Source organism: Acipenser ruthenus, chromosome 7, assembly GCF_902713425.1.
Source record: "Acipenser ruthenus chromosome 7, fAciRut3.2 maternal haplotype, whole genome shotgun sequence".
In the NCBI taxonomy this organism is placed as follows: Eukaryota; Metazoa; Chordata; class Actinopteri; order Acipenseriformes; family Acipenseridae; genus Acipenser; species Acipenser ruthenus.
In genome coordinates, this window is record NC_081195.1 from 68,135,559 (window position 1) to 68,279,737 (window position 144,179).

At 42.0% G+C, this 144,179-nt stretch overlaps 7 protein-coding genes across 22 annotated transcripts in view; 2 read left to right on the forward strand and 5 right to left on the reverse strand.

Moving 5' to 3' along the window:
• Positions 1-919: 919 nt before the first annotated feature.
• Positions 920-35,740, reverse strand: LOC117414893 (ATP-dependent DNA helicase Q1-like). Of its 3 annotated transcripts, none has more exons than XM_059027727.1 (16): positions 35,556-35,740; positions 32,718-32,754; positions 32,307-32,492; positions 31,956-32,132; positions 31,409-31,515; positions 31,115-31,313; positions 30,629-30,795; positions 28,662-28,743; positions 28,313-28,461; positions 27,907-28,024; positions 26,962-27,100; positions 24,067-24,158; positions 22,859-23,078; positions 10,176-10,302; positions 6,297-6,471; positions 920-6,031 (listed from the first exon to the last, which is right to left on the reverse strand). In XM_059027727.1, the coding sequence occupies exons 2-16, from the start codon at positions 32,731-32,733 to the stop codon at positions 6,006-6,008; spliced, it is 1,980 nt and encodes a 659-aa protein (XP_058883710.1). In that variant the 5' UTR covers positions 32,734-32,754; positions 35,556-35,740; the 3' UTR covers positions 920-6,005. The 3 variants fall into 3 exon arrangements, with proteins under 3 accessions (XP_058883710.1, XP_033880626.3, XP_058883709.1); XM_034024735.3 differs by having other exon boundaries at positions 920-6,034; XM_059027726.1 differs by lacking the exon at positions 35,556-35,740 and adding an exon at positions 32,849-32,954 and having other exon boundaries at positions 920-6,034.
• An 86-nt stretch (positions 35,741-35,826) lies between these two features.
• Positions 35,827-41,832, forward strand: LOC117415174 (vesicle transport protein GOT1B). Of its 2 annotated transcripts, XM_034025182.2 has the most exons (6): positions 35,827-36,042; positions 37,632-37,723; positions 38,943-39,121; positions 39,740-39,821; positions 40,054-40,088; positions 40,938-41,832. In XM_034025182.2, the coding sequence occupies exons 1-5, from the start codon at positions 36,018-36,020 to the stop codon at positions 40,060-40,062; spliced, it is 387 nt and encodes a 128-aa protein (XP_033881073.1). In that variant the 5' UTR covers positions 35,827-36,017; the 3' UTR covers positions 40,063-40,088; positions 40,938-41,832. The 2 variants fall into 2 exon arrangements, with proteins under 2 accessions (XP_033881073.1, XP_033881071.1); XM_034025180.2 differs by lacking the exon at positions 40,054-40,088 and having other exon boundaries at positions 35,870-36,042.
• A 1,592-nt stretch (positions 41,833-43,424) lies between these two features.
• On the forward strand, positions 43,425-47,307 carry LOC117414901 (spexin prohormone 1-like). Its single transcript, XM_034024750.2, has 6 exons — positions 43,425-44,108; positions 44,582-44,662; positions 44,766-44,823; positions 45,448-45,510; positions 45,929-46,015; positions 46,795-47,307. Exons 1-6 carry the CDS (start codon positions 44,103-44,105, stop codon positions 46,857-46,859), a joined length of 360 nt encoding a protein of 119 aa, XP_033880641.1. The 5' UTR covers positions 43,425-44,102; the 3' UTR covers positions 46,860-47,307.
• Positions 47,308-48,181: 874 nt separating this feature from the next.
• Positions 48,182-83,530, reverse strand: gys2 (glycogen synthase 2). 2 transcript variants are annotated; one of them, XM_034027381.3, is made up of 16 exons: positions 83,110-83,529; positions 76,773-76,954; positions 72,678-72,869; positions 71,688-71,873; positions 69,076-69,220; positions 66,468-66,585; positions 65,212-65,332; positions 63,602-63,708; positions 62,433-62,492; positions 61,587-61,665; positions 57,856-57,969; positions 57,192-57,318; positions 55,902-55,997; positions 55,087-55,250; positions 51,985-52,065; positions 48,182-49,613 (listed from the first exon to the last, which is right to left on the reverse strand). In XM_034027381.3, the coding sequence occupies exons 1-16, from the start codon at positions 83,228-83,230 to the stop codon at positions 49,395-49,397; spliced, it is 2,112 nt and encodes a 703-aa protein (XP_033883272.1). In that variant the 5' UTR covers positions 83,231-83,529; the 3' UTR covers positions 48,182-49,394. The 2 variants fall into 2 exon arrangements, with proteins under 2 accessions (XP_033883272.1, XP_033883273.1); XM_034027382.3 differs by lacking the exon at positions 72,678-72,869 and having other exon boundaries at positions 83,110-83,530.
• Positions 83,531-90,745: 7,215 nt separating this feature from the next.
• On the reverse strand, positions 90,746-102,567 carry LOC117414523 (L-lactate dehydrogenase B-A chain). 3 transcript variants are annotated; one of them, XM_059027733.1, is made up of 8 exons: positions 102,429-102,567; positions 96,170-96,302; positions 95,761-95,878; positions 94,991-95,164; positions 94,111-94,284; positions 92,766-92,883; positions 92,360-92,483; positions 90,746-91,114 (listed from the first exon to the last, which is right to left on the reverse strand). In XM_059027733.1, exons 1-8 carry the CDS (start codon positions 102,443-102,445, stop codon positions 90,947-90,949), a joined length of 1,026 nt encoding a protein of 341 aa, XP_058883716.1. In that variant the 5' UTR covers positions 102,446-102,567; the 3' UTR covers positions 90,746-90,946. The 3 variants fall into 3 exon arrangements, with proteins under 3 accessions (XP_058883716.1, XP_058883717.1, XP_033880191.1); XM_059027734.1 differs by having other exon boundaries at positions 102,416-102,479; XM_034024300.3 differs by lacking the exon at positions 102,429-102,567 and adding an exon at positions 98,967-99,188.
• Positions 102,568-122,091: 19,524 nt separating this feature from the next.
• On the reverse strand, positions 122,092-127,318 carry LOC117414860 (ATP-sensitive inward rectifier potassium channel 8-like). The gene is made up of 2 exons (XM_034024687.3): positions 126,396-127,318; positions 122,092-124,801 (listed from the first exon to the last, which is right to left on the reverse strand). Exons 1-2 carry the CDS (start codon positions 126,740-126,742, stop codon positions 123,898-123,900), a joined length of 1,251 nt encoding a protein of 416 aa, XP_033880578.1. The 5' UTR covers positions 126,743-127,318; the 3' UTR covers positions 122,092-123,897.
• Positions 127,319-137,097: 9,779 nt separating this feature from the next.
• The window catches only part of LOC117415585 (ATP-binding cassette sub-family C member 9), a 76,331-nt gene continuing 69,249 nt past the window's right edge, over positions 137,098-144,179 (reverse strand). For 7 of the 10 annotated variants that reach the window (XM_059027741.1, XM_059027740.1, XM_059027739.1 and 4 more), the window contains 6 exons: positions 143,196-143,304; positions 141,753-141,856; positions 141,326-141,459; positions 140,885-140,947; positions 138,629-138,805; positions 137,654-137,791 (listed from right to left, as the gene is read on the reverse strand). In XM_059027741.1, the coding sequence (XP_058883724.1) occupies positions 138,668-138,805; positions 140,885-140,947; positions 141,326-141,459; positions 141,753-141,856; positions 143,196-143,304 (548 nt within the window). In that variant the 3' untranslated portion in view covers positions 137,654-137,791; positions 138,629-138,667. Of the gene's footprint in view, positions 137,792-138,628; positions 138,806-140,884; positions 140,948-141,325; positions 141,460-141,752; positions 141,857-143,195; positions 143,305-144,179 lie in introns of all 10 variants that reach the window. The other 3 variants (XM_059027744.1, XM_059027742.1, XM_059027735.1) reach the window with 1 other exon arrangement.

Below are 144,179 nucleotides of genomic sequence, written 5' to 3' on the forward strand. Positions count from 1 at the left end.
TAATTATTTTTGTCAAACCAACCTTTTTTATGACTAGAATTTTATGACTAGAATTTGTTTTTGTTTTTTAAGATAAATTGGTAATATGTGCCAACAAAACCTTTGCATGACTCAAATGTGTTTGTTTTTTAAATAAAATGGTTAAAATCCCATTTTATTGGTCAATTCTCCTTTCAAACTTGTCTTGACAACTTAAGTGTATTTTGGTGGCCTTTTCACTTGCGCAAAATGTTGTTTTGACATGGGTACAAAAACCTTGCATTGGCATACCTTGCTACCACTTTACAACACATCCACCCTAGAAAAGCACCTAAGGGATACGTCTATCAAAATAACATCGCTGTTGGTTTCTGTATGTCATGAAAAGTACCTGTCCTGGGCCCCCAGACTATGAGCACTGTTTCCCAGTTTGTATTGCCCTTTGTGTCCCAGATGACTCATTTTATTGTAATAACGTCTAGTATTGTTTTCCAGTTGGCATGAATACATACCCTCCCTATCTCATGTCATTTTGTTTCTTAACAAGAGTCCATCGTTAAATGACCATTTGATCTTATTATGCATCATGCAAGCAGCCAGTCAGGGCCGCGACAGGTACAGTATCGTGATACATTTCATACTGTGACATTAGAGTATCATTACACCCCTAGTGGGACCTCCAGAATTCCCAAACTAGTCCCAGTGCACTGTATAAAGGGCTTTGTGTAAGAGCCATCTCCATTCACTGAGCTGACACCATAATAATGTGTGATGACTGAAGTGTATGTAAGGGAAATGTAAAACATAAAAAAGCCAAGGACTACATGGTTATTATATATTTTTTTAATTTCAAAATGTATTGCAGTGTACAATTTGTTTAATAAAAGCCTACAATCTTTATAGGTTCAACAGTGATTGCAGAACTCATTAAAAAAAAATCTTTTTAAAAGCATGTGAATTATACAAAATAAAAGTTGCTTACAGCACCACACTTCTGCATAAATCAGTTGTCGTCACCCAGCAAAATGTGTTGGGCTTTGCCCCCGCGCCCCGCCCCCCCAAAAGTAAACACATTTCACTTCAGGTGAATAACTACCGTGGAGTATGCTCTGAAAATAAAATAATGCCCACGTTACAAAATACATTGGCTAAAAGCAATGGACACACTTTGTGTCATCATACTAAAACATGTTTTACTGTCTTAATATTACCATACATTCATTATGACGTGGCTAGTGCAGTTGATTATACATTTTAACAAAAGCCAAGGCAAATCAAAACCTTGTTACTAAAAAACAGAAAGTGAAAATATTACAACTGGATACCTGAGGCAGAAAACGTTAGGTTACTTACCATAACCCTGGTTCCCTGAAAGAGAAGATGACCACCAACATTATGTATGAGCTATTACTGCCCTTGAGGGTAGGTATTGCTGAGCTCTCTATACCAGAATGACACTCAGTCCCACCCACCGAGGGGATAAAACCGTCACTCACAGGAAGATCTCCCTCTTTTTCCATCGAATCCGTGACGGCGACTGAAGCGACCTCATGGTTGGTGGTTGTCTTCTCTTTCAGGGAACCAGGGTTACGGTAAGCAACCTAACGTTCCCTTTCAATTCGAAGACGACCACCAACATTATGTATGAGATAATGTATACCAGAGCCGTCGCAAGGGAGAAGGAACGGCAGCATATGAGAGAAGCACAAGCACTGCCTAACCCAGAGGTTAGCGGTGTGAACTTACACCCTCAAGGACCCTTATGCCTACAGAAGGCAAGGCAGGATCTACCACATTAATACGGTAGAACCTGGAGAAAGTATGCGGCGTAGCCCAGCTAGCTGCAGTACAAATGTCAGACATCGAGGCATCTTTTAAAAGGGCCCAAGATGTAGCCAACCCTCTAGTTGAATGTGCAGCTACCCAACCAGGCACCAGCACCATTATACGCAGTCGACACTGTGTCCACAATCCAGTGTGACAAACGCTGCTTAGAGAGGAGCTGGTCAGATTGACGCAAAACTCTTGTCCAAAGTACGTAACATTTAAATGCCCGCACCTGGCAGAGGAAATTCAATCTCTCATCCTCCGTTGAAACAAATGGAGGTGGATGAAAAGACTCCAGTTCCACAGATTGGCTAACGTGGAAAGCTGTAATCACCTTGGGGAGGAAAGCGGGGTTGGTGCGCAGCAACACCCTGCTTCCATCTTCCCACACGCGCATGCAGGAGCTGTGCACAGACAGCGCCTGCAGATTGCTAAGAGGATGGCTGTCTTCATAGACAGGTACTTCAGCTCTATGGAGTTCAAGGGCTCAAACGGGGCCTTTGTAAGAGCCTCTAGTACAATATTAAAGCTCCATGCGGGGAGAACAGTCCTCCTAGGACGGCGTAATCGGCATGCGCCTTTGAGGAAACGCATAGCCAAAAAATGCGCACCCGGAGACATAGAATCTACGAGGGCATGGCAAGCAGAGATAGACGCTAAATACACCTTCAAGGTGGAAGGTGATCTTCCAGCATCAAGTAGTTCCTGCAGGAACTGCACTATGACTGGCATAAGGCAAGTGATGGGGTCATGGCTTCTACCCAGATACCAAGCTTGAAAATACTTCTACTTACAGGTATACAAAGACCTAGTGGAGTCCGCCCTCGCGCTCTGCATCGTACTCACAACCGTGTCCGATAGCCCTAGGGCTAGCCAGCGGTCCCTTTCAGGGGCCAGAATCTCGCAGGGCTGGCCGTGCAACAGCTGGCACAGGGTTGAAAACCATACTCTCCTGGGCCACCTGGGGTCCACTATCGTCAAGATAGTTTAATACTCTGATCCCCTGCAGCCGCAGGGGTGCCAGGATAGCGTCCAGAATGTCCCTCGCCTGCTTCGAACGTTTCACCTGTTTCGCTTGCAGAGACGGGGAGCGGCTGCGGGCGGCCTGCGCATTAGGAATGTCAGGCAGAGTCCTGGGACAGGACGTCTGGGGCACCTAGGGCTGCTGACGGTCCCACCGCGGAGGACGCGGAGCTCTCTCTCCTGGCTCTCCAGACAAGCCTCTTTCAGCCTAGGCTGAAGGGCGTCGCAGATGCTACATGCCACGTCCCTCTCGAGGGCCATGGTGGCATGTGGGATGCCCAAGCACCGCACACAGAGGGTATGTTTACCCTCATGTGGGATGATGGCGTTACAGGCCGTACAGAGGTGGGACCCCGACATGGGCCTGGTTTTGTGCATTAGCACTAAGTACTGCTTTTCACTGTGTTTAACACTCAAGTGCTAACGTAGTGTAAATATTCACTAGTGCTACAGCCGAGGTATTAACACCGCGTACCTTGCGTCAGGTACCGTGGATACAAAGTGCACCGTGTACTACGCAGCGTATGGGCACTAGTGTACAACCAGACTGCATATGCACTGTGTACTATGTACAACAAGTGCAACGCGTGTGCTGAGCTATCCTATTCAACTAGGTACTGTGCAGCACCATGAGCGCTAGTAGAGCAGTACTTACGCAACGAGCGCAACGTGCACTGCTTGCCCTGTGCGTTCCAAGCTCCATGCGCAGTGGGTACCGTACACTACGTGAACTGCGTACCTTGCGCACCGTGCATAACTGCACTACAGCGGTAGAGGTACTAACACTTGCGCACCACGTGCACTGTGCACTGGGATACTACATTCACAACGTACTGTGCGACGCTATTGTGCACTACCGCTGAGGTGCTGGACTATACGTCGCCTGCGTTGAGCACTTGTGCACCGAGATAAATTATCATGGGCTATGCGTGTGCCGCGGTACCGCAGCACCGGGGAGGCTGCTACGCAAAGTGCGTACCCTGACCGCGTGGTCAACACACGCACCTGGTCAGCGCAAAGCATGTACCAGGGATGGACACAGGGCCGAAGCTGTGGTGGGTGAGTTTATGCAGACAATAAAATACTTTATATATCTATAGAAAGACAGAGAAAGAGAGAGTACACCATTAGATTATACGACCCAAGGCTCCACGACAGCAGGGAAACGGCAAGGCCTAGCCCCAAGGAGGACACGTGTACTCTCAAGAAGAAAAGACAACCATTCGTGGATGACTGCACAGACAGTCGCTCACAAACGACAGACAGAGCGGCCTACCATGCAAGCGGGGAGGCCACTGAAAGACAGGTAAAAGGACTCTGTCTTTTTCAAAGTCGTTGATTATTATTATTATTATTTATTTCTTAGCAGACGCCCTTATCCAGGGCGACTTACAATTGTTACAAGATATCACATTATTTTTTTACATACAATTACCCATTTATACAGTTGGGTTTTTACTGGAGCAATCTAGGTAAAGTACCTTGCCCAAGGGTACAACAGCAGGGTCCCCGACCGGGGATTGAACCCACGACCCTCTGGTCAAGAGTCCAGAGCCCTAACCACTACTCCACACTGCTGCCCCAGGAAAGCGGCAAGCAAGCTTTCAGCACAAATGCCAGGGAAATACAACTGACCCGAATCGACGAGGGGCTCTTTTCTATCAACACAATCATCTCAACACAGAGGTCTTACCGTACCGTCTTGAGAGGGAAAAAGAGGAAGATCTTCCTGTGAGTGACGGTTTTATACCCTCAGTGGGCGGGACCGAGTGTGTCATCCCAGGAAGGGGCCTTCGGCAGCTCTGATAGAGAGCTCAACAATACCTACCTCAAGGGCAGGAATATCCCATACATAATGTTGGTGTTCGTCTTTGAATTGAAAGGGAACAGCGAATGCATTCCTAATTACAGTACACATTCAACTCTGGATGGCTAATTCAATGCAAAGTATTTTTTTAAATCGCATCATGTTAAACAAGTAAGTATAAAGTTTTGTTTGAAAGCCGGTAGGTGGACTCTGGGCTAAGCTTTTAATATTGGCCTAATTAGGACACACCACATACTGTACCTCCTGTACAGGTAATTTATAATTAAGACTCACGGGACAATCTGGAATGATACAAACTGCTTTGCAATGGGAATCTTAAAATTAGCCTGTGCCAAGTGCCAATCAACAGGGTACTCATAAGGAATACAAGTATACTTTACAGACTACAGTAAGTGCCAATTAACAGAGTATACTGCAATAGAGATACATTTTTTTATTACAAACAATGTGTAAAAGTGATTTCAGTGAAATAAGAAGTTCTTAGCTAGAGGGCTCAGGAATGATTTTGGAGAGCTTAATAATAATAATAATAATAATAATAATAATAATAATAATAATAATAATAATAATAATATAATTGTTTTTTGAATTGCTAAAATGAAACCCTGAAGAGCAAAAACACACAGAGGGATCCAGGCCTGAAAATGTTGACTAATCTATTTGGTAACCTTTCTGTCACTTCCTAATGAAGCATTTCCTCTGCATACTGACCCGTCTCCACAGACTCCTAACAGTCCTGATTAACGAAGGCCCACAGTTGAGTCTCACATTTCTGAGGGGGCCTTTATCCCCGTAATCAGAGTCTCGCAGGTTTTCCCTGGAAATACAATTGATCCTTTGCAGCTGTTTGGAGTAATAGCTGCGCAGGTGACTCAGTTCTTCAACCGCAGCTGCAGAAATAATTGACATTTCAGATGGAGCACTCGCCAGATTTGCTTTGTGTTGGCACTTGTGTTCCCCTGTAGGAGCTTGAGCGGTGTCCTGCCTGTTCTTTCTCTTCTTCTCTTTGGGTGTGTCTGCCTTCCGCTTCGCTCTAACTGGTGAAGCTCCAGCTGGGCATGCTGAGGGACTGTCCACGTGGCTTTCCTTCTCTCTGTTATCTATTTGCACGTCAACCTCTATGGCAGCATGTCCCTGTATCAACTTTCCCTCTGCATTAACACGTCGATCAGCGAGTTCCGTTTCGTCATCACTGATTTGCGGTGCCTCTTCTGAAGCCCGGGTTTCTAAGGGGCTTGGGTTACATTGTCCAGCTTGGTCACGCTGCAGGTTTCTTGTTTTCTTCGTTGATTTTCTCTTTTGTACAGAGGGGTTGGCCCTAATAGCTAATGTAGGAGAGCTCTCAGCCTCAGATATCGGTGGCAATACATCCTCCTGCTGGAAGAATCAGAAACAGAATTAATACTTTAAAAAGAAGCAGAACAAAAATCATGCATCGTCATGCGTAACCCACCATGCGCTCTCTAGCGAACACGTTAGTACCCATGTTACAGATTACCTGCCGTTAGTATGACACAGCATGAATCGTAACATGCACTGGAAACATGCTCCATTTTATTTATTTTTATATTGAGGCTTCACTTAAGGTGACGAAAGGAAAGGGTTTGGTATAAATTGGAAATTATGTAATTGACTGTACTTTTCTTGTTCTCCTGGTCAATCACTTTCTTGATTTTCTTGGATTCCCAGCCGTCGGCAGGAAGAGATCTTTTCCGCTGCCCCCCATCCTTCTTTATTCCTGCACTATTTATACCTCCTCCTCCTTGTGTGCTTGTATGGGCAGACTGTGTCTTGGAATCCATAGAGGACTTTACCTGTGGATTATCAATGCAATCCAGGACCATGAGACCGTATATAAAAACTGAGAAACAGGGATTAAAGCTTATAGTTATATCCAGTGGTAATGCCAGCACTGACAAAGCGGTATGCTTAGAATAAAAAAAAAAAAGCTTGGAATAACAATAAGCTTGCCTATTCCTGGTCTTGTTACTGTAACAGGAGGGCTAAAAGCCTGGGTCGGGGTTAAATTATTATTATTATTTTTTTTTTTATTAAACAAAAACAGATTTGATCTTAATATTATGCACAAAGCGTGAAGACTGTAGCTAAGCTTGGATTTGTTAGCGAAACATCCGAGACTCAAATCACAAGTGCACATATATTACCTTCTGCAACACAGCGTGAATACTTACCATTCCTTTACATGGGAGGCACTATTATTGATTATTGTTATTTGCAATCTTTAGATGGATTAGTATTTATATATATATATATATATATATATATATATATATATATATATATATATATATATATATATATATATATATAAAATAGACACACACACCTCATATTTGTTAGATTTGAAATAAATTACATGTTACCAAATATAGGGTGGTTGAAAAGTTACCATGAGCAGGTCATTTTTGAACAGCTCTGTACATTAAATTGGCATTCCACTAGAGCAGTGGTTTTCAAACTGCGGTACACGAGAAAAACCCTGTAATGGCGGACAACGCTTTTTTTTTTTTACCACGTTGTAGTACTTTATGACTTAGCAATCAAATTAAGAAATTTGAATCTCCTTTCAAATCAAAGCACAGCCGTACTGGTGTAACTTTCCTTTCTGTTGGGCGAGGTTAACTGAATACAACTGGCTGCTGACAGCGAGTGAGCGTTGAGCGCACACATGGCTAACTTACATATTTAAAATAGCAGAGCGGGATTGTCATTGTATGATGTTGCTTCTTTTAAAAATGTGTAGTATTGACTAGGTAAGTTTACTGTCTAGAGTTTAAATGTTCAGTGTTAGTAGTTTAATCAGTTCAGTGTTTTATCTACCTTTACGTTTTTAAATAACTGTATTATTGAGTTGAGCAGGCAGCCGGGCCGCCCTACTCAGACAGTGAAATCACGCACTCGTTCTGCGCTGGAGCTGGACCGACACGACGGTTATCTTTACTTGCAATGCTTGTGTGTGTGTTTTCATTATTTCATTTGTTGAAGAGCTCCTTTGTCGCATGAGTGCATTACCCTATGCCTTGAAATGCATGACTTTTGTTGACAATTGATTTTTGATTTGGTTTGGAACCTTAGTGTTGTTTTTCAGAAGCATAACCTGTTTTTGGACATATTTCGGCATACTTACTGGAATAATTTTACACAGCATTTTTAGTTGGTGCATTTGCGCTGTTTTTAACCAATACAATTGTATTTCGTTAGTTTTTAACATTTACAGCACTTAATCTAGAAATTATTTTTTTTCCTGTTTTCATAGGTATATTATGACTACGGGTCTACTTATATAGCTGAGTGAATATACATATTTTCCCCAGGTAGGTTATGGAATAAAATTAGGACTTTGTGGACCTGTTTAAACATTAAATAAACCTACGTAGATAATATTTCACAGCACTATAAAAGCCTAAAAATAGCAGTACTTGCTTCCTGACTAAAACGGAGCGTTGTCAATTGTAAAAGACAAGCATGCAACACCCCCTAGCTTTTGCTGCCGACATTCTCTGTGGTGTGAAGACTTGCCCATGCATTGTACCGAGTCAAAAGAAAGAAAACGTGCCTATTCGTGTCTAAAATTCTAACTGCGTTAAAAAAGTAAGCAGTAGGCTGTTTGAAGCGAGGTGGCTGTGCTGGATCGTATCTGCAGTACTAATTTAACTTGGCTACAACCAAGCCAGGTCAGACGGGGGCTCCCGAGTGGCGCATCCAGGTCGGCCAGGGTGTCCTCGGCTCACCGCGCACCAGTGACCTCTGTGGACTGGCCGGGCGGTTGCGGGCCTGCCTGTAAGTTGCCCAGAGCTGCGTGGTCCTCTGACACTGTAGCTCTGAGGTGGCTGCATGGCAGGCCAGCAGAGTGAAACGCAGCTGATGGCTGACGGCGCACGTTTTGGAGGACGCGTGTGTCCGTCTTAGTCTCTCCCGAGTCAGCGCGGGGGTGGCAGCGGTGGGCCGAATTGAGGCAAAAATAATTGTGCATTTCAAATTGGGGAGAAAAATCAGAAAAATAATTGGTGATTCCAAATTTAAAAAAATAAATAAATAAATAATAATAATAATAATAATAATCAGATGGGGGTAAGCGGTAGTCTAGATTATTTGGAAGGGCGTACAGGGCCTAAAAAGTTTGAAAACCACTGCACTAGAAGACAGAGGAAGACCCTATGTATTCCGTCATTAAATCGGGAAGCAGTTACAGTGCAACATAAGCCTGATAATATCTTGCTAGCAATAATTCCTGGCAAGTTTGGGACTGAGTGATGTCCAAGGTATAAGAAAAAACAAGAATGAAATTACATGACTCTTAACAAATACAATTTTAAATACAAGTAAGACCAAAATTTGTCATTTTTCAGCGTTAGTAAAGAAGTACATAAATAAACCACTCTCATCTGGCTGTAAAAATAAAATAAAAAAGACCATATTTTACAAGACTGCTGGTATAAAACCACTGTTGAATGTAAATCCACCCACCACCAGTTGGTGACCAGGATCGTAAGCAGTCTCAATCTCATAAGAGATACAGAAGACACAAATAGACCTACAAGGAGTCCCTGAGTAGCTCTCCTGGTAAAAGCACGGCCGCATGGTGTCCAGGGCGAGTCATACAGTCAGGGGAGCGCAGGTTCGCATCCTGGCTGTGCGGAGCCGGCGGACTTCGCTGGGGATTCCAAAAGGAGCGTGGCATTGGCTCCGGCGCTCCTGCAGGTTAGGGAGGTAAAACCGCCAGGGACTGTTTCTCCTCATCGTGCTACAGCGGACCCTACTGGCCAGGCACCCGGTGAGCTCAGGTCGTAGGACCGGAGGTCGCCACGGAACCTTCAGGTCCCTGTGCTATGTTGGGAATTGCTACATTGACGGGGAAAAAAGAACTGGACAATCCAAATGGGATTTCCTTTGATAAAAATCGGGGGTCAAATAATCGGGCACGCTAAATTAAAAACACAATAAACCTGCTCACATCCTCGCAACGGTTCCATTTAAGGTAGCAGAGTCATCAAGTAAATATAAGAGAGGGAGAAAGAGAAAAGAAATTGAGTATAGAATAAAAAAAACATCAAACTAATAAACAGTTTTACAAGGAAAAAAATACATACTACAGTTTAAGATCACATCTAACTGTAAATAAAATACAGTACTGTAAAGTGTTAGGCAAACACAAGGGTAAGATATATGGCCTCAGCTACTTATTAAAAACAGACTTAAATAAGCAAAAGCACTAGGGACAATTTATCCTCACTGCAGCTACAAAACAGAAGATAACAAATGACTTTTTAGCAGAATGTGTTTGGTTTTTCTTAACACAGCGATGGTAATACATATTGGGAAAGATTTACTGGAATTATTGAGTTAGCTCTGTCTGTCTTTTTTTTGTTGTTTTTTTGGTGACAATGTGATGTGACCGAAACATGAATAACTACTGAAGTTCTAACAGGACAGGTACAGCATAGCAGCTTTAGAGAGTGACGAGAGTTCAGTCTGGAGCGGGATCACAAAGACTTACTGGATCAACGCTTGTGAACTTCTTCATTTGCATCATGATCTTGTGCTTCTCGTTCTTCAGCAGACCAGCCTTTGGGCCCAATTTGATGTAGGAAATTGTAGCATATGGAGTAAAGCTAAAATCCTCTCTGGAAAAGTTGGAAGAAAAAAAAAAGGTATTTTTTATATTATATATATAGACACACACACACACACATTTTCTTTTTTGAGGCCGAAGCGAAAATCCATAATTTATACAAAACTTTGGAGCAATGTTCTGTCTAAAGTTTTAGAAAAAGTAAGAAATTTCTTGCAGTTGAGAAATTTCACTCTGGGTTTCGTCCTTATCATAGCACCAAGACAGAACTTATTAGAGAGGTTAATGATGTGCTGTTATCCTCTGACACGGGCACACCTTCGGTTCTTATTAGAGTGGTTAATGATGTGATGTCATCCTCTGACACGGGCACACCTTCGGTTCTTATTAGAGTGGTTAATGATGTGATGTCATCCTCTGACATGGGCACACCTTCGGTTCTTATTAGAGTGGTTAATGATGTGATGTCATCCTCTGACACGGGCACACCTTCGGTTCTTATTAGAGTGGATAATGATGTGCTGTTCTCCGCTGACACGGGCACACCTTCGGTTCTTATTAGAGTGGATAATGATGTGCTGTTATCCTCTGACACGGGCACACCTTCGGTTCTTATTAGAGTGGTTAATGATGTGCTGTTATCCTCTGACACGGGCACACCTTCGGTTCTTATTAGAGTGGTTAATGATGTGTTGTTATCCGCTGACACGGGCACACCTTCGGTTCTTATTAGAGTGGTTAATGATGTGATGTCATCCTCTGACACGGGCACACCTTCGGTTCTTATTAGAGTGGTTAATGATGTGCTGTTCTGACACGGGCACACCTTCGGTTCTTATTAGAGTGGTTAATGATGTGCTGTTATCCTCTGACACGGGCACACCTTCGGTTCTTATTAGAGTGGTTAATGATGTGTTGTTCTCCTCTGACACGGGCACACCTTCGGTTCTTATTAGAGTGGATAATGATGTGCTGTTCTGACACGGGCACACCTTCGGTTCTTATTAGAGTGGTTAATGATGTGCTGTTCTGACACGGGCACACCTTCGGCTCTTATTAGAGTGGTTAATGATGTGATGTCATCCTCTGACACGGGCACACCTTCGGTTCTTATTAGAGTGGTTAATGATGTGTTGTTATCCGCTGACACGGGCACACCTTCGGTTCTTATTAGAGTGGTTAATGATGTGTTGTTATCCGCTGACACGGGCACACCTTCGGTTCTTATTAGAGTGGTTAATGATGTGATGTCATCCTCTGACATGGGCACACCTTCGGTTCTTATTAGAGTGGTTAATGATGTGATGTCATCCTCTGACACGGGCACACCTTCGGTTCTTATTAGAGTGGTTAATGATGTGTTGTTCTCCTCTGACACGGGCACACCTTCGGTTCTTATTAGAGTGGTTAATGATGTGCTGTTATCCTCTGACACGGGCACACCTTCGGTTCTTATTAGAGTGGATAATGATGTGCTGTTATCCTCTGACACGGGCACACCTTCGGTTCTTATTAGAGTGGTTAATGATGTGCTGTTCTGACACGGGCACACCTTCGGTTCTTATTAGAGTGGTTAATGATGTGATGTCATCCTCTGACATGGGCACACCTTCGGTTCTTATTAGAGTGGTTAATGATGTGATGTCATCCTCTGACACGGGCACACCTTCGGTTCTTATTAGAGTGGTTAATGATGTGTTGTTCTCCTCTGACACGGGCACACCTTCGGTTCTTATTAGAGTGGTTAATGATGTGCTGTTCTGACACGGGCACACCTTCGGTTCTTATTAGAGTGGTTAATGATGTGCTGTTATCCTCTGACACGGGCACACCTTCGGTTCTTATTAGAGTGGTTAATGATGTGCTGTTCTGACACGGGCACACCTTCGGTTCTTATTAGAGTGGATAATGATGTGCTGTTCTGACACGGGCACACCTTCGGTTCTTATTAGAGTGGTTAATGATGTGATGTCATCCTCTGACACGGGCACACCTTCGGTTCTTATTAGAGTGGTTAATGATGTGCTGTTCTGACACGGGCACACCTTCGGTTCTTATTAGAGTGGATAATGATGTGCTGTTCTGACACGGGCACACCTTCGGTTCTTATTAGAGTGGTTAATGATGTGTTATCCTCTGACACGGGCACACCTTCGGTTCTTATTAGAGTGGATAATGATGTGCTGTTATCCTCTGACACGGGCACACCTTCGGTTCTTATTAGAGTGGTTAATGATGTGCTGTTATCCTCCGACACGGGCACACCTTCGGTTCTTATTAGAGTGGTTAATGATGTGTTGTTCTGACACAGGCACACCTTCGGTTCTTATTAGAGTGGATAATGATGTGCTGTTCTGACACGGGCACACCTTCGGTTCTTATTAGAGTGGTTAATGATGTGATGTCATCCTCTGACACAGGCACACCTTCGGTTCTTATTAGAGTGGTTAATGATGTGTTGTTCTCCTCTGACACGGGCACACCTTCGGTTCTTATTAGAGTGGTTAATGATGTGCTGTTATCCGCCGACACGGGCACACCTTCGGTTCTTATTAGAGTGGTTAATGATGTGTTATCCTCTGACACGGGCACACCTTCGGTTCTTATTAGAGTGGATAATGATGTGCTGTTATCCTCTGACACGGGCACACCTTCGGTTCTTATTAGAGTGGTTAATGATGTGCTGTTATCCTCCGACACGGGCACACCTTCGGTTCTTATTAGAGTGGTTAATGATGTGTTGTTCTGACACAGGCACACCTTCGGTTCTTATTAGAGTGGATAATGATGTGCTGTTCTGACACGGGCACACCTTCGGTTCTTATTAGAGTGGTTAATGATGTGATGTCATCCTCTGACACAGGCACACCTTCGGTTCTTATTAGAGTGGTTAATGATGTGCTGTTCTGACACGGGCACACCTTCGGCTCTTATTAGAGTGGTTAATGATGTGATGTCATCCTCTGACACGGGCACACCTTCGGTTCTTATTAGAGTGGTTAATGATGTGCTGTTATCCTCTGACACGGGCACACCTTCGGTTCTTATTAGAGTGGTTAATGATGTGCTGTTATCCGCTGACGCGGGCACACCTTCGGTTCTTATTAGAGTGGTTAATGGTGTGTTGTTATCCTCTGACGCGGGCACACCTTCGGTTCTTATTAGAGTGGTTAATGATGTGTTGTTCTCCTCTGACACGGGCACACCTTCGGTTCTTATTAGAGTGGATAATGATGTGCTGTTCTGACACGGGCACACCTTCGGTTCTTATTAGAGTGGATAATGATGTGCTGTTATCCTCTGACACGGGCACACCTTCGGTTCTTATTAGAGTGGTTAATGATGTGCTGTTCTGACACGGGCACACCTTCGGTTCTTATTAGAGTGGTTAATGATGTGATGTCATCCTCTGACACGGGCACACCTTCGGTTCTTATTAGAGTGGTTAATGATGTGTTGTTATCCGCTGACACGGGCACACCTTCGGTTCTTATTAGAGTGGTTAATGATGTGTTATCCTCTGACACGGGCACACCTTCGGTTCTTATTAGAGTGGATAATGATGTGCTGTTATCCTCTGACACGGGCACACCTTCGGTTCTTATTAGAGTGGTTAATGATGTGCTGTTATCCTCCGACACGGGCACACCTTCGGTTCTTATTAGAGTGGTTAATGATGTGTTGTTCTGACACAGGCACACCTTCGGTTCTTATTAGAGTGGATAATGATGTGCTGTTCTGACACGGGCACACCTTCGGTTCTTATTAGAGTGGTTAATGATGTGCTGTTATCCTCTGACACGGGCACACCTTCGGTTCTTATTAGAGTGGTTAATGATGTGTTGTTCTGACACAGGCACACCTTCGGTTCTTATTAGAGTGGATAATGATGTGCTGTTCTGACACGGGCACACCTTCGGTTCTTATTAGAGTGGTTAATGATGTGATGTCATCCTCTGACACGGGCACACCTTCGGTTCTTATTAGAGTGGTTAATGATGTGTTGTTATCCTCTGACACGGGCACACCTTCGGTTCTTATTAGAGTGGTTAATGATGTGTTGTTCTGACACGGGCACACCTTCGGTTCTTATTAGAGTGGTTAATGATGTGCTGTTATCCTCTGACACGGGCACACCTTCGGCTCTTATTAGAGTGGTTAATGATGTGTTATCCTCTGACACGGGCACACCTTCGGTTCTTATTAGAGTGGATAATGATGTGCTGTTATCCTCTGACACGGGCACACCTTCGGTTCTTATTAGAGTGGTTAATGATGTGTTATCCTCTGACACGGGCACACCTTCGGTTCTTATTAGAGTGGATAATGATGTGCTGTTATCCTCTGACACGGGCACACCTTCGGCTCTTATTAGAGTGGTTAATGATGTGTTATCCTCTGACACGGGCACACCTTCGGTTCTTATTAGAGTGGTTAATGATGTGCTGTTATCCTCTGACACGGGCACACCTTCGGTTCTTATTAGAGTGGTTAATGATGTGCTGTTATCCTCTGACACGGGCACACCTTCGGTTCTTATTAGAGTGGTTAATGATGTGCTGTTATCCTCTGACACGGGCACACCTTCGGTTCTTATTAGAGTGGTTAATGATGTGCTGTTCTGACACGGGCACACCTTCGGTTCTTATTAGAGTGGTTAATGATGTGCTGTTATCCTCCGACACGGGCACACCTTCGGTTCTTATTAGAGTGGTTAATGATGTGTTGTTCTGACACAGGCACACCTTCGGTTCTTATTAGAGTGGATAATGATGTGCTGTTATCCTCTGACACGGGCACACCTTCGGTTCTTATTAGAGTGGTTAATGATGTGTTGTTCTCCTCTGACACGGGCACACCTTCGGTTCTTATTAGAGTGGATAATGATGTGTTGTTATCCTCTGACACGGGCACACCTTCGGTTCTTATTAGAGTGGTTAATGATGTGCTGTTATCCTCTGACACGGGCACACCTTCGGTTCTTATTAGAGTGGTTAATGATGTGCTGTTCTGACACGGGCACACCTTCGGTTCTTATTAGAGTGGATAATGATGTGCTGTTCTCCGCTGACACGGGCACACCTTCGGTTCTTATTAGAGTGGATAATGATGTGCTGTTATCCTCTGACACGGGCACACCTTCGGTTCTTATTAGAGTGGATAATGATGTGCTGTTATCCTCTGACACGGGCACACCTTCGGTTCTTATTAGAGTGGTTAATGATGTGATGTCATCCTCTGACACGGGCACACCTTCGGTTCTTATTAGAGTGGTTAATGATGTGTTGTTCTCCTCTGACACGGGCACACCTTCGGTTCTTATTAGAGTGGTTAATGATGTGTTGTTCTCCTCTGACACGGGCACACCTTTGGTTCTTATTAGAGTGGTTAATGATGTGATGTCATCCTCTGACACGGGCACACCTTCGGTTCTTATTAGAGTGGTTAATGATGTGATGTCATCCTCTGACACGGGCACACCTTCGGTTCTTATTAGAGTGGATAATGATGTGTTGTTCCGACACGGGCACACCTTCGGTTCTTATTAGAGTGGTTAATGATGTGCTGTTCTGACACGGGCACACCTTCGGTTCTTATTAGAGTGGATAATGATGTGCTGTTCTGACACGGGCACACCTTCGGTTCTTATTAGAGTGGTTAATGATGTGATGTCATCCTCTGACACGGGCACACCTTCGGTTCTTATTAGAGTGGTTAATGATGTGTTGTTATCCGCTGACACGGGCACACCTTCGGTTCTTATTAGAGTGGTTAATGATGTGTTATCCTCTGACACGGGCACACCTTCGGTTCTTATTAGAGTGGTTAATGATGTGCTGTTATCCTCTGACACGGGCACACCTTCGGTTCTTATTAGAGTGGATAATGATGTGCTGTTATCCTCTGACACGGGCACACCTTCGGTTCTTATTAGAGTGGTTAATGATGTGCTGTTATCCTCTGACACGGGCACACCTTCGGTTCTTATTAGAGTGGTTAATGATGTGCTGTTCTGACACGGGCACACCTTCGGTTCTTATTAGAGTGGTTAATGATGTGCTGTTATCCTCCGACACGGGCACACCTTCGGTTCTTATTAGAGTGGTTAATGATGTGTTGTTCTGACACAGGCACACCTTCGGTTCTTATTAGAGTGGATAATGATGTGCTGTTATCCTCTGACACGGGCACACCTTCGGTTCTTATTAGAGTGGTTAATGATGTGTTGTTCTCCTCTGACACGGGCACACCTTCGGTTCTTATTAGAGTGGATAATGATGTGTTGTTATCCTCTGACACGGGCACACCTTCGGTTCTTATTAGAGTGGTTAATGATGTGCTGTTATCCTCTGACACGGGCACACCTTCGGTTCTTATTAGAGTGGTTAATGATGTGCTGTTCTGACACGGGCACACCTTCGGTTCTTATTAGAGTGGATAATGATGTGCTGTTCTCCGCTGACACGGGCACACCTTCGGTTCTTATTAGAGTGGATAATGATGTGCTGTTATCCTCTGACACGGGCACACCTTCGGTTCTTATTAGAGTGGATAATGATGTGCTGTTATCCTCTGACACGGGCACACCTTCGGTTCTTATTAGAGTGGTTAATGATGTGATGTCATCCTCTGACACGGGCACACCTTCGGTTCTTATTAGAGTGGTTAATGATGTGTTGTTCTCCTCTGACACGGGCACACCTTCGGTTCTTATTAGAGTGGTTAATGATGTGTTGTTCTCCTCTGACACGGGCACACCTTCGGTTCTTATTAGAGTGGTTAATGATGTGATGTCATCCTCTGACACGGGCACACCTTCGGTTCTTATTAGAGTGGATAATGATGTGTTGTTATCCTCTGACACGGGCACACCTTCGGTTCTTATTAGAGTGGTTAATGATGTGCTGTTATCCTCTGACACGGGCACACCTTCGGTTCTTATTAGAGTGGTTAATGATGTGCTGTTCTGACACGGGCACACCTTCGGTTCTTATTAGAGTGGATAATGATGTGCTGTTCTCCGCTGACACGGGCACACCTTCGGTTCTTATTAGAGTGGATAATGATGTGCTGTTATCCTCTGACACGGGCACACCTTCGGTTCTTATTAGAGTGGATAATGATGTGCTGTTATCCTCTGACACGGGCACACCTTCGGTTCTTATTAGAGTGGTTAATGATGTGATGTCATCCTCTGACACGGGCACACCTTCGGTTCTTATTAGAGTGGTTAATGATGTGTTGTTCTCCTCTGACACGGGCACACCTTCGGTTCTTATTAGAGTGGTTAATGATGTGTTGTTCTCCTCTGACACGGGCACACCTTCGGTTCTTATTAGAGTGGTTAATGATGTGATGTCATCCTCTGACACGGGCACACCTTCGGTTCTTATTAGAGTGGTTAATGATGTGATGTCATCCTCTGACACGGGCACACCTTCGGTTCTTATTAGAGTGGATAATGATGTGTTGTTCCGACACGGGCACACCTTCGGTTCTTATTAGAGTGGTTAATGATGTGCTGTTCTGACACGGGCACACCTTCGGTTCTTATTAGAGTGGATAATGATGTGCTGTTCTGACACGGGCACACCTTCGGTTCTTATTAGAGTGGTTAATGATGTGATGTCATCCTCTGACACGGGCACACCTTCGGTTCTTATTAGAGTGGTTAATGATGTGTTGTTATCCGCTGACACGGGCACACCTTCGGTTCTTATTAGAGTGGTTAATGATGTGTTATCCTCTGACACGGGCACACCTTCGGTTCTTATTAGAGTGGATAATGATGTGCTGTTATCCTCTGACACGGGCACACCTTCGGTTCTTATTAGAGTGGTTAATGATGTGCTGTTATCCTCCGACACGGGCACACCTTCGGTTCTTATTAGAGTGGTTAATGATGTGTTGTTCTGACACAGGCACACCTTCGGTTCTTATTAGAGTGGATAATGATGTGCTGTTCTGACACGGGCACACCTTCGGTTCTTATTAGAGTGGTTAATGATGTGATGTCATCCTCTGACACAGGCACACCTTCGGTTCTTATTAGAGTGGATAATGATGTGCTGTTATCCTCTGACACGGGCACACCTTCGGTTCTTATTAGAGTGGTTAATGATGTGATGTTATCCTCCGACACGGGCACACCTTCGGTTCTTATTAGAGTGGTTAATGATGTGTTGTTCTGACACAGGCACACCTTCGGTTCTTATTAGAGTGGATAATGATGTGCTGTTCTGACACGGGCACACCTTCGGTTCTTATTAGAGTGGTTAATGATGTGCTGTTATCCTCTGACACGGGCACACCTTCGGTTCTTATTAGAGTGGTTAATGATGTGTTGTTCTGACACAGGCACACCTTCGGTTCTTATTAGAGTGGATAATGATGTGCTGTTCTGACACGGGCACACCTTCGGTTCTTATTAGAGTGGTTAATGATGTGATGTCATCCTCTGACACGGGCACACCTTCGGTTCTTATTAGAGTGGTTAATGATGTGTTGTTATCCTCTGACACGGGCACACCTTCGGCTCTTATTAGAGTGGTTAATGATGTGATGTCATCCTCTGACATGGGCACACCTTCGGTTCTTATTAGAGTGGTTAATGATGTGATGTCATCCTCTGACACGGGCACACCTTCGGTTCTTATTAGAGTGGTTAATGATGTGTTGTTCTCCTCTGACACGGGCACACCTTCGGTTCTTATTAGAGTGGTTAATGATGTGCTGTTCTGACACGGGCACACCTTCGGTTCTTATTAGAGTGGTTAATGATGTGCTGTTATCCTCTGACACGGGCACACCTTCGGTTCTTATTAGAGTGGATAATGATGTGTTGTTCTGACACGGGCACACCTTCGGTTCTTATTAGAGTGGTTAATGATGTGTTGTTCTGACACGGGCACACCTTCGGTTCTTATTAGAGAGGTTAATGATGTGCTGTTCTGACACGGGCACACCTTCGGTTCTTATTAGAGTGGATAATGATGTGCTGTTCTGACACGGGCACACCTTCGGTTCTTATTAGAGTGGTTAATGATGTGCTGTTCTGACACGGGCACACCTTCGGTTCTTATTAGAGTGGTTAATGATGTGCTGTTATCCTCTGACACGGGCACACCTTCGGTTCTTATTAGAGTGGTTAATGATGTGCTGTTATCCTCTGACACGGGCACACCTTCGGTTCTTATTAGAGTGGTTAATGATGTGCTGTTATCCTCTGACACGGGCACACCTTCGGTTCTTATTAGAGTGGTTAATGATGTGCTGTTCTGACACGGGCACACCTTCGGTTCTTATTAGAGTGGTTAATGATGTGCTGTTCTGACACGGGCACACCTTCGGTTCTTATTAGAGTGGATAATGATGTGCTGTTCTGACACGGGCACACCTTCGGTTCTTATTAGAGTGGTTAATGATGTGATGTCATCCTCTGACACGGGCACACCTTCGGTTCTTATTAGAGTGGTTAATGATGTGTTGTTATCCGCTGACACGGGCACACCTTCGGTTCTTATTAGAGTGGTTAATGATGTGTTATCCTCTGACACGGGCACACCTTCGGTTCTTATTAGAGTGGATAATGATGTGCTGTTATCCTCTGACACGGGCACACCTTCGGTTCTTATTAGAGTGGTTAATGATGTGCTGTTCTCCGCTGACACGGGCACACCTTCGGTTCTTATTAGAGTGGTTAATGATGTGCTGTTATCCTCTGACACGGGCACACCTTCGGTTCTTATTAGAGTGGATAATGATGTGCTGTTATCCTCTGACACGGGCACACCTTCGGTTCTTATTAGAGTGGTTAATGATGTGTTGTTCTCCTCTGACACGGGCACACCTTCGGTTCTTATTAGAGTGGATAATGATGTGCTGTTATCCTCTGACACGGGCACACCTTCGGTTCTTATTAGAGTGGTTAATGATGTGCTGTTCTGACACGGGCACACCTTCGGTTCTTATTAGAGTGGTTAATGATGTGCTGTTCTCCGCTGACACGGGCACACCTTCGGTTCTTATTAGAGTGGTTAATGATGTGCTGTTATCCTCTGACACGGGCACACCTTCGGTTCTTATTAGAGTGGTTAATGATGTGCTGTTCTGACACGGGCACACCTTCGGTTCTTATTAGAGTGGATAATGATGTGTTGTTATCCTCCGACACGGGCACACCTTCGGTTCTTATTAGAGTGGTTAATGATGTGTTGTTCTCCTCTGACACGGGCACACCTTCGGTTCTTATTAGAGTGGTTAATGATGTGCTGTTATCCTCTGACACGGGCACACCTTCGGTTCTTATTAGAGTGGTTAATGATGTGCTGTTCTGACACGGGCACACCTTCGGTTCTTATTAGAGTGGTTAATGATGTGCTGTTCTGACACGGGCACACCTTTGGTTCTTATTAGAGTGGTTAATGATGTGTTGTTCTCCTCTGACACGGGCACACCTTCGGTTCTTATTAGAGAGGTTAATGATGTGCTGTTCTCCTCTGACACGGGCACACCTTCGGTTCTTATTAGAGTGGTTAATGATGTGATGTCATCCTCTGACACGGGCACACCTTCGGTTCTTATTAGAGTGGTTAATGATGTGATGTCATCCTCTGACACGGGCACACCTTCGGTTCTTATTAGAGTGGTTAATGATGTGATGTCATCCTCTGACACGGGCACACCTTCGGTTCTTATTAGAGTGGATAATGATGTGCTGTTATCCTCTGACACGGGCACACCTTCGGTTCTTATTAGAGTGGATAATGATGTGCTGTTATCCTCTGACACGGGCACACCTTCGGTTCTTATTAGAGTGGATAATGATGTGCTGTTATCCTCTGACACGGGCACACCTTCGGTTCTTATTAGAGTGGTTAATGATGTGCTGTTCTGACACGGGCACACCTTCGGTTCTTATTAGAGTGGATAATGATGTGCTGTTCTGACACGGGCACACCTTCGGTTCTTATTAGAGTGGATAATGATGTGCTGTTCTGACACGGGCACACCTTCGGTTCTTATTAGAGTGGATAATGATGTGTTGTTATCCTCTGACACGGGCACACCTTCGGTTCTTATTAGAGTGGTTAATGATGTGTTATCCTCTGACACGGGCACACCTTCGGTTCTTATTAGAGTGGATAATGATGTGCTGTTCTCCTCTGACACGGGCACACCTTCGGTTCTTATTAGAGTGGATAATGATGTGCTGTTCTGACACAGGCACACCTTCGGTTCTTATTAGAGTGGATAATGATGTGCTGTTATCCTCTGACACGGGCACACCTTCGGTTCTTATTAGAGTGGTTAATGATGTGTTGTTCTGACACGGGCACACCTTCGGTTCTTTTTAGAGTGGATAATGATGTGCTGTTATCCTCTGACACGGGCACACCTTCGGTTCTTATTAGAGTGGTTAATGATGTGCTGTTCTGACACGGGCACACCTTCGGTTCTTATTAGAGTGGATAATGATGTGTTGTTCTGACACGGGCACACCTTCGGTTCTTATTAGAGTGGATAATTATTATTATTTATTTCTTAGCAGACGCCCTTATCCAGGGCGACTTACAATCGCAAGCAAATACAATACCTTCGGTTCTTATTAGAGTGGATAATGATGTGCTGTTATCCTCTGACACGGGCACACCTTCGGTTCTTATTAGAGTGGTTAATGATGTGCTGTTATCCTCCGACACGGGCACACCTTCGGTTCTTATTAGAGTGGATAATGATGTGCTGTTATCCTCTGACACGGGCACACCTTCGGTTCTTATACTATTAGATTTAAGTGCTGTGTTTGTCACTGCCGATCACTCTGTTTTAACTGACTGCCTTGAAATCTGGTAGGACTATCGGGTTGTGTTCTGGCTTGGTTCCCATCTCTAGAACAGCTTGCAATCTGTTAAAATAGGGGAGGAGGAGTAGACCTGTTTTTTGTCAAAGGTTACATGTGGGGGCCCAACTCTGGTTTCTTTGTATATGCTTTGTATAGGCTGTAAATATTTTGAGTGCCTGTCATGCTGACATAATAAAATGGGTGCTTGAAAACTTTTTAATGCTAAACTCAGATAAAACAGAAGTGATGATTCTGGGATCTCAGAAGCTATAGTAATATGTCTGATTTACTCCTTGGTGGCTTCTCTTATTAACTTGCAGACAAAATGATAAATTTGGGTGTGATCTTTGACCCAAATCTTTCTTTTGAGACACACATCAGGAATATTACTAAAGCTTATTTTTATCATCAAAGAAATATCGTCAAATTGAGAAGTATTCTTTCCCATTCAGATACTGAGAGATTGATGCATGCTTTTGTATCTTCTAGAATTGATTATTGTAATGCCCTATTCTCTGGTACTCCTAGGCATGTTATATCTCGACTGCAACTTATACAAAATGCTGCAGCTAGAATTTTAAACCCAGCAGGTATTTAATTGAAGGCAGTTGGTGAAACCTGATTGAAACTTTGAAATGATATCGCTCCGTTGTGCTCAATGCCTAGGCGTTTTGTCAATCACCAAAGACATTTTGTTAAATGGCGGTGTGCCATATCTACTGTGTGATATCAGGAGGTACGAGTTGCGCCGTGTCAAAGTGTGCACCTGAGATACTGCTGCACCAGCAGGTGAGCGATGACCATCTCCATCTCCAGTCTGGGGAGGCTGGACGGAGGCACGCCAACGACCCTGTGCTTGGCAGCTCCCTTCCCCATCCAGGAATCGATGGTCTTCAGCGGAGTCAGCTTCTCATCCATCTGCTGAGCCTGCTGTAGGATCTGAAGAAGGTCCCTGCAGTGGGCTGCCACGTCCACCGACTCCGAGGCTGGAAGGAAGAAAGACCCACTCAAATAAAAAGTGTGCCATCTTTTAATTCTACTTTTTTATTCTTAGCAATTACAATGACTTCAGGAGAGCAAAGAGGAGTTATTTTTATATAAAAAAGTCCTTTCTCTTACCCTTATAAAAGTTTCCCACAGTGAAAGCAGAGCAAGGTGTAATAAAGCATAGTCAAAGTATGGTATAGCATAGGGAAGCACTGTAAAGGCCAGCAAGGTCTGGTAAAGCATATTAATAAACATGGCAAACATGGCTATGGTTAATGCATAGTGTAACCATGGGAAAACTGAAAACTGACAGTGAAAAAATACAGGGGGGGGGTAAACTTTTATAGAGGTAATTCCCAGAAACCAATGAATATGTTCCTTCATGCAGAAAAAATAAATCGAACCAAATACACATTTACCATATAGTGTGCGTCTTTCTTAATGGTAAATGTGAGACCTACAAAGTGACAGTAATGCATACAGTATTAGGGAAGATGCACTGACGTTGTTATACTTTTAAAGTATTTAAAATGTCTTTACTTTTTTCCTTTTGCCTTGCCTGTTGTAGCACCATTGACACCTCTGCAAGGCTAATGTCTAATAATGTTCAAACTCAGCACAGAAACATTGACAGCCTTTACACTTCACCACATCCTGTCATGCAAGTATATAAATCAAAATGCATTTTAACACTGATATTAGCTACAGGACCTGGACTTATCGAAGACACTTAAAAAAAAAGACTTCTAGTTGAAACGCATGTCATTTCATTTAAGCTTCTTTCTGTGTTTCTTAATTTAGCACTAGTTATGGATGGAGTAGGAAAGAGGAGCCCCTATGCTTTCACACATAGCAGCCACTCTCACTATGCCATTGTTAATGGTAAAATGGAAAAGCCACTGGCAGTCAAAATATGCAAGTCATGCAAACACACATGAGGACATTATTTGAATGAAACAGTGCAGGTCACGCATTGCAGACACTCACATGGATTATGACGGCATTGATCACACATCTTGTTGCAATGCTTTGTATCCCACACTTCATCAAAATTCTTTGCTATCAGCACGCGGCGACACCTGGGAGCAAGACACCAAATTAATATTGCTTCACTGCATGGCTGAAATGTTTTATTATATACAGTATATAGAAGATACCAAATTAATATTGCTTCACTGCATGGCTGAAATGTTTTATTATATACAGTATATAGATTATTATTGGCGTTGTGCCATATATTCGATCGCTGCTTGAAATGTATTCGGTGGCTTCTGATTTTCTGAGTTTTGGCTGTAAATCTCCCTCCCGACTTGTGAGGGCGCTAAGCAGCGAAAGGGAAAGGCTTTGGATGGGCTGGCATGGCAGTTCTTTCCTGGGCCGGGAAGTCGGTCAGTCTGGAAGAAGGCGAGACTCTGTTGCAGGAACGTATTGACCCGGAAGGGAAACGATGTAGCAGCTGCAGACAGTAGAGACAGGTGCATTCGTTTACCAAGGGGTCATGCATGATAGCATAAAAGGGCTGGAGGATCGTAAATATTTTCCTTCGCTTGGTTTCAGAGCCAGATACGGAACTGGAAGGATCGGGAGAGATTCCCTGTGAATTATTGTGAAAAGTATTCGAGTGTTTTGTTTGTTTTTGTCGCTGTTAGCAATTGTCTTTTGTTTTGTAAATTCACTAGACGGCTAACACGTCTCCGGAGCTGTCGCCTTGGGCCAGCACTACCCGGAACAACACTGCACTACAGTCACAGTTTAAATTGTTATCACCCACCACCAACACTACTGCACGCACCCGGACTGGTGTATTGTATGGTATTGTGGGGCGGATAACGTGTACTATTATTTGGTTTGCAATTGTTTCCTGCCGTGCTCTACACATTGGTGTGTATTGCCAGGGGGTTATTGTTTGGTCACCAGACCTGGATACAATTAAAAACTGTTCCAAACTGGATTATAACTCTCTGTGTTTCATTATTGCACTTCCACACCACCCCTTTCACATTAAAAAAAAAAAAAAAAAAACGACTACAAAAAAACAAAAACAAAACTACCTTTCCGTGCAGCTGGGCAATGTCTCTCCTTCCTGAATCGTTTCTATCATTGATTCGTTCTGAATACTTTAAACCAACCCTAACTACTGAGTGGCAGCAAATTCTACATTTCTATTGGAGACTCTGCTTGAGAGACACAAAAACCCCAGAAGAATGTACCCGTGACTAAGGATTTCGTTATGGAAGACAGCAAAGGAAAGAATATAAGAAAGTTTACAAACAAGAGGAGGCCATTCAGTCCATCTTGCTCGTTTGGTTGTTAATAGCTTATTGATCCTAGAATCTCATCAAGCAGCTTCTTGAAGGATCCCAGGGTGTCAGCTTCAACAACATTACTGGGGAGTTGGTTCCAGACCCTCACAATTCTCTGTGTAAAAAAGTGCCTCCTATCTTCTGTTCTGAATGCCCCTTTATCTAATCTCCATTTGTGCCCCTGGTGCTTGTTTCTTTTTTCAAGTCAAAAAAGTCCCCTGGGTCAACATTGTCTATACCTTTTAGGATTTTGAATGTTTGAATCAGATCGCCGCGTAGTCTTCTTTGTTCAAGACTGAATAGATTCAATTCTTTTAGCCTGTCTGCATACGACATGTCTTTTAAACCCGGGATAAGTCTGGTTGCTCTTCTTTGCACTCTTTCTAGAGCAGCAATATCCTTTTTGTAACGAGGTGACCAGAACTGAACACAATATTCTAGGTGAGGTCTTACTAATGCATTGTAAAGTTTTAACATTACTTCCCTTGATTTAAGAAGGTACAACTAAGTGTGCAAGTACTGTCAAGTTGCTACCACTGTGATAGAAAAAGCACCCAAGCATTTTGGAAAGTAAGCGAAAACAATAATTTCACAGAGTATATAAAAAGCAAAAGCCCTGAAAAAAAAAGCTAAAAATAAGCACCGAAAAATGGAATAAACTGAAAAACAGAAGACCTATTTAAATTTTAGAGACACAATTTAATTGACCAACGGGGATTATTTAAGTAATTGTTGCCACTGTGAGACGCTCATTTTAACAGAATACTACTATTGTGATTTTCATCAATGATGTGCTGGAAATGATTAAAAGGGAATGGGAATGGAAAAACAGGGGCTGATACCAACCCTGATTCCTTCATAGAACAGAATTTGAAAATGACTGCATCAAAAAGATACAGTATCATGCAAGGAATATAATTCAGAAGTAACTGTCTGAAATAATTACAGGAGTGTTTCTCTCCTTTCTTTATTCTGTAAATGGATGCAGTACAGAGTTGATTTTACTGTTACAGAGATTATTATTTTATATTTCCAGCTAATTCAAAATTAAACAATATGTTTAAATTTAAGGAATATTCAAACATTAAAAAAAGAAGAAAAACATGTTCATCCTTCCACCAATTTATATTTTTGAACAGTACATCGAATGTTTAAGTTAAACAAGCAAAAACACATTTATTATCTGCCCCCTATTTTACTGCATTTAATCCTGTACTTTAGAGTACTGTAATCTGTCAAGTGTTATTTAATCTGTATTTTGTATTTAATTATATCCTGATGTAACTATCACTGACACTGTTATCTGCTCCGTTATTAAATCGTATTTTGTCATACTTGTACTTGCTAGAAGCAAAGTCATTGTATTTATCTTGCTCTTAATTGTATTATTACTTGTACTGTGATTCTTGAAATGTATTTTTGTTTACGACTGCAAGTCGCCCTGGATAAGGGCGTCTGCTAAGAAATAAATAATAACAATAAAATAATAATAATTATAAACTAATGAATATATACTTTCCTTGACTTGCATGAGGGAAAAGGCTATTTTTGAATAATTAGAAATTATTCTATACTGTACCTGGTTGCATCCTGGCAGTAGGACACCATTTGGTAGAGCTTCTGTTGCCCTACCTTCTCCATTACAACCATCGAACTTACTTTAAAGATGTCTACAAAACTGTAGTACAAAATGCAATCCGCATTCCGGTCATCGCGACCTACAAATACAAAATAATAAAATAAAATAAAAAACTGAGCTCATCTTGTACTCGTTTACATGCACAGAATCATATCCCTTTGGGATTAAGACCAGTCCCTGGATTCAGCAGAGCACCTTTCAAGACTGACACTGTTACTAAAGATGTTAACTAGAGATGCTCATAGTCAGAACCTTCCTCAGTGTTGTAGAGGCACGTCAATCATGTGTCAGAGCAGGAATTCAGTTCTAAACAGGACATATTTTGAGGCTTATTAAGAAGTATCATGTATCCATAACTTGTGCAAGGGGGCAGTGGAGCACCCTCAAACAAACACTTAGCTGCTTCATGCAAGGGGCTAAAAACACAAAGAGATTGACCAGGAAGGACACAACATAGTGAATCAGGTCAGCCGAATATAAAACCAAGCCACAGTGTAGAAGATCCATTTTAAAACATGTGCCGATGTTCAGCTGCGGCTAGTTAGTGGCAGGCTGTATTATGTTCTGCAGTTTTTAAAGTCACCCCCATCTCTGTTACCCATGTACCGACCCAGGAGGACTGAAGACCAACAGGCCACCTCCGTTCCTCCGGTCAAGCCAATCACCCCTTTGCACCTAAACAACCGAAGCAGCAGATGTTTCCAAGCTACTGAACCCAGAGTAAAAATGTCACGTAATAAAATAGCTACTTTTGCAGGGGGGTGCAACTGAAATGTGCATCTTCCTGGCTGAATTGAGTGAGAACCGACACATTTAAACCAGTGCAGATATCTATCACAATAGCCCTTTCAGAGAGTTGGTTTTCAGCAAGCAATAGTTTAGTACCTGCACGGCCGCTCTCCTGGTAGTAATTCTCCATAGATTTGCTCATTGTATGATGAATAACAAACCTTACGTTAGGCTTATCAATCCCCATTCCAAAGGCTACTGTTGCCACCACAACCTACAAGGAAACAGATCAAATGTAGTTAACTCACTTGCAAGATTTTCTCTCCATTAATATGGAATTCAATGGGGTTCAGGTTTACTTTACCCCCCTCTCCCTCTCCCTCTCTTCGGATATCAATCAACAGGATTCACAAGTGAGTGAGTGAGTGAGGGAGGGCTTTTCCAGTCTGATTAATAACTGCTTTGATTCACATTACAGGACTCTTAAATCAATAACTTGCTACCAGCAGCTGCAATCAGTGGCATGGCTATTAGACACTTCTACACATGCTGGCCACAGTACCTGGAGTTTGTTCTCAGTCCACTCGTTATGCACACTAGACTTCTCAGTTGCTTCCATGTTGGCATGGTAAGGCTTGGCCTTTATTCCCATTTTCTGCAGATTTACAGAGACGTACTCAGAGTCCTTCTGGGAAAAGCAGTAAATGATACCTGTGGAAAATTCCGATATAAAGGCTGCTGGTAATTATGTATACAATACAGATACCATGGAAAAATAACTGAGGTGATAACATGCATTGCAGTCAATTGCCAGGGCACTTCCATTCATAAATAGTACCTTTATAAAAATACAATAAATACACAATATTTTTTATTTTTTATTTATTTATTTTACTATTATGGCCACGTACCTGACTGATCTTTGTATCTCTTATTGATTAATTTCACAATGTCTTCAGTGAAATCTTCAGTGCTTGACGGTTTCAGACGTACCTTTAAATAAGCAAAGGAAATATTCAGCAATAAGCAGCAGACCAAAAAGCCAGAACACATACGCTGCCTGGGTACTATCTATCTGCTTGGATTTGGCATTGCCCTGGTGTGGGGAATGTTTTCCTTGTGTAATCCTCTAATGCCTCGTTTTACTTTGGCACTGTTCGGACCAAAAATGCTGCAGTTGTACCCGGATGGCGATGGCTACTTTCAAGAGAATGCACCCGTCCACCATGCCAGAATCAGGAGCTAACGGTCTGAGGACCATGAAACAGACCAGAGGCGGCCAAACTTCCTGACCCTGAGAGCCGCACACCAACATTTCCATATAGTCGAGAGCCGCAAGACACGTACCGTAAAGCATGAAATGCGTGAGAGAGCAAGACATTTTAAACACTAGCATTGTTGTGCAGTACAGTAGTTAGGCTATCTCTTGATGGCAGCAAAATACACAAGAACAAGGGATAGAACATTGCAGAGCCTTGCAGAACACCGCAGAGTGTGTTACATTTAAAGTATATTAAACTTTAAAAGTAACACCAGTGTTTTTCCATTATTTCTGTTAATATAGTATGTATTACGAACTTTAAATAAAATATATAGTTATTATGAAGCAAAATACATTAACTGACCTGATTTCACCAAAAGCACTAAATAGATCAATTTTGTAAGGATTCTTTTTGACAAGCTTTTCCCTTGAAGATCTGAATGCTGGGTTTTTTTGTTACTGCTGGGTGTATAAAATACTTTTGAGAGCTTTATGGCTGACAAATGCACTGTATTTATTTTGAAAGGAACTACAGTACCTGCTCATGATGAGACGCAAGACACGTACACGAGTGGCGTACAAAACTCGCTTGAGTTGTTACATCAGCTTCTTTACTGAACGCCGAAAGAGCATCTGCTGACTGCTGAGGCATGCTTTTAAGAGGCCAGCTTGTTTCTCATCAACTCTGAGCCAGGTGGATATTCGGATGAATATTTGTTGAGATTTGTTTCATAATGACGTTTGAGGTTGCTCGTCTTGTACAAATGCGTATGTAAGCGATTTGTTGCAGATGAGACACACAGGTTTACCACTGTTTTCAGTGAAAGCAAACTCTTTCTCCCACTCTGGTTTAAAGCCTCATACGTTTATTTATTATTCATGGAGGGTATGCTCAATGCCACTGTCTCCACGAAACGAACAAGCACTTCATTCAAAATGATTAAATTTACTTTCAACCACACAACCGGCTTTCACCTGGTGATCAAAATACGCATGTGCCAGCGAGCGTCGAAAGTGATGAAATACCTTGCAGTGAACATGCGGGCTCAAAGAAACAGGAGAGAGAGAACAAGAAAAGAAAGAATAATTAACATGAATAAATACAGAGAACAAAAATAATAAACTTGTTGTGTTTATTTTTACTTTCTCTCGTTTCTTTTTTGTTACTACTCTTTCTTCAGTTAATTCGAGCTGCAAAGTGTGTGTCACCCAGCATTTCACCGGGAGTCACACTTGAACTGCAAAAGAACCGCACGCGAGGCGCGTTTCACCACCTTCCATGGCCACCGCAATCCCCTGATCTCAGTCCAATTGAGCAGGTTTGGTATTTAAATAAATATAGTCTCACAAACTTATAGGTCCTAATATATACAGTACATGGACATTTGTGTTTTCATTGGAATTAATACACATTAGGTTATTATTACCAAGAACGAATGCAAGTGGAGGCAGCTAGGTTGCAGCACCAAAACCCTACCATGTATAATTTCTAAATGAAAAACTCCCCATCAGTGCTGACATCTTGATCTCTGATACATTCAAGTAAAAACATCCAACCTGTGGAGCTGGATCTGAGGAGGATTTATTCACAGTATGTATTTATGAATTTGAACACACCTCATAATAAAGGTTAGGCCTATTGAACGAGGCAGACAGCGTAATGGTATCTTTGAGGCACAGGATTTCCTCGCAGTCCTTGAGCACGCTGTTGGTGGCAGTCGCAGTCAGTCCGATCAAAGGAACGCTTGGGAACTGTCGTTTCAGGATACCAAGGACCTTGTAGTCTGGATATTGAAACAGAAGGAGGTTTATAAACCACATGGGAAGAGCAAACACATCAGAATAAATCAATCACACACTCACTACTTCCAGCTGAAGAACATCTGTATTGAGGCGTCACAATAAATATCCCCGACACGTTTCGACAGCAACATCTTGTGCAAACACATCAACACATGCACTAGAACAACGACCCGAGCCCCGACTGCTTTGTTACCGACGGCAATGGGAGAGAAAAGCTTTTACTAGACTAACATGGTTCCTTTAAGGAATACCAGCCTCTTAATCCTCATGGAGTACCCTAACCCTAACCATCATGGATACCTGGTCTGAAGTCATGTCCCCACTGGCTGCAACAGTGCACCTCATCCACTGCAATGCGTGTCAGCCGGCCAGCATGGTAAGCTTTTTCCAGCTTGGACATGAACATTTTGCTTTTAGCAATTTTCTCCGGGGTGACGTAAAGCAGTTTCATATCGGACGTCTTGTCAAGCATCGCATTCTGAACTGATTTAACATGTTCCTGGGAAAAAAAAAAAAAAAACACACACACACATTTCTGCTTTGCTCCAGCCTCAGTCCTAATCTTCACAGAAATATAAATGGATACAAGATTACCTTTGAGCTAGATGCATTAATCGTGGCTGCTGAAATCCCTAACTTCTCCAAACTCATAAGCTGGTCCTCCATCAAAGAAACCAGTGGAGCAATTACCAAGGTAAACCCTGCAATAAAAAGAATGCTTTGTTAATTTACACAGCTTCACCAAGAGCATGTGTTTAAAATAAACATATGTACCTGCTTAATGATCAGTGGCACTTCTTACATCCCCATTTCCAGTGATTAACTAAAATGAGGAAACTGTATTTGGAAACTGAGAATGCAAATCTACCTTGGCATACTGTCTACTTTATACAATCATACAAGTCCCTTCTAATCCACTGTGAACCGATTCATCCTGCCACCACATCACAGTTTACTACCTGAGCAGCCAACCTGGGCCTCAGATACTAGGGCTCTGTGTGGCAGGTGGGGTCTTAATACATGCTGGACAGGAAGTTCATTTATAGTGTGGCATCAGGATAAACCAGCTTGGTCTTAGTCAGAATTAAAACTAAAAATGTACAGCAGAACGACAAGGGTGAAGGGCGTGCACAGACAGTACCCTCGGAGCAGCCCGCTGGCAGCTGGTAGCACAGACTCTTCCCTCCTCCGGTGGGCATGATCAGAAACATGTCCCTCCCAGACATGGTGATGTTGATGGTCTCGAGCTGCAGGGGCCGGAATGCGGAGAGTTTGAACATTCCGAGAGCTTTCTGAACCTTCTTGGACCAAGGGAAATCTGGGAAAATAAGCAGTCAAGCAAATACTGTAAAACACTACATAACTGCGGCAACTTCATTTTGCGGATGTCTCACTACGGACATATTTACAGCAACAAACGTTTACGCATGTAAACTATACATATGCTGCATATAAATTATGCTAAGCTTAACAACAATCAACATATAAAAACCTTGCTTAGTGAAGCTTTGCAAGTCCAACTTTTTGCTTGGCCCTGCATCCTTGGTGCACTGTTTCAGCTTCTTCTGCAACCGGTCCTTGCTGGCATTCAGTTCCCTCTGACGTTCCTGAAGATCACTAATCTGTAGCTCCACTGCCTTCAGTTCATTCTCAATGGAGTCCAACTCTTGCAATATCTCTGCAAGAAACAGAACATTTTCACAAACCCAGCAAACACAATCTTGTAACTCCCATCACTTTGAAACTCAACTCCCTTGCCCAACCTGCCCCCAAACACACGCGCACACAAACCTAATGCAATAAATCCTGCATATCTAAAGAAAGTATACACATTCTTTTCAGGCACCGTTTCTTTTTCAACTCTAAAAAGATTAAAAAAAAGAAGATTTTAAATGTTACCTACCAGCAGTATCGGCCATTTCAAACACCAGTAAAAACACCTGTAAAAACATTTTAAAAAGCACTTAGTTCGTTCATTTTTTGAACTGCATATAAATACATTACAGATGTTTAATACAGTAACAAGCAAATTACCTTTTAAGGTAATGTGCCCTCTCCCCTCCTGCTCCAGCCCAGGAGGTTGTTAAGTACAGTGCTCATATACTGTATTGCTGCTACATACATTCTCTAAGACTGTCACTATAAAGGAGAGCTCCTGGTCTACAGGATTGCTGGAGTAGTGAAACCCCAGTTGACAGCTTGGAAGAAGACCCATCCAACTGAAGAACTGAACAGAGAGTATCATATCAATGTACTGTATAACCTCAGTTCCAAACCCACTCTAATAAACTGACTGCTCAATCAAACACACCACTAGAAAGCAGGGACATTCAAACTCAGATCTTCACTACACTCATCAAATGTGATCCATGGGCCCCTCTCCATTTTATTTTTAATTTTTATATAGCACCACTAGTCAATTGGCATAGGAGCGCTGCACAAGGCACAAAACATTTAAATCACTTAATATATAGTACCATATATAAAAACATAGTACATCATAATAATATACAAACACACAGTACAACGTAAATATATTGCACACAATTATACACTTTCAAATCATGTATTAAATTACTGAAACCATTCCAGCTTCTCTAAAGTTACACAAATGTTCTTTGATAAAGCAAAGTTTTGAATTGCTATCTAAACTTAAGAAGGCTGGAAGAGGTTCCAATTTCCACTGGCACCAGATTTCATAAATGAGATGCTCTGACCTGAAAGGTGAGGCCTCCCAAATTAACTCTGGAATAGAGGAGGAGAAATATGGAGGGAAGCATTCAAATGAATGAACTAACTCAGGAATAGAGGAGAAATATGGAGGGAAGCATTCAAATGAATGAACTAACTCAGGAATAGAGGAGAAATATGGAGGGAAGCATTCAAATGAATGAACTAACTCAGGAATAGAGGAGAAATATGGAGGGAAGCATTCAAATGAATGAACTAACTCAGGAATAGAGGAGAAATATGGAGGGAAGCATTCAAATGAATGAACTAACTCAGGAATAGAGGAGAAATATGGAGGGAAGCATTCAAATGAATGAAGGAAGAGCAGGAAGAGCAGCTTGAAGGCATAGGCTAGACTCCAATGATTGTAATGACAATGTGTGCTTGTTTACTGACTTGCAGGTTGCAACATAACTTAAAAAAGTTTAAATACAGAAGTATGTTTACACTTTTGAAGTTCATTGGCTACAACACCTTTATACACAGGTGTGTGTGTGTGTGTGTGTGTGTGTGTGTGTGTCTTTTGTCCTCAAATGGTTCATAACAAACCATTCAATAGACAAGTCTCCAGTATCAATGGTAGTACAGGAGTTGAAAGGTCAATATAAACAGTGGTGTAGTGCTATATTTAGAAGCCCCGCCCCTCAACCCTACAGTTTATCACTAGTTTATTACTGTATTTGCAAGAGCTAACAAGTGTACCAATTGAGTACAAATTCAGGACAATCAGGTATTGAGGCTTTATTATAAAGCAACTAGTGATACAGGTTCCCTTCACCTCATTATTCACACCTGTTGTTCCAGACCAGGCGCGCTATATTCAATCTTTTTTCATTATTTATCTCAGGGGTTTCTTACGGTTATTGTATTCTTTGCTTATTTGTATGGGTTACACGCCTGTATATCTATCTCCATATATTAATAGGAGCAAAACAGTTCAATATTCTACACGTGAAGTGTGGAAGCGGTGCTCTCCCTGCCCAAGAGAAGTGGGGGAGAGGGGCTCTCCCGCGACCCCCCAGCACTACACCCCTGAACATAAAGTATTAAAATCAACACAATTAAGATTATCTGCTTCCCGCCTCCGTGATAAATATGTGATTTCCGAGTGGCACAACCGTTAGTCAGATACAATGCATTAGTGGGGGACGGGAACGGGGTGTATCACACTTGACAGTTGGGATGTTTCCACAGCAACAGCCTGGCGTGCTTGTTGTGTATTTTGTGCATTCAAAATAGTAACGCGGGCTAATACTGCGGAAAGCACCTAATGAATAAACAGTTGGAGAGCCGAACTTTCACTTTCAAGTTTAGACAAAGAGAAGGAAATGCGATATATTTTATTGGACTAGCTAATTAACCCGAAGCTTCCAGACCTCAGGTCTCCTCTTCGGGTGAAAAGTAGGATAGAGAGCTTTGAGGTCTTGAAAGCTTGGGATAAAGTATTGATCAAAGTATTGATCAGTTAGTCCAATAAAAGGTATCACAGCTCCTTCTCTTTTTCTACCATGAGCTCACCATTTCCTATCAACGAGTTACAAGTTTTAAACAGTGAAATACAGCAGATATTTAATTACACAAAGTCGTTTATTAATTTGATTTGCAGAATGCAAAGTCCAGAACGTGTATTAGCTAACCCGTTTTACTGTGCCTTGCCCCAACGCTCATTTACTCGTAAATCAGACGAAGAAGTTGCTTTCAATAATGAATACATTTTGCACCCGCTATTAAAAGATTGCATTAAACAAGCTAAATTAAACCCAATTGATCTGATTATAACTGCACCACTCATAAAACAATGTATTTTTTTGTATGCAGTGCTAGTTTTCCTGAACTAAAAAAAGTCACAGCAGTCGCGCCTCATCCGACTACAATACAAACAGTAATATAAAAAAAGCAAAGCACGCACGATTGATTGCACTGGTGACAAAGCAAGCCCCTTTCGGCAATACAGTTCGAAACTTAAGAGGCTGCATGCGAGTTGAAATCCAAGTGCTGCTAATATACTCACCACTCCTCCTCCACCTGCTCTTCTGGGGCGTTGTTTCAGTTTGCACCTCGTCAAAAACCCTTCACGCCTCCGTAATCTTTCATGTGAGCGTAACCATTGGCGCCAGCCAATCAGAGGGATACCGGGCTCTCATTGGCTCCAAGAATTCTGGCGTCAAGGGGAGCGTGAAACTGGCGTCATTTTGGATCTATGCAAGAGCGCGGTCCTCTTTGTAAAGTATTGAGCTCGTTAGTCCAACATGGCGAACACAGGGGCGCAGTTTCTTCGCGTTATTTAACCTGTAAACCTACCACGGATTGAGTTCCCCGCCGGACCAATGAGTGCCCCGCTTGTTTTGGGGTGTGTGGTTCCGGAAGACGTGGCGGCTGCTGTGTAACACAGGCAGTGAATGTTGTTAATCTGCAGAATTGTCTGTCTTTATTGGTTTGGACTGCCGTGTCTGCGTGGCTTTCAACTGCAAACATGATCTCCTTATCGGATTCACAGAGTAAGGCACTTGCAATTTAGTCAGTTCTGGTGGTACGCTCTGGGCAGTGTTAATTTTTGGGAATTAGGAAACGGGAGCGGTCGTGTGCTGTCTGTTTTTGAATGATGAATGAAAGGACCGGCTTGGAGGCCTAGTTTATATTGGTGCTATAACAAATAAAATACACCGATTATTCCCTTTCCTAGAAGATAGCACACAGGCGATTGTGTAACTGTTCATTTGTTTTTGGAACGTACAGCGAGATGGTGCAACAATAAGAGAACAGACTCTGTATGAAAGAAGAGTGCAGTGTAAAATGTAAAGACCTGGGCAGCCAGTCTGCATGATGTTACATGAGCGATCGCTCACAGGGTGGAACTGTAGTGTAGCGGAACTGCTAATGAAAAGGAGTGTTACCGTTTGTTGTGTATTTAAATCACCCACTTGCAGCATGTTTTTATAGCGGAAACTGTTTGTTTGCCAGCGCACCACAGTAACGGGATCTGATTGTGCATACGTGTGCACAAACACCATTAGGAGAGATGCGTTCTGTACTAGGATGCAGGATTTCCAAACTGCTGGATATTTGTCAAGCTTCTTAAGTACTGCTACTGGTTTAAAACAAACAAACACTTCAGAGCGACATTCCTAAAATGTTACTCAACGATTTTGATCAAACGTCTTTAGCATTGTAGTATTTACAACATTGAACATATGGACTATCCCACGTTTGCCTAAGCACTGTTTCCCAGTTCGCATTGCCCTTTATGTTTCACAGCTGACTCGGTTTTATTGTAGTAACCACGTCTAGTTCTGTCTGATTCGTTAATTACGACAATGTAGCCTATACGACAGTAGTGGTTCAAACCAGTACAATATTTAGTTGAACTTCCAGCCAAGTCCACGAGTAGTTTGTTGTTAATTTGCAAACCTGAAGAGAAATGCATTGTACCTTGATACTCGCATTTACACATTGAATCCACTCATACCTTTGTCACCGGGAGCAGAGCCACAGATAGGATTCGTTATACAGCTTAAGTGGTGCATTCCATTTGACAGTTATCTCAGTATTGTAAGGCAAAAATGTTTTTGTCATTCAAGGCCACCCCTTTTATTTATTTTTATTTTTTATTAGAAAACGTCCATTGATTTAGAGGAGTTCATTGTTTACTGTATGATGATGGGAGCTGCTTTAACAGGCATGCCTTTCTGGCTTTAAATGAATTCCAACCAGTAATGCATGTTTTGGCAAGGAGACTCATTTGCATTGCATTCAAAGCACAGGATATAGTTTAAGCATAAGAACATACAGCACACCATGCTTCTCAGGGACGACCCTTCCAAGTCAAGTCTTTGTTCCAGTCCTGTTTTGTTTAATTGAACCTATTAACCCTCCATTCAGAGTGTAAAGTAGTCCATTATTTCATTTTACCTGTTAAACCTCACACACAGAAGTTGTACCAGTTGAGTTTTAATGTGTAGCTGTGAAAATGAGACCAGCCCCGGTTAATGGGCCGCAGATGAGAGCATACACAATGTGCACTTCAAATAGTCTCCACACCATGTCCAACGCATGTACTACAGTACATTGGTCTTTTCTGTTTTTCCAGAAATCGGAATGGGATTAACAGGCTTCGGCGTGTTTTTCCTTTTCTTCGGAATGATCCTGTTCTTTGACAAGGCACTTCTAGCTATTGGGAACGTAAGTACTTCTTTGTTCTTGTTTTTGAACGTTTGCTGATCACACCAAATATATATATTGGGGGTTGTCTTACTAAAAGGCTTACTTTGGCCGTTCTAGTGCACTGATAGTGTAAGGATTATTGCCCACATTGTCAAACAGGTAACACAGCAATAACGATCCATGATGTGGTACGGATCAGAAAAGCCAGAGCACTTTTTTTTACATATATACTGTATATATAATCACTCTTCCTGCAGTGATTTACAGGACCCCAGTACATTAAAGTGGCCATTTTGAAAAATGACAGGTATGTTATTTAAAGAGTTGTAGCAGCACGTGGGGATGTGTGATGCTAGATTTTAAAATGACAGGTACATTATTTAAACAGTTGTAGCAGCACATGAGAACGCGTGATGCTAGATTTTAAAATGACAGGTATGTTATTTAAACAGTTGTAGCAGCACGTGGGGACGTGTGATGCTAGATTTTAAAATGACAGGTACGTTATTTAAACAGCTGTAGCAGCACGTGGGGACGTGTGATGCTGGATTTTAAAATGACAGGTACGTTATTTAAACAGTTGTAGCAGCACGTGGGGACGTGTGACGCTAGATTTTTCAGAACTTATTCTTTAAAGGGCTGAAAAGCGTCCTTTATATTTCACCAGCAGTATAAAACATATTCCCTTCTCCTAATAAAGATACACATTTACACTACAGAGGGAGTGTAACTTGCACAAACAGGGAGGTGATTCACAAGTTTCAGTTGAGTGTTTGCCATGAATCCAGGCAAAGGCAGGAAAGAGGAACAATTCTGCACCTGATTTCCACTTTGAATTGTTTTACAAACAATCTTTTTTTGGTTTTGATTTGTTAATCTAATATGTAATTTAAATGCTGCTGCCGTCTCCGAGGATACAGAAACAATATTGGTGAACTGTAGGTATTGTTTATACTTTTTCTCCGATCACAACAGCTTACTGTTTCTTTGATTTCCTGCAGTAGTGACCTTTTCAGAATTCCTGCTTGCCTTTACCAGTGCGTCATTCACCCAAGGGAACCTTGTCTCGTTGGTAGACGTTTGGAGATCCTGTCAGGTCTCCGAATTGGAACTGCCATAACGCATCAAGTTTGGATACGAGATGATGATGATGATGATGATGATGATGATGATGATGATGATGTGCTGACGCGGGTTTGTAACTGTGTTTTGTTTTTTTGTTTGCTCGTGTTTGTAGATCCTGTTTGTGGCAGGCTTGTCCTTTGTCATCGGCCTGGAGAGGACATTCAAGTTCTTCTTCCAGAAGCACAAAATGAAGGCCACCGGTTTCTTCCTGGGAGGCGTCTTTATTGTCCTGATTGGCTGGCCCATGATCGGAATGGTTCTGGAGATTTATGGGTTTTTTCTTTTGTTCAGGTAAGATTAAAGGCAGACGCAGCCTGTGGACAGGTGAACGAGCAACAAGATTCCAAGTAGTTTCACATTGACTGTTTCTAAAAGCTGTTCTTCCTTTCCCTTTTAAGATATTTGCAATCGTTCCAAGTAGTCATGTTAATGTAATGTTCTCTGGCAAATCAGATGGCCAGACCCTGCTGACTGTCTGGAACACACGTCAAATTGACATTTCACACCTGAAAGTAAGAGGGAGAGACAAGCAATATTACTAATTATCCCTACGATGACTGGCTTATGGAACACGCTTTGGAATACAAACAACTAGTCAGTGTTTTGAGATGGATATGCTTGACAGTGCCCCCTATGGTGCATTGAACACCTTTCCTTGTTGATTCAGATGTTAATTGCTGTGTTCAGTGATGAAAACAAGACTCCTATTGCATAGGAGTTTCACCCATTCCAGGTTTTACTACAGGCTTGATTAGCCACAGTGTATAGGCAAGAAGCTCAAGTGTGTCTTATTAAACTCATAGTAAAACCAGGAATAGATCAAACTGCTATATGCAATGGGGGTTCTTGTTTCCATCCCTGGTATTTGATATTTCTTTGATGTTCGGAGTTTTTCTTCATCTGTTTTAGGGGGTTCTTTCCTGTGGCTGTTGGTTTCATCAGAAGGGTGCCAGTACTTGGGTACTTGATGAATTTACCTGGAATTAGCTCGGTAAGTATTCTGCAACGGCAGTTCAAGAAACACACGTAAACATACGCCAAGTTACCTGTGTGTTGTATTTGTAGTGTAACTGATGATTAAACATATACAAATGGACAGAAATAATAATTCTGTAGTATGAACTGATACAGGTAGGGTAGTGCATTGATGAAGTACAGATATATGTGTGTTTTTTTAAAATTCTTAATGTAACATTTCATGTTTGAATGTGTGTTTTTTAAAGCCTACGTAAGGCTGAGACAAGAATCCCCAGTAATGGTTAGTTGTTGTTCTCTTTTTCTATCAGGTTTCTATTGCATGGATTGCTAGTACCTTTTTTGTTTGTCCTCTGGTGACACTGTAATTGTAATTCTCTCACTACCTGACATTTCACCCAACATAATCCTCAATGTTAAAGTAATTCTACATGTCATGTGTTTTTACATGATGTAGATTGTGTTTTCCTCAACATCTGTTTGCTGCCAAGTTCACCAGTTAATAATGTATAGTGTTAAAGTGTACCTGCAATGTATAGGCTGTCCCTAGGCACTGATACAAACACACTTGACAGAGCCTACATTGCATAAGTCTCTGCCAGGCAACTAGACCTGAAGAGCAGCTCCTGAAATCAGTCAAAGCACCTGAAGAATGTTTGCAATAAAAAGATAAGGAAAACTACAGTGGGTGTGTAAAAGGTGGCTCGTGGAATGGGCACCCCCCATATACAAAATAAATACTATAGTACCTTTTTATCACGGCTGTTTTGGAGGCTAAACACAGCTATACATTGCAGGTGTCCTTTGCTAATACGTCAATATTTAAAAGCCATACAGTGCTGCTAGGTAAAGAACGTGGTCTGACTAAACATTGCCTATTCTAGACATGTTCTACCTGTTGTTTCAAGTCAATTTAGTGCTATATTAGACCTTAATCCAGTGTGAGCAATTACTTTCATTAAACAAATACATGCACCAGCTATACTTTTATCACGAAGATGTCTGGAACAAGTTGGTAAATTAAACTGAATTGAAGTTATTGCATCTTTGAAATATTATTATTAGGTAAATACTTTAAAAGGTTATTAATATAAAGTCTAATCAAATCTCCTTTTTCTATTTTATTTTTCAGTTTGTGGATAAAGTCGGTGAAAGCAACAACATGGTATAACACAGACTACATGAGAACTTCTTGAATTGCTATATTATTAAATTTATAATCGTGTCCCAAAGTAACTGTATCCCCTGCCTACCAAATCTGACCCAGAAGGTTATTACCTAAAACCTTTTTGTTGTTGTTGTTGTTTTAAAACAGCTAGTAGAGTTTAATCTACTTTCTTGGTTATTTTCGATCTGATGAATCTACAATCAGTCAAATGCTGGACGAGGTTGTACTGTACAGTGAGTGTTTTCATGCCAATGAAAGTTGGAGATCTCACGATTTTACCAGCATTATCAGATAAAAGGAGGGGGACACAGTGACTTTGAAGAAACTTTTAGCACAGGGTTAGGCTCGCGTATGAAGACCTTACATGAGCCTTTTTGCTATACAGATCATTTCTGTGCCTAAATGAATTGTAAGAGATGTATACTGTGGCTGACCAAATGAAATGTATCAGGATAATTATAATTTAAAACAGGCATCCTGACAGCTACTGTAGGCTATGACCTTATGTCGTTGTACTAAACTTTCTTTTGAGGTGGCGTTGGAAATCTGTTACAGAGATCGTCAGCTGCAATATACTGCTGTGCCTGTACTAAGCTTTCTTTTGAGGAAACAACTAGGTTTTTATTTATGAAGTGCCAGAAATGGCAGCCTTTTTTTCTGTTTAATAAAAATAAACTGTTATAACCAGTAATGTATCTATGAAAACGATGCATGAAGGTTAGACTGTGATATCATTTTTTTAAATACAATTTGGGTCACTTTTATCAGTGTACAGTATTGAAAAATAAAGCAGAAAAGGATTTAAAACCTACCTTGTTTTACTGTATGGAACTTTTGTAAATACACATTTTAAATGAAATTTGTGTTTACGCGTTTTTATTATTTAAGACAAAGCACTACAGTTGCAGTTCAAGTTACTTATCAAATGTTACAGCTAACTTGAAATATGCAACTGTTCAAGAGCTGAAAACAAGGAAAAAGGTCGAATTAAGCAAATTATCAGTTCAGTTAAGGGTCTAGTTAAGTAATTGAGAGCTCGGTTGGAATGAAAACCAGCAGCCACAGGGGGGGTCCCAGGACCGAGTTTGAGAAGCCCTGGTTTAGACATTAAAAGGAAATAGTAATTCTAAACGGCATAGTACCCCAGGGGTGGTCAAAGTTAACCCTTCCACTCCTGGTCTTTATTCCAATGCTTTTCTAAATTGTTTAATTGAACCAATGAAACCTCCGTCCAGACCCTGAAGTAGTTCATTATATCATTTTACCTGTTAAACCTGGAGTGGAATGGCCATGTCGTGAGTATTGTTTCTATCATTTATAGCATATTGATGCATTGTAAACAACTGTAATTGTGTGTGTGTGAGTGTAATATCTGAAATAAACATACAAAGTGAACTATAAACATGGTTATGAATACTAAATTAGGTTTACGTTTTAATTTTAAAAAAGTATATGTATTAATTTTTGACAGGTGTGTCCCATTATTCATCCTCATTAGTGTGAACAAGCCCATAGTTACGATTTTTTAAGACCCAACATTTTGTTATGATTCGCATTTATTACCAATAGATTTGAAAAATCTGAACCTGTTTATTAACAATTATAGAAAATATGTATCTTTTAAGACCTCGTAAGTCTTTTCTTCAAGTGGAAATGTAAAGAAACGTGTGCATATCAAAATGTGATCAACTGTTTTTAAATTTAAAGAAACGTGTGCATATCAAAATGTGAACATTTGTTTTTAAATGTAAAGAAACGTGTGCATATCAAAACGTGATCATCTGTTTTTAAATGTAAAGAAACGTGTGCATATCAAAACGTGATCATCTGTTTTTAAATGTGAAGAAACGTGTGCATATCAAAATGTGAACATCAGTTTTTAAATGTAAAGAAACGTGTGCATATCAAAACGTGATCACCTGTTTTTAAATGTAAAGAAACGTGTGCATATCAAAATGTGAACATCAGTTTTTAAATGCCCACTTGCACCCGAAGAAATGACTTGATCTTGAAAGCTAGTGATTTAATCTAACAAACAGAATAAAATCTTCTGTCATCACTATTACCCTGATTAACACAGCAAATACAAATCTTGTTCAGCATTTGTTAGCGAGTGTATTACACACCCAGTCACAAGTTCTGGAATTCTGATCTAGAATGGAAAAAAAAGATAACCCGCTGAAGCTTTAATGAACCGTGAAGATCTGTACACGCCAAAATATTTATTCTCTTAAAAACAATAAATATATATAAAAAAAACAGCAAGTCGAAAATCTTAATGACACGGAGGAGTAATCGTTCAATACGCTGTTTATTACTGTTGATAAATGTTTCAAATGAGTATTCTCCCTCTGATCGCTAACGTTCCTATTGATTACATGTCAGAATATCCTAAAATGTGAACAGAAATGCCAACTTTGACGTCATACCTTAGCAGCTGCGAGCGTTAAAAAAAAAAAATTAAAAAGTGGTTAAAAAGTTGAGGCAAAAAAACAAACAAACAAACATACAAATCTTCAAATTCTGACAGCAGATGTTGTTCGGCGTTGTACCTCCCAAATACAAATGAATACACGTTTCCTGAGAACACTATATAGGTAAGAATTCATATTTCGTATCCCCTCTCTTTTTATTAATGTAAATCAAGGCATTCAAATAAATAGTGTACTGAAGAATTAATTACATATTGATGTAGCACTGAATCATGTCCGGTGACTGGCCACAGATATCATTCGATATCGTGTTTAAACTAATCATACACACTGTTTAACAGAAGAAAACATAGCAGGTGCTGTGAAATCAATGAATGAGGCTTTTGAAGAACGCCCATGAATAGACCGGGTCTGAGTCGCGCCAGTGAGGTATTCCTCATAGCGTTGTGGTGATTCACGTGTTTGAGGATCTTCAGGCGATGGTGCCCACCGTTCAATCATCTCGTTCACTTATCCCGGTCACATTACATATCCTTCTTTCTACAAGAACTGACAGGAGATCCCCTCGGAATCCCCCGCCCTGACAGGGGCGCTCTCCTGAGCCGTTTATAAGGAGCTGGAGAGCAGGACCCGAGCAAGGAACTTTTAACGCGCAGGCATACTCCAGAGACGTGAGCAGAGAACTCACAAGACAGCGATGAAGGTAAGCACAGGCAGCTGGTTTTCTTACGTGTGTGTGAGTGTGGATATTCATCAAGTAAGCCTAGTTTTATTTTGCCAGGTTGGCGAACTGTGGATCACCTTTATGGTGAATTAAAATGCAGGACTGTTTTCTTCTACAAAACGTAATGGATATTTCGTCATAGAATAACAAGACTTGTTACCACTAGCTAAAACTATACAAGTGTTTATGTCTTTATTTAATAAATAATACTAATAATGATTACTATGTATGTATGTGTGTGTGTGTGTATATATATATATATATATATATATATATATATATATATACACACACACACACACACACACACACACACACATACCATTTTAAACTGCACTGAAACATGAACGCAACCCTGTATTATAGATAGATATGCAACATTTGGAGGCTAAAATAGTGCATACATGAGAATTTCTAAAGTTTCGATGCTAATTGCTTCCTTATTCTTATAGGGTATAGGGACCGTCAAGGCTTACGCATTGGCTTTGCTTCTTACGGCTGCTTTCATTCCTCAGTCCTGGAGCGCGCCTCAGGTATTGAGCCCGCTTCTATACCTTCAGCGCAGATCAGATTTGTACTGTACCTCTCCGCAAGCTGCTGCTGTGTTGACACTAATGTTGCACTTTCTTTACGCAGGGTCACTTTCAGAGGAGAAACTGGACCCCGCAGGCAATGCTTTACTTGAAGGGGGCTCGTAAGTGTTTGTTTTTAACTCCATGCGAGGCTGCGCGCCACTTTTTATTTTCTGTCAGATCAGGTGTAGATTAACCCGTTTACTGGCCAGGTTCAGTGACTGATAAGCATGTGGACTCCTAGGTTTTCAGATAGGTAATCGCTGGTTTCTCTGCTTGAATATACTGTTCCCTTATCACTTAATTGACGCCCTCGTTCGGATTTACCGTAGCTTAGAGGCTAATAGCATGTAGCATACCAAACTTTTTGTGGAGCGTATTTTTTGACATTTTTGTCAACAAATCAGTTTAATCTACAAGATACTTTGTGTTCGATTGGCTGTAGAACTGGACGCCAAGAATCATGCAGGCTACCCAACCGAGTGTTAAAACAGTGTCCAAATGTACTTATAGCAACTCCGAAGAAGAATATTGAAACGACAGGAGTAGGGAGGGTGTTAGTACAGTCCTTGGGTGATGCCTCGGTTGTCCATCCATAGCCAGGAAGGAACGGCCATCTTTCTACTTTGTAGGTTTGCTTCAGAGGTACTCAAAAGTCGTACCGTATTATTATAATAATAATAATAATAATAATAATAATAATAATAAGTTTAAAATAAAAATGACCCATTTAATATGTTTTGCAGAGGGACGTCGTTTCATATCGGAGGAAAGAAAAGATGGCGAGTTTTATGAGAGACTACATTTAGGTAAGAACGATGACATTAAGGATCAGTTTTATATTCTGAAATATGTTCATATGGTTTCAAGTTGCTCTGCTGAGTTGATATCAAGTGACAATATTATAATTGTCATTTTAACTTGCTGGTATCTTTGGTTTGTTGCCAAAGAACATACATTTCAGACAAATATAAGTTAGACAAAAATAAGTGAAGGCATGTTTTAATTTTATTGTAAACATAAACTAAAAAACAATATAATGTAATATATTGCTGAATCTCTCTCTCTCTCTCTCCCTCTCTCTCTCTCTCTCTCTCTCCCTCTCTCTCCCTCTCTCTCTCTCTCTCTCTCTCTCTCTCTCTCTCTCTCTCATATATATATATATATATATATATATATATATATATATATATATATATAAATTATTGATTTTAATTAACAAATCAGCAACCAGAAGCCCAAATCCAAACCCCAGGAGTCTGTTGGATGCACTGGCAGTGCTGCTGGCCTTCATCAGCCAGGCAGGGGAGGAAGGTAAGGAAGGCACTGCACACCCTGCTCCTCCAGCCCCATGCCTTAGGGCAGTGACGCAATATGCTACTGGAAACTGGAACACGAACGAGTGAACGGGGCGCTGTTATTGCACTCACCTGACCTAAAACAGTGGCATATCTATAGCACTGCCCTTCATGATGAGTGAACGGGGCGCTGTTATTGCACTCACCTGACCTAAAACAGTGGCATATCTATAGCACCGCCCTTCATGTAAAGTGTGACATGTTACAGAAAGAGAAGCTCAGTTAGAGGTGCTAGCTGTCTTTCATAAGAGTCATTAAGATCTATTATTATTATTATTATTATTATTATTATTATTATTATTATTATTATTATTATTATTATTATTATTATTATTATTTATTTCTTAGCAGACGTCCTTATCCAGGGCGACTTACAATTGTTACAAGATATCACATTATTTTTACATACAATTACATTATTTTTAGGAGAAGCAATCTCCCATGATCCCTCCCCCAAATAAATGTATGTTCTGTTACTGTTTACAGCTGAATACATCTCATTGTGCTTATTGGATCTAGTTACAAGTCAAGGTACAAGAGCATATTAGTAATTGACAATAGCATATAATACCGTGCACTTAACACTTGACAGTGTGGGCAGCTTGTAAACCAAATAAACACAGTTTAACCTAATTACAATATACTGTATATTGTTGGTGCCACTGAAGTCTAAGTACTCAGAGTTAGCTTTTTTATATGTATATCCTTTTATATGTTATCTTTTCTATTTCACAGCTGAAGAAAACACAGAGCAAATACATTTGCAAGAGACCCCAACATGGAAAAGAGGAATCTTCTAATAGCCTGTTAACTTGTGTAGTATTGTAGTTTGAAAGGATTGTCTTTGATTTTATTACATGTTTAGAATATTCACACATACTGTACAACACTGTGGATTCCTTAATATGGCTTGGATTTGACAAATACTATGCTTCGAATGTAAAGTCAATTTAAAGAAGCCTTTGCATTCAAAAGAAGCCATCTTTCATCACTCCATCAGGGAAGTCACCATAATCACAGTATTTCTGAAACGGAGACTGAAGTTGAAAGCCTTTCAAGAAACACATGATCAACAGTTATAAAAACTGACCTGCAAATGTTCTTTTGTACAATAAAGATGTTATAAGAAAAGTGTAAACAAGTAGCATTTTTTTACCTCCCAATAAACAGAAATCATATTAAGTTTAACGATAAGCCTGAGATTTGGGGGAGGGATCATGGGAACTTGCTTCTCCTATTGACCCCTCCTCCCTAACTTGTTTAAACCTCAAGCAAACTCACCTGGCTGTTGCTGGGGCAATCCCAGTCTCCACTTCCCCAGCCTCCACTTTATTTGCAGGCAGTCCCCTCGATGGGTGGGCAGTGCATGGCTTCGTCACGTCGTCCACCCTGTTGACCTTATACAATTTGCACATTATCCTGTGCTATGTGGCTGGTGCATCTCATTAAAAGCCTGTAGCAACTATACACAGCAGCCTATACAGTACGCCCGTCTTGAGTCGAGTATGCGCTGTGGTTTGTTTTTCACGGTCACTTCCCTTGGGGATCGAATGACAATGCTCTCTCATTATTTCCCTTTGTGACTTGTTAAATATTGAGGGCTGTGAGTTAAGGATGGGTCCTTACAGAGTTTAATATTGACGTTTAAAAAAGATGCGTAATTTGTCTAACATCTTTGATCAATTGAAAGCCCTAGTCCTTACATAGTCATTTTAATAGTCTTTGTCACAGGAATCTGTAACAAACATTAAACTAGTCAAAAGTCATCTTAAATTATGCAGTCACTGTACATTTGAACATTAAATCACAAGAGTGTATACAGGAGAAGAAACTGGTCCTCCAGACTTTCAATTTCTGCAGTGTACCTTTAGCATCGCTGCCCACTATCCCAGCCTGCTGTCTAGCGAAAAACTCTCCTGGCAATAGATTGTACTTATACTGACTGTGTCCCATGCTGTACCCTGCAACTGACTTCACTGGGAGTGGAACGCTAAGAACCCTTTTCAACCTTCAAACCCATTACAGGTGTAGTTGGTGTTTTATGGGCTGTGGTGATATCCAAACCGGCAAGAGGAATGAAAGCAAATCCACAAAAACAAAAGGAATAAAGGGCTGGACACAGTTCATTTATTAATCAGTCTGTTGCTCTTTATTTGATTGCTCTTCATTTGATTGCTCTTTTTACTCCAAGGCGGCAAGTTCTTAACAAAGGCCAGAGCCACACATTTCTTAACAAAGGCCAGAGCCACACATTTCTAACAAAGGCCAGATCTACACATTTCTTAACAAAGGCCAGACCTGCACATGTCATGCACTCATATTCATTATTTATTGCATTCTTTTTGGTATGGTATTTTGGAAGGGAAAATTGTTTCAGTCAACCCTTTTGAAGAACCTATAAAACTATCTCAACCCTTTGCATCTTATCTGTACTTTTTCTTCAAAAGATTAACAGAAAGTAACCACTTTTGGGGGCTCCCGTATGGTGCATCCAGTAAAGGCACTCTGCATGGATCGCAGGATGCGCCCTATAGCCTGGAGATCGCAGGTTCCAATCCAGACTACGTCATTGCCAACTATGACCGGGGGTTCATAGGGGGCAGCGCACAATTGGCCTAGCGCCACCCGGGTATGGAGGGCTTAGTTCGGCAGGCCAATCCACGGTTCACCATGCACCAGCAACCCGTGGCTGATAGGGTGCCTGTGGGTCTGCAGTGGAGCCATTCAGATCTGTGTTGTCCTCTGGCACTATAGGTCTGGTGGGTTCGCTGTGAATCCGCAGTGCAAAAAATGACGGATTGGCAGGAACACGTTTCGGAGGACGTATATTTCGTGCTCCTTTTCCCAAGTCGCTGGGGGGGTGCAGCGGTGAACCGGGATAAAAAAATAATAATTGGGCATTCCAAATTGGGGAGAAAACCGTGGTAAATAAAACCATTGGCGACGACTAAATTTTAATTTTTTTTTTTACAAATTACATACAGATTAAAGTCACCAAAGACTACTGATGAAAAGATCGAATGGTTAAAGCGTCATTGTTAGAATGAATGGGCGATATGGGTCCATTGTATGGATTATCAACAATTTTCTAATATTCATTGTCTTGCCCGCTTAACATCCTATGATGTGTTTTTCTCTATTGTTGTTTCTGCTAGTCTTTCTTTGCTATGGACTCAGCACTATACAGTAGAAACACACAGAACATACATCATTCTACGTTAAACAGGCAAGGAGTTTGAGGGAATGCAGTGGATATCGAGTAGCCCTGGGTCCTGGCTCTGCAGGTGTGTCATGCTTTGCACAGCAGCCGCAGTGTAAGCTGGCTAAAGGTAGCACTAATGTTGTAGCTCTCCGCTCCCGTACTCCCCGTGCGGGACTTCCCCCCCGGTGAAGGGCCCCTTGATGTTCTGCCTGTCCTTCTTGGCCTCCTCTTCCTCATCATACCTCTCCTCGTCATCCTCCTCTTCCTCGTCACTGTGGTGAGGGGTTGAGTGAACGGAGGCCGAGGGGGAGGGGGGCACTGATGACGGCCTGGGGAAACGGAAGCCCTCCGTCTGAAACACAGGAAAGCAGATTCAGGATGGTGCTTCTATATGGGGCCAAGCACTCTGCCTACATACATTCTGTGGCCACTTTGCTCTAACACTGTCAATGGGGCCACCATGGGCTGCTAGGATGGCAGTGATTTGAGATTCTGAATCTGCAAGGATTTTGATTTGTTCTTGAGTGTTCCTGTTCCGGAGTCTTCACCTTTGAGACCGTTCCATGTGAATCATCAGTAAATTGTTTGGATGTCCGTCCATCGAATTTTCTACCTGCTTGTCACTTTAATCACGTTAACGCCAAGGAACTGAGCTATAGCCTTGATGGGGTCATTAACCAAAGAAAAGGGCAGATCCCCCGCACTGACACTCCACCATACACAGGGCAAAATGTCACTTCAATTACTGTAGAGGAATCTAATTCCGTTTTTAACGTTTTGCTTGTGCACAGCGCTGCCTGTCTTTTAATGTCTCAGCCTCAGCTGTGGATCAAGGATCCAAAGGCATTCATGCTTCATTAGGTTAACACCTCAGGAAGACACAAACAAACAGATTATAGCAACGCTAATTTCATCGCTATAGGATACGATTATTGTTATGTTTTTTATTAGTCGCAGTCGTAATGGGGAAACAGGGCTACACTCCAGGGTAATTACTGACGTCCTCTCTGAGCTGGAGTAAGAGCACAATACCCCTTTTATCTCAGCAGCTAATAGCCTCTAGCATGAAGGAATCATCATCTCTGTATTGCAGTCATAGTGTTTTAACAACTGCAGTCTGGTATTGTCAAAATGAATCAATTGATTCCTATGTATAAGGCAGGGAAGCATTCTATATGATGAGACCAAATTGTGCATTGACAGAATCATATGCTATATTAGAATCTACATACAAGAAATCAACCAATCAAACCTATGGATTCGACAAATAGATACGGCTCAATTCTATATAAAACGCGAGTCAAAGCACCTTAACTCAGAAAACATCAAACAGTAAAAGAAAAAGAAAAAAACAACAATTGAGAAATCATAAAAAGGAAAAGGCACAGTAAAGCAACTAAGTGATTTGACACGACTTCATCTGTGGAGGGGCTGTCAGTGTAACTTCATCTGTGGAGGGGCTGTCAGTGTGACTTCATCTGTGGAGGGGCTGTCAGTGTAACTTCATCTGGGGAGGGGCTGTCAGTGTGACTTCATCTGTGGAGGGGCTGTCAGTGTAACTTCATCTGGGGAGGGGCTGTCAGTGTGACTTCATCTGTGGAGGGGCTGTCAGTGTAACTTCATCTGTGGAGGGGCTGTCAGTGTGACTTCATCTGTGGAGGGGCTGTCAGTGTAACTTCACCTGTGGAGGGGCTGTCAGTGTAACTTCACCTGTGGAGGGGCTGTCAGTGTGACTTCATCTGGGGAGGGGCTGTCAGTGTGACTTCATCTGTGGAGGGGCTGTCAGTGTGACTTCATCTGTGGAGGGGCTGTCAGTGTAACTTCATCTGTGGAGGGGCTGTCAGTGTAACTTCATCTGTGGAGGGGCTGTCAGTGTAACTTCATCTGTGGAGGGGCTGTCAGTGTAACTTCATCTGTGGAGGGGCTGTCAGTGTAACTTCATCTGTGGAGGGGCTGTCAGTGTAACTTCATCTGTGGATGGGGCTGTCAGTGTGACTTCATCTGGGGAGGGGCTGTCAGTGTAACTTCATCTGTGGAGGGGCTGTCAGTGTAACTTCATCTGGGGAGGTGCTGTCAGTGTAACTTCACCTGTGGAGGGGCTGTCAGTGTGACTTCATCTGTGGAGGGGCTGTCAGTGTAACTTCATCTGTGGAGGGGCTGTCAGTGTAACTTCATCTGTGGAGGGGCTGTCAGTGTAATTTCAGTGCTGGGATTGTGTCTCCTACCTGTGGAGGGGCTGTCAGTGTAACTTCAGTGCTGGGACTGTGTCTCCTACCTGTGGAGGGGCTGTCAGTGTAACTTCAGTGCTGGGATTGTGTCTCCTACCTGTGGAGTGGCTGTCAGTGTAATGTCAGTGCTGGGATTGTGTATCCCACCTGTGGAGGGGCTGTCAGTGTAACCTCACTGCTGGGATTGTGTCTCCTACCTGTGGAGGGGCTGTCAGTGTAACTTCAATGCTGGGATTGTGTCTCCTACCTGTGGAGGGGCTGTCAGTGTAACCAGTGCTGGGATTGTGTCTCCTACCTGTGGAGGGGCTGTCAGTGTAACTTCAGTGCTGGGATTGTGTCTCCTACCTGTGGAGGGGCTGTCAGTGTAACCTCAGTGCTGGGATTGTGTCTCCTACCTGTGGAGGGGCTGTCAGTGTAACTTCAGTGCTGGGATTGTGTCTCCTACCTGTGGAGGGGCTGTCAGTGTAACCTCAGTGCTGGGATTGTGTCTCCTACCTGTGGAGGGGCTGTCGGATCCATCTTGAACTTGTCAGGAAAAGCTCTGCTCAGCGTGAGGTGCCGCGCATGCATGTAATACTGAAAGAAAAGCAGCAATACTTTCTATATATCAGTGTTATAAAGCATGAGAGGATGTTGTCTGGACATGACAGCGTCACTGTTGAGTCGCATTCAGGGGTTCATAACCAAGTCTTTACAAATACATTTCAACACTTCCTGCTAGCTTAACAGCATTCTTGCAGCTCTCTGACTCTGTTAAGGTGAAACCAGTTTGTCATCTTTAACTTTGATCTAGTCAGTGACTGATCAATACAGTAATTAATTTACTTCCCAGCAGTGGTGCTGTCGTGGGGCAGAAACCTTTCTTTCATCCATACATGATGTATATTTCATGTCTGTACTGTGCACACACATGAGTTTGGCATCCCCTTACAGCGTCTACTCCGTAGAATTTGTACTATACCTTCTTCTTCATTACCAGAATGTTCGAGTAGCAAAGGCGTCTGGTGTGAAATGAACTTGACATTATTGATAATGGATAATAAATGACGGATCGGATCTGGTAGCAATGGTATTGGAACAGGAATATATTAGTGCTCATAATAGGCAGGTGACCCTTTCATACTGTGGATGCTAGTAGCCTTTTATATAGGTATCGCAGTACTGCCCATAGTTGTATTAGCTGCCTTAACTTTTTTTGACCTTACACAATTTTCCTTCCTTAACTTTCTCAATGCTTCTACTTGGGCAGATTGATTGCCCCAGTGCATCTGTCCCAGTTTAAGGCTCAAACTAAGTGACTGCTCTCCTCCACACACCTACGCTCACAACTATTTCAGCACAAACTGCAATCGAATCTGTGGCTGAGATTAACACCATAGAAGACAAGACATCCTGTAACTTATTGCGTTTGTGGGGTATTGGAATCGTCAAGATAAATGTGTCATCACATTGAAACCCAGGAAGCAGCTTCAATATTTAGTACAGCAGTTTGTCCCGCAGTGTTCTGATGGTGACTGTAAAAGCTGAAGATTAAGATCCCAACACATAAAGCTCCGGCACATTCATTTTCTATTTGAGCTGACTGTATTTTTTTTAATGTGCTAGCAGCCAGTACATCAATGGAACAGCTTGACAACCAACAACATCAAACAAGCCTCTTCAGATGTGTAATCGATAATCCATTGATAAAAGGGCAGTGAGATTTGTAGAGCTAAGAGACAGTCAGAAGGTTAATTGGAAAACATTAACTGTGAAACCGAGACACTGCAAAGCTCAGGAAGCGTGTTATAAAGAATATGAAGCATGAAGAACAGGATTAGAGTGAAATGGACGCGTTGAGAATTGGGGTACATCGATACACTGCATACAAAGAGAATTCCCCTACGTGATGTCATCTTGAAGCTTGTGGTCCATTTGAGATGTATTTGACAACATTTTTTTTTGTATTTCTTTTTATTTCAATAGATTTGTAAGGTTTTGTGTTGACGGCATGCCAGATAAAACAGCCCACTATCACATTCTTTGCATTTCTTGTTGGTCAGACTGATGGTTATATGTACGTGAGGACCGATGTCTATATTTAGCTTAGTCTGCATTGGATGTGAATGAATGATGACATTATCTATTGACAGCTGAATCAGTTCCTTGATAATCTGCTAAAAGTTAATGGGCCAGTGCAGTATTTACTGGCTATGAGAAGCATTATCATTGACTGGTGATAAATGCACTGTAAGGCTAATAATATCAGTCAGAAAGCAATGCCCTTCTATGGACGACCCTGATGTCATGCTGGATGAGACTGCTCTCCCTCAATGACTGGAGCAAGCGCTTTGAAAATATGGGCCTGTGTATTTTGTGGTGTCAGTAACCGTCCAAAATGATCGTCATTTTCTGAAAGCGTACAAAGCATGCGATTAAAAAATATTAACATATCCTCCTGCAAAATTCATGATATTGAAAAAGAGCACACTGTACATGCTTGCTGTAATTGATAATCATTTTGGATGAGATAAGAACATAAGAACATAAGAAAGTTTACAAATGAGAGGAAGCCATTCAGCCCATCTTGCTCGTTTGGTTGTTAGTAGCTTATTGATCCTAGAATCTCATCAAGCAGCTTCTTGAAGGATCCCAGGGTGTCAGCTTCAACAACATTACTGGGGAGTTGGTTCCAGACCCTCACAATTCTCTGTGTAAAAAAGTGCCTCCTATTTTCTGTTCTGAATGTCCCTTTATCTAATCTCCATTTGTGACCCCTGGTCCTTGTTTCTTTTTTCAGGTCGAAAAAGTCATCTGGGTCGACATTGTCAATACCTTCCAGAAGATCCCTGTAGCTGATTCGTGGAGTATGTGTGTGCCTTTGAGGAAGCAGCTGCAACGCGCAACAGGAGACGTGTTGCTAGGCGACTAGTTGAGCAGTGGGCTTGCCCTGCGCTGAGCTGATCGAAAGGTCCGGGGTGCGTGACCATGGATGCGGCACGGAGCTCAAAAAATGGCTGTGCTACAGCTCTGGGCTTCTGCAATGCCATTGACTCACAGATGGATGCTAAGTGGAGCTTTTGTTTGCATCAAGGAGCGGAGCGTCCACTGTACAGGACAACTACTACAAAACCCTTCCATTCCAAGACGGCATTGCCCAACCGAGGCCATGTGAAGAGACAGGAGTCTCCGTGAGACAGCTGGGACTCCGGGAGCCCAGAAGTAGGTCAGTTTAGGGGATGTTGATCCCACCACAGAGGGATACCTAGAGGAGCAGGTTCCTGGAGGAAACAACGCGAGAGAGAGATGGGAGAAGTAAAACGAATATAAAAAGAAAAGTAAACAAATGCTACACATGCTGGAAAGACCAGCACGGTACTTGTTTTTTGTTGGAGGGATTAGTTTTGTGTTGCGAGATTGGTGTTGTTACACCTTTTTATTTTGTTCTGTCAGCGTTGTTTTTGTGTCTGTCTCAGTATAATTCAGTGATGACCCACACATGTAACACATCACCTTGTTACAGACCCCTAATAAAGTTAGGTAAGAGAGTGGATTGCTAAAGCAATGGCACTGATGACTCATCGGTACTGAACCCCACACACGCACAGCCTCCCTCACCCGGCCCAGGTAGCGCCAGTCCAGCAGGTCTGAGAGCCTCTCGGTGCGGTTCCGCTGGATGACTCTCTGACGCCGGGACTGCTGGCAGAACCCAAACATGAACTGGGTCAGCTGATTACAGGACTCATCTGCGGAGCGGAACCGGCGGTCCAGGATGTAGATGCCTGGAGGAGGAGAGGCAGCTGTAACCCCGGGTGTGTGGATCACATTTAATCCATGGATAAACCAGCTGATATTAGCACTGTCAGCTCTGGTGCCACAACCACACCATATACCTGCCCCTTGTGTTTTTATGGAGTTATCATTCTGAGTGGTTCTGGGTAATGTTGCTCTAATAATGAGTCTGTTCAGTTATTGGCACTCCACAGACTGGTGAACACAGATATAGAGAACCAATGACAATAACTCAATACCAAGAACCAACCAGAATGATACATGATCCATGGTAAATTCCAAGAATATCTAGTTCTCTAACTTCCATGTTCTATTCGCAATGCAGTGTTAATTTATATGTGTTTTTAAATATAAGCTTAACATCGTTTTATGTATATGATGGATGCTACATAAATTAAATTGATATGGTAAATGATTAGAACATTATAGATTTAAAAAAAAAATTAATTTGCAAAAATTAAGTGCTTGTAAGTATAAGGTTACCATATGACTCCATGTTCACTGGGACAATCTTTTCAACTCACATCGCAATGCATTCTAGTACATTTTACCTATCCTATGAAAAACCTGAACTGTCCCAACTGTCCGAGTGTACATGGAGACCAAAAGCAACATTGTAGAAGCTATCTGTTTATACCTACCATATGCAGCTGGGTCGGCTACGTGCTCCTGCATGAAACAGCCGAATCCAGACAGGTTGGTGGTGACGCTGGGGATCCCCATCACTGTACACTCACCTGGGCAGGAGCACAGTGGAGACACAGAGACACTGCAGTGACAGGTAACCCAGTGTGCAGCTTAACACAGTGGAGACACAGAGACACAGAGACACTGCAGAGACAGGTAACCCAGTGTGCAGCTTAACAAAGTGGAGACACAGAGACACTGCAGTGACAGGTAACCCAGTGCACAGCTTAACACAGTGGAGACACAGAGACACAGAGACACTGCAGTGACAGGTAATCCAGTGTGCAGCTTAACACAGTGGAGACACAGAGACACTGCAGTGACAGGTAACCCAGTGCACAGCTTAACACAGTGAAGACACAGAGACACTGCAGTGACAGGTAACCCAGTGCACAGCTTAACACAGTGGAGACACAGAGACACAGAGACACTGCAGTGACAGGTAATCCAGTGTGCAGCTTAACACAGTGGAGACACAGAGACACTGCAGTGACAGGTAACCCAGTGTGCAGCTTAACACAGTGGAGACACTGCAGTGAATTGTGTTTCTATCTGTATGAGCACCATACCTTGAAATATATAGCTCTGTTGTTTGGTTCTAGTTTTGTAAAAATTAGCAGGCTGTTTTACCTCTTCAAAAAACAGTGGTTAATGAAAGACCGGAGTAAATGCTTTAAAAATATGGCCCACAGTGTACTGATAGCAAAACGAGGAGTTCACAAAGAGGACAAAGAGGACAGGACCAGAGAGCTCTCCCTGCTGCAGCTGCCAAGCCCAGGCTCCCTGCATCAGAGCTCTCACAAGCAGCCTCTCTTAACGGGAGTGTAACCCCAGCCCAGGCTCCCTGCATCAGAGCTCTCACAAGCAGCCTCTCTTACCAAGAGTGTAACCCCAGCCCAGGCCTCCTGCACGGGCACTCTCACAAGCAGCCTATCTTACCAGGAGTGTAACCCCAGCCCAGGCCCCCTGCACGAGAGCTCTCACAAGCAGCCTCTCTTAACGGGAGTGTAACCCCAGCCCAGGCTCCCTGCACGAGAGCTCTCACAAGCAGCCTCTCTTACCAGGAGTGTAACCCCAGCCCAGGCCCCCTGCACGAGAGCTCTCACAAGCAGCCTCTCTTACCAGGAGTGTAACCCCAGCCCAGGCCCCCTGCACGAGAGCTCTCACAAGCAGCCTCTCTTACCAGGAGTGTAACCCCAGCCCAGGCCCCCTGCACGAGAGCTCTCACAAGCAGCCTCTCTTACCAGGAGTGTAACCCCAGGGCTCGTAGTACGAGGGGAAGACTCCCAGATGGCAGCCACGGACAAACTCCTCATAGTCCATCGGTAACAGGGGACTGGTTGAAGAAAGGAACTCCGGGTGAAATATAACCTTAAACAACAAGAGTTTTGTAACTACCTTTGAGGGACAGACAGGAAGCAATCTAGGAACTAAAGAAATGGGGAAAGCTTAAAGAAAACCCTCCAAAGTGGCAAGTAAAAATTCACCAAATACACCCCCCCCCCCCCATTTCATTTAGTGGCTTGTGACTAATAAATTGTGTTTTTTCCTTTCAGATAAAAATCGAGCTAATGACGATTTGCAGTAAGTAGTAACTAGCCCATGCTTTTTAAAGAATAAAGGTAGGCAGTTTCTTTACATCAAAAATGCAGCACAGTGGCTTTTTGAAAGTCATTCTTTTCATATGGCATTCTATAGTCAAAGCATTGAGTATTTCCATTTGTACTGCTTTATTGTATGCAGACATCAAACACATAATGTACACCACATTAAAAAAAACACGAAGAAAATATTAGCACCACTATTCTTTACAACGCTTCCCTATGCTTTACCATGCTTTCACTGTGCTTTAATACACTTTGATATGCTTTTCCTACGGTAAACTTGTATAAAGGACAGGGGGCTTACCTTTACTCTGTCTGTCCGGCTGTTAAAGAGGCCAATGCGTCGGATGTTGCTCAGAATGGGGTCAGTGGAGTCATCAAGCATGTTGTGGGTCGTCACTGGAGGCAGCGACTGCCGCTGAAATGGTTAAAAACACCTCATCACAGCCTCGTCCCAGGATTCACAGTGAAAGAATATCACATCCCCAATAAAAGAAAATCACATCCCCAATGAAAGAAAATCACATCCCCAATAAAAGAAAATCACATCCCCAATGAAAGAATATCACATCCCCAATGAAATAATATCACACCCCCAATGAAAGAATATCACATCCCCAATGAAAGAATATCACATACGCAATGAAAGAATATCACATCCCCAATAAAAGAAAATCACATCCCCAATGAAAGAAAATCACATCCCCAATGAAAGAATATCACATCCCCAATGAAAGAAAATCACATCCCCAATGAAAGAATATCACATCCCCAATGAAAGAATATCACATCCCCAATGAAAGAAAATCACATCCCCAATGAAAGAAAATCACATCCCCAATAAAAGAAAATCACATCCCCAATGAAAGAATATCACATCCCCAATGAAAGAATATCACACCCCCAATGAAAGAATATCACATCCCCAATGAAAGAATATCACATCCCCAATGAAAGAATATCACATCCCCAATAAAAGAAAATCACATCCCCAATGAAAGAAAATCACATCCCCAATAAAAGAAAATCACATCCCCAATGAAAGAATATCACATCCCCAATGAAAGAATATCACACCCCCAATGAAAGAATATCACATCCCCAATGAAAGAATATCACATCCCCAATGAAAGAATATCACATACGCAATGAAAGAATATCACATCCCCAATAAAAGAAAATCACATCCCCAATGAAAGAAAATCACATCCCCAATGAAAGAATATCACACCCCCAATGAAAGAATATCACATCCCCAATGAAATTATCACATCCACAATGAAAGAATATCACATCCCCAATAAAAGAAAATCACATCCCCAATGAAATTATCACATCCCCAATGAAAGAATATCACATCCTCAATGAAAGAATATCACATCCCCAATGAAAGAATATCACATCCCCAATGAAAGAATATCACATCCCCAATAAAAGAATATCACATACGCAATGAAAATTTTAACAGTTTTTACCATTTATCAGTTCCAAATAAGCACATTATGTTCTACATTGAATATTATTGTTTAGATACAACACGTGCCACTAGTATTAACAGAGATAAGCAATTGATTGGATTACCTGAACCCCTGGAGAGATAGACTCAGACGATGGGAGCTTCTCTGTCTGTGTCGCCTCTATGCCTGGTATTTATACTCTAGTAGGCTCAGAGACTACAGTTTGTTTTTGTTATCTTACTAATTATAATAGACATTAATTATTCAGCTGTTACTCCATTCAAGTGCAACCAGCCCCTAACTACTCTCTTACACAGGGTTACTGTGGAGAATTGTTTTATTTTCTCCTTTCCCATACATTCCTGCACAGGCTTTACCACTTCAATCATTCTAAACCCAAGTAACCTTAGCAACTCTATTTATGTCAAAGTAATCTCCAGCAAACTGGTTTAACATTACCAACACATTTCCACTCTCTATTAACATATGGAAATGATTTGTAAATAGAGATTTAGCATATTGCAGAGCAGCTCATTTATGCACAGCTTTCACAATGCAATAAGGGCAACTTGGGAAGTATTGAATTTCCACCCTTGACACAGTTAGGAGTGTATAAAAGAAACTCTTTAATCTCTCTACTGGCAGTCACCAAGTGGACCTCTGTGAAACGCTGGAACACTATGAAATGTAAGCAGCACACAGGCATCAGCCCTGTGACAAACAGAGTTTACTAGGACTCTTGAAGGCTATGGTGGATATTCACAAAGACTTTTACTCCAAAGTGTTATTAGCACCATGTTTTCTTTACAGAGTGTTAATACCACAACACTGCTGGAAATAAACCCTAGAGCCCCTAAGAGCCGGTGTATCCAGAGGCAAATGCAAAAACATCCACGTTTCCAGGAGAACCTGCTGAGAAACCTAACCTGAACCTCAAATCACAATCATACCCTTCAAATCACAGACAGCCTGCGACACTTCTATCAAGATCCCAGTGTGCAGCAGATGCTATTCAAAGTGTACCTGCTCAGAGTGCTTCAATTCAACTCCTGGGTTGTGTAGCTCTAGTCTTATTACATTGATGGGTGTTTTTCTCCTTTCAGTGATAAAAAATAAATGGTGCTAATGATACCTTGGGGGTAAAGGACCCAGGTATGTATTTTAATATAGGATGATATTTTAGAAAGTCAATATGGTTGATGTCTTGAATGGGGTTTGTTCGTGATGTGGCTATGAAAGAAACATCCTCAGTTGTCTTTAAAGTAATATATGTAATTTTGTTTCAGCAAAGGCACTCATCATCACTGGGAGTTGCACCCAGGTGGATACAATCTGTCTGAATATTCCCCAACAAGTCAGCTACAGTATCTATTTCGACTGAGTTTGAATATCAGTGTTGAGAAGAGCTGGGACTGAAACTTGGGTTGAGTGTCAGCCCACCAGAAAACCAAACACCTGAGCTATTGCTCCATGTACTACGGCTTAACAACACAAGAGAGGACATCAATAGCATCAATAGCACCATTAGGCACTTTCCCTCGTGAAGCTCATCACTACCAGGCTGTATAAGAGACAACAGAGGATTTATCAAAAAGATGTGATTCATGCTGGGACACCAAATTAATATCCATTAATATGTATACTTTAACACACGCACGCACGCACGCACTCACGCACGCACGCACGCACGCACACCTATTGAATTCTGAACTGATGTTTCAATGTATGCTGCAGTGCCAGTGTGCATGAATGCGGCTCTTATTGTGTGCTTATAAAAGCAGATGATTGTTTTCTCTTCTGGGCTTGTTTATATGTTTTTGTGCTCTATTGCTGTCAGAAACAAACGTGTATTTATTAGCTGTTGGAGCCTCGCTGATGTAGCTGACCCTTTCTTGCATAGGGCTGTTTGGATTTCAACCTCAAAAATTATTCCTGACATTCTTTATTAAAAGAATCTCCGTGGGCCTTGCCTTTGCCTTTGAAATTCAGATTGTGACTCTAAGCATCTCCCTTTTAAGAGAAGGAATGGCTCTGCACTGCTCAGCCTGGTTTTTAATGTGTTGACAGGCTGCTGTTACCGTGCTTATTGTTTTGTAAGAGGTTTTCAATGTTTGTTTTAACAGGAAAGACGGATATCATTTTTTAAGCGAACCAGAGCTGCAAATGCTATATTTATAATACTTTCAACAGTCCACACTCTCAAAACACTTATAAAATCATACAATTTGAATTTATTTATAACCACTATTGACAAATACATTATTATATTGTAATTATTACAGCATTATTATTATCGCATATTTGTTCCTATGAGAATGTGTGATTATTTTTGACCTATGCGAACATAATTACTTGAAAATTACCAATGATTATTTTGTGTTGAATTATTTTGCATAGCTTTGAGTGCTCTGAGGAGTGAGAAGGAATCTAGAAACACGAGTTCAACTTTAAACAGCAGATGAAAAATGTAAAACATCTAGTGTTGTAACTAGCCCAGGTTAGCTAGAACCCAATGGCATAGTCAGGCTGCCTGAGGGTTCTTCCAACATGTGCCAACAACAGAGTATTTTAAAAGTACCTGGGTTCCATAGATGGCTCTTTTCATGATGGTAAAGTCATCTCTGTCAAGAATCTTGTTCATATCTGGTATTTCCCCTCTGCAATAAAATAAGCCTTAATTGCAACCTGGTGATTACATTCGTGTGATACACAGACCACCCAAGTGACCCGAATCGTGCGTCAGACCCGCAAATCAACATTAAAACCTGCAGACCCGCGACAGTCACCGTACAATCTGCTCAATAAAACTTCGATGCAAGATCTCTGTGTGGGTGATGTAAAAAACTGAAGTTTGTCATTATCAACATAGGATAGTAAGTACACTCCATTCATTGAGGGGCTCTGAATTAAAGCTGGAAATTATATCAATTTAAATGAACCAATGTTGTTGTTTTCTTTTTTCTTTTATTGATTCAAAATGTAATTGTAATAATTTAGGTCAGATTAATTCAAAATGTTCTGGAGGAAGCGGGATACCCCGAAACCAAATAGTCTGGACCATCATTCCAGTTGGGACCCAGAAATGCATTCATTCCAGATCTGGCCGTTCTAAATTACAATACCACTATCCATGTAAAGGTCATTTTCACCAATGGGACAAGGCAAATGATTGAGGGCCGAGGTCTTTCACAGTACACTGGATGACAAATGGAAATGAAGCACCCATGTGAAAGATCTTGTCCTGGTTTCTCAGAAAGGAGGATTCTATAAAGCAAGCATCAGATTAATAAGTAAAAAAAGCAGTTACTGACAGGTCTAATCCTGAAATAGACAGGAGAGTGGGATGATGGGTGTGCCAGAGTGCAATAAGCACACAGCATCATTCAATAATGTAATGATGAATTTGATATTAGGAAACACTTACTTTAACAATGCATCGTACAGCTTCTTTCCAAATTTCTCTTTAACTGAGTGAGCAGTATCCCTGTGTAAAACAGTAAAGGGAGGCTTTTGAGCAATGCCGTTTCTCTGTATATTTTGCATCACCTGTTTTAAACACAAGCAATAAGCACACACAAACAGAAGCAAATTTGCACCAGTAAAGAACTTGAGAATGACATCAGGTAACACAATGATGGCCATTGCTATGTACTTGCACAGTAGTTACCATGTAAGTGCAGGAACCATTGATAGTTACCCCATTATTACATTGTAATTACATGGCTATATATGCCTTGTAATCTAACATGCTTGTGACCTTCATTCATTCAACAAGTTCAAGACTCTTGTACTAGCCTACAGATGCCTTGACCAGTCTGCACCCAGCTACCTCCAGACCCTCATCTCTCCCTACACCCCCACTCGACCTCTCCACTCCGCCTGCACAAGAAGACTAGCTCTACCACCGCTACGCTCCCCTGCCTCCAAAGCCCGCTCCTTCTCCACCCTTGCTCCGCAGTGGTGGAATGACCTTCCTACAGATGTCAGGACTGCCCAGTCCCTGACCACATTCCGGCACCTCCTTAAGACCCACCTCTTCAAAGAGCACCTGTAGAACTCCTCTGTTTGTATCCTGGGACACTATCACCCTTCATGTAAATGTGCTTTATTTTGCTCTTATCAGCCCCCTATTTTACTGCATTTAATCCTGTACTTCAGAATACTGTAATCTGCCAAGTGTTTAACCTGTAGTACTTTGTATTTAATCACATCCTGATGTAACTATCACTATTTAATCATATCCTGATGTAACTATCACTATTACCTGCTGTATTATTGAATTGTGGTTTGTCAAACTTGTACTTTGCTTGAACAAAAGTTATTGTATTTCTTGCTCTTATTGTATTACTTGTATTGTAACGCTTGAAATGTTTTTGCTTACGATTGTAAGTCGCCCTGGATAAGGGCGTCTGCTAAGAAATAAATAATAATAATAATAATAATAATAATAATAATAACAACACCTGTGGTAATGTGAGGAAAGTAGCATTGTAATCCCTCTCTATGAAGTCCAGTCTCATAGGCTGGAGAACAAGCACTCAACACACGGGTTCAGTAAGAAGCAAAAGCACAAGAACAGACAGACGTCTTTACCACAGCTGCTTCCGGATGGCCTGTCCCTTCAGTGTTTCCACATTGAAGTTGTTCGTCTTGGCTGGCATAATGAAAAACACCACGACCGTGACATCACGCTTATGAACCTGAAAAAAATACATGAGTGCCTTAGCTGAAGAAAACATTACATATATTACTTTAAAGACAGCTGAGGATATCTCTTTCATAGCACCAGTTTCACCTGCTGTGTACCACATCGCATCACAAACAAAGCCCATTCAAGACATTTCTGCCGTGGTTTAATAGCGGTACTGTTGACATCACCTGCTGGAAGAAGAGGAATTCCCTGCCAATTCTATGTCAATTCAAAGCAGCAAAGTCCAAATCAGACCTGTATCTCACAAAATTCTCATCATCAGCCTTTTCTCTCTCTTCAATGAAAATTAGTTGTATTTTGTAAGCAGTATATAATATAATCTATAGTTAAAGGATGGAGTGCTCGTGTATGACCATTTTTACAATCCCATGGCCTGCAGGGAATATTACTAAATATATTCAATCTATTTTAAACACATACCCTCCCCCCACCCCCCCACCCCCACACACACACACAAAAACACAAAAGACACAAAAGAAATTGAATACGCGGAGCAGCAGTAAATATTGTGAGCCATTGCTCTGCAGAACTTCAGAGTTCAAGTCATTTAATCCAGGAGAAGCCCACAGGCAGGGGATTCATCTCTGCAAGCACTGACTCGTGCACTGCTATGTACTAGCTGTCAGCCAAGCTTATCCTCAACCATGAAGAACCCCAGCACTGAGATGGTTCTCTCGTGTGTCGAAACAGGAGATGAAAAACACTGGCGATAATTCAACAGAACTTCCCTTTTACACACGTGGCGATTGATGTTGCTTTATCTGAAGCCCTTGGAGCCAAAGAACAGCTTGACTTGACTTTAGTGCTGCTGGGACAAAATGTTATGTGGGCACAAACGACAGCATGTCTTTTATGCTGCAGTAAATCCTAGAATTGGGTACCGAATGCTGGGTCGACACGCTAAGGCTTCAGGTTTAGACTGACATTACTTAAAATCCGACTCAAGTACAACCTTGAGCTGCAGTAGAAATACATGCTATGCATAACAGAATCTTTTACATGCCTGATAACAGCCTAGCTCAATAGTACCATGATAGAGTCCTGGGAATTTTAAAGCTTTTTGAGTGGAGGGTGGCTTAAATTAAAGTTGGTCTGGCTTACTAGGAAAGAGTAATTCAATGGACAAGCAAACAGTTTTAATAAAGCATTGCTTTAAAAAACAAATGTTAAGGCCAAGGATCTTGTCTTGGGTGGGAGTCACCCTCCAATGGGGGCATCTGAGACTGGGACCCCTTGACCCGCAAAAGGGAATTTTAGCAACAAAGGAAGGGTGGACATTCAGAACAAGATAAGCCCCGTAGGTAACTGGTTTAGACTGAAGAGAGACTTGTAGCCTCACTCCATGAGCCAAGCCTCCTATGATGCACAAATGCAGCCACCTCACTGTACAAAAGCACCCGGGGTCCAGGGAATATTAGACACCACAATCCAATTCTGTTGAGGGCACTAGATATTATGAGGGGTATTTCACACAACTTCCCAGATACCTTACCCTGAGCAGGAAGTTTAATCTGGAGAGCGACTCCAAGAAGATATCAGCGCCTTTGTTCATAAACTCGTATCTCCCGGCGATAAAGAAGAACAGGGTCTTTTCTAAATTGAAATCAAGGTGCCTGCAAGTTCAAATAAAACATGTTTTTAAAAAGATGCATTTTTAACAGCGTCTGACTTTAAAAACCAGTTCCAGCCCAACGCTTCAGCCATCTGCAAAACATGAGCAAGGAAATGATAATGTGGACAATCCAAATTGCAATAGCTGAGAAACTACATCAAGCAAAATGATGTGCATTCCAGAACAAATACAGTCTCTGGAACTTAGCCTTCTGGGAATTCAGCACCTGTCTTAAACTGCCTGGGAATCTGCAGAGCAGAACACTCATTTAAATCCAGGTTACAGTATAAAAACGCCCCTATTTGTAAACACCTGCAAAGTTGTTTTATAATTTGTTCAAAGTGCTACCAGGATAGCACTGGAAATAAGCACACATGCCTGGCACACTGCTTTGTGTGAGCTACAATAAGGATCAGCACAGTATGCAGTAGTACAGTACTGTCCCTGTGTTTTGTTATTTTCCATCTGAATGTTCTGACAAGATTTTAAAAATCTAAATTCTCTGCATCAAACTGATTCCTAGCATCTCTGATAAAGTTGCTAAGCACTAGCTATCACTTCTTTGAAATAATGATTACTGTATTGCCTGCAATAGAGGCTATCAATGGAAGTATATGTCACATCGAGTTGTGGCTTATGCATTCAACTCCAGGTTCTTGCTAACTTCCCATTATTATGTTCCCTTGATCATGCATTACTGTTGCTGTGGATGTGTGGCATGTTGGATAGTCACCTGCGTGCTTCACCACTGGGGCAGTCAAGCCTAAGCAAGGGGGCACTTCTTTAATGAGGCCAGTATAAGAATTACACTGGGGTAGTTCAGGTATGCACTGATCATTTCCCATTACAAATCTCAAAACGGCTGATCTAATTAAACATTATTTCAATTATTCATTTATTACTCACCTATCATTCTCAAACCTTCAATTAAGATTAAGTATTTGGACCTGGGTTTGATTTTTTTTTTTAAGAATTAAACCCAATCTTTACAAATTCTCAACAGCAGAGCTCACAGATATATGAATTCCATAGTAGGTACCAATCTTAAACACCATCTACTGTATACACTACAAAATAAAGAAATCTAAAGAGAAGCCGTGTAGTTTCACTACAGCAGCTGATTACTGGTACTCTACCCGTAGAAGTGTCCGCGGACAAACTCCTGAAGCCGCACTTTGTTCGTGGAATGAAGGTTCTGGAACTCGTGCATGGCCGAAAACTTCTTAACATTCAGACCATTGGGAGTGACTACGTCTGTAAAACAAAAGCAGCAGACAGGTCAGCAAAGAAACTGCAACACCTTCTGACATGGGTCCCACTGTTCAGACCCAGGGGACTTCTCTCCTGTCAGAAGAAAAAGGGTGCCTTTTGGGTTACTTTTCTGTTGTATATGTTGCTATGCTTTGTCTGTGTATTTTCTTTCAATTCATTCACATTGCTTATCTGGGTATGATATCTGGAGGTTGTCGGTGTCTGGTACTCTTCTGTTGTAATCTCTTGTAGTAATATATCTTATTATTAGGGGGTGTGTCAAATGCATGAATTGTGTTTATTAGAAGGTCTAAAAGGATACCAAAGCTGCAATGGAGTAAAGTTACACAATGAATTGTGAGGGTGTTTATAAGAAGCCCTGAAAGGATATCAAGCTACACTGGAAACAGTTACAAAAGAAGGAATTGTTAAAATGATGTAACCACAGGTTAGCTATAAAAATGCATGTATAGAGCTCTTTTGTTGGACCAGAGGAAGGAATGAAGACTGCACACTCTCACCCCCGGGGTTGGTAATTATGCCCATAAAATGCCTGTTTTGTATTGCGTGCTGGTTTTTTGTATTGCGTGATGTCTAATGCAGTATTCATATTAAACTGACTAACTGCTGTATTGAGAGAATCATTCGGGTTCATCCACACAATAAGCCACATTTCAACATTCAGCTTCAGTTGGAAAATAACAACAAAGTAGAAGTATACTTCACTTAGCAAGCACTGCAGATCAGTGCAGGTGGAGCTGAGGGTAGTCTGAATTTACTCACTTCTCAATATGGAGTTTACCCACTTCTCATTTAAGGAATAAATCGTTTACTCACTCCTACTCTCCTGAAATAAGCAAATCCTGGCTATACCAAGGGTTAAAGCCAAGGCATGTTCCAGTTTAGTATATAAAGTGACTCCTGTGAATTTAATGATGGGCAGAATCTCTTCTGATTAAACTTTAACCCACAATCCTGCTGCGGTGTGGCTTTAGGGGAATTGAATTAGTATCAGGATGTGTCACAGGGCAATGGGTGATAAAGCCATTAGGGGCTTTGTTCCAGTAGCATACATCCTCACTGAGTGATACCTAGATGAGCATACTCACCGATTGGAACAAACCTAATGTTGGGTGACAACAAAAATGCTTCAGGACAAAGGGAAGTGATACAGAAGAGACTGGCCAGCAATTAGGATGAGAACGCTAATGGTCAGAGGGGCAGGGAGGCCAAACAAACAAAAAATAACAGCATTGAGAAATCACATGTTATTGTGCTTGAAATCATGTCATAAAAAGACAATTCTTCAGACATGCAAACATAAACAACAACACCTGTTACTTTAACTGGGCACTTTGATATGATGAAGAAGAGAGCTTTGCGATCTTGAGAGCCAGCGTCTGTGTATCACTGTGAATGTAATAAACAGGAATAGAACAACTGATGGGAGAATAGCAGACTGTGCCTCCACCACAGTGTTTTAAATAAGGCTTTGCTGTTTAGCATTGCACATGCTGCAATACAAACGACCTGTAAAAAGCCACTTGAGATTCCTTTTAATTCCAATGATGACAAAGGTGAATGCATTAGCAGTTTAAACCCCGTTTCTTGGTGATGTTTGCACGTCCAGCCTCACCAGATCAATACTTTAGATTTGTATTAGTAATGAACGAGTTTAGTGGGCTAGCTGGCAGGCAATGTGAACGCTGTCTATGCTTGTGAATGGCAATCATTTCCCTGGCGTTGGTCACATCCATCAGTACTGCAGTGTACGTGCTGAACAATGACTGCAGCGCGAAACACATGCAGGGAAAGGGAAGCTGCGAGTGAAATCAGCCCTCAGCTCTCCGATAAGGAAGATTACACTGATTCGCACTCTCATCTGTTTCATGAAGAGCCCGGGCAGCAGAATTTGAGTTGTGAAATTCAAAAGGGCAGCGTCAGTGACTGCAGAAGTCGACAATCTATTAGTGAATAATTCATCTTGAAACACATCTAAGAGACACAGCGACTCGACTGTGATGAGCTGGCATGCACCGTGCAAGGCCATAGCTATCCTGTATGTAAGCCGTGCCAGAACAGCCAACAGTAAAAACACATGGAAACAGCATTTTTTCAAGCAACCTCGTTCTACAGGACTTTTTCCAGCAACTTCGAATGAGGTAATGGGCTTGTGGTGATGGAAAATGAGGGAAATACTTTAATGATGTAATACTTGAACACCCTCTTTAGTTTTAGGAATTTAAACAACAACATCAGAGCTATGTTTGATTTGAGAAACTTGGTGAAAACGATTTCCTAATTTCATTTAAATATCTATTTACTAGTTTCTTCTCCAGTTGTCAGTTTTCTGGTGTTTACTGGTCCTCCCCTTCCGCTCACAGACACAGGGCCCTTACCTGGCCTCCATCCCAGTCTGACAGCAGCAGAGACACAGGGCCCTTACCTGGCCTCCATCCCAGTCTGACAGCAGCAGAGACACAGGGCCCTTACCTGGCTTCCTCTTGAGCATGTGGTCAGCCTCGATGGCAGTGATCTGTGACACTGTGGTGAAGACGTGTGCACAGTGAACAGCAGCCCGCTCCATGCAGTACCGGTGGTATATCTGCCTCTCCCCGGCCTCTTTATCAACGTTGAACTGCCCAGGACATGCAGAGGGAAACAGGGGGGCACATTAACAGGTCTCATGGCTGTGGGACTGTGGAGTTTAGTGACTAACACAAATCCACAAATAAAGGCTGCTACACATGAGAACCTATCTTTCACATCTCAGGCAACGTGGGGGCAATACCGTGGTGGCACAAAATAAATAGGATTGAATCCTACTTTTTTGCGATTTCTTTTTGCGATGTCACTACTTCAGGTGTGTGTGGTCATGTCACTGCTTCAGGTGTGTGTGGTCATGTCACTGCTTCAGGTGTGTGTGCTCATGTCACTGCTTAAGGGGTGTGTGGTCATGTCACTGCCTCAGGTGTGTGTGCTCATGTCACTGCCTCAGGTGTGTGTGGTCATGTCACTGCCTCAGGTGTGTGTGGTCATGTCACTGCTTCAGGGGTGTGTGGTCATGTCACTGCTTCAGGGGTGAGTGGTCATGTCACTGCCTCAGGTGTGTGTGGTCATGTCACTGCTTCAGGTGTGTGTGGTCATGTCACTGCCTCAGGTGTGTGTGGTCATGTCACTGCTTCAGGTGTGTGTGGTCATGTCACTGCCTCAGGTGTGTGTGGTCATGTCACTGCTTCAGGTGTGTGTGGTCATGTTACTGCTTCAGGTGTGTGTGTGGTCATGTCATTTTGTTAGCTGCTATACAATCACTTTAATTCGGTATAACCTGCAGGTCTCTTTGGGTGATAGTGCCACGTTGAATACCTTACTAAGATATTGTGATTAAACTTTAGTGTAAAAGGTTAAACATCATACATTGTACAGAGAGTCCTGGCTTGTCTTGCACATCACCCATCTTACTCGATTCCACCAGAACTTGTTGAATATCAACCCTCAAGGACTTCACTATCTGTATCATGTAACAATTGCAAATCAGCAATCAGCTTAACAACTGGCCTTTGGCTCAGACTGACCTTTTTGCAGAAAAAGAGGGTCTCACAAGGCTTTCTGATCTCTTTGTAAATGTTACTGTTAGACAGGGAACATTTAGAGCAGCAGTAAATAACTGGTCTAGAGGAGCAAGCTCCACTTCTTGGCATTATTCGGCATGGTCCTAGCTTATAAATGTCAGACTGCCTTGTTATACAGGGAAATGTTAACTCCCTTTGCAGGACGGAATGAGATATGCGTATGAAACTATTGTTTCAAATGTCACAAAGCAGTTACAGGTAGCCTACGATGTGCTGATTTCAGAATTGGGAATCACATTCACAATAGGAGAATTAAAGGTGTATAAAAAGTGCATTATTATAAAGCATAACCAACACGGGCCACAGTACTTACACAGACTGTACCTGTTATCTCGAGCCACACTGATGTGGATACAATGGAGACTGTACACATCCTGAACAGAGTTATGAAAGCCGAAGTACTTTAGACATACAAGACACTAAAAAAGGTGCAATCAAAAACAGACTGGTAATTTCAGAATTCAACGCACATGACTGAAAAGCCTGGGCTCATATCCCCTATATAATGCACACACTGTAAAATACACACACTAGCCACTGTTTAGAATGTGCAGGGAGCTACCTGGTCCTAGCCACTGTTTAGAATGTGCAGGGAGCTACCTGGTCCTAGCCACTGTTTAGAATGTGCAGGGAGCTACATGGTCTTAGCCACTGTTTAGAATGTGCAGGGAGCTACATGGTCCTAGCCACTGTTTAGAATGTGCAGGGAGCTACATGGTCTTAGCCACTGTTTAGAATGTGCAGGGAGCTACATGGTCTTAGCCACTGTTTAGAATGTGCAGGGAGCTACATGGTCCTAGCCACTGTTTAGAATGTGCAGGGAGCTACATGGTCCAAGCCACTGTTTAGAATGTGCAGGGAGCTACATGGTCCTAGCCACTGTTTAGAATGTGCAGGGAGCTACATGGTCCTAGCCACTGTTTAGAATGTGCAGGGAGCTACATGGTCCAAGCCACTGTTTAGAATGTGCAGGGAGCTACATGGTCCTAGCCACTGTTTAGAATGTGCAGGGAGCTACATGGTCCTAGCCACTGTTTAGAATGTGCAGGGAGCTACATGGTCTTAGCCACTGTTTAGAATGTGCAGGGAGCTACATGGTCTTAGCCACTGTTTAGAATGTGCAGGGAGCTACCTGGTCCTAGCCACTGTTTAGAATGTGCAGGGAGCTACATGGTCCAAGCCACTGTTTAGAATGTGCAGGGAGCTACATGGTCCTAGCCACTGTTTAGAATGTGCAGGGAGCTACCTGGTCCTAGCCACTGTTTAGAATGTGCAGGGAGCTACATGGTCCTAGCCACTGTTTAGTCAATTTTGTAATTTATTTGGTCAGTTATTCTAGAATGCTATAACTGATTATACTGCGCACTCTGCAGCCTGTGTAGCAAGCAGAATTTAAAATGCATAAAAGAGTTACACATTATATAATAAGATGATGGTACACACTGTTTGTGCGACCTATTGTTCTAAGATTACCTTGTCCAGGTTGTTGTAGAAATCAGCATTACCGGCACACAGGTACCTCCCCAGCAGCGTGGCGTGGGTGGTGAAGATGGTCGCTAAGGGCAGCTTGCGGGAGCGGCACAGTATTAGCCCGGCTCCCGCCTGCCACTCGTGGAAATGGGCAATGATGCTCGGTGTCCCTTGAAACTGATCTGTGAGCTGGAGAAGAGGAATTTCTGTATGAAAATCTGTACCGAGACACTCACAAAAACCAAAAAAAAATACAATAAAACTCCAGTAACAGAAATATCTCACCAGGGCGGACTGCTTAATATCATTCAATCAAAAAATATAGCAGTAAAAACAAAAGCAGCACCCATGGAGGCGTAACAGGGCAGAGGCTGGGCGTGAACTGAACCTCAGACTGCAAGCAAGTGTCTTAACCGCTATGCAAAAGAGCCAGGCTCGTCTGCATTCGTGGTGTAAGAGCTTTTAACCTCACCTCATCTCACTGACAGGGGATAGAATCCGTCACACAGCAGTGCCCGTTACAGAGACGTGCAGCTTTTAGATGAAGGGCTAATAGAATGGTAAAGGGTTACAGAACACCGTGCAGTGATTACAAACCCCATTCCTTTACCTTCGCTGTATCCCTTGCTGTCCGTATTACAGCAATAGATTTATTAACATCATCCTGATTGTTTTGATATTTGTATTCTCAGATCATGGGTTGTAAGTTACATGGGGAATACATTCCCCAGGAGACCTGTCATTTCTCTTCAAAGCCTCTTAGTGTGCTTAGCCCCCCAGTGTTCTGCAGTCATTGAAGAATGCCATTACCCTCAGATAGGTTTACCATGGTATATTTGCACAGTAAATTTGCATCTAACCTTACTTTTCCCATGCTTATACTATTGTGCTTTCTCATGGTTACAAATACTTTATCATGCTTTAACATGCTTTCAATGTGCTTTTACTGTGCTTTTATACACTGTTTTAAAGCAGTACTCTTTGCATGCATACCTCTTTAAAGAACCACGCTGTTAGGGACCCGAAGAGTAAGGAGTCATTAGCTTCTCTATCGTGAAAGGGAAGCCCAATGCCTGCCGCATCCCAGAATTCCCCTTTCCAGCGGTCCAGGTTCCAAGCAGCGGCACCGATGTCAAACAGGACTACGTACGGGCTGCCTTCAATTAACCACCGGCCGAAATACACCTGAACAGCAAACACAGGAGCGTTAGAGTCACAACGCACAACCTATAAGGAACAGCTGAATCAGGGAGACAAACGTTTCAGTAGTGCCTTCATCAGTGTAGTCAACGTGATTAGTTTATTAAAATATATTCACAAAGTGGAACAAGAGCTAACATGGCACTAAGCCTTACTGGTGCAAACTTTACAGCAATCTGCATTGTGTTTTGTAAAATACTCTGATGGTAAATCTGTATTTTAGTAGAAACCAGACTAGCTTGCAGGTTTACAATGCCACTGCTGTTCCTACAAACCTCTGTGCTGAATCACATTAACATGGTGATTCTCATTGTGTGTCTTTTACTGCTGTTCACTTTCTGTATGGAGCCAAGGACAAAGGGGATGCTTCATACAGACCAAAAATACAATTGGAAAAGTAATGTCCCTATATTTGCATGCACACTTGATTCAAAGAAATAAGAAAAAATCACTGAGTACACTTGCATGCAAATTGGATTCAGTTTGTATTGAAATACATATCCATCTGCCCAAAAATTAAAATGCATATTTTTAATAGCTGTATTCCCAGAATACTTTCTATATATAAAAGCAATGACTGATAAAAAAAAAAACCTGCAGTAAGTGTTACCTGTGTTTCCAGAGAATCTTTAAAAGCAACGCTACTCTGCCCCCTGCTGGGATAAACAGTCTAGTGTAATTTAGATCTGTGAGAACACAAATAAGCAGGTATAGGAGCTTTTCATATATCTGAAGAAAAATCCAAAAGTTACGCTACTGCATAGAGACCCTGACCAATTATCTGAAAGACATTACAAATATAGCGAATAAATAAACAAGGTATGTGCCTCCTCACAACTCCATAGTTTCAAGTATCTTGTATGTCATAGTACTCTATCCTTCTATTCACAAATTTCACGCAGAAAAACAATATTATCCACTGTAGATGTGTCTAGAATGTTTAGTACAAGTACATGTGCTTTTGCTTTCAAGTTGGTATTAGTCTATGGGAAAATCCTTAAACACTATGAAATGCCTACCTTTGGTTCCCAGGGCATTGTTGGTGTGTTTGTTCTATAATATACAGCCTGTCTAGTCTGCAAGTTGAGCCACATCGTGATGATCTTCACATGCTCACTTTGCATTTCATTTTCTGATTCAGTCATCACATCCTGGCGACTTTTTAAATCTCTTTAAGACTCTGAATCTGTCCTCCTCTAGTGGATGTATGAAATACAGTCCATCAGTGAGATCCTCTTGGGGCAGGTTGCTGCAGTGGAACAGTGTATTGCTACATTCTGGTGCACCAGCTAAACTTAGAGAGAGGACATGTCTGAGAGCCGCTCTGAGCTCACAGAGCTGTGTTAGGCTTCTCAGTCTTAAAAAGACAATGTAATATCATGTCTGAGAGCCGCTCTGAGCTCACAGAGCTGTGTTAGGCTTCTCAGTCTTAAAAAGACAATGTAATATCATGTCTGAGAGCTGCTCTGAGCTCACAGAGCTGTGTTAGGCTTCTCAGTCTTAAAAAGACAATGTAATATCATGTCTGAGAGCCGCTCTGAGATCACAGAGCTGTGTTAGGCTTCTCAGTCTTAAAAAGACAATGTAATATCATGTCTGAGAGCCGCTCTGAGCTCACAGAGCTGTGTTAGGATTCTCAGTCTTAAAAAGACAAGGTAATATCATGTCTGAGAGCCGCTCTGAGCTCACAGAGCTGTGTTAGGATTCTCAGTCTTAAAAAGACAATGTAATATCATGTCTGAGAGCCGCTCTGAGCTCACAGAGCTGTGTTAGGATTCTCAGTCTTAAAAAGACAATGTAATATCATGTCTGAGAGCTGCTCTGAGCTCACAGAGCTGTGTTAGGATTCTCAGTCTTAAAAAGACAATGTGATATCATGTCTGAGAGCCGCTCTGAGATCACAGAGCTGTGTTAGGATTCTCAGTCTTAAAAAGACAAGGTAATATCATGTCTGAGAGCTGCTCTGAGATCACAGAGCTGTGTTAGGCTTCTCAGTCTTAAAAAGACAATGTAATATCATGTCTGAGAGCTGCTCTGAGCTCACAGAGCTGTGTTAGGATTCTCAGTCTTAAAAAGACAAGGTAATATCATGTCTGAGAGCCGCTCTGAGCTCACAGAGCTGTGTTAGGCTTCTCAGTCTTAAAAAGACAATGTAATATTTCAGAACCATACCAAGTTGCTGTTTAATATGTGTGCTCGTTTATAGTGCTGGCTGGGAAGGAAACTCTGACAAAACCTACCTTATGAGGACACAGTAATGTTTAAACTGAGATTTCAAACAGAGAAATGCAGCAGTATTTGCTTTAGCTCCTGTAACTTTCATGATTGTATTATTGTGTGTGTGTGTGTGTGCATGTGTCGGTGTGTGTGTGTGCATCAATGCGTGTGTGCGTGTGTGCGTCAGTGTGTGTGTGTGTGTCAGTGTGTGTGTGTGTGTGTGTGTGTGTCAGTGTGTGTGTGTGTGTGTGTGTGTCAGTGTGTGTGTGTGTGCGTGTGTGGGTGGAGGGAGTTTTGTTTCACCAATGTATATGGAATTTAAATGAAGAAATATATAAAGCCGTTCAGCTGTAAGAATAGATATTTGGCACACAGTGTGCTTGCTAAAAGTTCACTGGTCCCACCAATAATAACTGCCTCTGTTCAGGGGAGGCAGAAGCAGAGCACATTGTAGCTGCAGCAGTGCATATCTAATTGAATGAATGGGTGAGGAAACAATAGGTAGTAAACACTGCACAATATATGTGGCTGTGCAGTACTTACTGTGCACAGCATGGCTAGCCATGCCTTGAAAAGCCTTGAAAACGGGTTACTCGTTATGTCTTACACTGAGTTTTCCTTTTTGATTGCTTAAGATCCCAAACTGTTCACATGTCCAGACCTATCAATTAGGGGCAGCTGTGCAGATAAACAAAATATTTATAATATTTTAAATGACAGCAACACATTGTAACCTGCAGCACATTGTCTCCCGGTTCTGTGGTAAAATGCAATCCAGCTTTAGGTATTATAAGTAAGGCACAACCAAACTTACCATGTATAGGGTCCCCATCCCCAAGCTCCAGTTACATGAGCTTTTCACAACTGCTCCACAAACAGTTACTTGACAGTTGTTATGAATGAACTAAATCTCCTAGCTGCCTTACTGAACCTTATTAAATGTTGTCTGGATCTGTTTCAAATAATACTGATGAGTGTCAACAACAATACATTAAGCCAGGATGAACAGCTGTCATGAGAAGAGAAGGAAAGTGTAGAAAGTGTACCGAGTCCCAGCTTCATCACTACAGTCAAGGGGATTGCTGTACGGTTAGGGTTAGGGTTACCAGCTTCATCATTACAGTCAAGGGGATTGCTGTACGGTTAGGGTTAGGGTTAGGGTTAGGGTTACCAGCTTCATCATTACAGTCAAGGGGATTGTTGTACGGTTAGGGTTAGGGTTAAGGTTAGGGTTAGGGTTACCAGCTTCATCATTACAGTCAAGGGGATTGCTGTACGGTTAGGGTTAGGGTTAGGGTTAAGGTTACCAGCTCCATCATTAAAGTCAAGGGGATTGCTGTACGGCTTGTCGTCATGCAGCTTTGAAAATACAAAGCCAAAGACTTGTATTGCATGCTGTCATTCACTCCCAAGTAGAACTAGTATTTTAAGTGTACATGATAGCATTAATCTGTTACAGATGTAATGCTACCAGACAGTTAATTGGATGAACGTAAACTAAAATAATGTACAATGACTGATACACTTCCTTCTCAGCTCGTATCAAAGGTAAGCTGCCTAAACGGTTGAGCCTGCTGACCTTGAGAAGTGTGACAGCCCCATGCCATGCTGTGCTCCCTCTTTACTTGTGGCTGTAGTCTTTCCAGGATGAGATTGGTAGAGCTGCTTTACCTGACAGCCATTGGACCGCAGGGCATCCATGGCCTTCTTAATGGCAGGGTTGGGCGGCTCACACAGTTCCACCTGGGTCTTCACGTTGTGGTCGTAGTACGGACCCACCATGAAAAAGTTCTCTCCCCATTCGTCAACTGTGATTTTCGCTTTGGTCTGGATTACAGTGTAAATTCCTCCAACTGCAGAAAAATATAATGAATAAATACATGACAGATGCCTCCCTCACATTCAGAATCTTTCAACAATGTGAAGAACAGGGTTCTTTTCAAGCTTCATCACAATTAGAAGAGAGGATCTCAGATTATGACAACCCCCTTGAAAAACAGGACATTTATAAGTAGTTAAAAAAGAATTCCCAATGCAAGCAGTACCATCTTTCTATTTCACACTTAATAAAGAATACAACATCAGCTTGTTGGCCCTGGCCGTATCCGATTCACAGATAACACTGGGAGTGAGGCCTATTCTAGTCATTGGAAAGGTTTTATCTTTAGAGTGAGTGTGTGGGACGGGGTTGCTTTTGAATGCGTCACTGTGGCAAAGTGCCCCGCCCCTGTGTGCATTTGTGTGTTCTGTGTATGTATGTATGCGTGCGTGTGTTAATGTTGGTGTATAGATTGGTACACGGGATATAAACGGGTCTGTGTTTCACGTGTGTTTAAAGTGTATAATTATATTTAGGCACGAGGATGGCACATCACTTCACGTGCAGATAAAATGTGTATAATGTGTGGCACGGGGTTGCACGTAATGAATTCACGTGCTGGGATTCAAGTGAGTAATTAATTAGTAATTGAATCCCAGCACAACAGTATATATAGATGCACAGTTTCACTCAGTCGGGGTTGGTGTTCGGTGAGTGGAGAACGGGAGAGAGAGAAGGAGAAAAGAAAGTCAAAAGTAAAGTAAAGTAATTAGTGTTATCTGCTCACCGTGTTTGTCCGTTTGTCTGTTCACTGTTTAGTCCGTTTTGTTTATATGTTTCTTTTGGCGTCAAGTGCCGTGTCCTGTTTTGTATTCCGTTGTTTAAACCTTTTATTTTGTTATTAAACGCTGAGTGCAGCCATTGCACTCAGCTCATCACAACCACCGTCTCTTTGTTTGAATTCCTGTCTGGTCTGACGCCACCCACTCTGGCCGTCTTTGTGACACGTGGTGTCAGAAGTGGGATCGACAGCGCCTCCAGGACTCAGGCCAGAGCAGGAACCGCAGTTTTGGATTTAAAAAAAAAAAATATATAAAATAAAAAAAATAAAAAAATGGCAGAAGACGCCATCAAAGTGCGGGACTGGATGCTGGAAAATGCTGGGCTGGAGGCCCAGTCTATACCAGTAGTCGTCCAGTTCCTGCAGTTTATGGATAGGGAACGATGGGAGGCTTATGCAAGGGAGCAGACCGTAAGCACCTGGGAGGAAGGTGTGGGTTTGGTCCTCAGCTACCTGGAGGCAATTATAAGTGGAACAGCAGCCCAGGTAGCAGTCCCACCAGCAGAGGAAGAATGCCTGCTGTCCCCGTCTCCACCAGCAGAGGAAGAATTCCTGCTGGTTTTGCCTCCACAGCCCAAGCGGGAGGAGCCTGAGCGTCCACAGCCCAAGCGGGAGGAGCCTGAACGTCCTACGCCTGAGTGGGAGGAGCCCAAACGTCCTACGCCTGAGTGGGAGGAGCCCGAACGTCCTACGCCTGAGTGGGAGGAGCCCGAACGTCCTACGCCTGAGTGGGGGGAGCCCGAACGTCCACAGCCCAAAAGGGAGGAGTCGGTGCGTCCACAGCCCAACAGGGAGGAGTCGGTGCGTCCACAGCCCAACAGGGAGGAGTCGGTGCGTCCACAGCCCAACAGGGAGGAGTCGGGGCGTCCACAGCCCAAAAGGGAGGAGTCGGTGCGTCCACAGCCCGAAGAGAGGGAAGTCGGGGCTTCCACAGCCCTAGGACCCAAGCTGCCAGCAGAGGGTGAATACCTGCTGGTCCCACCTCCACCAGCAGAGGGTGAATGCCTGCTGGTTCCACCTCCACCGCAGTGGGAGGACTGCTTGCCCCTCCCACCTCCACCAGCAGAGGGTGAATACCTGCTGGTTCCACCTTCACCGCAGTGGGAGGACTGCTGGCCCCTCCCACCTCCACCAGCAGAGGGTGAATACCTGCTGGTTCCACCACCGCCAGGAGCAGAGGAGCTGGAGCTGCCTCTGCCTCCACCACCGCCAGGAGCAGAGGAGCTGGAGCTGCCTCTGCCTCCACCACCGCCAGGAGCAGAGGAGCTGGAGCTGCCTCTGCCTCCGCCACCACCCGGAGCAGAGGAGCAGGAGCTGCCTCTGCTGCCCGTACCTCCGCAGGGAGTACGGTGGCCGGAGCCCCAGAAAGGGGAGCTGTCGGCCACGAAGAAGGGGGAGGAGGTCTGGAGACCACCAACCCCAGCAGCAGTTTCGCTGCCGGAGATCGTGTGGGAGATCAGGAGACCTGCTCCCACTGCAGCACTTTCGCTGCCGGAGATCGTGGGGGAGGTCCGGAGACCTGCTCCCACTGCAGCAGTTTCGCTGCCGGAGATCGTGTTGGAGATCAGGAGACCTGCTCCCACTGCAGCACTTTCGCTGCCGGAGATCGTGGGGGAGGTCCGGAGACCTGCTCCCACTGCAGCAGTTTCGCTGCCGGAGATCGTGGGGGAGGTCCGGAGACCTGCTCCCACTGCAGCAGTTTCGCTGCCGGAGATCGTGGGGGAGGTCCGGAGACCTGCTCCCACTGCAGCTTCTTCGCTGCCGGCAGTACTGAGGTCGGAGCCCCACCAAAGGGAGCTACCGGCTACAAAGACAGGGGGAGAGGTCAGGAGACCACTTTCCCCAGCAGCAGTTTCGCTGCAGGAGTGGAACAACAGGCTGTCAGCCGTGCCACTACCGGCAGGGGTGCTGACAGCATGGCCAGCCATGGGCCCACTGAAGCCTCCCTTCCCAGCCCGAGACTTTGTCCTGGACTGCTGGGTTTTTAAGGGGGGAGGTGGCCGTTGAGGCCATGTGTGCTGCGCACAAGGGGGGGTATATGTGGCAAAGTGCCCCGCCCCTGTGTGCATTTGTGTGTTCTGTGTATGTATGTATGCGTGCGTGTGTTAATGTTGGTGTATAGATTGGTACACGGGATATAAACGGGTCTGTGTTTCACGTGTGTTTAAAGTGTATAATTATATTTAGGCACGAGGATGGCACATCACTTCACGTGCAGATAAAATGTGTATAATGTGTGGCACGGGGTTGCACGTAATGAATTCACGTGCTGGGATTCAAGTGAGTAATTAATTAGTAATTGAATCCCAGCACAACAGTATATATAGATGCACAGTTACACTCAGTCGGGGTTGGTGTTCGGTGAGTGGAGAACGGGAGAGAGAGAAGGAGAAAAGAAAGTCAAAAGTAAAGTAAAGTAATTAGTGTTATCTGCTCACCGTGTTTGTCCGTTTGTCTGTTCACTGTTTAGTCCGTTTTGTTTATATGTTTCTTTTGGCGTCAAGTGCCGTGTCCTGTTTTGTATTCCGTTGTTTAAACCTTTTATTTTGTTATTAAACGCTGAGTGCAGCCATTGCACTCAGCTCATCACAACCACCGTCTCTTTGTTTGAATTCCTGTCTGGTCTGACGCCACCCACTCTGGCCGTCTTTGTGACAGTCACTCATTACCAACACTGAGCACTCTGCAACGGCTAGTCATGTGTGCACATAGCCCAAAGGACTTCATGTATTTAATTCCCATGATGACACAGTGAAATATCTCAATTCAGATCTAATAACCCTCTCTATAACAAAAATGAAGAAGGTGTTTCTTAAAACGTTCTTCCAGCTTTGTGAATACGGTCCACTTTACAATTCTTCCTCCCTAGCCTGTGAGAGCGCAAGGACCAATGCAGCTCTCCCTGTAGGGCCACAGTCAAGATCAGCATATCAGAGCTACCAGGATTTGAACCAGTAAACCCGACTGCATGACTCACGCCCCATTGGAGCCACAGCAACATAAATATTTACACCGAGGGTAAAGACTCTGCAGCTCTACTGCTTTCAAAACGGGATTCCACTCTGAAATGAAAAAATCATGTATCAGTGACAGTTCATGGAGAATGACGTGGTGTGGATAACAACTAATGAGAAACAGCACACTGCTGACAGGGGGTCATGAGAAACAGCACACTGCTGACAGGGGGTCATGAGAAACAGCACACTGCTGACAGGGGGTCATGAGAAACAGCACACTGCTGACATGGGGTCATGAGAAACAGCACACTGCTGACAGGGGGTCATGAGAAACAGCACACTGCTGACAGGGGGTGCTGAGAAACAGCACACTGCTGGCAGGGGGTGCTGAGAAACAGCACACTGCTGGCAGGGGGTGCTGAGAAACAGCACACTGCTGACAGGGGGTCATGAGAAACAGCACACTGCTGACAGGGGGTCATGAGAAACAGCACACTGCTGACAGGGGGTCATGAGAAACAGCACACTGCTGACATGGGGTCATGAGAAACAGCACACTGCTGACAGGGGGTCATGAGAAACAGCACACTGCTGACAGGGGGTCATGAGAAACAGCACACTGCTGACATGGGGTCATGAGAAACAGCACACTGCTGACAGGGGGTCATGAGAAACAGCATACTGCTGACAGGGGGTCATGAGAAACAGCACACTGCTGACAGGGGGTCATGAGAAACAGCACACTGCTGACAGTGGGTCATGAGAAACAGCACACTGCTGACATGGGGTGCTGAGAAACAGCACACTGCTGACAGGGGGTCATGAGAAACAGCACACTGCTGACATGGGGTCATGAGAAACAGCACACTGCTGACAGGGGGTCATGAGAAACAGCACACTGCTGACAGGGGGTGCTGAGAAACAGCACACTGCTGGCAGGGGGTGCTGAGAAACAGCACACTGCTGACAGGGGGTGCTGAGAAACAGCACACTGCTGACAGGGGGTGCTGAGAAACAGCACACTGCTGACAGGGGGTGCTGAGAAACAGCACACTGCTGGCAGGGGGTGCTGAGAAACAGCACACTGCTGGCAGGGGGTGCTGAGAAACAGCACACTGCTGACAGGGGGTCATGAGAAACAGCACACTGCTGACATGGGGTGCTGAGAAACAGCACACTGCTGGCAGGGGGTGCTGAGAAACAGCACACTGCTGGCAGGGGGTGCTGAGAAACAGCACACTGCTGACAGGGGGTGCTGAGAAACAGCACACTGCTGGCAGGGGGTGCTGAGAAACAGCACACTGCTGGCAGGGGGTGCTGAGAAACAGCACACTGCTGACAGGGGGTGCTGAGAAACAGCACACTGCTGACAGGGGGTACTGAGAAACAGCACACTGCTGACAGGGGGTCAATCCTCTTTTTAAACGTATCGCCTGTATTGAATCCTCTGTTTAAACATATCGGCTGTATTGAATCCTCTGTTTAAACATATCGGCTGTATTGAATCCTCTGTTTAAACATATCAGCTGTATTGAATCCTCTGTTTAAACATATTAACTGTATTGAATTCTCTGTTTAAACATATCACCTGTATTGAATCCTCTGTTTGAACATATTAACTGTATTGAATTCTCTGTTTAAACATATCGCCTGTATTGAATCCTCTGTTTAAACATATCGGCTGTATTGAATCCTCTGTTTAAACATATCGGCTGTATTGAATCCTCTGTTTTTAAAAGTCAATGTCAATTACTGAATGATTTACTAATAGTAAATGTTTTCCTGAGGGAGCGATATCAATAACTGCTCTGGTGAGTGAGTTTATTGAACTTTTCAAAATCAATATTTGTGAACTTGTCAAGCGTTTGTTGGTCCTGGTCTCCCTGATTACCCCACGGTCCCCAGATTCCATATAAACTAGATTGTCTTCTAGAAAGTCTGAATAAAGCCCATCAGCATCAATATTATTTATTGTGTAAAACCTACATTTCTGCTTTGCCCAGCACTCAGAAACAGGGGGCTAATGAATCATACTCCAAGGAATTGAAATAGCAAGTCATGTGACATTTACATACTGCAGTGCTGGACAATACTAAACGTTTTGTACAGTATAGCAATGTATTTAAACCACAGAGTTCGTTATAGCCCTCTTTTTCAGACACATAATGGATTATGCAATACTAAAATTGCTTTAAATGGACTGCTCAGCCATGCCCTGCAGTATACCATGGTAAAAGCATAGTAAAGCGTAGTGAAAGCATGGTAAATCACAGGTAGATATTATAAAGTATAACCACAACCATGGTTTCAGTGCAAAACTACCTTGCACGTTTCCCATGGTGCGCGTCTATAGGAACTCACGAGAATAGTGAACTAAATAAAACCACACACCTTTGTTAGTTACTTCCCAAGAAACTTCAAAAAGCAATAAATCTTCCACTGGTAAATCTTCATCTTCCCATTGGGGCAATCCATTCAGAGAGGTCATCGAGAGAGATCTCGAGAGAGGCATATTCCTTCTAGTTTAAACTCCCACAAAGTTCAAATAATAATATAAAACAAAATCAAATATAAAGTGTTTCAAACTTTAAAAAAAAAAAACTGCTCCCCGTTAGGTATTAAAAACTGCTGTCTGTTCCTTCTTTATCTTGAATAGCACTTCTTTCGACCTGATTAGTGCTGAAAAGATAATGGGTTTTTAAAGTGTCTGTCTGCAGGGATTACATTAAACTTAATCCCGTGGATTTGCTGGTTCTGAGCCGGGATACTCACAGCAGTAAAGAGCTCCCGGTTGAACTCCTGTCACTGAAAGACAAATTGCTCCGCCTATCCTGTTTCTGATTGCTGCAAGGGGCGACGTGCGAGAGGGTATGCATCGGTCATGACCGTTGAACTATGTGTACAGATGTGAACCTGCTACACTGAGCTGCGTGTCGAAGATTTAATGCGTTCAGGGCTGCTTAAATTATTATTATTATTATTATTATTATTATTATTATTATTATTATTATTATTTATAGTTTTCAAAAATTGTTTTCAGATGAGTTTTGATTTCAACAGGGTTGCGCAACTAAATACATACGATTTACTGTTATAGAGTTCAATGATAATAGGCTCTTTTGAGCAAGAACTTGTGCATATATCCCCTAATAGGCTTACTACTGGAGGTACACAGTTTAAACGTGCTAATTTAACAATAGTTTTAAAAAAGCATCTTTAATGCAAAGTGTTCGAATTTGCTGTTTTAGTTTCTAATATATTTGCTATCGATATCAAATCCACACAATGATTTACATTATGTCGCATCCAAATTTTCCGAGGGTTTGGTTGCTTCTCGACATGTTTTTCTTATTAGAGAGATAATTTAACAGAGGCTCAAGTTTACATTCACCTGAGGCAGATCATTGCTTGAGATTTGTCAGCAATGAGAAATCTCTCTCGTACGTCTTTGTTGCCATCTTGTGGCGAATGCTGCTTGTTACAATTTTACCGGACCGCTTCATTAACGTGTTCTTATCGCTGAAGGAGGTTCAGGCACTGAAGGCGACCCCTCTATTCAGGAAGTTGATGTACAAGCTAGTAAATGTAATAATGTAATAACAACAGGTTACTGTGGGTATGATATGTTTAAAGCACAACGATAATATGCATGATAATAACATGGTAAATCAGTGTCAAGCCTTGTAAACTCGCGTTAGTATCGTTCTAATTTTCCATTTTATAACCTCCAATAGCGCAATCAGCATAATGTTGTTGAAGCTGACACCCTGGGATCCTTCAAGAAGCTGCTTGGTGAGATTCTGGGATCAATAAGCTACTAATAACCAAACGAGCAAGATGGGCCGAATGGCCTCCTCTCGTTTGTAAACTTTCTTATGTTCTTATGACTAGTCTCATTGTTCTTGTGATTTATTCAGGATCGTTCCTATTCATTTAAAAGTAAAGTGCTGTAGACAATTAAACAATACAAATAAAAATAAAAATCGAACTGTTTCTTCTGGTGCCTAATCATTTCCGCTACTGTAGGTCACAAAGGAAATTGTCCCTTTTCTAAGTCATTGAAATATCTGAATATTCCTAATTGACGTTTAAAATACAGGCAAATAACCAAAATATGGTTGCACAATAGTATTCTGCTGTATTTTACATACAGATACTCACGGTCAGCTAAGCCATGATTCCAAAGCGTACCGCAGTAAACTATAGCAAAAACGGACATGTAGCAACGATCTTTTCAAAGATACTTGCCCATCTTTACTACAGCATACCATATTTTACATCAGTCAATTTTAATACTGTAGTAAACTACAATATAGAGCATATAATGTAGGATATTGCAGTAAATTATGGCAACTATAACCAACCTGTAGTATTACAGCACAAAAACCAGAGTCAGTACTGAAGCAATGTAATACTCTACACTGTAGTATTTACTGTAGAATACTGTAACAAATTGCAGTATTAAAAAAAGATAATCTCATGGTTAGAAAAAAACGTGTTTTTCATTTAAAAAATGTATTTCAATATAGTTTATCTTTGCACTGATAGTGGGCTGTAGTTGTGGTTGAATTTGCTCACTGTTTGTCTTTATTTAATCCCAAACGCGAATGCTTTGGGTGAGGGAGGGGTTTGTGTTGTTGTATTCTATTAATAATCTGTTGTTTATATAAAAAGCATTGGCTACACCGCGCGCACAAACATCTTAAATCACGTGTATGATAAGAACGGACCCGTGTTTATATAAAAAGCATTGGCTACACCGCGCATACAAACATCTTAAATCATGTGTATGATAAGAACGGACCCGTGTTTATATAAAAAGCATTGGCTACACCGCGCACACAAACATCTTAAATCACGTGCATGATAAGAACGGGCCCGTGTTTATATAAAAAGCATTGGCTACACCGCGCACACAAACATCTTAAATCATGTGTATGATAAGAACGGACCCGTGTTTAACTGTCTGAAGTTGAGCCGTGAACAGGCCTCTGGCAACTATAAGCGAAACCAGTTGAACAATAAAACAAAAAATGGGTTTCCTTTGTTGTGTAACAAACCAAAAATAAATAAATAAATCACGGACACATATTTACAATATCCTATTGTACTGTGATCAAAACAGCATTTCACTTGAGCCCAACTTACTCAGTTAAACTACAATACTGTGAAATGCAGGCAGTTTGTGAACCGAGGCGGGGTGTTTTCATTTATCCTGTAAACGTGTCTGGAATATACTGTGTACAGCAGGGCAGGCACGCTATCACGTATGCTTTTGTTTTTTATTTTTCATTTTTAAAAGATACCAACAACAGCTAAGCAGACAAAGCCTTCTTCACCATTATAATTGAATGCGAGTCCTGTTTCACTAACCTCACGCTTTTCTCAATGTCCTAGATTCTTGTAGGCGTCTCTGTTCACAATCCTTGACTTGTGTTATTGTTTGTTTGTTTGTCTGTTTTACAACTTTGTGAATCACGTGACGACCGATTGACTATAGCAAACCCACGGGTAATTGCCCAAACAGTTAGCTTGAGAAACCGAGGTAATCAAAAGGGAAGAGTTACTAGTCTGTACACCACACGTACCCGAAGATCCGCTGCAGCACGATGAGCCACAGAATGTGTTTATGATGAGCAGCCTATACTTCGTTTAACCTGCTGGAGAGAACCGATTATCACAATAACACATCTAAACAATAGGCTTGTTTTGTTGTTGTTGTTGTTGTTGTTGTTGTTGCTTAAGTTATTTTGTTTATTGCAACTGCTTTAGCACATTGTAGTGCTTGGTTGGATAACATCGCTATTGCAGTAACGTCTGAAACTATTTACTGATAATTTTAGACTGCATTGTAACGTACAGATCTATTTGGTGCCTCGCAAGACCAGATTCATCCACGTGTGTCGTTTTTAATTCATCGCGTGTTTGGTACAATATCACTCAAATATACAGCTATGGCCAAAATTTTTGCATCACCCTATATAATTAACTACATTTCTTCATAAAATCGAATGAAACCGGCTGAATAATGTTACCTTAACATTTTGAATTACATACCGCTTTGTAGTTGTCCATATACTCAGCTAAAAACTGACAACAAATGAAAAATGTGACATTTTGAAATGTAACATGAAATACGGCACTATTATTCTGGCTTCTGGTAGACTTTTGCAATACAATTTTGTAGTTTCCTTGATTGCACGATGTGAAATTAAATATCTAAATTATGTTCATATACAGTAGTTAAAAACATAATAATTATATCTCAATCCTAATGCAAAACGTCTGGCCCTAGCTGGTTCTGGGAAGGGTGGTGCGGGCACTTTGTATTATGAGTGTACGACTTTTAGATCGATTGATTTACTTATTACAGTTGTATAAAAGCTGGTTTTATTTGCAGAAAAAAACAAACAAAACAAAGACATGTTTTTGTAGAAAAAAGCTGAATGTGATTTACAAAGAAAACCGCTTCACCTAGAAGTAATAAAGGCGTTTGAAGGAACGCGCTACGCATTTTCAGCACCTATTCAAAGTGGACAGTTCCTCCCCAGGCTGTACGAAATGTTCTCAATAGACGTATTGATTTTCATGTATAGTCTAGTCCCAAAAGTGAATGAGCTTGTCTTTTGAGGTTGAGTATATTTGTTCAATTAGTTTCAGAGGGAAACAAATCGAGTGTCTGTAAGCTTTGTTTAGCAAAGAACGCAGCGCCTCTCCGTGAAGTACTCCAGCGGGCAGCAGTTAGGACGCTCATTACCAGCGCTGCAGATCCTTTAAAAGCCACTCCGCGTGCTATTCACACACTTCATTTTCTTTGCAGAGAAGTAACATGAGCAGGTTGGGGCTGTTACTAGCTACAGTTGTAGTTTGCCAGTATGGGACTCTCGGGAAAGCTTTGTATGGCGATTTATTACCCGACGAACACTTAGAGATTTCAGGTAAGTTTTGTTTTTTTGTCTGTATTAGTGTGAAAAGTTGCAGAATGTTTAATTCAAAGCAGAATGCATTGCGAACCTATACACGCACCCATATTAGTCGAATCCAGCTCCTACAGTACTAGATGGATTTTTTAAATCTCAAATGCCATCATCGTTCAAACATATAGTACATACTCAAATGTTTGAGTAGTTTGGTAAACTGTAACAAGTCTTGACAGTGCTGCAGTATAATGCGATGCATTTTATCATTATTTTCCAATAAACAGTTTACCATGGTAAAACACTAGCGAAGTGCAGCACTACATAGTAAAAGCATGGCATGGTGTAATTAAAATGATTCAGTGTACTATAACTCAGTCCTGCATGTGATTGTAAGGTAAACTACATGAATACTGTTTGTATGAAACACAAACTGAGATTTCTGGAATCCAACACAAACTGGGGGATACATTTTCAAAGTCTTTACTGTGGGCTGCAATAAACACAGATTTTATTTTGAAGGAGAAAAACACATGTTAATTTTACAAATGCGGAACCAAAAACAAAGTAATATAATGTGTAATCTGTAAAGCACTTTGAAGGTGTCTGTTTCTCATTCTGTAACAGAAAGGATCTCAGGGTCTCTCCTAGTAAAGGCACTGCTGAGTGGAGTGCAAGGACAGTCCTGCGTGTCTGTTTCTCATTCTGTAACAGAAAGGATCTCAGGGTCTCTCCTAGTAAAGGCACTGCTGAGTGGAGTGCAGGGACAGTCCTGCGTGTCTGTTTCTCATCCTGTAACAGAAAGGATCTCAGGGTCTCTCCTAGTAAAGGCACTGCTGAGTGGAGTGCAGGGACAGTCCTGCAAGTTGCTCATATTGGCTGGGAGTCCACATAAAGAGCTACATTTGCCTTGCACTCCCGGGGGTGGGGTGGAGAGGAAAATCGTCTGGACACAGTTCAGCATTTTAACATGTTTTTCTTAGATTTGGAGGATTGGCTTGAAAGAGAGAAGGAATTTATCCTATTGATCTTATTATAGTTTCCCATAGTAAAAGCATAGCAAAGTGTAATAAAGCATAGTGAATCCATGCTAAAGCATAGGGAAGCATTGTAAAGAATGACAAGTTATGGTAAAGCATATGAATAAACATGGGAAATTAGGGTAAACTATGGTAATGCACAGTACTGTATAACCATTGGAAAGCAATGTAAAACTGCAAAAATACTGCTGTAAACTTTTATAAGTGGCAGCAGTGGGTTAGCATTCAACATGGACGTTTCAAATTGAGTAGAAAAAAGGCGGATGACACAACTATACCCATGAATATGATCAACTATAAAAACATGGCAGAGCATGGCAAGCTGAGAAATGACTTGACTGTGATTTCCAGTGTCACCTTATAGACAAGTATGTTAGTGCATTACAGCTCATCCATGTGCAGGAGCCAGCCCTGCTCATCTGATACCAGCTCTGCTCACTTCCTCTACAGATCCTCTGAATCCAGCCAGCCGGTCAATAGGACCTGAAAGCAGCCCCCTTGTGAAGATCAGAGGAGTAGAGGCGGAACACTCGGCCGAGCCAGCCAGCCTGTGCTACTTTATCCAAGAGAGCGAGATTGAGAGTCAGATCTCTTGCAGACTCCGATTCACCAGGAGTAAATTTAACTTCAACCCATTTGGACTCCGCTATGGGAAACGGGACCAGGGTAGCGTGACAATGTCGCGGCGTCCAGTCTCCGGGAGCAGCACACTCCTGCCATACCTGCTGCATCTCAAACAAACCAGGCTGTCAGCGTGCGTGCAATATGAGGATTGCTAAAGGGAGGGTGCACAGGTTCCATTGTATTGACATCAAAACGATTGTCTCAACCACGTGTATGATGCTCGTACCTTAATGTTGTTTAATAATGGCAAGAATCAAATCAAATGGAATATTGTCATTATACTATGCCAAACTTAATGTCACGTTTGTATTTTTCATTCAGTCATTGTGGTCATTTCATATGTCAGAGCTTGTTGTTTTTACTCAGTAAATGAGATAAATAAAGTTCTCCTTTAATATCGAGTGTGTGTGTGTGGGGGGGGGGGGTAGTTAACTACTAGAGTGCTGTAAAAAGATTGACTGCTTATCTTTATGTATATATGTCACACTTATATTTTACATACATCTTGTTCACAGCTGCCTATCCCTTCTCATCAGCTATGACACACTCACAGGATTCTAGAGATCTACTTTGAGATCTAGTTACTAGTTGCTGTGCTCGTCTCAAACATTGCATTTAGGAAGAACCATGCTTTGGGGGAATAGCTTGCTTAAACAGCACACTTGAGACCACTGTGGCTCAGCCCAGCTGCAAGGTAAGCAGTTGTGGGAGGATGTTTTTGGCTCAGGCTACAGATGAACAAGGAACTGATAAGGTGGGGGAATTTGACCTTGTGCAGAAAATGTTCTGAAGCTGAACATTGCTGACATGCCAAGAAATTAACATTGAGATATGGTTAAGAAAACAGAAAGCATGCAAAGTTTAGCTTCACACACACACACACACACACACAGTTGGGCAAGACAGCTACCTGAATCCTCTCCTGATGACAGACCATCTCCATAGCTGAGCTTTCTCTCAGAAGATTAGCTAACCAATCACTATCCGATTTCTGTTTGGAGCTAAGGGATACTTTGTGTCCAGCAGTAATGTTTAAGCTATATGTGTATAACTTTTAAATATTGGAATCAAATTTAAAAAAAAAAAAAAAAAAAATGACTAAGATATCACTTGATATCATGCCACTCGTTCACAGACATGAATTAGTTTATTCATTTCCTAACAAGTTCCAAGTGTGCCTTGCTCAACTGGCTGTTTTAAATGTATAAACTGGCCCTTTTTGTAGACATCGCGTCCAAAAGCATTGATCAGTGTTGCCCTGAAACTGGAACCCAGGGGCCATATTCCTGAAAGTCTTCTTAAGGCAAAAGTTAAGGGCATGTATGGTAGGTCTCAGGAAAATAAATATCTTAGGTTCAATTCTTCAATGTTTCTTACACTCTTCCTAAATTTCTTCTTAACTTCTTAAATTGTCAAAAGAAAAAGAAAAAAAAGCCTACAAGTAAATGCTAGTAAACTGCGTTTAAAATGTATTGTGATTTAGCTATAAATACATCACATTAACACCAGTTACATTATTTTAACACCTTTAGCAGAGCAGGTATTTTAATATTTCCAAACACACACATTTCTTGTATTTATTTCATGTTGGTAATGAACAGTATGTTGGGTAGCACTGGAATGTGGTGTCAGGAGGCCCGTCTCTGGCTACAGGTCCTTCAGATCCTTCTGGATCCCCCACAGGGTGTCAGCGCTCTTCTTCAGTTTGGCCACCTCCTCTTCATTCAGAGTCATGTTGATCACGCTGCTCACCCCGCTGTTGTTGAGCACGCAGGGCAGGCTCAGGTATACGTCTTCGTTAATACCATACATGCCCTGCAGCACAACACATCCAGTTAGTAAACCATATGCCTTATTTTCAAAGCATTTAATCCAGTCTTCGAGACATCCCTGTTTAGGCTGCACTTGAAGATCTCTTGATCTACCCTTCCAACCATGCACTGGACTTACCAGAGCGAAGCACCATGTTCTGGACCCTCATTAATGCACGAACCTCGCAGTACTATTGTCAGTGTAGATAAAACTTCTTGTAATCCTAACTAGCATCCTAGTTCATATTGTATTTTAGTCGTACTATTGCACCAAGTGCAAACTACACTGCGTTTAAATATTAAGCTTGTATTGTAACCCAGTAACTTGCATTGGATAAAATAAATCTACCAAATAAATACAATAAGTAATCTAGATCTAACAGTAGGTCAATAAACAAGGCAAGATTACGAAGGCCAGCCCTCGTGATTTCAACGCTCCCAGTAAGAGTACAGCTGCGAAGGGCTCCCGACCGACTCATCCAGTAAAGACGCTCCGCGCGGAGTGCAGGATGCGCCCTATAGCCTGGAGATCGCAGGTTCGAATCCAGGCTATGTCACAGCCGACCGTGACCGGGAGTTCCTAGGGAGTGGCGCACAATTGGCTGAGCGCTGCCCGGGTAGGGAGGGTTTAGATCGGTAGGGGAATCCACGGCTCACTGCGCATCAGCGACCCCTGTGGCCGATAGGGCGCCTGTGGTTCTGCAGTGGAGCCTCCAGATCTGTGTTTTCCTCCAGCACTATAGGTCTGGTGGCATGGCTGTGGATCTGCAGTGCGAAAAATGACGGCTTGGCAGGAGCACGTTTCGGAGGACGCATGTTCCAGCCGCCGTTCCCCGAGTCGGCGGCGGCGGGGGGGGGGGGGGGGGGGGGGGGATTTTTCGAGCCGAGGATACAGATAATTGAGCATACTAAAAATTGGGGCGAAAACCGGGGTAAAAAATTGGCGATGACTAAATTAAAAAAAAAATTTTAAAAAAGGGAGTACAGCTGCTGATCCAATAGGGTGACCCTACTGCACAGGTTACAGGCACACTGGGAAATCGCTCACAGTACTTTGCCCTCTGTTTGACAATGCAAAATAGTTGTCCCATAGGTCAAGGAGTTTGTTTTTATGCAATAGAATTTAAAGTCACAATCATTAACTGAAGTGTATAATAAGAAGCCATGACTAATGGGATGAATGTTAGTAGCAAGGAACCCATTTAAATAAACCCCTCCCAATGACTGCAAGGTGAGGTCTTGTTCTCACCTTGACCATGGTGGAGACGGGGTGAATACGGCTCAGGTTCTTAGTCAGGGACTCGGTGAGGTCAGCAACACTCATGCCGATGGCCCAGTTTGTGTATCCTTTCAGCTTGATCACTTCATAAGCACTGAAACAAAGCCGCACATCCAAATTTAAAGCAGATTTCCCCCACCTACTGAGCTTTCTATCAACTACAGGTACTCCCATAGACACAGCACTCAAGGAAGATCTAGGTCCTCACATGGAGTAAGCAAGTGGATTGCTGGGTCATTGCTCTGGTGTACCCGAGTGCCACCTATGGACCGGTGTATCTGGAACACCAATAATGAGCTGTGTAGCTGCACTCATTTTTCCCCCAAATTCACCATTTTCCTCATAAATTGTAAATAGCCGGGTGCACTGAGCGTACCTATCCACCACCATCTTGTGGGTTTCCTTCCAGCCTTCCTTGTCCTGGTCTGTGCCAATGTCAGGGTTCAGAGTCTGGAGGTTCACTCCTGCCACATTAGCACCGCTCCAAACAGGAACTGCAGGAAGAGAAGGGCAGGATGCATTGAGGAGCCAGTAAAAGCTGCACTGTGTGCTTCTTAACCAATTGTCCAATACAGTATAATCCTGTCTGCTGTGTCATAACTACAATACAACAGGGCATAGAAAAGGGGCAGTCAACCCCCGAGCTAACTCATCGAAGTGATTGGGAAGCGTGCCACACACACCCCACCCAAAAGGTGACCAAGCAGTGTTCATATTGAGAACCAGACATTTCAAAACACTTTACTTTCTAATTCAAGATGAGTAAAAGGACCTTCTTGAATCATTTATTTTTAATTTACATCAGTCCCTTCACCAGGTAAAAGTGAATGAGAAAACTGTGCAGGGAGTTCAGATTTTTAAAAAGGATTAAAAAGCACAAACTTATTTAATAAATGCGCTATGGATCTTGTATTGTCCTTCACCAACGGGTTACTGTACCTACTGGGTTGTACTCTAATCTCTGTTGCAAGGAAGGTGGGGATTGTGTAGACGTGCCTCGGCTGTTTAACCCACACCATTCTGAAAGCCAGAACAGTAATCTGACCGACATCTATATTAGAGTGGACCGGACCGGCTAGGTCTTGTCAAGTATTTGACTGCTAAACCTAACGTGTTCTGTGCTTGTACCTACAGTCTGTGTCTAGACTCTGTACTGCCTTCTGGCTGGAGGGACATCAAACCTGTCTGTGCATGGTTACAATCTGAAATGGATGTAGCCAACTGTTCTAGAAGAGATTTTCCAAGCTGGCCCCAGGTTTATACAAATAGATTCCAAATGAAATCAAAAATCACCACTGAGGATTCAAAATTCAGTACACTTGATCCTGCATCCAGATGTCAGTCCTGCGATACTTTCTTTACATGCATCTTATCGTAATAAGAGGTCTGTATTGTTTGCATCATGATCCAAGACCAAAAGCACAGAGCTCTTTGTAGTTCACCACATGGTTCTTGAATGAATAATACGTTTGTTATATAGTTTGTATGAATACATACTCTCCAGAACTCATTTTATTTGTCTTAATCTCAAGTCCCTCATTGATCATTTGATCCCATTATGCATCATACAAGTAGTCCCAGTACATGTATTGTGATCCATTCCATATCGTGACCTGCATAGGATACATACCGTGACATTATCATTCCACCCCTATTGAGGAGCTTTTGCAAAACACTGATTTGTCAAAACAGTAATTGGGCTGCATGCTAGCTGTGCCTACCACTGGAATCTCCGTGCTCTCCCAAGATCCACCCGTGGAAGCTGGTTGGATGGACAGACAGTTTTTCAGCCATGAGGTAGCGGAAACGGGCCGAGTCGAGGTTGCACCCACTTCCGATCACACGGTGCTTTGGGAGCCCGCTCAACTTCCAGGTGACGTAGGTCATTATATCCACTGAGAAAAGCAAGAAAGCACTGAAAGCAAGAAAGCACTATGCTTTACAATACCTCGCTATTCTTAACAATTACATATGCTTTAACTGTGCTTTATTATACGGTTAGGCTTTCTGTGGGACACAAGGGTAAACACAATACTAGAAGCACATTAAGCCTGTTCATTCTGACCATAGTGTTGTGGAGGCCCGAGTTCACGAACCGTCTGCTGGACTGCACGGATTGAAACCATTAGCAGAGTTTTGAACCATCTGCTGGAACAGCTAATCTGGCGTTGTGAAATGGACTTTGGCAATGTGTATATAATGTTAAATCATGAAAGATGATCAAACTAAATCCAGAGTAATCATTTACAAATGGTTTAATTATTTTTAATAGGGTGCTCCGGCATGCAAGTTACTGGATAAATCAGAAGGTACTTTGGGCTAGATTTTCAAAGCGTTCACTCCAGTCTAACTCAGATTTATTTATTTTTTTAAAATGGAGAAACAAAACACCAAGTGAAGAACCAAAACAAACCAGGTAATACAAGGTCTTCCAAACATTGAAACAGACCACCTCCCAAGTTTTTGGTTTCCCCATTTGGTAACATTAAATATGAATTCTCCATTAAATAGGAGTTCATTAAAGACTGGAGTAAACACTTTGAAAACATGGCCCCTTTTGTTTCAATGTGGGTCTCAATAGCATGAACGAAGTGGCTGTACCTGGATTTGACACCACCACCAGGATGCAGTTGGGGCTGTGCTTGACAATCTGTGGAATGATGTGCTTGAAGATGTTGACATTCCTCTGCACCAGGTTCAAGCGGCTCTCTCCCTCCTGCTGACGAACCCCAGCCGTGACAATGACAATACGAGAGCCTGCTGTGACCGTGTAATCTGAGAACCAAGAGTCAATGCAGTACACTCAATCACAATATGAAAACCAAGAGCAAAGTGACACACAACCCAGTACTGAGAAGAGGACGGCTACTACCAATAGCGTAATGCAATTTAAAGTTTCCATTTGCAATAATTGTGAATAGTCCAATTTCTTCAATATTGAGTGTTCTGTATCCATGTCAGCTGTTTTGACTTGTAGCCAAATTCCTGTACTACAGGAATTCAATTTGTGTTTTACCATCTGGCCTGCTAAAATGACAAATCCACAAGTTAATTTAGTGTTCACTTAAATACACACTATTTAGTTGCTGCTTTTGTGTCGATATTGTAGCCACTGTAGTCCGTATGTACTAGATTGATCGAGACCAACACCCTTGATAAACTAAAGGACTTCTTCAGACCAAGCCTGATATTTACAGACCCGTTGTTACTGTGGATAAAATTCAATCAATAATCCAAAACGGTTTCGGAATATAAAACTGGATTTTATCTCAAACAGAATAAATATAAATAAAACACTCCACACAACATTCTTTGAACTCCAGAGTTCAAGCTTTGTGAACAGAGCCCAATGTTTCATTCATGAAGTTCACCTGTATCTGCTACGATTTTGGGGGTTTTGAGGAAGAGACTCCCGTGCTGAAGATCCATCATTTCTCCCTTGAGTCTGTCCTCAACCACATCCACCAGGGCCAACTCATCGGGAAGTTCCTAACAGAAATGGAAAATTACACTGCTGACCAACCAAGTAACCAAGATAGATATTTATATCAAACACTAACACACACCAATCACCTACTGGAATTGGTATCCAGACAGCATATACAGGCATAGTAATCCAAAAAGGCAGTCAACTCTAATATTTTGAGTATTTATATGCCAATATGATTGCTGATCAATCATAGTGCCAAAACACCAAGGTACACGAAGATAGTGTTCATTTCAAGCTCAACCATATCAGCTGTTTTCTAAGCCAAGATGAGCCAGTGAAGCCGCTCTCACCCGTAAGAGAATGCTGATGGCACAGGCCATGCCGACTTGGCCGACGCCTACGACTGTGACCTTGTTCCTGGGACCCTCAGATGCTCCTCCGGCGATCGGGGTGATCAGCTTCTCCTGCACGGTAGCCATGATTCTAGAACAAGACCAGGCAGACAGAACGACTAATTCAGAACTACTTTAGCAGTAAATAGCTTGTAGTGTTTATCTTGCAGTATTAACAGAAAATGAATTGCACTATTTAATGTCAAATACTATATACTGTAGTACTAGCACATGTATCCCTGGATTTGGACATTAAACTGGGCTGTTAAATGGATCGGTGGATTTCTCCATGTGAAAATCTAATTAGAAGTTACACAGATGTCCATCTCCCTGGGACACCTGCTAGTGTTTACTACAGTGGTTTCTTACTTTAGCACCCCTTCACCAATCAGACGAGTGTTTTGCAGATCATGGTTTTTGCAATAAATTGCTGTGCGTCTCTGCAATTTACCTTGTTTGTCTTTACTTTAAAATGCATTCACAATTGTTTAACTATGCTTTACTGCACTAATGTTTTCTGAACATAGCATATTGCAAAGCAAAAGTTATATGGTGCAACATTGACGTTGCTCAATTATTTTTTTTGTTTTAATGAGATTACATTAACAGGGTCACTACAAAGGAAGTTTTAAAAAGCACTGGGATTTAATGCTGCCTAAAAATAGTCCCGACTGAATATCTGCCAACACTTTCCACAAGTGGTACATACTTAAAGCAAGGTCAAACACACAGTTAGCACTGGCACAAGCACAAGGTGTCACTGTAATGCTAACTGGCAGTTTCCAAGATAAAACACAACTTCATCAGTCCTGGATTAAAGGGGCTAATTTATGAATTTATTTCTTGGCAGACACCCTTACCCAGGGTGACTTATTTACACAAAACAAAGAATTGCAGTACAATTAAGATCAAGATAAAAAATACAATGACTTTAGTCCCAATAAGAGCAAATACAAAACACAGTACGATTTGATGTCAGGGCAGTTCAAGAGCAGATAACAGTGTTGATAGTCACATCAGGGTTAGATACGAGTGCAGGTGAAATACAATACTGCAGATTGGGTTAAGTGCAGGATTAAATACAATAAAATAGGGAGCAGATAAGTGCAAGTTAGTTAAAGTGCATTAAAAGGCAGAGTGCTATATTGTCCAGAAGGGAAGAGTTGAGTTTTACAAGTGTTGTCTGAAGAGGTGTGTCTTGAGGAGGCACCGGAAGGTGGGCAGTCCTGACCACCACCCGCAGTGGTGGAACAACCTTCCTATGGTTGGTGACATCCATAGGAAGGTCGTTCCACCACTGAAGGTGGTGGGTGGAGAAGGAGCGGGCTCTGGAGGCAGGGGAGCATAGAGGAGATACTGCCAGTCTTCTACTGCAGGTGGAGCAGAGAGGTCAGGTGGGGGTGTAGGGAGAGAGGAGGGTCTGGAGGTAGCTGGGTACAGTCGAGTCAAGGCATGGGTAGGAGAGTACAAGAGTCTTGAACTGGATGCAAGCGGTGATCTGGAGCCAGTAGAGTGAGTGGAGCAGTGAGGCAGAGAGAACACCAGCAGAGTTCTGGATGAGCTGTGACTCGTCTATGGCTATGTGCCAATATAGTACCAGACTGTTTGGTGTAGTTAATTCAGTTTAAACTGCTCTTGGCAGTCATTTACCCCAGTTAAAGACATGCCCCTAATTAAAAGGACAGTCTAAAAGTATAATCTTGTTAATTGCTGGGATGAGATCCCACCTCCACATTGCACTGCAAGTACAATCCCTTAAGGACATTAAGGTCCAAGGAGCTGGTTACAGTAATGCACTAGATAGCAAACATCAGTGGTCACAATATGGTTACAGTACCTGTGAAGTTACACTATTTATTGAATACTCAATTACACCTTATTAGAACACAGAGAAATATGAAGTCCTTCTTTCGTCCTTGACTCCCTGCAAGGACAGACTGCACTGTGCTATCAGATTAAACAATGCAGGCTCTGGCTGTTTCACTTGAATGCTTTTGCATTTTTTCCAAACCCAAGATCACTTTCTTGGGCCCCAGCACTGGACCCTGGCCAGGAAGAGAGTGTAATTCGGGGAGCATGCCAAAGTGGTTAGCGAGGGAATACTGCATTAAAATCAGAGTTAGAACATTACCATTACTAACAATTGGAAATTTATTTTTAATATAAAAAAAAAAAAACACACCAACAACCTTAACCGTCAAAGTTCAGTTACTTGGATTGGAAATGGCCACGTACAAGGGAATGCTTCGTTTCACGTGGAGGGGGGGGGGGGGGGGGGGGGGGTTGAGAAAAAAAAAAAAAAAAAAACCCACCACAACCTTACTTGCGCTTTCATTAAAACGATATCGTGGAATCAAATTTTCCTGACTTTAAAAATCGACTAGGATTTCTACTGTACAAGTAGCACCAAATGACCAAACAAAAAACCAAAACGACGATTTTCTAACTAGACGGTTTATGCAACAACTCCAGCCATTAACCCACGAGTCTCCAGCGATTAGTTCGGTGAGCAAACTATTGCTGTACTGACTGTATGCATCTGCTGACAGGGTGCTTCTCTTCATTGCATTACAACTATTTATTCAGGTCTTGATTTATGAACTAATTGTTTTGTTATTTAAAAACCACAGCATTAAGGAACTACAGCAAATTATTAAATTGCCCGTCAAAGTGATTCCTGTACATTATACCAGAGCGTACTTCTGAATATTTTTTAAAGTAAATTTGGGGCAAATATAAAATAGCGGATACATACGTTCGGTTTGCAGAGACAGAGCGCGAGCTTGTTCCCCCTCGATTCTTGAAAGAATAGAATGATCAGCAGCAGGCGACGCAATTACAGTACCTGGTACTTTGCTAGACTACACGAAAGAGCTCAAGTTAGAAGTGAAGCTGTTGAAGGCGGGATGAGTGTTAAGCAGCTTTATGTCGAGTCCCGGTAACTGCACAGTTTCCACGTAGAACCTCTTGAGGGAATGAGGAGTATGTTGATCGAGGGCGGGTTCTGTCTCCTTATGGAGGAGCTTTGGTACAGATCCAGGTTAGTCCTTCATCTGGAATGCTCTCTGGGCTCAAACTCAAGCTGGCTAAAGGGCACAATAACGGACGCAGAGGGCTTGTAGTGCATTTAATATCCGATTTCTCTGATCGTTTGGTAAAACATGCTGTACTACAATTTGATATTAATACTGCAGTCTTTCTGTTAATAATGCAAAGTACAGTACAAACTATTTGCAATGGCTTGGAATTTACTGCAGTATTCCACAGTAAACATTTCCATTCATTCTAGTAAATGCTGTCTTACAATGCGCTATAGAGGAGTAGACCGCAGTGCTACTGAAAACACTGCACTATGCCATTGTGTTCTGTAGTGCTAATCTTCATATGAAGTTACCCATACTGCGATGGAAATGAGACTCCTATTGCATGGCAGTTTCACCCATTCCAGGTTTTAATTCAAGCTTGAGCAGCCACAGTGTGGATGGGTCAGTTTCCAGTACTTTGTACCAATAGGCATTAACATGCGTTCGTGTATTTATTATGAAACTAATTCGATCAATGTGATACGGTATAGGAAAATCAAAAGTACAATATTTACACTAGACGTATTTAAGAATCTTAAGCCACGCACGCCATGGGACAGAAATCTTATTTGTGACATGATTGGTGCAGTCATGTACCTTGAATTAAGAAACTCCTTTGCTATACGTTTTCAATGTGATAGTTTACTGAATTAATTTTTAAAATACGCTGTTTTTTTTCTTGCATGTTGGAATATCAAAATGCGGGTTTCGCGTGTTGCATATGATGTCAATTGCACTACAAGAAATACTAAATGTGCTAAATGTAAATCTGTACATTCAGAATGCATTACGTTAAATTTTATACAATGTGCAGGTTTGAGTTTTCAAAATTAAGAGATTCTAATCCAACACATTTCAATTACCTACTCCACCTTGGAGTCAATATCGCAATATGCAACATATTAACAGCAGTAAAATGTACATACTTCCCATAATCGTTATTTTACCACAAGCACCACTTTTTTTTTTTTTTTTTTGCATCTAGTGCCTTCTCAAAGCGGGAATCTGTTTTCCGGAGCATGTTTCACATTGGTTTTCAATATTGTTAGTAGGTAGATTTGAAACGTCGGGTTCACTAAAATAAAGATGGCGAATAGTAGAGTGGTAATTGAATGAAGCCGTGTGTCAATTCATACCTTGCACACTTGATAACTAATAAAATGAAATTATTTTTTTTTTAAATTGACCGTGGTCCCACTTTTGTTATCAGGAATTGGATTTGACCAGTATAGATAACAAACTCAGGTGTGTCACACTCTTAGGAAAACCAGGCATACATCAAACTGCTACGCTGTTGGAGTCCAGTTTCCATCTTTTAAAAGATTATATCCTCAGGTCAGTCCTAAAAATCAATTCTCTTTCTGCTCAATTGTCCTCTATAAATAGGTCTCCTGCTTTCTCTGTGCATCTGTTGCCTGCAGTCTCTTCCAGGGCTGCTAAACCCACAAGTTTAGTAAAATTGTATTTGGAAGTATTTAATAATAAATTGCTCAATGTTATTTCTATGGGCTAGTCAGATAGTGGGACAGATCCAATTAAATATTTAACTTGGGTAATATATATTTTTATACTGTATTCCAGGCTTTAAAATATCCAGTATACAGAATTCTTAGCACATGAAAGAGTAAAAGCTGGTCTTCCACATAAAAAAAAGGCAGACAGGTAGCATGAACTAAATAATGGCCTAATAATATCAAAGGATTCCTCTAGTGGCATACCATCTTAACTCTGCTGCCCATATTTCAGCAGCAGAACATATATAAACACCATATATTTTTATATAGAATCCACAGTACATAACAAGACCGCTTAAACTGCACCAGAGGGACACATAGCACCTGGACTCTGACCTGCACCAAACAATTAAATTCACACCAACATCCCAAAACACTCTCCTTGTGATACTGCAGATTTGCACTCACAGTACATTGGGACATACAGTCTCATCTCATTCACTGTGTTTGACCTTTAACAATGTTACACATGCTTGGAGAGTACGATCCCACCCAGAAACCAAACTCCTAAAACATTTCCTAATAAACAGAATTCAGATCGGCAGCATACTCAGAGTGCTGTGTGTGGAGCTTGTTCAGCTTCAGTCCCCGCTGGAATGCAGCAGGACTTGAGGAACTAGCTGGAGAAAGGCATCACAACGCATTACACAAGCACATGTGCATACACAAAAAGGAGTCAGCCCTGCTACACTCAGATGGTTGGACAGCTTCCAGTCCAGTAAGCAAAGGACACAGAGTTCATTTCTCTCATTGACTTTACAAACTAATCTGTATTCAACAGTGGAGCAAATATTATGGAAGTGCCCTTCCTCAAAATTGTTAAAAGTACATTAAAGTTAAAAACTGCATTCTTTGAATACATTTATAAATATAAAGAGGGCAAACCTAGCATAGTGAAGACATGCACAGTAGAGTGTCAGAGAACCACTGAAGTGTCAGCAGCAAACTAGTCTCTGTCCTGCTCAAATCAATAAGGTCTTAACTATTTGAAAGTATAACAGACTTTCTAACAATGTATTGATTTGGTGTGAACCATACATCTTTTACCAGACACACTTATAACCACTTCACATTACTATGAAGCTATTTTGATGGTAACCATGAAACAAAGCACATGGAAATAGTAAAGCAGTTCAGATAGAATAACCATGAAAACAAAGCTCATAGAAATAACAATATAATGATCTCTTTACTTTTATGTAACACCTTCCACAGCAGACCACCATCACAAAGCGCTTTACAGAGGTAGGCTGTGAACTGTGCATTCTCTGTAGAGTCACTTACAATTGGACATTGATTTAACATCTCATCCACAGGGTGGCACACAAGGAGGTTAAGTGACTTACTCGGGGTCCCAAAGGTGGAATTTGAACCCATGACCATCAGGGGCAGAGATGAGATTTGAACCAGTGACCTTCTGGTCACAATGTAGTTCAAATAAATAATCTTAATGAAAACATTTAACATGCAATTACATGCCCACCTATTACTGTGCTAAATCCCTTTTATACATGGAATATTAAATAGCTACAAAAAAACGGAAGCACACACTCAAACAAGGTACAAGATCAAAACTAAAGGATTTACAAAACAACAAGCAGCCATACCATTTCCACCCACCTGTTCCAGCTGTGCATTACCCTTCACCAAACTCTCTTCTCCCACATAAAGGGACTTGCTCCCTTTATAACATGTAGCTGGGACTTAATTGATGATCAATTATTCAATTAAGAGCCAGCCACATTCCACAGGTGTATCTGACAGGGATGGAATTAACCCCATCCCTGCCAAACTTAAATAGATTTTTTTTCCATTGCTTTATATGGGGAAGAAATGGCATCCTCATATGAGGACCTGATACATTTGCATCTTTCACATGTCCTTCTATATATAAAGACCAGAAGAAAGGTTTTATATCCATCCCCATATGAGGTCGACATGCATGAAAGAGTTACAAACAAACAAAAGCTGCCTTTGAATATTAACACCATATTAACACTAATTTAAAAAGCAAGCTACAGCTCCGTGTTTGGGACTTATCCATCAGCAGGGTTCATTAGTTGCATTCTTGTGGAAGTCACATGACATATTTGTTAGTATCAAAAACATTAACCTTGAGTTATGGCAATAGAAAGCCAGTGCTATCACCCCCAGCCCCGCACACATAAAATACTGCAATAAACACATACATAGTAAACAGTGAGAAGCAAACAAGCCATTAGAGCAGGAGTCTCCAGCCTGGTCCTGGAGAGCTACTGTGGCTGCTGCTTTCTGTTTCAACCAATCTCTCAGTTACTTAATTGCACCAATTATTGGCTTAATTAGTCAAGATTAACAGGTGTTCCAGATCCTTAGCCACTGATGATGTAAAGACACCTACAAAACCTGCTGGATAGGGGCTCTCCAGGACCAGGGCTGGAGACCCTGTGCATTAGAGAAATGGCTGGCAGTCTCGTGCACAGGCATGCTTGGTATGAGCGTCTTTGCTACAGGTTTTAATAATGTTTTTCAGATTGGATTGCATGGTCACCTCTTTTGTTTCCAAATGATAATGGGAGAGAAGCAGTGTAGTAAGGTCTGCTGCTTCAGTGCATGTTTGTAAGACAGCACTGTTAGAATGCTCTTCTGTATGGAATTGATGTGCATGAGTTTATTTATTTATTTTAAATATGTGATGAGATATAAATTGAAAATATGATTTAACATTTGATTGAAACAAAGTTTTGAATATATATATATATATATATATATATATATATATATATATATATATATATATATATATGTGTATGTATGTGTGTGTGTGTTAAAATACTGTAGGCAAACTGATGTAAGTGTAGTGTATAAGTTAGTGTAGCAAGTATAGCAGTGGAATGAAGTTTTAATAATTACAAAATTAAAAACACTGCAGCTAAACATACAGTATATATGCATAATGCAGTGTAGTCCAGTATATTGCAGCATATCATTTTAAAACCTTGGTTGGCACGCCTTTAAACTTCTCTAATGGTAAACAGGGATGTGTTGGACTACAAATTGCGCAGTATCTATTTCTAATTACTTTTGTAAATAACACCTAGGACACAGTTCTGACTTCAGAGTTGTTGTTTTTTCTGAAAATAAAAAGCACAGTATTGCTGTTATAAAATATCAGTCGATAGCTCAGCTGCAATTAGCAGCAGTTCAGTTTCTGTTTCCAGGCAGCTTTATATTGTTAAATTAAGAGCAATACTGTATGGGAGACACTTGGCACTCTCAATATATTCAGGCCTCTATCAGGTTTTGCAGGAAGTTACACAGTGCTGGTTTTATAATGCATCCAGGCTGTGGAGTACAGTAACTCTTTTTGTATCTGTCAGTCCTCCTAAATGCAAGAAGAAAAACAACGACAATATCCAAAACCAGCACAGTGCAATTGTACTGTCTAAAGGGGACGGGGACATGTGTCATTGTGGGACAGGGTGGAGCAGCAGCAGCAGCAGCTTGTCACATACTGCACGCTTCACTCCACCAAAGTCACCCTGAGCATGAAATGGAGTGGAAATGTTTTGTTATGCTTCCAACAATGGGAGTTAGAAGTTGTGATTGCAGTCATGTGATGCCCTGCCTAATTATATTTCAAGTGATGCCCTCTCCTCTTACTAGAAGGGCACTGAAAGCAGTAAGCTAATGCCTAATAACACAAGCCACTGCTCTAGCTCCCTGGTTTTATGGCCTGGGATTCACATCCATTCAGAAATGTAAATTCATTAAGGGAATGGTACTACTTGCCATAGCCAATGTTTTTTTTTTGTTAATTGGTTCTGTAAGGCTGGTCATGCTCCGTGGATCTGTAACATAAGATCAAAATGCCAAATGCTCTAAGTTAATGTGTTTTTTATTTTTATTTTTAATTAAAATAAGGTTTGTATCGAAACCCTGTGTAGTTTATCTGCATTCCCACACAGAATGGAGTGCTCCTATGAACTGGCTTCTTGATTTCCTGTTTCCTATTGGTTCAAGAACCGACATGTACTGTAACAAGTGTGATTGGCTGACCCCTACCCGCCACTCACACCCCCAGTATCATCCGGTGTCTTCTGGCACTGGTCCATTGCTCTGTCACATTCTCTTGTGAGCTCCTTTGTGATTTTGTATCTAAAATAATAACCCATGGTTTACTGTAGATCGCATTACAGTCTCCCATGTGCTGGTGGGTGGGTGGATTGGTTCAATATGTACTCTTTGCATTGCCAAACATGCAGACATACAGTAACGCCAGATCATGGTTTTGCAGAACAGTTTCTGCCTCATTGCACAGCATTGCCTAATGTGTACCTTGTGACTACATCAAGAACTGCTCTGGAGGATTTCAATGACAAAGGGCCTGATTAGAAAAAGCATTTGTGTAACACAAGGCTGCCTTTTCTTCAATCTTGTACGTCACGCACAGTAATGTGTAACGAGGAGAACACTAGGGTTTTTGACAGTGTCATAGACAAGGGTTGTGTTGGTGTGGAACTGCCTAAATATGTAAGTTTTGTAAAGTAATTTTAAAACTTCTCAGATTCCGTTTCCTCAGTTCATTAATGAAACCTGTGGTATAGCAGTCCTAGTCATGCTGTGCTTTTCTAGATCTTTACCTACTGCTGAAATGAAGAACACTGGATATACACAATAAGCTCATATGGAAAACAAGAGCAGTGAGTGAAGTATGCATGACTATACAATAGTATTCACTGTTTGAATGAGTAGAGCAGTGAGTGAAGTATGCATGACTATACAATAGTATTCACTGTTTGAATGAGTAGAGTAGTGAGTGAAGTACGCATGACTATACAATAGTATTCACTGTTTGAATGAGTAGAGTAGTGAGTGAAGTATGCATGACTATACAATAGTATTCACTGTTTGAATGAGTAGAGTAGTGAGTGAAGTATGCATGGCTATACAATAGTATTTACTGTTTGAATGAGTCGCTGCTTCTAGTTTGAGATATAGGGCTCTATTCACAGAACTTTAACAACTGTTTAATGAATGTTTTATTAAAGTCTGCTTTTTAAATCAAGTTTTGTTTTTCATGAAACACATTTTAATCTGTTTAGAGAGGGATATTAAACATGGATGTATAGAAATAAAACAGTACATGTCTATATTCATTAAAATAAACAAAGCATTGTTGACTTTCAACTAAAAATATCATAAAACAATCATTCAAAGAAAATTAAAACAAGATATGCCATCCATTCCCAGTCTTCTTGTAACCCTTTAGTAATGTTAAGTAATGACAGGAGACAGCAAGAAAATGCATGTATTTACAAAGTTATGTCACCTCAAACATTCCCCCTTTGTGTGATAGAACAAGGGGAGTGGTCATGTGATAGAAAGTAACAATGTTGCATATATTTGATTGGTGTGATTCAGTACACTATAGAATTACACAATTACCCCAGTATACTTTCTACGCATAGACATGCATCAGACAAAAGCTGGCTATATTTCTATGAGGGGCAGTTGCCCTGTTGCAGGACAGATGTCTATTTTTCATCTGAGTTTTAAAGCACTTCAATATATCTTAAATATTCCTGTAAACAGATGTTAGCTGGCATACATCAGATATAAAACTCTGAAAGAATCTATTATGTAAATCTCTCCGAGCCAACTCCCTCAAGTCACAAATCAGCAAGGCTGTATAAAAGTTGGAGGAAAGGGACTCCAATTGTCCTCAGCCTTTCAGAGACCCTTGATTGTTCTGGCAGGAAAACATACAGTATGACCCTGAGCCACCTATAGGAACAGTGATACAGCTAGGATTGCTCCGTGTATCCTGAAATAACCTGAACAAACAAATAAAGCACACACAGATATTCAAAAAAATAATGCATGCAGGATAATCAGGTCACCTACAGAAAGGAAACTGATCTTCAAAAAAATAATGCATGCAGGATAATCAGGTCACCTACAGAAAGGAAACTGATCTTCAAAAAAATAATGCATGCAGGATAATCAGGTCACCTACAGAAAGGAAACTGATCTTCAACAAAAATAATGCATGCAGGATAATCAGGTCACCTACAGAAAGGAAACTGATCTTCAAAAAAATAATGCATGCAGGATAATCAGGTCACCTACAGAAAGGAAACCGATCTTCAACAAAAATAATGCATGCAGGATAATCAGGTCACCTACAGAAAGGAAACTGATCTTCAAAAAAATAATGCATGCAGGATAATCAGGTCACCTACAGAAAGGAAACTGATCTTCAACAAAAATAATGCATGCAGGATAATCAGGTCACCTACAGAAAGGAAACCGATCTTCAACAAAAATAATGCATGCAGGATAATCAGGTCACCTACAGAAAGGAAACAGATCTTCACTATATCTTTATGTATACAAGTAAGTTTTTGCTCAATACATGTGTTTGTCATACATAAATTATTTCAGTATATATTTAATACGTGTTAAAAAAATGAATGTGCAAAAATAAAAAATAAAAACTTTTACAAATGTATTATTCACGTTTTGTTCAGTGTGGTTAGATAATTTTTGTTTAACAACATTGATGGTCTGTACAGAGTTTGGCCCTGCTGTTGCTATATTTTGATGTTGAGGCTGCACTGTTCTTTTCATTAGTGTAATCTATACACTTTACAGTAAGACAGAGCCATGTTCCATCATCCACAAGTATGGAACCAGATGGATAAACAACTAATGACAATGCTGCTCACAGTATAGTGCTGAAAACAATAGCAAAGGATCAAAGACAGCAAGTGTGTCCCGGTATAAACAAGGTACCTGTGCTTCTTACTGAGTAAACAGAGGAGATTGCTCTAGCAAAGCAGAGCCACCATTCTCCCCACACTTCAAAGCAAACACACGCACACCATGGTGTTCCATTTGCAAGAGCAAATTGGAAGAGCAATTGTACTTTTCTGAAAGCTGTGCGCATATTTTCTGAGAAACCTTCATTATCATTTTGCAGCGTGCGACTTGCAGAGATAAAGGCTTTCTGTGAAGCAGCCTTGTACTGACAGAGGTTTTGTAATAAGCTTCAGGGACTTCATTTCCAGACAGTAACAAAGGGTTACATTACAGTGCAGTGTAACATTGTTCCTGAAAGGAGTGTTAGTACAAAACAAGGTAATGGCTTCATGTCGAAGTGACCCATACATGTATCTGCCTGACACGCTGTAGCCGTGATCAAAGACCACGCCATTGTTGCACATGCAACAACGGGCCATGAAATGTAGTACATATTCTCGCCCATGTTTTTTGTTTATCACAACCACGGTGCATTTTAAGATAATCATTAGAAGACAAAGATATTGCAGAAATACGTAGAACAAAGCAGACCGCTAGGGAAAGTAATGCAGTGTGTTTTAAACCTGACAGCCTGTTCAGTAACACTTTGAACCTATTTTATATGACTCTTTATGGTTATGATCCAACACAACCGCTTTCATACCTGCTTTCAGAACGACACGAGGTCGTTCGGCCCATCAGTGCTCACCCCATTCCGAGTAGCCGATTGATCTCAAAACATTGTCAAGTCAGGTCTTAAAAGACCCCAATGATTCAGTATCAGCAACAAGTATGTGTTCTACATAGTTTTTAACCTGGTGAAAGTAAACTTTTTGACATTAATTTGCCATGCATTTAGATAATCCTTGAATTTTAGCGTACACATGCATTCATACACAAGGAAGCGTCACAGAATCGCAGTGTGATGATACATGATGTTGCCTCAGTTTGCAAAGCAACACAGAGATGTTCAATTGCATGTTACATGACTGTTGCTGAGCATATTTATAGCACTGATACATCAATGAGCATCTGTGCTTTCAAATTAGATTAGCTGACCTTTCTGTATCCACGCTAATCCCCCACCAGGAGACACGACAATGCCTCCTATAGTTAACCCTTCATATTCCCATTTCATTTTCCACATTAAAAAAGGCAAACCATCCGACCGATGATATATAATCGATTGTATACAGTTGAACCTGTTGAATCCTACATGAAGGACTGTGGCAGGGCAGAAGCCCTACACATGGGGAAATATGTAGTTTTATTGTATATTTTTGCATTATTTGTTGTAAATGGATTTAATTAACTGTTTAACTGATGTTGCGCTCTGCCGGGGACGATTACCTGTCTGTGTGGAGCAGCAGCTGAAAGCAATGAGCTGTTCCAGCAGGCAGGTGGGTGCGTCTCAGCGGAGCGTCAGTATAAAAACACAGAGATCACTGTGATCGGGGCTGCTGCAAGGCCTGCCGTTTTCACGGCACCTTTGATTTAGAGTTTGTTGTATTGTGTTTTATTTTGAGTGTTTGTACAGTCATGTATCGTCCTCTGTGCGCTACCATCGCTGGTAGCGTCACATGACATTATTGTTTACTTTTTTGGTTTATGTTTATTGATTAAATCCCGTGCGCCTGTGTCGGCGTATCAGCGTCAATCTCTATCTCAGTCTCGTCTGTGTTCTCCTCGGCTACCTGAGGCAAGTATACCAGGACTCTATCACAAGGATACACACTCAAACATCCTCACACAACTCCTTTGCAGAGATTTCTCTAGGCATGTTTTAAAATAAATCATGCTGCTGTCATAAAAGATTGCCTCTTTAAAACACGAAGCCCTGCACAGGACCTCTATCTCTGTATGTGGACGTGTCTTTTTTATCAGGGGGCTTGTAATGATAATAAGTCATGTAATAAAATGAATGAGTGTTGCAAATAACAAGGGAAGGCAGGCCAGATAGTATTGAGGCTAGTTTGTTCTAATGGGTTACCTGCTTTGTCCTTCAACTGAGTCAGGCATTGCTGCTTATAGCCTAGTGTTTGGGGAATATGCCGCCTGGTTGTGAATTTCACTGTTTGATTCAATTGATTTCCATAGACACCACTAGTAAAAAGTCCCAACCTATAGTTTTGGAGCAGAACATGTCTACTTTCCAAAGACCTTTCCCATTTTAAAAGCAGTGCTTAAAGAACATGCCTGTTTACTGTACAATTCGCAACGTGTATCAAATGGATTCGGATTCAAATGCAATTAACACCATGACCGTATTAGAGTCACCGGTTCTGAATAGGAAACAACACAGCAACATTTGAACACTTGTGCAGTCGAAAGATGAGATGGACTCAAGATCCTTGTTAAAACATGTGGAGCCTCGTGACACAAGAACGCCCAGTCTGTACTCATTAAGAGTGAGCAGTAACTCGTTCCTCATACTCGGAATTGTCTTTAAGACGTATTTAATAAATCCATTCATGAACATGTTGATTTTCAAAGCAAGAAAAGCTGTGCTGTCTCACATTTAAAATTATCAATCAATGGCAATTAAGTTCCGCATTGTGTTGTGAAAGCCGATTGGAAACGAATTGTCCTCTCCTCCGAGGCCATGCAGTTTACTACGGCAGCTCATTCTGTCAAGATCACAAGATCCTCCTTTATCCCCGGATAGTCAGAACAGCGAGATCACGACAAATCATCTCGTCATCTCGACATAATGAAGGTTTGTTTTTGTTTCGATGGCCTCAACGAGCTGCTGTAGTTTGCAGCCTCTGCACGGCAGTAAAAATATCAGGATGAGAGGAAAATATTCTTTCAATCGGCTTTTAAATCACTCAGTTTGGAAGTTTCTGCCCTACTAACTATATAATGTGTGACTAACACATGCGGAAATCATTCATTCACAGTCACGATTGCACATTATTAAGGTGGTAAGAACAGTGTATTGGAGGATCAAGTGAAAACTTCATTTATTGCACCTTTTAGAAGCATGTTATTACCCCCTTTCCATTCTTTATACTATCTAGTTTGAACTTAATATTCAATAAAAAGATGTAGATTTAATTGTCCTATTTTTAACTTGTAAAGTAAAATGTGTGTTTTATTGGCAAGGAATGTGTAAAAAAAGATTATATTTTCTAGTGTATACAGTGCCGTGAAAAAGAATTTGGCCCATCTGATTTTCTGCATTTTTGCATATTTTTCACATTGTATTTGGTCAGATTTTTTTGTGGGTTGTAGTAGTATATAGAGGGAGTCTGAGAGAAAAAATGACACCAAAGTTTGGTGCTTCTTTCATTTGCTTGGTGTTGCAAGGTAATCAAACATGCAATCTTCAGGTGTGAAAAAGTTATTGCCCCCCCCCCCCCCCCCCCTAGTTAACTCAACCCAATTAAAGGGATAATTAGGGTCAGATGTTTGAGTACTTTGGTTAACAACCAGGCCTGATTTGGGCCAGCCGTGCCCAATATAAATCTGACTAACTTTGGCCCTTACCATCAGAGTACGGTTGTCAGCACACAGGTTCTAGAGGCACATCATGCCACGAACAAAAGAAATTCCTGAAGACCTCCGGAAAAAAGCTGTTGATGCCTATCAGTCTGGAAAGGGTTACAGAGCCATATTGTCCAAATAGAGAAAGTTTGGGACAGTAGTGACCGTCCTGCCAAAATCTCTCCAAGAGCAAGGCGTAAAATCGTCCAGGAAGTCACAAAGAACCTTAGAACAACATCCGGGGATCTGAAGGCCTCTTTCGCCACGGCTAAGGTCAGTGTTCATGACTTCACCATCAGAAAGACACTGGGCAAAAATGGGATTCATGGCAGAGTAGCAAGGCGGAAACCATTGCTCACTAAGGAGAGCATGAATGCTTGTCTCAAGTTTGCCAAAAAGCACCTGGATGATCCTCAAGAGTTCTGGAACAATGTTCTATGGATAGATGAGTCAAAAGTGGAACTTTTTGGCTGACATGGGCCCCGTTATGTCTGGCGAAAACCAAACACTGTATTCCACAGTAAAAACCTCATACCAACAGTCAAGCATGGTGGTGGTAGTGCCATGGTTTGGGGATGCTTTGCTGCATCAGGACCTGGACACCTTGCCATCATTGAAGGAACCATGAATTCTACTCTGTATCAGAGAATTATACAGGAGAATGTCAGGCTATCCATCCATGAACTGAAGCTGAAGCGCAGCTGGGTCATGCAGCAATACAGTGATCCGAAACACACAAGCAAGTCTACATCAGAATGGTTGAAGAACAAGAAATTTAAAGTTTTGGAATGGCTTAGTCAAAGTCCAGACCTAAACCCCAATGAGATGTTGTGGCAGGACCTGAAACGAGCAGTTCATGCTCGAAAACCCACAAATGTCACTGAGTTGAAGCAGTTCTGCATGGAGGAGTGGGCCAAAATTCCTCCACGGCGCTGTGAGAGACTAATCAATAACTACAGGAAGCGTTTGGTTGCAGTTATTGCTGCTAAAGGTGGCCTAACCAGTTATTGAGTCTAAGGGGGCGATTACTTTTTCACACGGAGGCATTGGGTGTTGCATAACTTTCTTTAATAAATGAATGAAATATATATCAATTTTTTGTGTTATTTCTTCACTCTGGGTCCCTTTTATCTAATATTAGGTTTTGGTTGAAGATCTGATAACATTCAGTGTCAAAAATATGCAAAAATGCAGAAAATCAGACGGGGCAAATACTTTTTCATGGCACTCTGTGTGTGTGTGTGTGTGTGTGTGTGTGTATGTATATATATATATAGAGAGAGATAGATATTATAAGCTATATATATAGTTTAGATCTGAATTCCCTTGTATTCACAATGCTTTACAGAACAATGATTTCTGCCATTTGTTTCCTATTCATCTTGCACAAAAGCACAGATGGTACACTACAAAGATATTCTTTGTATCTGAACAGATCTATTTGTGGGAATGAAAAGCATTTAATTCTCTTTGACATTTTCACAGGATTAAAAATTCAATGGTGAGGTTTTAAATGCTGGCATTCTTGATGAGGTATTTTTAGGCAACATTATACAAACATACAGACTGTAGGCGTTAAAGTCTGCCTATAAAATAAGAGGCCACATCATATATCATAAGAGGCCAATGTGACTCTTTACTGCAAACATTTTAAACAAACAACATTGAAATGTCACGCAGAACAGTGCTTCATGATACTGGGCTGTCCCACATTCCAGTCTGTGTCCCTCCATTCCCAGTATTTATACCATATGAGCTCAGGACATACGCGTAGAACAGTGCTTCATGATACTGGGCTGTCCCACATTCCAGTCTGTGTCCCTCCATTCCCGGTATTTATACCATATGAGCTCAGGACATATGTGACTACATTTGTCCACGTTTAATCAGCGGTGTCCACGTTTAATCAGTGGCGTCCACGTTTAATCAGCTACATCCTCGTTTAATCAGCGGTGTCCGTGTTGGCCCTATGCTCTATTGACAATGTTTTGTCCAACCCCTGCAGGTCCCCTATTGAAAGGCAGAATGAAGCCTCCACTGTCCTTCACTGCGGGTATGACGTGTCTCTGTTTGCAATCACAGCATTGGAAATGCAAAGGTTCAAATTGAGAAAGCAAACAAAGCCTATTTGGATAATGTAGTGCTGGTGTGATGGCTTTGTTGTTTGGGGTTTGATGCATGTAGACGTGTGCTTGTTATTCACAAAGCATGCAATTACCTGATTCAGATTACCTTTAAGTGAAGATTATGATTGAATAATAGATAATGATGCAGATCCATCTCAGTCCAATTTTCTAGAATTTGTGAAGTGATATTACCTGGTGTGTAAGTATCCCAAATGATGGGTATGCATTGCATAGTAATACAGATAGCGCCACTGCTCCAAAATGGGATTTATTTTATATCATGCAACAGCTTAGCACAATGCATACACATGTGGAAAGCACAGCATTCCTGTGCACATTTATATGGTCATCTTTTACAACACTTGCATTTGCCTTTGACTCTGTGAGTTGGTTGTTGACAGAGCAGGGTGCTGTATATTCAAATACAGACTCATCTGGCTGAGTAATAAGAGCATTATTCTAAGGGAAGAGATCCACTCTTTATGCGACTCTATTAACAAAGACAATCCCTGTACCTGTTTAATTCTGTATTCAAATGTACAGGACATACGGCATATTCCCTTTCAGTGACACATTTTTATTTTATTTTTATACATTTTTAAAACAGTTCGAGAAGTAGCCATGCCATAACTTTAAAGAAAACATATCTGCATTATAAAATAGATACACAGATAGGCAGCTAACGTGCTGCAATCTTAGTGACTGAAGGGAACATGATGGGCATTAAATACGTTTTTCAAAACAGGATTTTAAATCTTTTTTTTTGTATTGAGTATGCGCTGCTTTATCCCTTGAATTTATATACTGTGTGTATGTTTCTCTTCTAATCATTTATGTTTTTGTCCTGAATACTGTAGATGGGTAAATAATAAGAACATAAGAACTTAAGAAAGTTTACAAACGAGAGGAGGCCATCCAGCCCATCTTACTCGTTTGGTTGTCAGTAGCTTATTGATCCCAGAATCTCATCAAGCAGCTTCTTGAAGGATCCCAGGGTGTCAGCTTCAACAACATTACTGGGGAGTTGGTTCCAGACCCTCACAATTCTCTGTGTAAAAAAGTGCCTCCTATTTTCTGTTCTGAATGCCCCTTTATCTAATCTCCATTTGTGACCCCTGGTCCTTGTTTCTTTTTTCAGGTCAAAAAAGTCCCCTGGGTCGACACTGCCAATACCTTTTAGAACTTTGAATGTTTGAATCAGATCACCGCATAGTCTTCTTTGTTCAAGGCTGAATAGATTCAATTATTTTAGCCTGTCTGGTCTGCATACGACATGCCTTTTAAACCTGGGATAGTTCTGGTTGCTCTTCTTTGCACTCTTTCTAGAGCAGCAATATCCTTTTTGTAACAAGGTGACCAGAACTGAACACAATATTCTAGGTGAGGTCTTACTAATGCAATAATGATCTTCAGAATAAATACAAAAAATCAATGTATTTATATTACTAACAAAACTGTAATATGCCGTTGCAACTGAAAATAACAGCATATGGTTACATACTGTATTAGCAATTAAATATCGTGATAGACAATCAGCTGGCACAGATAGTGTTTGTTGATCAGCTGAAAAATGAACATATTTTACATACCCTAGAAAATGAAAATGAAATGTGTCAATAACAGGTTTTTTTTGTACCAGTTCCTGTTTTTCATTCACACTCAAAACTTACACACTAAATGCACATAATTGTACCTACATCATATCAAAAACAACAACAACAACAATTCACATTGCTACAGCACCTTTCATCACCAGGACCCCAAAGCGCTTCACACACACACACACACGCACACACACACACACGCACACGCACACACACGCACACACGCACACACACACACACACACACGCACACACACACACACAAAGCAATGGAACCAGTTCATTAAAAAAGAGATTCAATACGTGGGTTTAATTGTAAAAATAAAATAGCTAGTTTGTAGAAAGATACATTTTAGAGTCTAAAATGTGATAAACATTTAATTTAAATTGATTGTAGAATAGGAACTCTAAGATAGAACATCTATCTGTAAAAATAAGTTTTTACTTCTTTACTTTTTGCTTCCCTGACAGAAGCAGGCAGGGCAGTCCAGCATGCAGGAGCTTTACAAGAATTTAACAGTATTCTTCCTTTTTCTTATTCAGTGTCTGAAGACTATGTAGTATGTATAAACATCCTTGTGAATATTTCAGTTGGAATGTGAGTTTCCTTTTGTTTTTGATAAAGTAAATAGGGATATGGCATGTGAGGTCACATGACCAGTGTAAAAAACACAAAGGAAAAAGGCTTATTTATTTTATTTTATTTTCAAAAAATTCTGATTGAATTATTATTTTAAATTTGTATTAATTAATTCTGTGTGATAAAAAGGAAGGATACGATGTCTACAAATGGGGAAAATACTTTAGAAAATGTTTGTTTTAAAAACCCTATTTTCTGCGTGGGCCCCTCTAGTCATGTGACTAGGAGACTGCGTATAAAAGCCTCCAGTTCCTGCTCTCAGGAGAGAGGCGAGGCATTGGTCACTTGATAGGGGAGCACACAGATAGCAGCAAACAGTCGTCCTACCGCTATTCGTCATTTGATTGCAGGTTTTTAGTTTTCCTATGATTTAAAAAACAAATCTTCTTTTAAGCTCCCTCGTGTGCAGGAGGTGAAGTAGTGGCACCAGTTCTCACAACAGCCTCATAAAAACAAGTTTTTTCCCCAAAACAACTTTACCTATCTGGGTGCCAATCCTTACAACAGTTATTAACTCATGTGTCTTTATTTTTTTTCAAATCACAGTTGAACCTCAAAGTTCACATTGGGAATAGAAGGTGTCAGACTGAAATGTCTTTAACTTTCTTTAATGGTTGAATGTATGTGTAGTGTGTAAATAAACAGTCTTATAAGAAAACTAAAAATAGCCAGGAGCCCCATTTCTGATGTGAAGCAGTGTGTTTGGTTAAGTGGTCAGTTTGCAGGTGTGGGGCTCCTAACTGTACTGATTTAAAGGGTATTTATGCTAACAGCCTGTATTTTGTTGAAACACTGTTAAACGACCTCTCTAATTAGACAAACATGCTGTACACTATCAAACCCTCTCAAGACTTGGATGCAACATGATGTAACTCATTTGCACATTTGATTTTAGATTTAAAAAATAATAAACTACTGTATTAGAAACTAAAACAAATGAAAACAGTTTGCAATGAAGAAAACTAAAATCAAATAACATATGAGTAAACTGATAAGGCCATCGCCTCTACTAAAGCCACAGCAAGGTTTCACTGTATAGTATGCATACTGTATATGAATCAGTTTAATAACATTGATGCAAAATTCAACTTCAACTGCAACTTCAAAATGCAACTTCAACTGCAACTTCAAAATGCAACTTCAACTGCAACTTCAAAATGCAACTTTAAAATGCAACTTCAACTGCAACTTCAAAATGCAACTTCAAAATGCAACTTCAACTGCAACTTCAAAATGCAACTTCAACTGCAACTTCAAAATGTAACTTCAAAATGCAACTTCAAAATGCAACTTCAACTGCAACTTCAAAATGCAACTTCAAAATGCAACTTCAACTGCAACTTCAAAATGCAACTTCAAAATGCAACTTCAACTGCAACTTCAAAATGCAACTTTAAAATGCAACTTCAAAATGCAACTTCAACTGCAACTTCAAAATGCAACTTCAACTGCAACTTCAAAATGCAACTTCAAAATGCAACTTCACCAGACAGCGTCCTGGCATTGATGTCTCTGTATTGCTGTTTATGTTGCAACTGTCCACTGTCTGTTTCCACAGGAGCTTCTTTTCATTTCATTTAACAACTCAATGCATTTCATATGCACTCAAACAGACCCTGTTAAAAACGAAAAGCACTTCACAGTCAAAACCAATTAAATGAAACAGAAGCTGTTGGCTTAATGGCGGTTTAGCTGGGAATAGAGAACACCCATGACTCACAACAGAAAACCTTTGTAGGTCTGTGCATGAATAACTGTGCACTCACTGGCCTCTACCTTTCACTAGTGCTCCACAAAACAAAGAGAAGCACACTGCCTGCCCTCTTTGTTAACACCTGTGCCTAATATTGTGCTGGGCCAATGTTCTCGCTCATCACAGCCTTGACACAATGAGGCAGAGACTCCACAAGCTGCTGGGAGGTGCTGAGAAGCATGTTAACAAGCCAGTAATATCCCAGGCTCCTGCAAAGTGGGTGAAACACAGTGAAGGATAATTCAAATCTGTCATAATCTCAATCCTGTCAAATCAAAACAAGGTATTTATAATGTATTAAGGTCACCGAAGTCTGGTGATTTGCAAGGGTTCATCATGATTCACCAACAGTCATTTTGCAGCTATTCCCATGGTTATACTGTGCTTTTACCATAGCTTACCCTGTTTGCCTTGTTTTTAAATATGCTTTACCAGACCTCTCTGTGCTTTTCAATGCTTTCACTGTGCTTTACAATGCTTCCCTATGCTTTACCATACCTCTCTGTGCTTTACAATGCTTCCCTATTCTTTACCAGACCTCTCTGTGCTTTACAATGCTTCCCTATGCTTTTAGGGTTTATCTAGAACCTCTCCTTATAAATATAGGTGCTCATATAACTTGATAATTTAAAACTGTAGCACTTGAACAGGTAAAACCTTTGGTAAAGAGTTAAATGCTACTTCATTGTATTAGACAATATCATTGATTTCTCCAGCAGCTTGTTGGCATTTAGAGTTTACATTACTGTTTTGAAAAGGTGGAATGGATCGCCCTCTTGTGTTCATTTGAGGATTTGCAGCTACTATTAAATTACTATTGCAGTGACTCTTTACATACAACACACTGAGACTGGAAACTGTACAGACACAATGCATTGACATCAGAGGCAGGGAGAAGGTGAATATCGTACATGACAAGCTTTCTTTTGCCTTGTTGTATTTTAAATGTTATTTGTAGTGTGTAATAGATGCCTGATAGGGTAAACCAATACACTCAAATCAACATTCGGAAAAATATTTGAATTCCATTGGTTGGTTGTATTTTTGTTGAAATCAGATTATACAGCATTTCTACTGCAGTATGTGTATTTATATTGGTAATACATCTCAGTGGAATTAGTTTCCTGGTTAAAACCCCACTGGTGCTGTATTATGTGTGTAATGCCATGTGTAATGTATGTGTAATGCCATGTGTAATGCCATGTGTAATGTATGTGTAATGCCATGTGTAATGCCATGTGTAATGCCATGTGTAATGTATGTAATCTATGACCTAGTCGCTATTGCTATTTCTCAGCATACTGTTTAACATGATCTTACAAATATACATTTTCTAATTTTAGGTAAAATTGATTCCAAGGAATGTGGTCTTCCTTAACAGCTGACACTTAGCTGGTCCTGGAAACCGTTCTATACAGTACAGGCACCGCATTGACAATGCGATGGTGTTGCACCTAGGGGTAACTATAGCACAAGGGTGGGTTCAGTGGCATGACAGAGTGTCACCACACTACAGTAATGACAGCACAATGTCATATAGATATATACTGCATATACATGTCTGTAATTATATCTATGAAACCAATACAATCACAGTTTAAAGACTGTGATTGGATTGGTCCCTGCCTCCCTAACACCCTCCCTGCCTAATGCCTCCCTATTTCCCTGCCTAATGCCTCCCTACATCCCTACCTCCCTGTCTCCCTGCCTCCCTGCCTCCCTGCCTCCCTGCCTCCCTGCCTCCCTGCCTTCCCACGGCTTTGAGCAGAGCCTCTGTGGTATTTACCACTAGCTACTCCAGCAGATGGCGATAAAGAACTATCTATGTTACTTGAAGGTACAGAAACCAGTTAGATCCCTACAGTCCCTGTGTTTCCTGGTTCCAGAACAGCATTGTGGGCACTGCTGCCTTAAAATAAGCCTGGGTCTGTTTGGAAGAATAGCTGCACTGTGTGTGCTACCAACTAACACATCTATTGAAGGCAAGCTTGAACTCCACTTATTATCAGAACACAATGTGCTCATTCTCATTGCCCTGGCAGTAGAAGGTGACAGTATTTATACACATATTCAACATGCAATGCTTTACTCTCTATGTAACTGAATGACAAGGATCACGTGTCCTCAATGAATGGCGTCTATGCTGAGTTTGTAAGGAATCCCCAAAATGTCCCCGACTAGCTGTAGGAAAACTCACCTCAACAAGCCTTGAAACAGTGTTGTGTTTATTTAGGCAAACACAGTAGAGCAGAGTTGCATACAATTCACTTAATAGACTATGTCTGTGAATACAATATTGTTTGCAGTTTCCTCCATGCATTCCCCATGGGTTACTGTGCATTGCCATGGTTTACCATGTTTAAAGTTCCTTCCATGCCTCTCAGTGCTTTACAGTGCTTACCTGTGCATTAGCATGCTTCCACTGTCTGATCTACAGCTAGCACGATGCAGATTATCTACAGTGTTGTGTTGGAAGCATTTTGTAAATACTGAATTCATAATAAAAAAATAAAATAAAAAGTGAACCAAAAAAGATTCTCAACTCAATAGAAAGGGAGGAAAGTGATAATATTAAAAGCTAGCTTCACATTTTGATCTTGCTTGTAGTCATTTTGAGTGCTTAACATTATTGCAATTTTTTTTTTTTTGTATGTCTGTGTGCTTTTACTATGGTGATCTTTAAGGAAAAGCATCTCTTTGAGCTCCAGGTTGATTGTTTTAGACGTTTGGACAGTGAGAGATACAGAGTTGGGGTTTATGAGATCACAGTGACCTCTTCATGGCAGCATCCTGACTCGTGAAATGATTCACAGCTGTTCTTTATCCTATTGTATTTGCAATTCACATAAAAGTGCTTCATGTCTTTAATGTGAACCAGCTGTAGCTACTACACAGAGTTCTGCTATGGGTCATGGGAAAACAATGTTTTATTATGAAACCCAGTGCGTCTGCGCGGTGTACTGAGAACAGAGCACAGACACAATTACACCGATGTAGAAAATGAACATACTGCATTTCTCTGCTGCGCAGATTCTGCAGAGCAAGGATAGGAACTTGATGACATTTAGATCCTGCACCCCATTGTTCTTGGTTGTTTTTAGTGCCATTCTCCCAATACTGAAGCGGTTTTACCTTTTTTATGATGCACTGTTCTTCTTGAAGTTGCTCACATTTAGAGTTCACCTTTTTATATTTTCTGTGTTTGTTTCAACCACTCTGCCAATGACACATGCAAGCCATGACTGTTACACCAGTCACAGTGTCTTTATAGGAAGAGCCTGTGCTGTCTCGTAGTGAACATGCATTCAGGATCAGGTTCTTGTTATTATAATACACAGCTGTGCAGTGGTTCCTACTTCTTCAAAGATGCTTTGGCTGATCCAGCCAGGATATATTCCCTCGCAGCCCCTGAGCATATTGGAACACTTGGAAAAGATCCACCGCCCCACTCACGCCCAAATGTACAGAGGGGCCCATTAGGCATAAGTGTGAATATTGGTTGTCTCTCCCTGTTACTTTCAGGTGTGAAATGTCTTTAAGCAAAGAGGAACGAATCCAGATCATTCTGCTGTGTGGTGAAGACAGTCAATGCAGCAGCAGAGAGAACCCTTATAGGACAGACACCCTGTTTATTATAGGGGGTTTAAACATGCTGTTTTTCTGTTTATCAATTACTTGTAATGTGAAATATATCAAGTTTTGCAAGAAAAAGGTTTTGACTAGAATCATTGTATCTCTCTTTCATTCACTGGACATGGAAGAATGTCTTCTGGATTCACTGTTCTGAGGAGTAACGTTCCTTTCACAAACAGTGCAGTCTGGAGTACAAGCTGTCTGTAGAGCAGGATGCAGGGGGTGAAACAGGAACAGAAAGTACACATCCATCCTTCCATTCACTTTATTATGTTAAAACCAGGCGTGCAAGCTACAAAAAAAGGGGACACTTGAATAAACATGTTTTGTTTATCTTTATTATTACAACTTCTTTGCAGATTTTGTTAATGGTTTGCACTATGCCAGCAGTGCCGTGTAAAATGAATGCATTGAGTTCACAGAGGACCCATTGAATAGCAAGCACTATAAAACACAATCTTATTACACATACAGGGAATTCATCAGCCTATCTACTGTATATACTGCATACAGTAAATAACGGGACAAAAAGGGTTTCAAAATGTTCTTACGACTTAATAGCAAAACAACACGTTGCTTGTTTTTTATGCCAGACTTTATTTCCACTTTCTCCTACTACAACACAGTGCAGCAGGTATTAGGATCCCACCTGACACCACTCAAAGTCCTACACTATGTGCAGCAAAGGGAGTTTCATGTTTCAGGTGGGGTCCTCATATCTGTCGCACAGGAACTGAATATAAAGTGAGGTGGCAGGTTAAATTAACGTCACAGTCAAAATGAAAATACAATGTGGTGAAGCAATTTACCGACAAATGATAAGGAAGGGCTAGAATTTCACACCAGCCCTGCTGCATCCTGTCCTGGGTTTCAGAACACCCCTCAGTGAAGTCTGTTTGTATTAAAATGATCAGGAGCCAGGAGTTTGAGCAGGGTTAGAAAGTCACACAGTTTCAGAACCATCCTCAATAAAGTATATATTTTCAGTGATCAGGAGGCTGGAGTTTGTCTAATCAGACCCCTGTTCAATAAAGTATATATTTTCAGTGATCAGGTGGCTGGAGTAGATTTAGCAAGGGTCTGATTGCTAGCACCTAGTCATTTCAATAATATACCTAAACAGGGGAAGTCTGCTGCTGAGCTTCTAACCTTGCAATAAAGGACTTGCAAGAAAGCTGTTTGAAGCTTCAAGCCTGGGTTATTACTCCCAAAATGACATCCCACCTTTCACTGTTTAATTGAATAAAAACTAAAAAAAGTAAAACAAAATGTGATTTATTCATATGTATATAACACTTGTCAAACAGTTTAAAGCATATTTGTGTCTAAGTGTCAGTTGTAATTACGTGCTCTATCACTAAACTTCAGGCTTGGTGTTGAGAAAAACAAAGTAAAGCAGCTCCAGGCTGGCTGGAAAGTAAAATATTAACAGCCTGTAAGATGTCTGGACACAGCAATGTTGCTTCTGATATTAACAGAATCACTTTCCCAGGCCCGCTGCGCGCGTGTGGTAATATGTAGAAATATAGTGAAGTGCACAAGCTGTTACGTGTAAAAGCAACATAGCAAAAACCAGACGCACTGCAAGGTACTATATCAAATAACATTTTCAGTGTTGCGTTACAGATTACAGAGTGGTAACAGTTATACAAGCTATTTCCATACTGCTTACGACTCTCAGATAGGTATAATGGCAGTTTGTATTGTGTAGTGCGGTACCCCTCTGCTGGTTCCCCTCTCTTACACTTCCTTTGTTTGCTGACTGCATGGTACCTTTGGGCACAGATGGTTAAACGGAATTTGATTCCCGTTCGATGATTATATGTGTAGAGTACTAAAAAGAAGCTTAGTAAAACTACTGTAGTACTACTATATATCGTATGACTGAGTGTGCAAAGTAATGAGTGATAAGTATATGAGAAGAATGCATGTCACATACAAATGGGAACTGGTAAATGTACCATTCCAAAATACAAGATACAGTACATCAGACACATGTATAGAAAACAAGTATTAAGCACAAGAATTGCTTCAGATCCTAGGCAATAAATACTGTTGTTTAATGGTAAGAGCACATCTTTGTGCTAGAGGGCCCTATTCAGAAACCCTTTGCTCTAGCTTTATTGAAAGGCAGTTTATTAATGAAAGAATCATGAAACCGTTCCCCACTGTTTCTAAAGCGTGTTCTTTCAAAGTGCCCTCTAACCTCTGAGGATGTTTAAAAGCCTCTTTTAATCACTGCCCGCCTCGTTCACACAGCCTTAACTCAGGAGCTATTTAAAGATTTAGGACTCGATTCTCAAAGCTCTGTACTCCAAATCAGCATTAGCTTGCTTTATTCAGAAATGAAAAAAAAACACCCTACCAAAGTTACCAAGCCAGAAATAAACTTGTCCGACATTTAAATGATGGGTTTGTTAACAGGCTCGGGGTATTTTCCTTCAGAATACTATCAATTTGGGGTAAACAGCTTTGAGAATCAAGCCCTTATTTTTTAGAATCTGCTTTTGTGAATAAAATACAGTTTGACATGATGCTGGCTTCTTTAATAACAGAAAAGTTTAGAAAGGTTTCAAGAATAACTTATTTTATCAATGAAAACAGAATCAAAATATCTTTGGGATAAATTCTCAAAGCTACTCACGCCACTTCCTCATTAGCACCAGTATTTCAGACAGGAGAAACGCACCCAATGAAATTACCAAACTAGAAATAAACAGCAAAGACTTTTAATTCAGGGGCTCGAACGAAGTATTAGGTTGTTTCTTATTCGTTTTAGACTATTAGTTTATTTTTTTTTCCATTCTGAAAAAAAGCTGTGCTAATGAAAATTTGGAGTAAACAGCTTTGGAACCCAGACCCTTGAGTTGAAGCTTTGTGAAGAGGATCCGTCTGTTCAATCGAGTGGGAGTTGAAGATCTGTGAATTGAGCCCACGGTGTGAAAACATCCAACATGCTGGCAAAGACACAGAAATCCTTCTAGTACCGGAACCATGAAGAAGAGTGAAGTTCTGAGGTATCCCAAAGTCATGACACATGCCAGCAAACAGGATGTCACAATGTGTCATGTTTCGGGCACATTCTGGCTGCCGTCGGGGTTTAAGAACTGCACCTTGGGCACCATCAAAGAGGAGTTGTTCCTCCTCATGGAGTTGTTACGTCTCATGGAGTTGTTCCGTCTCATGGAGTTGTTCCTCTTCCTCAGCGAGTTCTGGTGGGAGAGCTCGCTCTTCTGCAGGGCCTGGATGAGAATGGACGGCTTCTCGTCCAGCTCTCTGGCGCTGCAGCGGGGCGCCGCCACTTTGGCGGTGTTCCCAAACTTGGAGTAGTCCACGGAGTAGACGGCATCCTCCTCGGTGACGATGGGCACGAAGCGATGGCCCCACTGGATCTCTTCGGGCATGTAGGAGGTCCTGGCCTGGGTGGTGATGCCCGTGGTCTCCACCACTCCTTCCAGGATGACGATGATCTCCAGGTTGCTGTCCAGCAGGTCGTTGAAGGACAGGTCGTACAGGGGGCTGGTCTTGTCAATGGTGTGGGAGATGATCAGCGGGGCCACTAAGAAGATGTTGCTGCACTCAATGGGGTTCTCGGTGTGGACATCGATTTGGTGGATGGGGATGACCTCCCCCTCCGGAGTGGTGGTCTTCTTCACCACCTGCATGCGCACGGATGCCCCAATGATCATGCTCTTGCGCAGGTCGCCCACGCGGAACATGAAGCACAGCTTGTTGTTCCTCACGGCGATGACGGCGTGACGGCTGAAGATCAGGGTCTCGGCCCTCCTATGCGCCTGGGCTGTCTTCATGAAGATGCAGCCCAGCATGACGGCGTTGATGATGAGCCCCGCGATGTTCTGCACGATCAGGACTGTGATGGCCGTGGGGCACTGCTCCGTCATCATCCGGCCCCCGAAGCCGATGGTCACCTGCACCTCAATAGAGAAGAGGAAAGCTGACGTGAAGGACCTGCGGAGCATTACAGAGACGAGAGAGCAGGTTAGCGGTCAACACCATTTGGATGACATTTTCCATTATCAATCATCAGTTAAAAATGATAAGACTCAAGCTTTCACTCCCATTAATTGTGACTCTCTCAGACGGTGATTTTTTCACACATTCTTCTTGTCAACACGTTACTTATCAAGTATTTATACAGTAGCTTCAATTAGAAAGACACACCTTAATAAATATAACCTTTTCATATCAAATTACGGAGAGACTCAAACAGGCTGGGAAGTGAATCATTTTTGTATCAACTGTATATATATATATATATATATATATATATATATATATATATATATATATATATATATATATATATATATATACTGCTGTGCAAAAGTCTCAGACATGTTGCATTTTTCTACTCTGATGAATTAAGAGCATCAACAATTTACTCAAAGCCTCCTCTAGTGTTTTCTACTATTATAACAACCTTGACTTGCATAAAGAAGGAAAAACATTGAGTGAAATAGCTTGCATCACTTGATTTTCAAGGTGTGGTATCCGAAGAATAATCAACAAGTATAGAGAAACATCATCTGTAATTGACAAACCCAGGACTGGAAGACCCAAAAAACTGTATAACAAGGATGAGCAATACTTGAAGATAATATCCTTAAGAAACAGAAAGAAGACAAGCATTGAATTGACAACAGAACTGGCAGAAGGCACAGGTGTCCAAAGCTCCATTGTTCCATAGACCAATTTCTATGTTCTTGTCCATATTTTAGCCTTTTACTCTTGTTGATTTGATTGACAACGACACCTGTGACTTCTGTCTAAGACATGTCTAAGACTTTTGCACAGCAGTATGTGTGTGTATGTATATATATATATATATATATATATATATATATATATATATATATATATATATATATATAATTGTAGAATAGTGAAAATATAAATGTGAAAGTTATCAATGAAACCAGCAAGTGGAAAAAAACTACCAAGTCTTATTTCATGAAGTTTAATAACACTGTTGCATAACAGAACAGGAGCCTGCCTGTTTAATTCACAGTGACAGAGTACAAAGAATGTGTCAGGAAGAGAGGACACGATCTACCTATACACAAACCGGACCGCCAACAAGAGTTTGTGCAAGGCTGAACTATGTATTTCAGTTATGATTATAAGCATTGCACCTATATCCTATATATGTAGAAGGGACACCCATAACGTACCATAGCGCCCGTAATTGGAAACATACAATACAATGCAAGTTCAAAGGTACGCTATGTATATATATAGTACTTTGTATTTAATCATATCCTGATGTAACTATCACTATTTAATCATATCCTGATGTCACTATCACTATTATCTGCTGTATTATTGAATATATATATATATATATATATATATATATATATATATATATATATATATATATATATATATATATATATAGACACACACACACACACACACACACACACACAAACGTTCTGTCATCACTTAAGCTGACACATTATATAGTACTGGATTTTATCTCATTCACGAGCCTGTAGAAACTTCACAATACAGGTGGAAATACATTTCAAACTGCACCTACTTGACATTGGTTACACATGGGTCAATCCCCATCCGATTGGGGTTCAGATCTCCGTGCCCAAAAGCGACCAGCCACCAGACCATTGCGAAGAGAAGCCAGCTGCAGAGGAAGGACATAGTGAAGATGATCAGCGTGTATCGCCACTTCAAGTCCACGAGCGTGGTGAAGACGTCCTGGAGGAACCTGCCCTGCTCGCGGATGTTTTTGTGCGCCAGGTTGCAGGCTCCGCTCTTGGTGATGAAGCGAGCCTTCTGCGGCCGGTCTCTGAAGCGGGGTTTGCGGACCAGCCCCGGGGTGATCACCGGCAGCACAAACTCCTCCGGAATGATGCTCTTTCTAGGAAGCATTCTTGAAGCATAGTACAAAAGAAAACAAAAGCATGCCGCGAGCCTGCTGGCAGGGAATAGGTTATATAACAATTTTGAAAACTATTTAATTCAACATAATATTTTGCCCACACTTTTGGAAAATAAAGCTATTTTTAAAATACACACATATGTGTTTCCAAGAGTCCAATACGTTTCGTAACGTGATCTCACATGAAAAAGATCTGAAGGAGCATGCCCGGCTCATTTCAATAGCTCCAACAGGCGCAGATTTTCTTTCTTTCTAGATACACAAATGGAAAACCCGACTGAAGCCTCCAAATCCAGTAAAAAGGCTCCCTTCTCAAACACGAGTAAAGGACGCCTATTCTTTCTCCCCTCAACTTTTAAAATTAACAAACTGTCCCAAACAAGAAGCGCCGCTGTCTAAGCAGGACCCGCGCACTTGTGTCACGCGTATATAGAAAACAAATAAAAACGAGCAGACCGTTTGCTTGGAGGGTTCAAGTCCATATCAACCTAATTGTAAACTCCCGAAGTAAAAGTTGCAAAAGCTGCGTCTTGATAAATTTACAGAGCATTCCCCAGTGCAGACCAACGTCCCTGACGTAATTAGAGGAGGAAGAGAAGGAGGATCTTGCAAGTCTGTGCTTTGAATCACGACTATGATTTTCAATCACGACTATTGTGGAGCTGTTCAGCAGTACCCGTGATCTGTGGATTTCACTCTAAAGAGCTCGTGTTCAGATACATGGCTTAATGTATTAATAAACTCGTATTAAACTGCAGGTGCCTTATAATACCTTACAACGGTATACCATGTATACAGTTTCGAAGGGTAGAAAAGCGAAAATATGGCAAAGCACAGACAGCACCGTGCAGTAGCCTACATAACAGTGTTAAAGCACAGACAGCACCGTGCAGTAGCCTACATAACACAGTGTTAAAGCACAGACAGCACCGTGCAGTAGTAGCCTGCATAACACAGTGTTGAAGCCCAGACAGCACCGTGCAGTAGCCTACATAACACAGTGTTAAAGCACAGACAGCACCGTGCAGTAGCCTGCATAACACAGTGTTAAAGCACAGACAGCACCGTGCAGTAGCCTACATAACACAGTGTTGAAGCACAGACAGCACCGTGCAGTAGCCTGCATAACAGAGTGTTAAAGCACAGACAGCACCGTGCAGTAGCCTACATAACACAGTGTTAAAGCACAGACAGCACCGTGCAGTAGTAGCCTGCATAACACAGTGTTGAAGCCCAGACAGCACCGTGCAGTAGCCTACATAACACAGTGTTAAAGCACAGACAGCACCGTGCAGTAGCCTGCATAACACAGTGTTAAAGCACAGACAGCACCGTGCAGTAGCCTACATAACACAGTGTTGAAGCACAGACAGCACCGTGCAGTAGCCTGCATAACAGAGTGTTGAAGCCCAGACAGCACCGTGCAGTAGCCTACATAACACAATGTTAAAGCACAGACAGCACCGTGCAGTAGCCTGCATAACACAGTGTTAAAGCACAGACAGCACCGTGCAGTAGCCTGCATAACACAGTGTTAAAGCGCAGACAGCACCGTGCAGTAGCCTACATAACACAGTGTTGAAGCACAGACAGCACCGTGCAGTAGCCTGCATAACACAGTGTTAAAGCACAGACAGCACCGTGCAGTAGCCTGCATAACACAGTGTTGAAGCACAGACAGCACCGTGCAGTAGCCTACATAACACAGTATTGAAGCACAGACAGCACCGTGCAGTAGTAGCCTGCATAACACAGTGTTAAAGCACAGACAGCACCGTGCAGTAGCCTACATAACACAGTGTTGAAGCACAGACAGCACCGTGCAGTAGTAGCCTGCATAACACAGTGTTAAAGCACAGACAGCACCGTGCAGTAGCCTACATAACACAGTGTTAAAGCACAGACAGCATCCTGCAGTAGCCTGCATAACACAGTGTTAAAGCACAGACAGCACCGTGCAGTAGCCTACATAACACAGTGTTGAAGCCCAGACAGCACCGTGCAGTAGCCTGCATAACACAGTGTTAAAGCACAGACAGCACCGTGCAGTAGCCTACATAACACAGTATTGAAGCACAGACAGCACCGTGCAGTAGCCTGCATAACACAGTGTTAAAGCACAGACAGCACCGTGCAGTAGCCTACATAACACAGTGTTGAAGCCCAGACAGCACCGTGCAGTAGCCTGCATAACACAGTGTTAAAGCACAGACAGCACCGTGCAGTAGCCTGCATAACACAGTGTTAAAGCACAGACAGCACCGTGCAGTAGCCTGCATAACACAGTGTTGAAGCACAGACAGCACCGTGCAGTAGCCTACATAACACAGTATTGAAGCACAGACAGCACCGTGCAGTAGCCTGCATAACACAGTGTTAAAGCACAGACAGCACCGTGCAGTAGTCTACATAACACAGTGTTGAAGCCCAGACAGCATCCTGCAGTAGCCTGCATAACACAGTGTTAAAGCACAGACAGCACCGTGCAGTAGCCTACATAACACAGTGTTGAAGCCCAGACAGCACCGTGCAGTAGCCTGCATAACACAGTGTTAAAGCACAGACAGCACCGTGCAGTAGCCTACATAACACAGTATTGAAGCACAGACAGCACCGTGCAGTAGCCTGCATAACACAGTGTTAAAGCACAGACAGCACCGTGCAGTAGCCTACATAACACAGTGTTGAAGCCCAGACAGCACCGTGCAGTAGCCTGCATAACACAGTGTTAAAGCACAGACAGCACCGTGCAGTAGCCTGCATAACACAGTGTTAAAGCACAGACAGCACCGTGCAGTAGCCTGCATAACACAGTGTTGAAGCACAGACAGCACCGTGCAGTAGCCTGCATAACACAGTGTTGAAGCACAGACAGCACCGTGCAGTAGCCTGCATAACACAGTGTTAAAGCACAGACAGCACCGTGCAGTAGCCTGCATAACACAGTGTTGAAGCACAGACAGCACCGTGCAGTAGCCTGCATAACACAGTGTTAAAGCACAGACAGCATCCTGCAGTAGCCTGCATAACACAGTGTTAAAGCACAGACAGCACCGTGCAGTAGCCTACATAACACAGTGTTGAAGCACAGACAGCACTGTGCAGTAGCCTGCATAACACAGTGTTAAAGCACAGACAGCACAGTGCAGTAGCCTACATAACACAGTGTTAAAGCGCAGACAGCACCGTGCAGTAGCCTACATAACACAGTGTTGAAGCACAGACAGCACCGTGCAGTAGCCTGCATAACACAGTGTTGAAGCACAGACAGCACCGTGCAGTAGCCTACATAACACAGTGTTGAAGCCCAGACAGCACCATGCAGTAGCCTACATAACACAGTGTTAAATGTCTAAGAGACACAAATGGCAAAATCATAGACTAAGGAAAAAAAATAGCAAATATATTAAATGATTACTTTTCACAGGTTTTTACAAAGGAGGACACGGACAACATGCCCCACATGTCGACCTGTTCCTATCCAGTTTTAAATAAATTTAGCATAACAGAGGCAGAAGTGTTAAAGGGACTAGGAGCTCTTAAAATAAAGAAATCCCCTGGGCCAGATGAGATCCTCCCAATAGTACTCAAAGAAATTACAGATGTTATTTACAAACCGCTAACCAAGATCATGCAACAGTCTCTTGACACAGGGGTTGTACCGACAGACTGGAGAATTGCAAACGTAATACCGATCCACAAAAAGGGAGACAAAATCGAACCAGGTAACTACAGACCAATAAGCCAGACTTCTATTATATGTAAACTTATGGAAACTATAATAAGATCTAAAATGGAAAATTACCTATATGGTAACATTATCCTGGGAGACAGTCAGCATGGTTTTAGGAAAGGGAGATCGTGTCTAACTAACCTGCTTGATTTTTTGAGGATGCAACATCGACAATGGATAATTGCAAAGCATACGACATGGTTTATTTAGATTTCCAGAAAGCTTTTGACAAAGTCCTGCATAAAAGATTAATTCTCAAACTGAACGCAGTAGGGATTCAAGGAAATGCATGCACATGGATTAGGGAGTGTTAACATGTAGAAAACAGAAAGTACTGATTAGAGGAGAAACCTCACAATGGAGAGAGGTAACCAGTGGTGTACCACAGGGATCAGTATTAGGTCCTCTGATATTCCTAATCTACATTAATGATTTAGATTCTGGTATAGTAAGTAAACTTGTTAAATTTGCAGAGGACACAAAAATAGGAGGAGTGGCAAACACTGTTGCAGCAGCAAAGGTCATTCAAAATGATCTAGACAGCATTCAGAACTTGGCAGACACATGGCGAATGACATTTAATAGAGAAAAGTGTAAAGTATTGCACGCAGGTAATAAAAAATGTGCATTATAAATATCATATGGGAGATACTGAAATTGAAGAAGTGAACTATGAAAAAGACCTAGGAGTTTATGTTGACTCAGAAATGTCTTCATCTAGACAATGTGGGGAAACTATAAAAAAGGCCAACAAGATGCTTGGATATATTGCGAGAACTGTTGAATTTAAATCAAGGGAGGTAATGTTAAAACTTTACAATGCATTAGTAAGACCTCACCTAGAATATTGTGTTCAGTTCTGGTCACCTCATTACAAAAAGGATATTGCTGCTCTAGAAAGAGTGCAAAGAAGAGCAACCAGAATTATCCCAGGGCATGTCGTATGCAGACAGGCTAAAAGAATTGAATCTATTCAGTCTTGAACAAAGAAGACTACGCTGTGATCTGATTCAAGCATTCAAAATCCTAAAAGGTATAGACAATGTTGACCCAGGGGACTTTTTTGACCTGAAAAAAGAAACAAGGACCAGGGGTCACAAATGGAGATTAGATAAAGGGGCATTCAGAACAGAAAATAGGAGGCACATTTTTACACAGAGAATTGTAGGGGTATGGAACCAACTCCCCAGTAATGTTGTTGAAGCTGACACTCTGGGATGAAACCGCACACATTGTTAAGGATTTAAACAATCTCAGTAGACAGAACTGTTTGGAAATTTAAATATATTCTGTATTCTAGCCATCTCCCCCATTTTCTTAATTTTTGCATTTCAGGTTATGAAATTCATGTTTCACAGGGTCTCTGTACATAAAGACTTGCTTCTGGACTCCCCCTTTCTATGGTTATTTAAAAGCAATCCCAATGAATACAGAACAACCTTTTTTGTTTTACGAAAGCCCTTTCCTTCCAAGCTGTCACTCATCTCAGCTTCCATTTACTTACGACACAGTAATAATAATGCCATGCTGGTGTGCTGCTGGAAAACAAACATTCAGAATGCTTCTATACAGGGTTAGCTTAGCAGCTATGACTGATAGCATTAATGAAGTATTAAGAGATGGAATTGGAATTGACACAAAAGACGACACCTGGTCAGTTGGCTCGCGTCTGGTAATCTGTGGTATCAGTAAAATGCTTTGACTCAACTGACAACATCTGGAGAAGAAAAGTACTGGACAAGGGGCGCCTGGGTTCCTTCTGTGAGAATCTTAAAATATGGCTGATTAATGACGTTGCATTTGAGGTTAATACTGTGCATCGTGTTGGAAATGACAGCTGTGACCAGTACTGGTGTATCTTGATCGGTACTGGTGATTGTGCTGGTTTTAAACTGGTCATATTGGTTCATGAGGCTGTAATACTGGTTGGTTAAAGAGTCGGGTGTTAAATGTGATCTTATTTATTTGCAGAGTTAACCCAGGAAATCAGGCCCTATGGCTAGCCAGTAAGGAAAACCTACATACAGATTAAACACAAGCAAAATGTCAATTTAAATTCCATTAGCCTTACTGGCATTAGTGTCTGTTAATAATGCGACTTTTACATCAGTTACATTTAGGATTTGAAAAAAAAAACCCCACCGTATTCAAAACAGAAAACAAACAGGCACATTTCAATACAGGTACAAACTGTGTAAGGCTTGTTAAACTTAGGGGAGTACATCCATATAATTTGTTTGACATTTCTTTACACTGAGGAAAAACAGATGCTAAAAGTTTATAAAACATACTGGAACTCTCTGTCTCTCTCAAACACACACACGCACACACACGCACGCACGCACGCACGCACGCACACACAGCCCCTAATTACACTGCGAATTCCTAATTGCAATGTGTAGGGCTGTATTTCTTGTTTTTTTTAATAGCTGGTTTATTTTGAATTGAGCTTTGTTGGAAAAGTTCACTGCTTTGATGACAGCTTGTGCATACACCTCATTCTTCATGTGCTGTACAAACACTTCACTTGTAGCAGGGAGCATCACAGCTGGCCAGCTTGTTTTAGCTGCCAGAGGCTCAACTTTAAAATAAACTGTACAAAAAGAAAGAAAGAAGAATTGCTGTCTTGACTATCAGTATTCACGTGCAGTGTGTCTTGCAGCCTGAGCTGGTGTTTTTTTTTGTAAATGTTCCAGGAGCACCCAGGAAATTTTTCTTAATGGACTAGGAAGTTACCAAGAATCCGAACAACCAGCCCCCCCCCCCCCCCCACTAAATAATACACAATAGTGTTGAAACCATGAGTGAGGTGGATGGTGATGAGCACTGATCACACATTCATGAGGTAGTGTGGATCACAGGATAGTAGATCACGTCTCTTAGCTGAGCCTGTAAGTTTACTATAAAGAGAGTTATTCTTGCAGGGATAAGGGAAGAACACATTTCAGAAACATTCACTAATCACACTGGCTACTTTCCCATAGACATAACAGATTGTTGACACAGTATAATTAGTCTTCATTAGTCCTGGTATTACAATTCATCAGACATGACACAGTGGAGTGATTATTTATTTTTTCTCTGAGTAGTATTCACGGAAGCACATTTCTTGGTTCACTCATACCGTTCTTGAAGCTGACACCCTGGGATCCTTCAAGAAGCTGCTTGATGAGATTTTGGGATTAATAAGCTACTAAAAACAAAACAAGCAATATGGGCCGAATAGCCTCCTCTCGTTTGTAAACTTTCTTATGTTCTTCTTCTTATTATTATTATTTATTTCTTAGCAGATGCCCTTATCCAGGGCGACTTACAATCGTAAGCAAATACATTTCAAGTGTTACAATACAATACAATAAGAGCAAGAAATACAATAACTTTTGTTCAAGCAAAGTACAAGTGTGACAAACCAAAATTCAATAATACAGCAGATAATAGTGATAGTTACATCAGGATGTGATTAAATACAAAGTACTACAGGTTAAACACTTGGCAGATTACAGTATTCTGAAGTACAGGAGTAGATGCAGTAAAATAGGGGGCAGATAAGAGCAAAATAAAGCACATTTACATGAAGGGTGATAGTGTCCCAGGATACAAACAGAGGAGTTCTACAGGTGCTGTTTGAAGAGGTGAGTCTTAAGGAGGCGCCGGAATGTGGTCAGGGACTGGGCAGTCCTGACATCTGTAGGAAGGTCATTCCACCACTGCGGAGCAAGGGTGGAGAAGGAGCGGGCTCTGGAGGCAGGGGAGCATAGAGGAGGTAGAGCCAGTCTTCTAGTGCAGGCGGAGCGGAGAGGTCGAGTGGGGGTGTAGGGAGAGATGAGGGTCTGGAGGTAGCTGGGTGCAGTCTGGTCAAGGCATCTGTAGGCTAGTACAAGAGTCTTGAACTGGATGCGAGCGGTGATCGGGAGCCAGTGGAGCGAGCGGAGTAGTGGAGTAGCGTGGGCGAAGCGAGGCAGAGAGAACACCAGGCGGGCAGCAGAGTTCTGGATGAGCTGGAGCGGACGGGTGGCGGACGCAGGGAGGCCAGACAGGAGGGAGTTGCAGTAGTCTAGGCGGGAGAGTACCAGGGCCTGGACCAGGAGCTGGGTAGCATAGTTGGTGAGAAAGGGTCGGATTCTTCGGATGTTGCTCAGGAAGAATTGGCAAGTGCGTGCCAGAGTGGAGATGTGCTGGGAATAAGAGAGGCAGGAGTCCAGGGTGACTCCGAGGTTCTTAGCGGAGGAAGAGGGAGAGAGTGTGGTAGATTCCAGAGGAACAGAGATAGAGAGATCAGAGGAGGGGGAGGAGGAGGAGGGAAAGAAAAAGAGGTCAGATTTAGAGAGGTTGAGTTTGAGGTGATGCGAGTGCATCCAGGAGGAAATAGCAGACAGACAGGTAGAGATATGGGAGGAGATGGTGGAGTCAGAGGTGGGGAAGGAGAGGAAAATCTGAGCATCATCAGCATAGAAATGGTATGAGAAACCATAGGATGCGATGAGGGGGCCCAGGGAGTGAGTGTAGAGAGAGAACAGGAGAGGACCCAAGACTGACCCTTGGGGGACTCCAGTTAAGAGAGGGTGAGGTGTGGCGGTTGCTCCACGCCAGGTTACCTGGTAAGTGCGGTTGGAGAGGTAGGAGGAGAACCAGGCCAGAGCAGTGCCAGAGATCCCCAGGTCACCAAGAGATGATAGTAGAATAGAGTGATCAACAGTGTCAAAGGCAGCAGAGAGGTCGAGGAGAATTAGGACAGAGGAGAGAGAGTAGTAGGGGATGTAGTGGGTGTAGGGGTTGGAGCAGGAGGGGGTGCGGGGGAGGGAGAGGTGTTAAAGAGTTTGCGGATATCTGAGATTTTAGAAGAGAAGGAGGCAAAGTCATCAGGGGAGATAGAGGAGGGAGAAGGAGGGGGGAGGGTTTAGGAGGGAGGAGAAGGTAGAGAATAGTTTACGTGGGTTGTTAGTGGAGGCTTGAATTACAGATTGGAAATAAGCACATTTAGCAGAGGAGAGAGTAGAGGAGAAGGAGGAGAGGAGAGTGCGGTAGAGGTCTAGGGTAGCAGGGAGTTTGATTCTCTTCCATTTCTTTTCAGCAGATCGCAGTGTGATTCTTGCCGAGCGGAGCGCAGAGGAGAGCCAGGGATGGGGAGGGGAGGGGCGAGCAGGTCGGGAGGTGAGGGGACAGAGGGAGTCGAGGGAGGAGGTGAGTGAGGAGAAGATGGTGGAGGTAGCCCAGTCTATGGAAAGTTGTGAAAAGGAGTCGATAGGAGGGAGGTGAGAGAGAGCAGTGGAGGCAAGGACAGAGGGGGAGAGAGAGCGGAGGTTACGGCGAGAGGTGATAGTGGGGTAGGAGGAGCAGGGAGAGGGGGGAGAGACAGAGAAAAAGAGATGAAATAGTGATCAGAGATGTCCAGGGGGGTGACAGAGAGGGTGGAGGGGCAGCAGGCCCTGGAGAAGGTGAGGTCCAGTTGACGGCCTGCTTTGTGGGTAGGAGGGGACGGAGAGAGACAGAAGTCGAAGGAGTGAAGGAGAGGGAGGAATCCAGCAGAGTGGCTGGGGTTGGAGAGATGGATGTTGAAGTCACCCAACAGGACAGTCGGGGTAGACAGAGAGGGGAGGGAGGAGAGTAGATAGTCGAGTTCATCCAGAAAGTGAGTGAGAGGCCCAGGGGGGCGGTACAGAACAATGAGCAGGAGTTGACAGGGAGAGGTTAGTTGGACTGCATGAAATTCAAAGGTATTGACAGAGAGTGAGGTGAGATCGGAGGGGACAGAAAAGAGTAAGGAGGGAGAGAGGAGAAGACCCGTCCCACCTCCCTGTCCAGTGAGACGCGGGGTATGGGACAGGATGTAGAGAGAGGACAAAGCAGCAGGAGTAACAGTGTTATCAGGGGACAGCCAGGTTTCAGTGAGAGCAAGGAAATCGAGCGAGAGGTGGGAGGCAAAGGCAGATATGAAATCAGCTTTGTTAGCAGAAGAGTGACAGTTCCAGAGTGCACCAGAGAGTGTGCGGGAGGGGGGGAGAGGCAGAGAAATGAGGTTAGAGGGGTTGGAGGAGCAGCAGCGGAGGGAGGGCAGAGGACGAGGACGGGAGGACAGAACAGGGATGTGAGAGACAGTCATAGCAGAACAAGCAAGACAAAAGGCACAGTAGGAGCAGGAGGGTGGAGGGTACAGACCTGACTAGTAGATAGCTTCTTCTAGAGGCCCGTTAGGTTCGGATCTAGTCAAACAGCGTCTCAGCGCAGGCCTCACCTCGCTGGACTCCCACAGCTAGACTCCCGGCTCTTTTGTTGAGGCTCTTCTGTTTGCTGGCGCCGAAGTAAGCTGCTTGATTAAATGTTCCACCTGCTTGTCAAGAGAACCAACTAAACTGTGTGGAAACCAATCAAATAGCAAAATCAACTGCTAATCAATTTAGCCACTCACCTGGTACTACTCACACACTAACTCAGCCAATTCAAACACCACCTTACAATGTCACCAAATGTAGTTAGTTAAAATTACTAGAAGCAGGAACTTATCTATCTGCCTCTGTCCCTGGTTACCTGTAGACTGGTATATCTTATATCTGGTAGTGTGTGCTGCATACTGTCTTAAGAGATGGATGGAAAAAAAAAACTGGACCCACACCGAACTGTCTGAGTTGTTTATTTCTGTTTTGGTAATTTTGCTGGTAATTTTGCTGGCTGTGTACAGATTATTACATCATCAATACAAATAAAAAACATTCGCAATTATAACTGGCAAACGTGTTGTTATATTTATTGCTTGTGAATTATAAAAGTATATACTGTATTAAAGGTATTATTTGTTTTTTTATAATAAAAAAGAAGAAAAAAAACCAAATCTATCTAAAGATTTTGGACTGGATTCTTAAAGTGATTTACTCCAAATCATCATTTTTTTCTGAAAAGAAAAAAGGGACCCAATAAAATGACTAAACCAAAAATGAACAAGTTAAATGCCTTTTTCTTTTTCATTGTGTAATTGGTGTTTTTTTTGTTTTTTCAGGACACCATATAACTTTTTTTCCTTTCAGGAAAAAACAAGAAGGCATGGCTGACGATTTGCAGTAAATACAGTAGCTTTTGAGAATCTGCCCCTTTGTGTGGTAACTGTCATCCCGAATGGCCATGCTCTTTAAATGCGAGGCTCGCTTCATGCACTGTGTGGGAGGCCAGTGAAGAGTTACATATCAGCCCTGACAAAAGAGGCGAAGACGCTTTCCTCGTGTGCCAGGAGAGTCTGGGGCTTATCGTACTCCAGGATATTGCCTCGCTTCATCACGATGACCAGGTCTGCCGTCAGGATAGTGTGCACGCGGTGCTGTGAAACACACAAGAGGAAATGGATTGTCAGTGCCCAGTTATTTTACCCCCTGATTTTCATCCCAATTTAGAATGTCCCAATTCTGCAAATACAGTACATTTGGTGACTGATCTATCTATCTGAATTGTAATCACAACCTTGTTATGATGCGTATATTCATGGTATATGCATGCATACATCACACACACACACGCACACGCACACGCACACCACACATACACACACACACACACACACACACACACACACACACACACACACACACACACACACACCTACAGCTAGTTAGATCAACATATAGCATTAAAAAGCTTAACACAACATACCTAAACCTTATGAGGACTGCAGGGGCTGTTTAGAAACAAAGTCTTGTACTGAAAACACCCACTGTGCTAAATACACCATTCAATTCCAATATGCCCCTGCCCGTTTCCGAATGGGAATCCTGTACTGTTTACACAAACTTCTTCCATGTCCCCGGAGCTGTTTGGATAAAACGAACCATATAACTATATGAATTCTGAAGAGGACACTTCACACAGAGAGTGGTGAGGGTATGGAACGGGTTACCTAGCCATGTTATTGAGACTGAATCGATGCTTCCAGACACTGGCATGCATTGATGGGCTGAATAGCCTCCTGTCATTCTTATACTTTCTTATGTTCTCGTCACACACAGCATACCTGCAGTCCTCAAAGGGCCAATCACACCACGGCTTTCATAAGCACTGCACTGGACAGGTAGCACACAACAAAGCAGAGATCTAACAAGCCTGCAACGCTTTCAGAGCCGTTAGATTTGACAGGGGAGGCGGGGCCACCGAGTCTACCAACCAGAGAGCAGGAAGTGCCCCGGGGGGCACAGGGGCTCGTCTACTTGTGCGTCTTCACCAGAAGGGTGAAGAGGCTATCGTCCTGGGACAGCAGGCTGGAAGCTGAGTCACACTCCACTAAAATACCCTCGCAAAACACTAAAACCTGCTCAGCTTCCATGATCGAGGACACCCGGTGCTGGAAGGAAGAGAGAATGACAAGAGCAGAGAGAGAGAGAGAGAGAGAGAGAGAGAGAGAGAGAGAGAGAGAGAGAGAGAGAGAGGGAGAGGGGGAGAGAGAGAGGGGGGAGAGAGAGGGAGAGAGAGAGAGAAAGAGACACAGAGAGAGAGAGTGAGAGACACATAGAGAGGGAGAGGGGGAGAGAGAGAGAGGGAGAGAGAGAGAGAGAGAGAGAGAGAGAGAGAGAGAGAGAGAGAGAGAGAGAGAGAGAGAGAGAACGTGGTGAAGCTTGGGTTTGATAATTGGGTTTACATTTTAGTGTAAATAATCTTTATAGACTTGATATGAAAATGGTCTACTTGTACAGGGACATGCTAATTTAAAAGTCTAATGCTCGTGACAGAAACTGCAAATTCAATTTAGGGTCTAGTTTAAGCAACCATTTATAAAACATCTAAATATGTGTTATTATAGGTTTTGATGTTTATAAACAAGGGATAACATTGTATCGCAATACTAATGTCAGGCTTTATGTCAAGTTCTGAAGCATTTCATCCATGATTATTAAACGCTCACTCCCCTGATTTTATACCAGTGAGACAATGAGCCTTTGTCCATGCACTTGTTGTGTTCTAACATTGACAGCCTGTTTTTATTATTAACACTTATTTATAACATCCGTTATAACACATTTATACAAGCCTTATTAGGCATATGCAAGATTTGGTTTGCAGATTTCATTATTTTGTACAGTGTGTAGATCAACAGATCAGTTCAAGGCCTGACACAAGATTTCTTATTAATACTCCAATGATCTAACCCAACAAAAAAAAACATAATTCATAAGTTTAGAAAATTCACAGAAGGAAGAAAAGAAAGAGCATTATATTTGACTTCCTCACATCGTGTCTAACAGAGTTTATAGCAATGAAATAGTCCAGGTTGAGCTAGAGAGATAAACTACAGCAAGGGAGGGTAACTCTTTAATTTAGGGATCTTTTAAAAACGGATTTTACAGCAATTGGACCCTGCTCTCCTACTGCTTTCTATGGAGGTCAGCAGTTCTGTTATCACTCAATAACGGAACAGCAAATAAAGCACGGCTCACATATGACACTAATTCTTGCCACCTGTTCTAAAAGCACTGCTTACTTCACGAAACACGTCACAGGGACGCTCAGGCACTGCTGTCAAAAGGTTAACTCTTTCAGTGGACTACTCATTCATTATTACATTGTAACACACCATGGCAATGCCACCATCCCTTCTTACTTCTATACAACCCATACACATCTTACTAATTATATTAATAGTACTATATTTTGATTAGAAATAATACAGAACTCCAATGCATTATATATGACTACAGGAGTTCTATATATTGATAAGCTTTTATAACAGTTCCCTTCACTAAAGGCTTGAAACTCACACCTGAGAATGTTGGCAGGTAGAGAGAAAATTAATGGCTTCTACCCCAAATCTGTGTTTAAAATGGTTTCAAGAATTACTCAGAAAGCAGAAAGCTAGCTGAAAAAATAAGCATAATGAGAGTGCTCAGAGAGACAGCTAGACAGGGTCTTCCTTGATACTTACAGCGATGGTAAGAGTGCTCAGAGAGACAGCTAGACAGGGTCTTCCTTGATACTTACAGCAATGGTAAGAGTGCTCATAGAGACAGCTAGACAGGGTCTTCCTTGATACTTACAGCAATGGTAAGAGTGCTCATAGAGACAGCTAGACAGGGTCTTCCTTGATACTTACAGCAATGGTAAGAGTGCTCATAGAGACAGCTAGACAGGGTCTTCCTTGATACTTACAGCAATGGTAAGAGTGCTCATAGAGACAGCTAGACAGGGTCTTCCTTGATACTTACAGCAATGGTAAGAGTGCTCATAGAGACAGCTAGACAGGGTCTTCCTTGATACTTACAGCAATGGTAAGAGTGCTCATAGAGACAGCTAGACAGGGTCTTCCTTGATACTTACAGCAATGGTAAGAGTGCTCAGAGAGACAGCTAGACAGGGTCTTCCTTGATACTTACAGCAATGGTAAGAGTGCTCATAGAGACAGCTAGACAGGGTCTTCCTTGATACTTACAGCAATGGTAACAACTGTGCGATCTGCAAAGGCTGTCATCACTACCTTCTGTAAAATGTTCTCCTGTAAAAAACAAACAGACACATGCATTTAGATTTTTAGTGTAACCTTATCGTATCCTTGTAAAGTTAATTTCTAACACATTTTTATTTATTTTCAAGAAATAGGATTAATTAAAGTTATTATTTTTTTTTATTGAAAGTAGATTCCAAGTAGATTCTAAAAAGACGTGACAGTTAAGCAAAATATGCTTACTGAACAGCACTGCTTTACTGCTGCTAAAATATATAATAATATTTTATTACAAATATAGTTTAACTTAAATAAGAATGCAAAATGAATGCACTGCTCTCATTTGATTTAAGAAAAATAACTTACAGAAGAAAAAGAGCTCACAAAGACTGCATGAGGAATGCAGGGTGTGCGTGCAGAGAGACTCACCGTGGCCATGTCTATGGAAGCCGTGGCCTCGTCCATGATGAGGATGCTGCTCTTACGCACGAAGGCCCTGGCCAGACAGAAGAGCTGTCTCTGCCCCACGCTGAAGTTCTCCCCTCCCTCCGTCACCACCGCGTCTACCAGGAAGGAAACACAAGGGCGTATCGGGAAAATCAACAGCAGCATTCAAACGACTACCAACTGCATTATATCTCCTTTCTTCTTTCTCTCTGTTATTGCATCGTAATTGGAACCGTCGGTTCTTTAAATGTTTCTTTGTTCATTGTCGAAAATGTATTAAAAAAATAAATAAATAAATACAGAACCATAATATGTACAGTTCCCTCTGAAAACAGCAGAGCAGTAGCTGATGTACTGTACTGCTAAAACAGTCATTGTAAGTGAATGAGGTATGAAATGCTAGTAATACCCAGCCCGCCCGGCAGTGATTTGACCATGTTCTTCAGCTGGGCAATCTCCAGGGCCTCCCAGAGTCTGTCATCCGTGCATGTGCGCTCCGGGTCCAAGTTAAACCTGCAGGAGGAAGAAGAATATCCGTGAGGACTCATGGGATCTCTCTTCAACTCGGCTGTACTAAATACTCAGGACTTGTTGCAGTCAGCATGTTGAAGAAAAGAAGCCTTTACATATTATAGTTATCTACTTTACCACCAGAACTCATGTCACGACTAACACTCTGTTACTAGGTTGCTTGTCGTCAGCCTCGCTCGTATGATTGTATACCTCTCAACACTATTTAAAAGGTTCCTCTCCAGGCCCGTGATCTGGGCTGTGCAATGCACCTGGTAACTTATGGCAGTTTCATTTTCGTTCACTTCTTTCATTATCTAAACAGAATAATATTCCCAATTGAGCTTCATATGGGAAAAAAAGCTAACTCAGAATGGCGAGCATATAGTAAGCTTCTCCTTGGTTTTGCAATCGTCTTGAATCAGCTATTTTTCCATATCAAGCTCCTCTATGTATTCTTTATTTAGATGCATACTGTATCCATTAAACTGGGCTGTTTAACATAGACATCACTAAAGAGCAATTCAGTTCTGCATGGCAGATCTGATCATTAGGGTGAGGGCTGGAGCTCTAGTTGGGCTAAAAGTTTAGGAGTCAGTTACTATTTTTTTAAAAGGCTGTTCCTCTTACCTCCAGAAACAGAGCAGTTAAATGGCCTTATTAGGCAATGGCTCTCGTTCTGGAACGCAGCCACTGGGCTTCAGAGTGAAAGGCAGTGGGGGTTTGATCTGCCCAAAATATCTCATGTTTGTAATCCCTGCTATTAACTATCTTTCTACTGGAACAAGTTACCAAATTATTATTACAATTATAATTATTATTGTACTTTCTTATCTGAACTTTAGACTGAGGTTCAACCCCAGTCACAACCTCCCAGTCACGACCTCCCACTCACTATGGCGCCCAACGAATAAGGTACTAAGGCTGTGCTGATACACAAGTATATATCAGCAGGTATTAAATAAATCCATTCATTGATGTGTTCATTTCAAAACAACAAAAGCTGTCCTTCCTTACCCTCTTGTATCAAATCAATGGTAATTAACTCTTCTGCCGATTGGAAGATCATTTTCCTCTCATCCAAGGAGCTGACATTTTTACTGTTGTACTGCCGTACCGAGGCTATAAACTGATAACGGTGTTTTCATTGTCTGTTAACAGCCTCGGTACGGCAGTACCCTGGATAAGAGGAGAATTCGCTTCAAATCTAGCTCAGTTCCCACACGCTTTACTCTGGTAGTAATTAATGCAGATTCGAAACTACCCCAGGAGCTTGCACTCTAAGACGCATTCAGGTACGAGTCTTGCTTCAGGGCACGCTCAACACCACTCTAATGTTTACCGAATGGAGCCGCTGAACAGCACAGGGTCCTGCAGGATAATAGACAGTCTTGACCGCAGGGTGGGCAGAGGCAGTTTGCTGATGTCTATTCCATCGATGATAATCTTCCCTAAGGACAGAATACATTGCTTTCAATTGACTGAGAGAGAAAGGATTTGAAAAGTCAGCCAACATTTTCCGAGCATTTTTTTTGGTTTTACAATACCGATAGCAGATGGATGTTATGACAAGTAAAGCATATTGCTGTTGATGATGTATGTATTCCCCTGAGTAACTGGGAGATACATTACGCTGCTCTCTCGCGCAGTGCAGCATGTCTTTTTATAAGCACAATAACACACCTGAAGGCTTCATGCCTCACAATGCACCTTGTCTTCTCCTGTGTTACTGCTTACCTACAGTACGGTGCACACTCTTTCACACATTTTTTGAGAATTTCTACGTGCTTTATAAGGGCCGCATGTTACATTGGTCGTGTAAACCACAACTGGTCTGGAAAATGGTTAGGGGAGCTAATGAGAAGAAGGGAAGCTAGTGAAAATAGAAAAGGAAAAGCTTGAGACTATGAATAGCATTTCACTAGCAAGAAATTATTATCAGTCATGTGTCATACACAGTTGACATGCCTCACAATGAATCACTGTTATCCCTTACGACTGTTTCTGTAAATCAGTCTCAACTGTTTATGCTGTAAAGAAACAATGCGTAAGAGCTGACCTTTTGCTAAAAGTGAGTTTACATACAGTACATGCCGAGTAAGTGTATATATGATCAAAGCTCACACTTTGTACTTTTACACTGGATGCCCTGTTTTTCTGGAGGAAATGTAAGATTTCCCAGCCCTGAAAGCAGCACGCAAAAGCTGATAAAAATCTTCTGCCTTGCCAAGTCGGCGTAAGGTTTATGTCAAGAAGCAGCCCTGCACAGGATAAGCATTAATATGAACCGTCATTAATATGAACTGTTGTGCTAATAATGAGTCAG

Excerpts from the sequence above, each read along its gene's own strand:
- LOC117415174 (XM_034025180.2), top strand. The coding sequence starts at position 36,018 with ATGATCTCCTTATCGGATTCACAGA. Across the intron at positions 36,043-37,631 it reads CTCCTTATCGGATTCACAGA|AAATCGGAATGGGATTAACA; the intron begins GTAAGGCACTTG and ends CTGTTTTTCCAG. Across the intron at positions 39,122-39,739 it reads GGGTTTTTTCTTTTGTTCAG|GGGGTTCTTTCCTGTGGCTG; the intron begins GTAAGATTAAAG and ends CATCTGTTTTAG.
- LOC117414901 (XM_034024750.2), top strand. Across the intron at positions 44,824-45,447 it reads GCTTTACTTGAAGGGGGCTC|AGGGACGTCGTTTCATATCG; the intron begins GTAAGTGTTTGT and ends TATGTTTTGCAG. Across the intron at positions 45,511-45,928 it reads TTATGAGAGACTACATTTAG|CAACCAGAAGCCCAAATCCA; the intron begins GTAAGAACGATG and ends TTAACAAATCAG.
- LOC117414893 (XM_034024735.3), bottom strand. Across the intron at positions 23,079-24,066 it reads TCAATGCCGTCATAATCCAT|CCTCGGAGTCGGTGGACGTG; the intron begins GTGAGTGTCTGC and ends TCTTCCTTCCAG. Across the intron at positions 10,303-22,858 it reads CTGGTGCAGCAGTATCTCAG|AGAGGATTTTAGCTTTACTC; the intron begins GTGCACACTTTG and ends CAACTTTTCCAG.
- LOC117414523 (XM_059027733.1), bottom strand. Across the intron at positions 95,879-96,169 it reads CCATCAGCATTCTCTTACGG|GAACTTCCCGATGAGTTGGC; the intron begins GTGAGAGCGGCT and ends CATTTCTGTTAG. Across the intron at positions 94,285-94,990 it reads GGTGGTGGTGTCAAATCCAG|TGGATATAATGACCTACGTC; the intron begins GTACAGCCACTT and ends TGCTTTTCTCAG.
- gys2 (XM_034027381.3), bottom strand. The coding sequence starts at position 83,230 with ATGCCTCTCTCGAGATCTCTCTCGATGACCTCTCTGAATGGATTGCCC. Across the intron at positions 55,998-57,191 it reads GCCCTGGGGTTACACTCCTG|GTGAGTGTACAGTGATGGGG; the intron begins GTAAGAGAGGCT and ends GCTCCTGCCCAG. Across the intron at positions 55,251-55,901 it reads AGCCGACCCAGCTGCATATG|GCATCTACATCCTGGACCGC; the intron begins GTAGGTATAAAC and ends CTCCTCCTCCAG.
- LOC117414860 (XM_034024687.3), bottom strand. The coding sequence starts at position 126,742 with ATGCTTCCTAGAAAGAGCATCATTCCGGAGGAGTTTGTGCTGCCGGTG. Across the intron at positions 124,802-126,395 it reads CCATGTGTAACCAATGTCAA|GTCCTTCACGTCAGCTTTCC; the intron begins GTAGGTGCAGTT and ends AATGCTCCGCAG.